This window comes from Schistosoma haematobium, chromosome 4 (assembly GCF_000699445.3).
Source record: "Schistosoma haematobium chromosome 4, whole genome shotgun sequence".
In the NCBI taxonomy this organism is placed as follows: Eukaryota; Metazoa; Platyhelminthes; class Trematoda; order Strigeidida; family Schistosomatidae; genus Schistosoma; species Schistosoma haematobium.
The window spans coordinates 38,480,190-38,614,078 of NC_067199.1; the positions used below are offsets into that span (position 1 = coordinate 38,480,190).

Consider the following 133,889-nt stretch of genomic DNA (forward strand, 5'->3'; position numbering starts at 1 on the left):
TTACTGAATTGGTTAAATGTCTGTTTGATCATCAGAATACAAGTTTAATAATATTATAATCGGTGGATTCCGTGTGTTCATTTGTTCAAGATTACTGTTGAAGTGCTAGTCCACTTGCTAGTTTAATCCATTTCTATGAACATTATATCTGATGTCGCTGCCATGGTACAAATACAGCACAGTGTTTCAGCGGGGTTTTCTAAAATGAAATATATATACAAATTATATGTTGCTAGTTCATTCGAGCAACTAGAGGAATATGTTGGGAGATTCAAAAGTTGTGGAGAAGGGGCGCTATTCAGATTAAAAAGCTCGTTTAATCTCAAATCAGACAGCAAGTCTTGTTTAATTAACAGGATTATTAATCCACCATTTCCTGTCTAGAAAAAACACCATATGTAAACATAAAGTTGACGATGTAATGCAATCAAATAACAAACTCTCCTCTAGTAACAAGTTCATTAACAAACGGATAATTGGTATATTATTGAGTCTTCCCGTTGCATTATAGACTCGTATGTGAATCAGTTTTAAGTGAAATATCACTCAAGGAAGTTGTGAACGGTATTTTCAGTTTAAACCGATTCAAATATAGGATCCAAATACAGAAAATCTGTCCTAATGTCATATTTACGCTACTGGTCAATAATGTGCCCTCCGACAAGTAGTATGATTTTAGAGTACAAAAGAAACGGTTAAGAAAGGAGAGATTTGCTCAAAGAACAGTCATTCGTGAAGAGATCTGACACTTGTTTAAGTTAAATCTCTGCATCAGAATATCTTAATGATTAGCCAGTCAAGCTTGAGAAATTTGGTTGTGGATTTTCGCGCGAAATTCGAAATACGATGACTGATAGCTTATATCATGCTAAAGGTTTAGAAATGCCTACCAAAGTCACGTTACTGAGACATTTAAAATTGATAAACGTGGAATACTAAACAACACAATATTTCAAGGTAAGTAGAGGATGCATTTAAAATCGGGATCTGGTTGTATGAATATTCATCCTTAAGACTGTGGTGAACCAGAAAATGTATAAACGTGAAAAGTATCAACAAAGTTCGATCTGAGCACTCCATACACTTGGCTAACCCTGATTACTACTAGAAACTCCTAAATCCTAGTCTTAATCCTGACGTTTCTGAGTTTTCGTGAAATAAACTACTTTTTTGCATCACATGCGTTTTAATTAACTTACAATAAGCTTCGTCCTATTGAGGTCTTGCTCAGTTGCTTGTGGTAGTTTGCGAAGTCCACTTTCTACGGCATATCCATCATTAATAGTGTTTCTGAAGAATAAAGTACGTCTGACGTGCGTACACCATAAATATAAGATAGATATACCTAGTCAATACCTATGAAGCACGGGAAATATAAGATCCCCGCAGTTATTTGTGCGTTCAAGGTCGTTGTGGGGGTAGGAGGTAATTTGAATCCTGGGCTGATTTTAATCTGTGAAATGGAGCCTTCATACAGGAAGAATTGTGTAGTTGTGAGTTAGTGAACCAAAGTCCATTAGTTTTCTCCTTAGATCGATGACGACTTTCCTGGGTATTCCGAGAAATGTTTTAACTTGGCTAGCAAGTATGAACAATACATAGAGAGCATAATAGTACCCAACGGTATGATCAAGGACAGGTATGACAAATGTAGCACAGATTTACCAAATTTTAAAGGCTCGAAAGAATGTCAATCGATATTTTGGAAACTTTTGAGTTGCTTAATGCAACTGCTATAAATCTCTTGTGCGTTCTTAAAGGCGGGTTCAAGTTTGCATCCGATCTAAGTGAAAAAATACATAACACCGCAGTTACACGAAGTAAAAATATACCCATTTTCATGGACTTCATCGTTTCCAACACATACGAAGTGAGTTTGGTGTTATTTTTAGTTTCAGAATGATGTCGTAGGTCACGAACCTCAATTTCATACTTACACTAACTTGACATCATTTAAAGACAAGGTAGTCATATATAAGACTTTATCAGAATTAACTTCAGGATGTTCTCATAGTTGAAGATTTGCTTGACTCAGGCACTACTCTCAGCAGTCTGGTTCCTTATATTAAATCTTTTGAACCTCGTTCCGTTCTTGTTGCTTGGTGAGTTGGATAATTTGTGTCGTTTATTGTTTCTACTCCCATCTACATTGTGTGCATAAGGTAATTTGTTAGTTTTACAAGTTTTTATCAACCTGTTTCTTACTGCCTAGGTTAGTTTGTTCTGGTGAACAACTGACACTTGGTTTTTTGACTTAACCTAATATCTGTAATTTCTTATATACCCTTCATTTATAATTTACCGAGTTTTACGATAATAATAGGCACTAAGTTGTTTTGGTGGAATAAATGAGTTAAATACTGAACAAAGAGGTCTCTTTCTTGCCCTGCAACAACTCTTGGCTTTTTGATAAGTACAACGAAATAAATTTAACTAAGATGATATCTAAAATACTACCTTTAACAGTCATATGACGCTTATCTGGACACAGTAAATAGCAAACACGGGAAGAGCAGAATGATTTCAGGGCTGGATTTGGATGTCTCAATCATATTTACTCTTTTTTACAAACTTAAAGGTTGATATTCTCATCTGACTAGCGATAATTATCGACTTAATAGACCAAGATGTTTCGTGGAATATTTCACTAAGAAATGTTCCGAAGATATATATGAGGCTTTTAAAAGCTATTTATTCAAACACTAGGTCGAGTTAACGCTAATAGCAAACAGACATCGGAACTGCCAAACTCAGGTACTGTTTGTCATGGCCTTCCACTATCTGAACGTATTGGTTTTCGTAGCAGATGTTCTTGTAGGAACATTTTTTCACCTAACTTTACTCGGATTAACCTTCTCGTAAACTCACGAATCGGAATGAAGTACCCTAATGACATAGTTTTATGAGGCGAAGATTGACATAATTCAATCTCCTGAATACCTTGAGCAACAGAGTCAGATTTTTTGGGATACGTTTCTCTCCTTTTAAATATCAAATGTTGCTTCATGGCTGGTCTACGTCATCTCCTATCTCTGTTATATGTCCTGAACTAATTGAGGACACCCATCACTTCAACTACCTTTTAATTTCCATCATACCTGGTTGATCGATGTTACCAAAATTTCCATACTGATTCAGAAAATCAGCTTCACTTACGCCAATTCGCGTCAGTTAAAGTACAGGTGAGATGTGCATTCGTCAATCGAACAGTAAGTATACTGCTTGCTAGTCCGTAACTTATTAATCGGTGACTGAAACGTGGTCAGTGAAAATAAAATACTTTCATAGGCTTCATGTCATTGATCATAGGTTTTTTCGAAGCGGTGTTTGTGTATCGTAGGAAAGCCAAGTAAGCGACCCTGATGTTAGATATAAGGAGCTAAGCAAATATGAAAATCTTGATGGAGTTTTGTTCTCTCAGCTGTTTGGTTTGGTCGTGGAGCTTTCATCGTTCTTCTGAACGAAATCATCAGCAAACACTTCAGATAGAAGTTAAGCGTTCGATGTTAATTGGTTCTTATTGGCCTTAAATTTGTCATTGTTTACTTCTTTCGAACGCTTCAATTCTATCTGAAGTTTATGCTGATGATGTCGTTCAGAAGAACGATGAAAGCCCCACGACCAAAATATCCAGCTCAGAGAACAAAACTCCATCAAAATCATCTACCTGAGCTACAAATCTCCACCAACTATGAAAATCGGTCGATGAAGTTGTGGATTTTCATCAATTGATTTGGTACGTATGTCAATCCCTCACCTACTTTGACTTGGTGTTGGCTGTTATAGAATCACGTTAGAAGTAACATAGGGATGGGTATACGGAAATGTGACATGAGTTCATGAAGTCACTGACTATTGGACCAGTCAGTAACAACGTAGAACTTCGTACGTACGTACATCAGTTCGAGTTGTCACGTCACATCAGCACGGAGATGCAGTTGTCAACTCAAATTCCGTAGTGGTAGAGGTAGTAAGAGTATAAGTAGTAATCGGAAATATTAGGGCTTGGAGATGTTATTCAAGGAGTATAATCCAGTGAAATGAATTTTGACTATTGGACCAAACCGTGCTCGTAGATGGTGACCACACGGTTGGATCTATACAATCAGGGATTTGAAACTGAATGACATGGTTCAGAATCGGTCACAGTAGCGCAGACACATTCAACCCATATCTTCCTCTAGATCTTGAGTTCCAGCATTCTTCCACACATGCCTTTTAATTTTTTCCGTAACCATATTTATTATGTTCAGTCTTTCTCACTTGGTACTTTTACAACAATTTTGACTCCTTCGCTCTTCTCGTCTTACTTTGAGCTCATCCTACTGATTTGATATGGTAAAAATGTCAATTCTGACTGATTTTGCTCTGATACTCTTACTTTGAAGCCACGAAATGTTATACACTGCCTAACTGACATTATTTATGGTGAAACAGATGGATGTGATAAATTCTAACTTTTGAGTTGCTCCTTATGTCGATCATTTTGATATATCATGTGGGGGAGTTTTCTGGACGTAAAATTTTATGCATCTTACAGGTAGTATTGGGCTTGGAGACAGTACAGGTTTATTTGATCATCTTTGAACCAAATTGTGGTGTTGCTGGTGTTATCATTCAGCTGCCAAAAAAGAAGATGGTACGAGGTTCAAACTTAGGACCTGCGTTTGAAAGGGAGATTCCTTGATCTCTAAGTTATTGTTATCTCGAATCATAACACTATTGTATATAGGATATGAACACTTCTGGTCAAGACCTTACTTACAAATTACCGAGAATCTCAACTGGACGGATTTATTACTTGATTTATAAGTTGTTACTTTATTATGAGTGGAAGCGCCAAGTTTATCTCGTCAGTTTCGTACATTTCACTGTATGTATCTATTGTACAAGAAGATGGCTGTGTTGATACATGTTGACTATGTATTGTAGTCACTTGAGATTTTTATTTTAAGGCATCACTTTAAAGCTTGTGTCCGTTAACTATGTTTCTAATCAATTTGTGTTGAAATTCATCTCGGAATTTTATATTTACCTATCCTTATCACCTTTTACTTCCCTACTTATCTAAAATTAGTTTTACTTTACTGCTTTATGTCAGCGAAACTAGAAATAAAACTTGATCACGTCTCACGGAGTGTGAAGTCCACTTCAGCTCATCTATCATTTATTTAAAAAGTTGACTTAAAATAGATACAATAATATTACCATACTTTTAATTTCCTGAACTATCAGGAACATTGACAACGTACTGTAAAGTTAGTGTGTATTCACCTGGATTTTGTTTTTATTCTCAGTTTGCGCTTATTAGATTCCAAATTTTCACTTGATCCTGATGACTAACTCGAAGAAATAAACAAACATTGTTGTTTAATTTTTCCTTCCTTAATGTATGTACTAAACTAGACAAATATACACGATAGAGCTGCAGATTCATGCATTGGTGATACCTTATTGATGGTATTCATAAAAATGTCATGAAATACTAAAGTTTAACCGAGTTATACTGTTCAAAAGGTTTTTCCACAAACTAGTACTAAACGTTCACATCAAAACGCCTCACATTGTGATGTCATTCTTGGCAAATACTGTATTATTACAAGTATACATGGTTCTTTCTGGGTTGTAGGCTTTTGCAAATTTGACTTACTGTTATTTTCTTTTTTGTCCGATAGATTAAACAAATCCAAACAGGTCACATATCGCTGCGAAACCAATCAAATAATACTGCCACAAGGACAAGTGAAAAACGAAAGCTTAGACAGGCTATTATGAGTTGGTGAATTACTTGTCTGACTAAAGTTATTTCTTATGTATCTTTCTGAGTCAATAAAGATATATAAGTATGTATATACTTATCCATAAGTTATGTACAGTGAGTCATAAGCAATGTAGAACCTGGCTCACATGTTCATTGGTCTAAGTTTCTACACTATATCAGCTCAGCTAGTTATGGGTTATGTACAATTTGATGCTATGCTCAAAGATTAATCCTAACAGTCAAGTCTTATTTAACTAGAGAATGATCGACCTACCCTTCATTTGCCTATGACATTTTATTGTGGTTATCTTGTATTCATATTCAGTATATAAGCGTTCTATTTTATCATATGAAAGGACTTATTCATCTAACTCGCGGTCTTGCTTTTGATTTCTAATCATTCGGATGCCCAAGCTAATAATACTATCTCGTTAGTACCTGTCACTTGGTCACATTCTGTCATCCCGTCCATCCATCGATTGGCATTCTATTCACTGATTTTAAGCGCAAAAATTTAGTCTAAATAAACCACAGAAAATCTCTTCCATAAAACGATTTTATTTAACTTTGGTATTAAAGCTTCTTATGCATTCTTAATTGTCTTGCTCTTGCATAGCTAGCGGGCTGGGTCAAGCATTGTGAAGTATTTGAGTGTGAATAAATCAGGCTGGCAGACCATTTCATTGTCTGACTAATATCTTACAATCAATTTGCTGGTTTGACAAACGTTGTAAATTAGTAGGTTCATAATTATAATCTTGAAATATTTATTCAGAGATTTTGGCTCACTGATTCTTATAAGCATCAGACTAATACTCATGATTATTTGTTTACATATAGACACATTGAGCAACAATACTGTCATTTTTTTGCGTGAAAAGAAAGCTTTTATGGTAAGATGCAACAGAAATGTGACGTTTATAAATGCATCAAACGTCAAAATTAAAATAATCGTTTTCGTAAACACATTAAGCAAGTATACTCCGTCTAACTTATCTAAGAAAATTCACTGGATTCATAAATTTTAGTGAGTTTCCTTAGAACTTGTCTTTTAAATGCTTTACTTCGCACTCCCATTGGGATAAAGTGTTTAATGGGTCGAGGTAAACCGCCACATTATTGGTGTTATAATTTAATACTTGATCAATAAAATATATTCAGAAACTTGTTATAAAGACAGCATATTTTACAAATTGTCTTCTGTCTTGTCTTACAGTTTGTTGGTAAAAAGAAGACAAGATTTTTCCGAGTTCCAACCTGATTGTAAGTTTAGTTTTAACACGATTTTTTATGTTGAATACCAGCTCACTTGTTATATCCTCACAGTTTTTTTTGATAGATAGGGAATATATCCATCATCTATTTCTTTCAATATCTTACAATTTATACTTCACTTGACTCTGGAGAAAGCTAAAGAAGAATTTTTAAATAATATCACACACCTGTAAAAGATTACCACTAATTTGGGCGAATGTCCGGCGCTTTAACCGGGTTGGTGGACATGGAGAGTCCACCTAGGGGAGTTGGAAAACCCTGATTCCAAACCAATGGTGCACATGGGCTCCAGTGTCCTGAAGGAACAAATGGCGTGTGAACCAATCTTTGGTCAGCGGCTACCATGGTAATGCAACCCCTTACGTTGCTCCACTGCCTTGTGGATCAGACCTTCAGGTCAAAGGCTCCGGGTGTGGCCCCTTAAGAAAACCACCTGGTTCGGTTTGGGCACCCGAGTAGTATCACAGCCCTCATACATATCAAATGAGATCTGTGTGGCGCATATGGATTTGGTGCCTTTTTGTACCAATATCTATGTGTTAAAATAAATAAATAAATACTTATTTGGGCTATAACTTCATCGTAACTCTCCTACACTTCGTCTTCGTACTATTCTGAGTATGATGTTAGCTAGTGTATAAATCAGTTATGGTCCTTTCCTACATGTCTCAGTCGTTGGTTACTTCAGATGGAAGTTAAGGTTCTGTAGTCCTGTTAGATTATTGATCTAATCAAGGATTTATCGACTATGTTTTAATTACTTGCTAGCTTCTGGGACTTGGATGTTATATTGTATCGTATTATCTTAATTCACTATATTATCTCTAATCAAGCTGCCAAAGTAACTTAAATACATGTAGAAAATTCTCATTCAGGGTGAAAACTAACTAGCGCTATCTACTAGTGACTGTTTCTTTTGAACCCTGTATACCATAAGTGTTGTACGAATTATTCTTCCTCCTGCAAATCCTGTAGTCGACCTTGAGACTGTGCAATTGATACAGTTTTGTTAAGGAGAAAGTGGTAAGATACAGCACCCTATCAATACTGTAAGCAAAATTCCAAGGATATAGGAGACGGATTTGGTATCCACGAAAAGGTAACTGTTCCTCAGAGTAGTTCTGGACCGACATTTAACTTAAAGAGAGAGAGAATGCGATGACTAAGTGTATTCATCGCTTTACTTAAATAAGTAGGAACTGGACTGGACTCTAACAAAAGTTTAGCTCCGTACAATAAAAATAGTTCATTTGTAAAAACCACAATGATTAGAAAAACTGAGTGTGAATGTTAGAGGTTTCGTAACTTAGTGCAAGTCTCTACTTCAAAGAATATGGTATTTACAAAGTCTGCCAATCTACATGATTTATGTCGTACTGGTTTTCAGTGGGTAATTTATTGTACTGGAGTTCTTCCTGTATTATATGACTGTGAGGTACTACTTATTAATAGATATGCGTAGATTTAATGGATTGAACCTTAATTATTTTAGAAGCATTGTTTAGGTGCAGTAAAGCTACTAAATGAGCGTTACTCTGACTATTCACAACGTTTTAACACAGAGGAAATGTTGTTCAGTGAAGTGGAAGGCTTGGTTTATTTGAAACAGCTGGGTCACTTGTTACACTAGATAAACTACCATTCACTTCTACGTGTAATGTTAGTTAGATTAGTAGTTCATAAAGACATTGACTGATGAAATCCAAATAGATTCCTAGTGTGTTCTGATTCCAGCGATGTCTAAGTTGTAGATATTTTAAGTGGTGTTATTCTAAGTGCTAATATTTAAGTTATTTAAGATTTTAAATGACTTGAAATCAGTCACAATAACGTACACGGGTTTATATTATTTCCCTTACTTTCCAGAACTTAAACTTATCCCTTGTAGGATTTAATTTGTCCTACAGATATTCTGCTAGAATTGTAAACGAACACACCGGCCAGTATTGACAGGTTACATGCAATAGGGATAGTCTACAGACACATCAGACCAGATTGACGTGGTGGGCGCTTAAACAACGATTCAATTGGTTAGTTATGGACATAACTAACGTCCCTTTCAATCTTCTTTGTCCATTAATAATTATCATTCTTGTTCACTTTCAGTATCTTCCTCCTCTTATTGATTTTCCGTTTGCCCTGTTGTGAAATGGGAACACTTAGACTAATACACAGTTTCGTGCTAATATTCATCATATCATTTATATCTGGTATTGTTACGCTTTCTTTGTAAAATAGTTCAGGAAATTTTATTGACGATCATATACTCTACCAGATACTGCCCTAAACAATGCTTACTTAATTGTTACCCTGTATATCACAACCAAGTTGGAATATATAAAGTACAATTCATTTTATTTTAGATGATCCGCTGGTTTATGTAAGTTGGTTGATAAAGACATCATAAAATGGGAAAGTAGACGAATTTCATGCGTTTAGATCAATCCATATTTGTTTCTAATTGTTACTGACTTTCTTCCATAGCGTGTTGTTATTTGAACTTAAACAAAGACTGATATGTGACTTGACGTAAGAAAGGAGTCAAAGACTATGAATAAATATTCAATGTGCGTAAAAAAATGGATAAAAAAGACTTCTGAATACATTGATTTTTTATACGATTTATTCACCCACTGATCTATAGTCAAATTTTTCAATAATTGGAACTGGATAGTACTGGACACTAATTAATTAGTATATGTATACACATAATTTATAAATTCACAAAATTAAACTGTTATCATTAACTTACTTACGCCTATCACTCCCAGTGGATCATAGACCGCCGATCAGCATTCTCCAAACCACTCTGTCCTGGGCCTTCCTTCCTAGTACTATCCAATTGTTGTTCATTCTTCTCATGTCTGTCTCCATTTCTCGGCATAATGTGTTCTTTGATCTTTCTCTTCTCCTTTGGCCTTAAGGATTCCAAGTGAGGGCTTTCCTTGTGACGCAGTTGGGTGCTTTCCTCACTAAGTGTCCTATTCACTTCCAGCGCTTCTTGATTTCTTCCTTCACTGCAATCTGATTTGTTCTCTCCCATAGTATGTTATCATCAACACATAAAAGTAATTTGCTGACTAATAATATCTACACCTTCATAACAAGTTTCAATATTTCAGTTTTCATTTATTGTTAAATTTCAGCTTTTGTTTAACATTTTTAACGTAATCTGCCTAACTGATGATAATTCCAAAAGATAGTTTCAACTAAGTAAATACAGGTTTTTAGTCCTTACAATAATGATATGTACTTATGGATTAAATTACTGATATTCAGTTCGGTTCTGAATTCAAGTAAACGTAAACTAATTAATGAATAATTATCTGTAAGTTTAATTTATGATCTAACTGTAGATGTCATAGTTCATGAAGTGTCTTCACCCTATAGTCCCTTAGTATAATTCTCTTATATGTCTTTAATTTCGCCACGGTGACTGAAATAATTAGTATTGTTTGTAACGTGATTGTTCATTAAACCCATTATTTGGTTATAGACAATAAAAGTCGTTTAGCTTATTTTCATGCTATCAGTTGAATCACTTTCATACAGTATGCATGCTATGGATTGTAATATAACAAATTTACTCTTATTTATTGAATTCCATTGTGCATGTAGCATCTTTGGATTAGAAAGACTTCGTTGAATAGATTCAACCGACCTAATGATAGCTTTCTTTTTCATCATTTTTCTGTAGTTGTTGGTTTTGAAGTTCCAAATCGGTTCATTGTTGGATATGCTATCGACTACAATGATTTTTTTCGGGATATACCAGTAAGTAAATATAATTTTATAAATGTATTATTAACCTTTGATATCAGTAATTATCAGCTTCATTAATTCCTAAACATCAATTAATGTGAACGTTGTATTTCAATTACTTTATGACTAAAATCCTCTAATGGTTTTTGAACTTGATCATATTTGATGTTAAAATATTTACAACAGTATTTTTGTACACTACTACTCAAAGATCAGATATAGATTCCCAATAGCAAATGAAACGCATTATGAGAAAGAATTAAAGATAGTTCAGTGAAGAAAATCGTTTCAACAAAATCATTTACTGACGTTGTATTTATTCAGTGACTTAACAAATATACTATTTTCATAAGAAAAAAACAGAAAAAGGGTTATGTCATTAGCTGTTTGGAGATTTCAAGTAGTACGAGAAGGTTGTGTAATGAATGATTTAGAGATTAACTAGAAGTAACCGTACGAAAGTAATTAACCGATTAGAAATACGGAAGTCCAGTTGATAGAGATGGATAGTGTGAAGGTGGTAATAACAGCTAAATAATAATTCTGAAAAATTAGTAAAGGGCTTTTGAAACTTGGTCAATTTTTTCGTGGATCACTCTAAGTGGATATGTGAATTTGTCGAACAAATAGAATACCAAGTAACTTTTGCTTGTACGCTACTAAGTAGTAGCGTAGTAGTAGTAGTATTGTTATCCTATGAATATAATTTGACAGTTGTCATTATTCTATCCAACGGCTATTATCGATGGTTTGACAATCCTGTCGTGTGTAGTTAGTAATTGCATTAAATGTTGATGCTAAAACTTAATGATATAACTCTTTTTTCCTTAGTGTAAGCTCGTTTCCAATTCAAATCAGTAATGCCACAGTGTAATATACTACTCGTTTAAGTAGTGTATATATCATTAAAGGATCGTGGATACCTACACATTTGGATTACCATGCTAGGACGAAATGACCTTCCTGTGCTTCCAGATTTTCAATGGTAGTCTAACATTAATCGGTTCATGATTTCAATAGCATACGTACTTTTTGATGGAGTTTTGTTCTCTCAGCTGGATGGTTTGGCCGTGGAGCTTTCATCGTTCTTCTGAACGACATCATCAGCACAAACTTCAGATAGAAGTGAAGTGTTTGAATTTCTCCATATGCGTTTCACAGCTTGTTCTGTGCACCTTGGCGTTGATTGGCTCTTATTGACCTTAAATTTGTCACTGTTTACTTCTTTGTTTTGGTTGTGTTTCCCATTGGTTTGATTTTCGTTCCTATGTTTGTGCATAATTTTCCTGATTGGTTGATAAATTGTATCGATATCAATGTGCTTGTTGGTTGCTGATTGATCTGAGTGCCAGGCTTCTAAAAATTCCCTGGTGTTCTTGGAATTTCCTCTGTCCAACATTTCCACATTTTTCCAATCGAATGAGTGTCCGCAGTTGTCCACGTGTATTGATATAAGTGAGGAAGTATCATGGCGTTTGACTGCTAACTGATGTTCATGTAGGCGAAGGTGGAGGGGGGTCCGCTTTGTCCGATGTAGTGTTTCTCGCAGTTGGCACAATTTATTTTGTAGATGATGCTTGATTTGTCTTCCTTTGTTATTTCATCCTTTGGTTTGCATAGGATTGATTGTGGTAATTTTGTCGGTTTGTGTGCCACACCTATCCTGAAGGTTTTTAGCAGTCTCGTTGCGGTTTCTGATATGCCTTTTATGTATGGTAGGGCGATCCTTTTGTTGATTTCTGTGCGTGACTTAGGTCCTGATGCTGCGTGCTGTTGGTATTTTTTGATAAAGTTGATTGGGTAGCCGTTCTTTTGAAATACGTCCTTCAGGTATTTCTCTTCATTTTTTCGTGCTGCCAGTGTGTCATGGCCCTTTTGAACAAAGTGTGTACGCAGTTGATTTTGTGAGCTCTTGGGTTGTTGCTATTGTAGTCGAAAATTTGATCTGTATGGGTCGGTTTCCTATAAACTTGAGTTTCCAGTTTTCCTGTGTCGGTTCTAGTGATTAATATATCCAAGAATGATAGTTTGTTGTTTGACTCCTGTTCCATTGTGAACTTGATGTCATCGAAGACGTTATTGATCAGCTTGTCAGTGTTTTCCAGCTCATTATATTTTTGATGATGACGAATGTGTCGCCTACATAGCGAATCCAAATTTTTTGCTTGATCACTGGTAATATTGCGGCTTCTAGTCTTTGCATCACTGCTTCTGCGATCAGTCCTGATATTGGTGATCCCATTGGTGTCCCTTTCGTTTGTTCGTAGATTTTGTTGTTGAATTGAAAATATGTTGTTAGGCATAAATCGATGAGTTCTAATAGACTTTGAATTTGAAGCTTCGTGTACTTATTGAGATTTGTGTCGTTGGTGAGAAGCAGGGATATAGTTTCTTTTGCTAACCTTGGTTCAATTGAGGTGAATAATGCTGTTACATGGGAGGATATCATCAGTTCGTCGTTGTTGATTTGAATGTCCTTAATTTGGTCCAGGAATTGTGTGGGGGATTTGATGGAGTGGTTGGATGAATCGACTAAATGTTTCAGTATTCGTGAAATTTCTTTTGACAAATTGTATGTCGGTGTTTCGAGGAGTGCTGCAATTGGACGTAGTGGAATGTTTGGTTTGTGTATTTTTGGTCTGCCGTAGAATCGAGGGAGTACTGGTCCATTGGACTTCATTCTCCATTGGGCTTGTTTTGTTATTTCTCCTGCTTTGACTAGGTTGTTTAAGGTCTTTGAGATTCGGTTGTCTAACTTTTTGACGGGATTTATATCCATCAGTTTGTATGTGCTCTTATCTTCAAGTAGTTCCTCGGCCATTTTGACATATTCTTCTTTGTCCATAATTACTGTGGTGCGTCCTTTACCCGCTGGAACTATAACAATATCCTTTCTAGTTCTGAGTTCCGTCAACATATCCATGATCAATTAATTGTAATTTCTGAACAGTGGAAGATAAACCATTAGTTAACGCGTTAAATGAAAGCTTATAATTAGAAGAATATAAAAATACTATAAACCAAATGTTTAATAAATACAATTAAAGTATATAACCATTCACCTCCCGACCGTAGCTGCTACCTTGGCGTGGTGGTCGGGCTTGTCTATCGTGATGACCCAACCGAACGATATTGGCTGGAACATATGTTTCTGTAGGTTCTACCATGCCAGGCAGGTCGATTTGAGAACGGCAAGACTAAAAGCAGCAACTCAAGGTCTGAGGGAGAAGTCATACTGCTGACTGTAGAGGGGTGTGGCAGCAGCGACGCTGCCTTCTCACAAGGAAGGGAGGGGTTAGAAAAGGTCGACCCTGAAAATGTCACACCTAACCTTGCCTCACGGATTTCCGTCTCCGGAGGTAAGGCACTTTGAAGGACGGAGCTAACACGTCAAAAACCTTTCACAAAACGGCCGTGCGCGACCGGCATCAAGCAGTTGTCCCTTGGGCTCTGCGGTCACGCTCCCAGGTCGTTAAGACCAACACTAATCCAACTTCCTTTTCAGATCCTACAAGAAATGTCATTCCACGGTGTGGGCAGCCGGGAAGTGATATCAGCCCTCATACCCATAATAGCACACGAGAATAAGTTGGTCATAATCAAATCCTTCCTACACCTCCTAATAATTCACTGATTAGTTCTCCGAATTACACCTCTTCCACTTATTTTTCAATATATAATAGTCATATATACCTTTATAGATCTTTCTTGTAACAATAAATTCAAGTAGATATTCTATTTGATAGATAACATGAAACATCTTAGTGATATTGTAACCGCGTCTCATTCCTAAAATTATACTTCAATCAATGCAATATGTTTTACACTAATCATCAAATAGTTTACACCTTACCCATCAATCTATCCTGCTATTTTCTTCATACACAAAAAAAGAACAAAACAAAACACACTACTTAATTGATTAATATTTTATAAAATAAATAAGTTTGACGTAATTTTATTCATTATTTTCATAGAATATCTTTCCATTATACATTTAGCATATATGTTCAATCAATGATGAAGCAAAGAAAATATTCGCCATATCCAAGTCAGATAAATATGCTAAATAAAGATTATTGAAACAAAGTATACAATTTGGAACTTTGCTTCTTTTTTAATCTCTTACTTACTACAGTATTTCCAATATAGTTCAACTTTATTTAGATAACAGTTGGAGATTTCTAAATAGATTGACTCTATTTTATCCACTTATTTATTCCCTTGTATACTGTTAGATTATTATATTTTTGAAAGAGATTACTTATTTTTTTTCCTTTTTTTGTCTCTTAAGTTATGTATATGTAGTAAAAAACAAAGTGGTTTAAATAACTGTAAACTTATATTATTGTACAGTATGCTCAGACACTATTCATTTTTGCAAATGTTAGTTGTGTTTATGTTTCAATTTTTTTTATTGGTTCGTAAAACAGGTTAGGTTTATTGGAGTTATTTGTAGGGAGATTTTGTTTTATGTATGTACATCACTAATATAGATGACCTGGGTCGAATGATTAGGGGTGGGTGGGCTTACTCGAGTTAGATGGGGATGGTGTGACCAACTAGCTAACGTCGAAGTCACATCTTGCAGTTAGTACCTAACGTGGGTTATCTTTTCATGGTATTAAAGTACTATTACTGCTTTTGTGACCGTATAACACAAATGACGTCACCACAGAGTGTGACCACTACTGCCTGGGCTAGTCCATGACTTGAAGTTAACTGATATGCGTCGGTCGTCCTGGACCTTAACGAGGACCGGTGGACTGTTCGATATTTAGTGATCCAACTGCCGGATGATTTGTCTAGGACTCAGTGACATTCCACTGGCTCTACATATAACTTACCGTATGAAGTTTTAAGTGTCTATCGGAAGGCACCTGAGGTGTAAAGCCTATAAATAGGCTCCTTCAGAAAGACCATTGATGCTTTTGAACAGATGAACCTAATACTGACCTAAGTATTTCAGTAGTTAACGTCAAATCTTAGAGTGCTAGTTGTCGGTTGGTCTGGTCTTACCCATTTTGGCATTCCGGCTGGTATTAATTCACGACATCCTAACTCTAAATCCTATGCCTTCACATTCATATCACGGTTGTGACCCTAGTAAGTAATGGGAGTTTCTCATGGTCATTTTAGTATCACTTAGCAATCGTTAGTAAATCCGAGTCTTCCGGTATGATTAATATGGTAGACTGGAATGTTTAATTTAGTAACTCCGCGTAATCAATAGTCGCGTGGGACTTGGTGTGCTATGTAGATTGGTTACGGGATTCGAAAATGTTGAGAATGGAACAGATAAAGTGGAAGGCTATTTTTGTCATTAAATTGTGTTAAAGGTGCGTAATTTTTAAACGAAAACGCCAACTGTGACATCATTATCGCTTGTTACTTATTTTTTGAATTCTCCAAGTGACATATTAATAATGTTGTAGAAATGGACTTCTATCAGAACTTCCAGGTAAATGATTTGGTACTACAAGAAATTTATTCAACACATGTTTGTAGTAAGAGATAAGAAAAGACACTTGGTCAATGTGCGTTCAGTGTCGTATCGTGATAATTTTGAACAAAAACTGGGTACTAGAATAAGGAATTATTAATTCTTGACAATGCTCAGCCATTTATAATGGAGAGGGTATGGTAAATTAATGAATGAGACTTAACATGAATTGCTTTCATTAGACTGAATATTATTCAGGAATGTCCAGATCAATTACAGAACGGAACAGTGGAGTGCAGGAACGGAACATAAGGACGGTCAAAAGTAAGCAGTAAAACTGGTGTTGACTTATCAGTCGAAATTCTAGAACGTAGTAATTGGCTATAAAAATGACTTCAACATTTTCGTATAATTTGTAACTGAACCTTGAGGACATCTAGGAATATGTTTATGCGGTATTTGTGAGAACTATAGATTCATTTGTACTTGATTGTTCACTAATTATGGATTCCAAATACAATACATTTGTTTGTGCTCACCTAGTTCTGTTTGACCTGAACTGCTTTGGGAATTTCTAATTAGTACAATAATTCGATGGGGTCCGTGTTTGAACAATTGCATGTACATTCAAATTCAGAAGTTTTTGAGGACTATATGGAAATGTTTGAAATCTGGAGTATGACCACGAAAGATGTTAAGCGTGGTCCCTACAGTCTACTCAAAACTTCAGCATATCCATATAAGCCTGTCTCACTTCCCTACCCAACTGTCAAACATCTACTATTAAATGATGTAAATTGGCTAGTTTCGAATGCAAAATTCTTAAAATGATTCGTCAGGAAAACCGGCAGGTCAGAGGATTTATCTTCGAATTGCGAAACAAGCAGCCAAGTGTAATTTTGGTGATTAACTTCATGTACAGCTTCGTGATCGATTGACTGGAGGGATTACCATACTAAATCTGGAAAATGATCTAATTCACAAACCGAAATATTGTTTCCAAGATGTTAGAATTGAGTATACTGACGATGAGGCAGTGCATGAAACTGGCTGTCAGGACGTCAAGAATTCTACTACATTACTTAGTTATCCTAATCCGATGCGTACTCAAGGTCACACAGGTGAACGTTTAATTGTCGATAATCCTCGTTCTATTGAAAACATGGATAGTAATCCATTGAGAAGCTGCAATACAGGTTACAGAGGTGATCACACGTTCTGTGAATGTTTATTTGGTGTTGGCAGGGTGATTGTACACAATCCCAGGACCCTGATCGTTCAGCGTTTACATCCAATCCACAATCGGGCAGACAAATGACGTGCCTAAGGAGAAGAAACACAGTTGTTTGTAGAAATTTGGATTCTCATTTAAGCTGTGGTGGATATTCTGTTTGTATGAACTAGTGAAGTCTTTGTACTTAACTGCCTGGTTTCGAAGTCCAAACACAATACGTTTGTTTGTGTTCACCTAGTTGTTTGTGGCTTGAATTACGTTATTCCTGCGATTCCTAGTTCGTACAATAATTCAAATACTTCTAACTATCACACTTTATCCTGTGGTAAATTTCACTTACTTAATCCATGTATCTTTCGTCATGATAAACCCCTTACGTGTGGTAAAATGGGACACATTTAGTCGGCGTGTAAACCTACTGTTTATTTCGACACATATAATGCTGAACTTTGTAATTCGGGTCCCAATGGTCTAAGTAATTATAATAATCACATACTATATTCATTTACAACTTTCAGTAATTCATTTCATATTCAAAAACAAGTATGTCTGACTAGTGGCGCTCTTCATGATATTTTGTTTATACTGGCAGTGTCAAGTCCATCATCTAAATCGGAATATTGAAGTCATAAAATCACTGTGCAATAATTAATCCCATCAAATTTCTTATCTTAGGTATTACAGATTATAAACCTCCTATTCTTTGGTATCGTAGTTTACTTATTAGATATATTAAATCTTCATTCATACATTGTTAATTCCTCATCATTGGTCCTGGTTCCAGAAAATTTGAGAATACTCCAGGGACAACTAATGTGAAGAATCGCTCACGACTTTAAAGCCTCATTCTCATGAGCAAGCAAGAAATTTAAGGAATTTGAAAACAAACATCACTTCCATTACTGCTACAAACTTCAAAGACACGGAGAAGAGAGAAGATAAAGTCTTTCAGTGCAGAATGCACAGACAGTACTGTCGTGTTTGAATTAACTAATGATTCTTTTGTACTTGTTCAATGCTGGATTTCGAATTCTTATTACAATATATTCGTTTGTGCTCATCTAGTACTTCTTGATTCAAATGCCTTATTTCCGGGATTCTTATTTTATACCACGATTCAAATTGTAGTGACTCACATTTATCACGAGAACACGACTGGTTTAATAAAAACAATTATTATTATAACCAACTGTATCAGTATTTGTTTTAATGTGCTTTTGTTTGACTGTGCTAATGACAGCTATATTGTGCCTCCATTCTTATACACACATTTTGATTGTGACTTCGCGCGAATTCGGTTACGTTCTGTAACCAAGCTTGTATCCTGGCACGATCTCGGTATCCTTTCGATACCACGAGATCGCCAGCAAATATATCTCGAATTGGTCTATTAACTGCCTTCTGATACTTGGCTTCTCGGAGATTTTATGGGTTTATTTGGTTACGTTTAACCTTCGCCTTCTGATTTATTTGGCACGTGTTTCTCTGTAGTGGTGTTCATAGTTAATCTCGACTCGACGCCACGCTACAACTGGTGAGCTGAATTGTGGAGCACGCCGCAACCTCTGGTCGATCGACCAGAGGCTGAAAAACTATCTAAAGGTCATGTGCACGAACGTCTTCAGGGAGGTGCTGTAACGAATACACATTGTAAACTAAGTTTTCACACCCATAACACCATTCGTATTCATTCAGGAAGTTTAGTAAATCTATTTTGGTGGTTTCTACAACACTTTTATGTAATTGTGGATGTGCAAGCAGATACATGGATAACGCTAAACGCCGAAAATTGAGATAAAAAGGCTGTGGCAATGTTTTTTCAAGAATCACCGGGCCTAAATACAGAAGGAACAACCTACATTCAGAAGCTTTCCATGCCGATACAAAGTCTAGTGTGCGGCATTTACGGGGAAAGTCAGAAGGAGTACTTGCCACACAACCAGATATTAAATTATTTATGTCCCGAATTGCACATGAGTTAAAGTTCCGCAGTCTTCGGCGTGCTTAATCTATCCATAAATTAGCTAGTTTCTTGGTAACACCAAGGTACACCATGTGCATAGGATCTAGAGGAAAAGTTATAAGCATATTAATAGAAAGCGTTTCCATTACAGAATGTCCTTGATGGTGAATAGATTTAGTCTGACGACGGAAGGTGTCGTCTGTTCTTAAAGTATATACCCCATTTGGAAAGGTCGTCTTACCCTCCAGCCGTCTCCCAAGAACAGTACACCTATCGCAACCTGCCTTACCGTTATGATTCACCGTGTACCTAACAGAAGAACGAGCAGGTGCGTCACATATAACAGCCGCCAACCGAATAGATATGCATTTATTAAACTTGACACTAAAAAGACCAACGTCAGCCATTTCTTTTATTTCAGAAATTGTGTCCGCAGAAAATTCGTTGAATTCTGCCGGTTTACTATTCCCACCGTAGATCCCTATCATGAACACGTCACTAAACCTAGGGGCAATGATCCGTCCTAGTATAGGCCATAACTGTTGATTGGAGCTTCTAGACATAGAAAGTTCATCTATATTGAGATATAAATTTAAAGAGTCAAAATCAGTTGTACACAACCAAAGCTCAACGTATCTTAGCAGATTGGTTTTCAATCCTAGATGGTAGTAAACCCCACTGCCGATTAACTTTGGTTGAACACTTGGACACGTCTTTAGGACACCTCTGATGCTTTTCGGTATGTCCGGGATAAGAAATCGTAGGCCATACAGAACCCGATCAGCATCTCTTATGCTCAGAGATGTATTTGACATTATATACATCATAAAGTCGTTCATCAGTTCCTTGCGGTTCACGAACTTTTGAGAGCACAAGTTCACTTCAGTATATCCTATAAGATATATATTCACGTACGAATTTAATGTTCATACCACTATTATCTGAAAGCCTTTGATTGATGTTGCTAGTGGACGGTGTACTAGTCGAAGTACTTTCATTACAACTGACTTCTCTCTTTACTTCTATCAATTAAGTAAACAACATTGTTGAACTCAGTTACCTTTTAGGGTGCTTTCATTAGCAAACTCACTGAACGAAAGAAAGTGATATTTTTTCATGAAAGCAGCTTTCATTTTATCCCACCTTCTGTTATAAGTGGATCTATGACAGCCAAGGGAACGTGACAAGTTCACAGTGGCCCTACGTCTACGAACATTCTCACTGACTTCAATATAACTCATAGTATTGGCCTTACAAGGTAATCAGTTACAATGGACATGAAAATCTGAGAGCACGTCACTCACCTGCATCACGTAAGTTTTTTGTGATGGCTCCAAAGCATGTCGGAACACTTTAGCTAAACAACAAACGAAGTCACTCTATATGCGCATCAACCGAATGCCTGGTTCCGTACTTTGTACATTGTTTCTATGACAATACTTTTGTTTTTTTACTAAGCGGTGCCTAAATTTGTCGAAGTTTATGAAAACTTCAGTTCCCGATGCGGTTCATTCAAACACTGTACGTTACGTAGAATTGTCGGCAAATTTCCCCCAAATACACGACGTAAGGGGGAAAAAGCGACATTTCTCCTAAATAACCGACGTAAAGGCGAAAAAGTGACATTTCCCCTTTATTTACGCTTTCGTCCGCTTTATTTCCCCTTTCTTCCCCTTTATTTCCCCTTTTTGTGTTGCTTGGGGAATCTTCCAAAGAAGTCAATTCGGTGAGTCTATTATTTATCCATCCACGTCTGCCGTATATTTTCATATCATCTTTTAATATATAATATACGCGACATGACGGATAACGATAAGAATAGTATTAATATGATAGATTCCCATTTATGTGTACCGAATCCTTGGCACTTTTTATCCGCGTGACGGTAAATTCCACGCTTTATTCGAGAAAATTTACCCTATTAACTATTCTCCTTGCTGACCCGGCTTCTTGGTACGGAATGCATACGCATACGCATAACCGTCTACCACCCAGCACCAAATGGTTAAGTTGAACGGTTTCACTGCCATCTTCAAAGTGCTCTGCGAGCACACAGAAACGGCAACTGGCATGAAACCTTACCGCTCGCTCTCTTAGGCATCAGAACGAGCTTGAATGCAGATATCCAATGTTCCGTCGCTGAACTTGTATACGGCACGACATTGCGTCTGCCCGTAGAATTCTTCACACCACGGAGCAGACCTAATTTCGGTAAATCAGACTACGCCCATCGACTGTCTGCATTTATGAGAACGCTGTCTCCGGTGTCAACTCGAATACAACACCGGCAGGTCTCTCTCTCGAGTTATCTACCTGTTCACATGTTTTCATACGATTAGATTCGGTACGCAAACATTGGCAACAACCTTACGAAGGCTCTTTTCATGTGATCGCTCGTCACGAAAAGACCTTCAAGGTTGATAGACACGGCCGCGTCGAGATCGTCAGCATTGGTCGTCTCACACCGGCACACGTCGATGACAATGCCCTATCTGACACCCTGAGATTCAATGCTAGACCTATCAAACCTAGCGGGATCCTTAAATCTTCTTCAGGTCCCACGCTAGGTACATCTGAGACCTCATTCTCACGTCCCGGACAACAGCACGCGTTATCTGCACCGTCTACGGACGAGACGACAGTCTCACGTCCAGATCAGCAGACCACGCCGCCTCTGACCTCGGATGAGATTGCAGGCTCACTAGATACGGACGAGACTACCGTCTCACGTTCCGGTCGCCGAGTACGGTTGCCCGTACGCTTCCGCGACTAGCTGCACAGTCAACAACCGATAAGGTGTGGGAATATTCCTATACTACACGCATGCTAAACTATTCCCTTTTTTGATTTTCTTTTTGTTTCCTGAGCCCACGCTTTCAACCATCTCCGTTTGGTTCCGTCGACTTCAGTCAACTTTGGCGAAAGGTGAATTGGCCACCCACGCTCTAGTCAACGTACTCAGTCGATATATTGGTTTCGAATGCTTGGCATACGCTTGGTCTCGAACTTGGTCGTTACGGTCGCTTCTGATCTTTTGGCTCAACGTGGTTTCGTCCTACGTCTGCAGCGTTTCTGGCCCTCAGTCCCTACGAACGCAATCTTCAGATTTCGGATGCAAACCACTCTGGTGTGGCATGCCAACTCAAGCAACAAATACAACACATCGCTCCTGGTACCGTTCTCCGAAAACGACCTTCGTTGGCAACTCGACGATCAATGATCGCTTTCCTGTTTCGCCAATCTTTCCGTCCTACAATCGCTCGTCAGCCGATCAGTCCCACGATTCAAACCGCCATTTATCGAAAGTGTAAAACCTTTCTAGCGGGGAGCTCCTGTAGTGACTCACATTTATCACGAGAACACGACTGGTTTAATAAAAACAATTATTATTATAACCAACTGTATCAGTATTTGTTTTAATGTGCTTTTGTTTGACTGTGCTAATGACAGCTATATTGTGCCTCCATTCTTATACACACATTTTGATTGTGACTTCGCGCGAATTCGGTTACGTTCTGTAACCAAGCTTGTATCCTGGCACGATCTCGGTATCCTTTCGATACCACGAGATCGCCAGCAAATATATCTCGAATTGGTCTATTAACTGCCTTCTGATACTTGGCTTCTCGGAGATTTTATGGATTTATTTGGTTACGTTCAACCTTCGCCTTCTGATTTATTTGGCACGTGTTTCTCTGTAGTGGTGTTCATAGTTAATCTCGACTCGACGCCACGCTAAAAAATTATTCAAAATAACGAATTGGCGTCGCGAGCAGGATCCTGTGATGGAATCGTTGGATATACATTCAGATCTTGATGTCTTTGAGGATTACTTTGGAAGGTTCGAAATCTGGGCTATGACTATGGAAAATGCTGAGGTTATTAATATCGTGGCACATTTCCTCACATTCATCGGAAAAGAAGCATATAGCTTATTAAGAACTCTGGCTATGCCGGAAAAGCCTATCTCGCTTCCTTATACAACTCTCAAGGAACTGCTGCTAGACTATGTTATGTATACAAATTTCGAACGCAATAAAGGTTGATTTCGTAAAGTGATTCCGGTACCTCACTACGTCATCACGATCCAGTGCATGCTCAAGGCTATGTAGATAATTCATTGAGGGGTTGCGATGCAGTTCACGAATGTAGACACAAGTTTGGTTAATGTTTGTCCTGTGTCAGGTTCCACTCTTTTAATTCATGTAAATTTCGTAATTTTAAGTGCTTTAAATGTGGTGATATTGGACACATTCAGTCAGTCTGTAATATTATTGTTCATCTTACTGCAACTAATATTAAGTCTTGTAATTTTGATTCTACTGTGTCGAGTATTCATAATGATCAATAATCTTTATCAACGATTTCAAAAGACAATATAGAGTCATATAGCAGTTCAGAGTTAAATGAAATTCAGAGTACGTGCGAAACAACAGTTCCTGATCAGCCAACTTATCAGAATTCCCATGATATTGTACCAGGTATGGCTTTTCCTAATGATTCACATATTTCTGATGAAATTCCTTGCAAATCTGAAGAAAATATGTTGAGTGAACATAATTATGATCGAAAACCTGATGTAGTTTTGATGGATGCTGATTTTTCTAATGATCCTTTACTCTGCAATGACATTCTTAATAAATTCGAGGAAACTATTTCAGAAGAGTCAAAGCTTGATGTCATACTAAATATTATTTGTCCTCATAATGCATTTGTTTCTTGTGGGAAACTTGTGCAGTGCGAAGCACGAGTACTAAATGACCTCGATTTTGATTACAATTCGGATGATTTCATATCAACTACTGTTCATCCTTATCACAAATCCACTTTCAATATATACTCTAATCAATGTGAGAAATATGTTTTAAATGAAGCCACATTATTAATAACTTAGGGATATAAAGATCCAACATTATTTCGTGACGGAGGATAGTGCTGAAAAATCTATGGTTCAAATTCTAGATATTAATGATTTCATTACAAAATCGACATCCTGATTGTATACAATTTCAGGACCCAGATGAGTTTGTTCCGATTTCGATTGTTAGTTCTAATACTAATGATTGCATTCTAGATAATACAGTTTTTATCCAATACATTGTCCGACAGACTCAGGATGAACTTAAGAAGAAGACGTACAACCTATTACAGACAATTATATTCCAATTTAAGCTGTGGCAGATGTGGTGTTTGAATTAACTAGTGATTCTTTTGTACTTGTTGAATGCTGGATTTCGAATTCTTAATACAATATATTCGTTTGTACTCATCTAGTACTTCTTGATTCAACTGCTTTATTTCGGGGATTCTTAGTTTATACTACGATTCAAATAATTCGAAATACCAAAAGTACGGAAAAGAAAGTGATTAAGTTGTTTGAATATGTAAATCTCGTACAATGGGTTATATCGGGATGAATAATATGTGAATGTTAACTGCTAAGATCTGTTTATGGATTTTTATTATATATATATATATTCGTGCTGTATACCAGTTATGTAGCTATGTTACATGTGTATCCGAATTCCTTTTACTTTATTCTTCCGTTTAAACTATTGACAACTATTATACGATATACTATTCCTAAGTTATTCCCAATTTATTAGTTACAGTGTCTCATACTCACAGCCACTTTGGGCTTGATCTTTTATTATTGTTATTTATTTATTCCATAGTATGATGTAGTCTTGAACAAAGCTCCATTGGTTTTAGTGGGAGACACTACTGAGGACACGATCGACCACATCTGCGTCAACAGTGTTCAAAGGGTCTATAGGAGACATATGAGCAAGTCGGTGAGCTAGCTCAGCTTCGGATCACTATCTGGCGGTGGCCAAGCTGAAACTGAAGCTAAAAAAGAATCAAAAGAGGAACACCACCGAAGTTTATTATAACCCTATTTCAAGACGCTGAAAGACTCTACACGTTCAAGATATTTCCCAGCAATTAGATTCATGTCCTACAAATTCTACTCAAAGAAAAGGAAACTACTATGAAGAACACCTAGGAAGGAATTAAAGAAGCGAAAACTTCAACTAATCTTAAGGCGTTGAGTTATAAGAAGCACCAAAATAAAGAATGGTTCTCTATTGATACCCTAGGCAAGATTCAAAAAAGAAAAGATTTGAAGGCGACAATCAAGAACAACCGAAAAAGAGCACGAGCCTAATCCATGGAATTGAACAGGAGAATGAAGAGTGTGTAGAGGCAGTAAAATGTCACTGACCCCTCGCCGAAGCATACGGCAGTTAGGTCACTGAATATCGAGGCGATCATCGATCACGACCAACACGCATCAGATAATTGTACGCCATGAACTGACCCATGTGGCGGTGGTCTTACTTTCGCTTGTGTCTGCTTTAACCAGTATATTTATGTAATAACGTCCTTTGTGTCGTACAGTCTTCAAAGCATCTGTAGTACCTTGATATGTCAGTGAGGTAGTCCACGTAAGGTGATGACAACGTAGTGTGTCGTCGACGTTTGCGTGTTCGAGACATCAGCGCCGTTTAATTCGATTAGGCCTCCAATCGACGCAGATCATCTACGCTGGTAACTTACAAGGGAAATTAGAACGGATGGGTGGAAATATGTGTAAGACCCAGCAGAGAAAGTGGTAAAAGCTTACAGAATAGGGAATATAAGAATAAATGACAGCAAATGCACCAAAAGGAAAATGTAATAAACCATAGAGACAAGTCAAAAACGAAGAAGACAAACCGGTCACTAGGGTTTGAGAACAATCAGACATGTGAGTGTGGACATTTGAAGGGCTCATAAGTAAACCAGCCTCAGTGAACCCACTGAAAATTGAGGCGGACACATTAGACTTTCTGAGGGTTATACTTTACAGACAATAGTATAAATTAGCACGACTGTCAAAAAAATTTAGAGCGGGAAGGCAAAATAATCAAATAATATAATAGCCAAAGCCCTAAAGCTGATCATAGGAGTGACCGCAAAGATTTTTCACTCACTGTTTAGAAAGACTTTCCAGGAAAAATAGATGCTAACAGATTGAAAGCAAAGATACTTTATTAAAATGCCAAAGTAAAGAGATTTCAAGGAATGTAAAGAATGTAGAGGCATCACACTGCTATCCTAACACGGAAATAATTTCATCAAACTGTTTTTTACAGGATGAGAGATTCATTAAATGCTTAACTTCCTGGCAAACAGATAAACAGTCGTAAGGATTGATAATGTACTAACCAAATGGAGACACTACGAATTCGAACGTCTCAGTGGACTTGACTCTTCTATCCCATATACAGTAATAAGTGCATGTGAAAACAATCAATGAAGCAACGGCCTCTTCATCAGTGGGCTTCGATATTCACAAGGAAAAAAAGCATGTACCTGAAATACAATACTGAGAGCATCAACAAAATCACACCTGAAGAAGTTCCGGGAGAGGCGGAAACTTTCACGTACCTTGGCAACATCACCCACGAACAAGAAGAGTCCGATGCAAATGTAAAGGCAAGTATTGGCAAAGAATGAGCAGTATTCCTACAGTTAAAGAACATGTGGAACTCAAAACAGCTGTCAGCAAGTATCGAAGTCACAATCTTCAATACGACCGTCAAGACAGTTCTACTGTATGGAGCTGAAACTAGGAGAACTACCACAACAATCATCAAAAATGTACAAGTATTTATAAACAATTGTCCACCGAAGATACTCAATGTCCGTTGGCCGGCTACCATTGGCAACAGCCTTCTATAGGAAATGACAAACCGATTTTCAGCCGAAGAGGAAATTAGGAAAAGATTATGTAGGCGGATAGAACATAAACTTAGGAAATCATCAAACTGAACCACGAGGCAAGTCGTACCTTGTGTCGGTTATGTCCGTAAATAAACGACCAAATCGTTGCTTAAGCTCTCTCCGCGGTAATCTGGCCTGATATGTCTGTAGAATATCCCTGTTGCGTGTGACCTGCCAACTGGAGGACATTATTATTTTATTATGTTCGTGTGTCTCATGATTTTGATTTATTTTGATAAGACACACAATACTGGTTGTTATGTTTGCGCGTTTCACTCAATGACCGTAATTTCTTTAATTATTCTGCTAATCGAGTTGTTTTTATGTTTAGAAACAGTTAAAGTTTAAAGCCACGTCGCTCTTATTCTGATATTGCTTCCACGTAGACTGGGGTCGCCGCCATTATGACTTAGTTCTAGCAGAATATCTGAAGGACAACTTCAATCCCACAACTTGGAATCCACAAGACTAAAAGAAAAGAGCCAGACCAAAGAACACATAGTACTAGGAATCAGAGACAGATATCCAAGGGATGAACTGCAATCGGAAGCAACCGAAAAGGAGAGTTCCGGACAGATTAGGTTTGAGAGTGCCGATCGAATTGAATGTCAGATATTTATATACCGCTCTGAATGTCATATAAATAATAGCTTATCAAAAGCCATTAGGCAGAAAAGCATGGGATTATGATATCTGGTAATTAGTCAAAATGAGATCGTGCCAGTCTTATAGAGCTTTTGATATGAACTTTTCAAAGTGTTAAAAAGGTTAACTAAGACAACCGCACAATAATTTGGGGGTAAAGGTGTTTCTTGTGAAGAGCTACTGGATTTACATGACAGAATTTTAAACAGTATACCTTGTCTTTAACGTGGACACTTTGGATTGATGATATGAATATACAATTGCAGAATGTGAAGAGAATTTATTAAAAAGTGTATTATTCATGCATATATTTGCCTAGCAAAATGATGGGGATTTTCAAAAGGGTAATTTATCTCTTTTTGGCAGTTATTAGTATGTCATATGATGAATGATAAAACCCTAAAACTGTAACCAGAATCATCGACGAGACAAGTCTAGCTAGTCAAAATAGATGGGCACATTAAATCATGTGGACGTCAGTCCATTAGCCAAGATCAGGCCTAGAGTCTGGTTGGTATAAATCATAGTACAGTTCTGCCGAAATATTATTTCACAGGCTTTGAATTATTCTATTGAATTGATGATATTTCATACCGATGTAGCCTCGAAAAATCAAATTTCGTAGAAAACTATTTATTGCCTAAAACCTATCATTATTTGAAGCAAGAAATCGTTTAATACATTACCGTGCCAGACCGGACACGGCTGATGGTGTCTTTTTAAGAAAAATCTGGATTCATCGACTACTTTTATGATTTTTTTTATTTTGACACATAGATGTCGGTACAAGTAGGCACCAAATACATATGCGCCACACAGATCTCATTTGATATGTGTGAGGGCTGTGATACTGACTGGGTGCGCAAACCGAAATAGGTGGTTTTCTCATGGGGCCACATTCGGAGCCTTCGACCTGAAGGTCTGATCCACAAGGCAGTGAAGCATCGTAAGGAGATGCTGTCACATGGTAGCCGGTGACCAACGATTGGTTCATACGCCATTTGTTCCTTTAGGATATTGGATCCCATGTGCACCATTGGTTTGGAGTCAGGGTTTTCCAATTCCCCTAGGTGGACTCTCCGTATCCACCAAGCCGGTCAAAGCGCCGGACATTCGCTTTTCGTCCTCTCAATTTCGTAAACAACACCCGGTAAGAGAAGGCAATGAGTACGACTTCCCTTGTAGAGGCTATGTACGCGTGTCCATGTCAGAGCATTCGGAGAGGGAGAGCGGACTCTCCCCACTCTCGACCGTACCAGAGCGTTTCTGGGCGACTACTAACTGCACCTCTTCTAATTTTATGTACATCTTTAACCACAAGATCTAGAGAATCTCTTCGGAACTCCGGATGAATATTTACAAGTAGTTTCAGTGCTTCGCCGCTAGTTTCAGAACTGAGAGATCGTTGGAGCCGCAGTACAACGACCCCAATCACATTGACAATTAAATTAGATGTTCCATAACAGTCGATCTTCAAATTATCCGGAAGATAACGTCACCCCGGGTCTCGAGCTCAAACTGACAGATGCCAAAGTTTAAAACAATGATGACGAGGAGGTACATTTTTCGGTAAAATGGATAGCGTGTTGAAAAGGGTGTCAAGCATGCTAGAACTTAAAAATCGTACAGCCTTTCTCGACGTCAAAGAAACATGGTGACCGGAAAGCAATGGTGTCAGTTGTTACTGATAAGACATTTAGTCGCCTTTTGAATGTTCTATGCTGTGCTTTATGATGCATGAACATTTTTTGTGTTATAGCTGACGATAACACCTAAACATTAATTCTACGCATAATTCCCAATGTACGACCTAATGACAATAAATATGATTGAAGAACACAAAACACTACAGCAGCGTTATTTGACCACCACGTAGTTGGTGTTTCTCCTACACAAAATAACATACTATACAAGAAACTGCAACTACTCGGTAAGATTGTTAAACTCCTGCGGATCATGAGTAATATTTTCAACAAACTGTTGGTAAAACCTTCCCGAAAGAATCAAATCGAGCAACAAATACTATTGAGGGTGCAAAGACCGTCTATCCATGATATAATTTGAGTTCATTCAAACAAGACCTCATTGTCAACAGCCCGATATCATACTGCAAACAGATGTGATGTAAAATGTTCATCTAATCGAAAGTCAGATAACAAAGATGTAGTCGAAGAACACTGGGTAATATTAAGATCAGTATACAGAAGCCCCGCATTGAGATAGACATGTTCAAAAATGGTGATAAATTAAGGAAACGATTATAGCACTTTAAATGATTAACAATAGACGCATCTAAGACAAAAAATTTACTAAAAACTCTATTGAAATCGCTAATAACAATAGAGGATGAAGGTTACTGTTTCACAAGACCTTTAGAAATTGGGATTATCCACTACATGAACACATTTTACAAAACCATGTATAAAGGGTGTTACCGAGGTCATGGTGATTAAAAAAACCAGTTAGCTGCTGAAAAGTCTACAACAATCTTGTGTTTGAAGCGATCACGAGTTCGCTTTGTCCGGGAATGGAACAAAGAGTCTGTCGTCAAAGACCAGTAGGTTGGCTTTTCTGATCAGTCCCAGCCCCGCTAACTAGAGTGAAAAGTTCAAGTTCGAAACAGGGAAATATATTCCTCAAGCAGCCAGAAGAACAAGCAACCACGACCAGTCCGGTCGGAAATACACTTATTTATGTATTGCTTTGTACACCCATTTCTGATTAACAATCAGAATAAATCACATGGAAAATATTTGATATAAGAATATCGTACGTTATACAGAATGAAATGTCATAGGGGGGAAAACGAAAAAATACTATACTGAATGGTCATCGGATTGAATTAAACGGAATTAACTCATCCCGTCATAACAAAAATGGTTCTAGCCAATCTTTATCGGCGAATATCATCATTCGCAAATCAAGATGTCCGTCTCGATAGCCAGCCGATGGTGGTAAAATTTCAGTGAATATTCATTGCCATTATTAGCTGCGCCGGTACATTGTTGCCATACTTAAACAATCCATTTCTTTATGTGGCCTTAAACCCGACGAAAAACCTTAAAGTACTTAGGAAAAGCTTGAATTAACAGTCTCAATTGAAACAAAACGTCCAAGAACACATTCAAAGGGTTTAACTGGTGTTGTGTCTAAATAAGAAACTGGTGTCTGCTGCTTACATATCAAAATTATTTTCGAGTCCCTGACGGTTGCGAAACAGGGACCGGTAAAAAATTCTGCGATGATCACCTTGGTGTTAGTAAAACTTTTGTCTCATAGGCTCATATTAGAAAATTATTCTTCGATGAGGGTAGAACAGCTCATTAAAGGACGAAGGTTTAGACTAGAACTTTTTTCGCACTACAAATTCGTCTTATCTCTGATTCTTTCACACATATTTTCATATGAAGAGAACGTCTTGTATTCTTTGAAATTATCTTCCATGATTCATATTCCCAACTTACCGTTTTCAACATGACAGTCTAGCGACATGGTAACTGCTGTTTCTAGTGACACTCATGTCCTTCGAGTATTTAACACAGATACTTTTACGGTATACCAGATAAACCGAGAAAGTAGATAAGATTGAGTCTTTTAAATTCGTACAGTAGATCTTCATGGATTACTGGATATTGAATTGATGCATTGGAAAATGAATGAAACTGTTGAAGTTATTTAGTTGTGCTCTAACTTTCATTTTTATGGCGATTGTTCGAAACTTCCATTTTCTTTCGTTAGGTCATGCTTGACTCAGCATTTACATCCTGAGCCCACATCTATTAATTCTACATGCGAATTTTATAAAACCTCTCATGTAATGGACTTGACGTGTGAACCATTGGCCCCATTACGACAAGTAAATTGTCATCATAAGTTAACAAATGTACAAACAGAATCAGGAAAGATTCAGGAGTCCAGATATTTCCCGAAGACCATTGGGAGGAGAAGCTTTGGCTGCTTACACAGTCAAAAAGTCACGTCGTGCTAAGTCAACGGTATGTTCTTGCAGTTTTGCGTCATTTTTAGGAACCTACTGCTCTTGATACCAACGTTCCACTTGTGAAATGTTCTAACGAAGTATGTGATATATTCAAATAAAATGTATTGTTTAGGAGGAAAAAGTAAAGGAAGTTCTAAACGATGAAAGTATGGACAAACGGTGGTCCTTAATAGCCAAAAACTACGAAAATGTAGTATTTAAAATTTCAGTATATTTTTTTTTATCATAATAGATGTCGAAGCAAGAGATCATGAATAACTACAGATTACTCATGAGCGAAAAGCTACGATTGGAAAGGTTTCTGTCCATAATGACCAAGAATAATGAGATGGTAAGGTTTTTAGTGTTTTGTAGGTCTGAAATATAAACACATTAAGTTTTTTTCATGAAATTATATTCAATATAAGTTAGTATATATCATTTGGTTTATTTAAGCCTTTCTTGTGCATTTTAGGAGATCGTTTATAAGTCTCAGAACCCTACTAATTTTGAAGATGTTTGATGCTTTCTTATGGTTTTAAAACTTTCAGTATCGTACTCATTTGCTACATCTTTACTGTAGGATTATTCTCATATGACATTGATACTGACCCACACAAAAGTCCTATCCTTTCACATATATTTTTCCATTTGCTTTTTATTGATGTGGTACTGCTTAGTTGCCTTTCCTTTGCTCTTTTCTTGAAAGAATTTACGAATATAAATCAAAAACCATAAACAATAAACAAAATTGAACTCTTTAGTGTAGAGGATTCAGCGCTCTTATCTTTGGAGTTTTAATGTATAATAATAAACCAGATGCAGTCGAATTCATCTAGGTGTAACACTGATCACTCTCAAGTGTTGCATCTTTCTGCTTATGGCTAATAAAATTATACTCTATATGAAGTTATGTGAAGTAATAGGCTTTACTAGACTTCAGCTGATAACTTACAAGATTTTTTGTCTGGAATATAAGAAACTGAAAACAGGCAGTTAACATCCAAATGGTAGTAAAAACGAATAGTTATAAATCGCCAAATCAAACTGAGGCACTGAATGAATGGTAAGCTGCCATCGGATTCAAAGGGATTATGCATTTATATCACCATATACAAACACATGTTTCTAAATATGTTTTTTTATAGCCTTTTAAATCCAAATGTCGCTACGGTGTGTTTAGTATATCAAAAACAAAGTAGTAAGGTATAAAAGTGTTTACTATAATTATTAAAGTACTTTTCCCGGACATTTCCTGATGCTCAGTGAACTTGAATAGACAAAAAATGTGCTGGGTTGACTACCGCTAGTCAGGCAGCTGTAAGTTATAAACTCAGCTGAACTGTATAAACATTTAATCAAAAGTTTCGCAGTCTACAAAAGCCATCTACAACAATTATCTTATAAATCGTTAGACTACAAATATATTTTAAGTGACAAAAGATCCCTGGACCAATAAACACTTCTTTCTATAATGAAATCGCAATTTATAACGGTGGAATACTAGTTTCTTTGTGTGCTTATAAAGAGATTTCATAATGAAAACTCCTGAAATAAAGCAACTCCACTAACTGGACACAAAATCATGTCCTAATGTGAGGTTTTATTTCAGTTGCATTATTTAAGTATACTGTTTGCATTCATGTTAAATAGAAGGTAAAGCTGAGTACTTTGTGCGGTTGTTTTATGAAAATTGTACAAAAGTAGTGAATGATTGCATGGTTCAGGACATTAAACCACGTGCCTGAAATATGAAGGAGGTTTTAGCAAACAAAGCATCTCAAAAAATATTGATGAATTGGCTAGTATGAAGTGATTTGACACCTAACATAAGTGGTTTTTGGGAAGTGAAAACTAGTTCTTTACTTTAGTAACTTAAGGCAGAGAAATCAAAAACAAGTTTAAAAGAGTAGTCATTTTAGTAACAACCATTTAAAACAGAGATAATATTCGTTTCGAATTCAGCTTCAGACGTTTTATAAAAATATAGGAAAATCAAATGCTTCACCAAATCTAGCGGTTTCGTCTCGAATAAATTTCACAAGAGTATAGGTTGTAATTAAAAATACTAATTAAAAAGAAGCAGTATTGAACTTTGCTTTATAAATAGGTTGTTTGATTAGACATATAATCCATGAAATCTATTAAATCTATTATGTTGATAATTCTGTTTACTGTAGTCAGAAGTAAAATGGGTAACAAAGTGCGGAGTAAGGGGTTTAGCAGATTAACCTGTAACTGTAACTTAAATGTTTTACTCTAAACAGCTTTACAATCCCTAAATTCATGGTGCCGTAAGGAATAAGTATATTTAAAACTAGCTACATACAAATACAGCTTTAATTAAGTGTTTATTTGGAAAACTATGTGTTTAATTTGATAGATATTTCTGTTTTTCTCTGTATGTTACATAGCTACATTAAGTTCATACACTTTATGCTTAAGAATTTGAATTTTCTTCATAATATTGACCACATGCGGGGCTTTTTAAAACCAGGCAATGTTCTTATCAATATGAGACTAAGCTAGATAATATTACTTCGAATGATAAGCCATTAATAAGGAGAGATTAGTACTGAAGTCAGTCAAACGTTTTCATGACAGTGTAGATCATAAAACACCAGCTATATAGTTAACTGCTTGGGAACGCTGCTGAACACCTACTTTACTCATTTTCATCATGCGGTTAGCTGAAAATATCAGGTTTTGATGTTTTCAGCGCTCTATCATCCTTTTATTCTGTATTCTTCATTTATGGGTTTAATACTTTTGATCACTGCCTAGCTGTGCCAGAATTCATGTTTAACAATACTAGGCATAAAAAATTTGTTTACAATGAAGCGAAGTTATTACACCCTCTCTAATTAGAGTGTTCTATGGACTACACTTACATGTCAAAAGCAACACTAATATTTATACGATTTTGACACCTTATAACTCTATGGATATAAGGTATATTGGTGCGTTTTTAGAATAGTTCCTCGAATTACGGAACTTTGGTATCGTTCAAGAAATCATGTCATTACTGTCTGCAAACTGCGTGCATATCGTTGGTTGACAATATTAATAGTTCACGCAAATCTAATGGATTAGTTTATCTGCGGATCTCATAGTAATGATGAATTGTTTGCTTCATTTTTCAACCGAAGTATAAGACAATCATATTCATGCAAAATTATTAGCTAGACAATCTGTATAAGATCAACAACATAGTGCGCGTTCCCCTATTTTGTAGATACAAATATTTCACATTAGAAAATTTACGCCCCTAGGTCATTAATTATTTTTTGTAGAAATCTACTGTGTAAAAGTGGCTTCATCTATTGAGTTATAAGACAACTTCCGTTTAATACAAATACTTTTCTCGTACATTCTCATGTTGTTGACTGTTGCTGGTTATAAAAAATGAAGACTGATGATTTTAAAAATTTCATTGGCTATCTTTTATTTCGTACAGGCTCGCAATCGCTTGGAATCCGACCTATTAGATGCCATGATGTGCATAGAAGACCTAAAACAAGCTCTTGAGATTCGTTTGGCACGAGTAAGTATTTTTTTATTGGTTTGATGAAAAATAGACGCTTTACTTGTGTTTGGTTTGCGTAAGTAAAGGCTCTGTCTTTTTCATCAGGCAATGTAGATCTAATCAGGATATTACAAAAAAACTAAGGCCTTATGGTTACTTATTTATTTGAAGAATAGCTGAGCCGATAAAAAATGGGTGAAAAGGTTGTCGACTGATCACTTGAGTGAAATTGTCATAGAGATAGTTCGCTCACGTGGCATAAGTGTAACTTTCGTCGCAATCGACATCGTAAGACAGGTTCATTGATCAAATGATAGTAAATTTTGGGAACATAATTCTGCAACCTATATATATATATATATGCTAGGGAGAATTTATGATAACATTAGTTACTGGCATTTACTCGATAGGTTCATTCAAATCCCTTGCACTACTCTTGAAGAACACTTTGACCTGTCTTTGTGCTTGAAGTAACGTTTTTCAGTTAATTAAGGTCAACTAGAACAATTATTCCACTATTTGCTTATTTGACGTTTGATAATAAAATTGAAAGGAATTATATCCAGTAGACTCAGTGGCTATAAAAGCAGTATGCTTTTGCCTAAATGTTGCATGAGTAAGCAATAATGTCTTAATAACAACAATGATAAGAACAATATTATTATTATTATAATTAATTGATTTATTCAATCTTTTGTGTTTATTACAATATAGACTTTTTAGCATGAAATATTCTGACGAATTCCTCCTATTCTTTATATAATGTATAAAGAGATACGCCTTAAATAAACAAATAGAAATATGTAGAACCAAGTGGGAATTTTGTACAAAAGAACAATCTCTACTGTACTGAATGATATATATGGACGTTAAAAAGCATATGTTTCTCATTAGATTAACTGTTGCATTTTTTATTGTACAATATATGTCCTAAATACGGTATTGTATAGCCTTCATACTTTTACACTAGAATATATACAGGGGAGATGATACAAATACAGTGGATGGTTTGCATATGATGGAATAAATCTTGTCAGTTGTTTTTCAAGATTTCATTTGTTTATCTGCAGTTACATTCATAATAGCGTCAAACAATCCGCCATTGAATTTAATGATAGCTCTCAGTGCTTTATTTAACACAGCGTAATCACTTTTCAAAAGTTCAGGAAAGGCAATGAGAAACAGTAAAGTATAATGGACAGTCTACAGGAATTAATAAATCATAAAGACGGTCGTTGTGTTATGACGAAAACATAACCTCCAATAATAGGTTAAACTAAGAACGTTCTTTAATATTAACAAAGCGTGGGAAAATCAGAAGAGAGATTAAAAGTGAAGCTTAAGCCTAGATTGGTGATAATTAGCATAGGTTTTTATAACAGAATATGTAATAATATAAAAGTCACACGATTCTGGCACGACGTTCAGGTCCTTACCATATTGTAGACTGAAATCAGTAGTTTGACATCTAAAAAGATTAAGTGCAAGGCCATTCCAAATAGACTTGTATTCAGTATACTTCAAGAATTCATTCACTTCAAAGTAATTGAAAGAGGAAAAGGCTGGTATACATACTATAGTCAGTTTGTACACATACCTATCAAAGTGTCGTTTGTAGATGATGGGGTATCGTACAATAAAAAAGAGGAAGAGGGAAGGAAAACAACAGCTATTTGAAGCACATCAACTTTAGTTAATAAAACAATGGAATATTTCCCTTCATTAATGGTATACTACCCTTTGAAGAAAAATAAAAACAAGACCAGTTGATTTTTCTGCTATTGATGTTGATACAAGCAAACTTTTCTGATAACACAGCATCAAAAATATAGTATAGAAACGTGTATCAAACAGATAAATCACTTAGCGTGAAATGAGCGCTGCTGCATCTGAAGTACTTCTTTCCTATTTGTAGGAAACTGATGTAGATTGATGGACTCATTTAATGCAGGCCAAATTATAAGTAATATCACTTTCTTCCTTTTATTGATAAAATGAGAAATTATCTTTATAAGCCCGAACTGGACATCAGTATCGTCAACAAGTTCTTTGATGAAATAAATTTTCTTTCGGAAGTGGTCAAGTATAATTATCCAAAATTTGGGTTCTATTAACATATGCTCTTTTTGTCTAATGTTAGGAATTGTAAAACTATAATTTGTAGCGATACTTTTCAATGTATTCAGGAAATTGATGAAGTTATACCCAGAGTACTTTAAAAGCGTATAGAATTTACAAAGCATCTGATAAAAACTTTCAGTATACCATAGTTCTTACTAATACTAAATATTTCATGAATTATGGGTTTTTGTTTTATTCTAATAGTAATTTTTGAAACTAATCTGATAGACGATTAGAGATGGAGACGGGTCACTCATTTTCTTTGAGATGTGGATTTCAAATAACAGTTAACACTTTGGGGTTATGTTCTCCAAAAATACAATGCTTTTGTTATTCGTTATCTGATTCTTCTTAGTGTTCGACAAAAACTAAATTTTTCTAGAGGCAATATTGTTCAAAGGTACTGATGTACATTTCATGTAGGGTGATAGCGCAAACTTTCAGATGAATAGTGTAGGATCTTGCAAGTAAATCAAAATACTGATTGCCTTAGCAAAACAAAAATGTTTTAAACGTTCAAAGGATGATGTGTTATAGTTTTTCATAAGTACTCAGTTTCCTATTTGATCAGTGTTTATACTGTTATTGTAAACGTTGTTCATCAAGTATCTAACAAATTTAACTGATCTGTTTTGTGATTTTCTGTTTTTCTTCAAGCGACGAAAAATTGTAAGTTGAGAAAATTGCATTTGATTTATGTTTATATTGTGTTTTATAAATGTAATAATATTTTTCAGTATTTATAATGTCTAAAATAGGAATCTTTATCTTAAATAATATTCAAACTTTTCTTACAACTTAATGTTTTAAGGCGTGAATATATAAACACATTTGTTTCAGTTATTATAAACAAGTTAAGATATATTTAGCTTGTGTAGTACCGTTTTCATTACTCAGAATGGAATTTAATATAATGGTTATGTTGAATCATTTTTTCAATAATGTTATTGATACATGAAATCATCTAGCCGAAAATAAGAAAGGTGTTATTTTTATTAACTTCATCTCATCATATTTCCTATCTTTATATCCATGAGAAGTATCAAAATTTAATCGAATTACCAGCTAACTTTAGTTAGATAAATAAATTCTTCGGAAAAAGTACCGACCAGGTCTACTACAATGAATGCTGATACAATTTAAAAGTAATATCTCTGAATTGGTTTACTCAGTTCTCTTATCTGCAAATGTCTATGTAGATGGATTAATTTTCTTTATAAATAATGCACATATAATGACTTCTCTATACTCGGCGCCCATTTTCTGTCAAACTATTCGTTCTAATCTTGACGAATATTCGTATAAATATGAGTACAGTTTTAAAAAAGAAAAAAAGAAAAACTCAATATCCCTAATTATTTTTCGTTTAGAAATTACTGTAAAAAGTTTAGATTTTCAGTCAGGTAATTTATTTCGTTTCATTAAGATATTTTATCAACATTAACTAGAATTAACTGGAATAAAATATAGAAAGTTTTGGAACTTAAACGACCTTTGAGACCATCATTGATCCTGAATTACTAAGTCAAAATCTCATCTGATGTTATAACTCGCCGTAAGTCTATTTTTAAATCTACCACATTTCTTAAATTGTTCGATAATTGGAATTCAGAGACTTATGGCAAAGTTCTTGGAACCTACATATGTCTTTAACTGTCATAGACTATTTTTCACTAGCTCAATTTAACTTAACATACTCACCCACTTATAGCCAAACTGGAATCTATCTTCTGCAGGAGGTGGTCCAAGTTGTTGAAAGCTGTGTGAATGTTTGTTTACATCCCAAGATATGAGCAGTCGGAAAACAGCCATCTTAGGATGCTCAGAGTAGAAAACACATTTAATTTATTCAATTTGTATTGCCAGATTATGACTTGATGCACTGCAGGTTCTAAGTAAAATTTTTGATTGTTACTCAAGATATCCAAACTTTGTATTTTGTCAGCGTCCTCATCAATCAAGACTATGTTACCCGAATACTGTCATCCAGTGTGAGATACTCCGGACAGAAGATCGATCCGTTAAATATCAAGTGATGAATTAATTGTGTTTAAAACATACACCTGAATAAATAAAAATAAAGGGATCCCTAACGAATTACACATGAAGTAGTCAACTCAGTTGACAGTCAGTCCTAAGATGTGACCAAACTAGCAGTATTCTGGGATAAATCAATTCTATTTTTTGACATGTCCTTCTAGGGTTAACATTGTAGTAAGATCTCGCAGTCAACTGCATTTAATGTTACTCTCAGATCAAGGAGTACAACTTGGACATTGTAAGCATACCAATGCTTCGAAACCTGAAAATAAATAAAGACTTAACTAATTCATTCACTACTCAACTTCTTGAATTTCCTGTTTCTGAGTTACACTTATGACTGTGGAAGCTCAAATGTTAGAATTAATAATACTCACACTTCTATGTAATTATCAGAAGGAAATTTCCCCCCATTTTGTAAAAGTCAGGGCTATCCACAATAGAAAGCGGTTAAACAGAATTACGATAGGTTCGCTGATACTGTTGGATCGATATTTTTGAATATTTGAAATGAACCCGTTAGGACTTATTTCTGTCTCTTTTCAAAGGTTAGTTTTCGCATTCGCTGTTCCAAAAAAGTTCACAGTATTTCCTACCAACCAAACTACCGGTAGGCTGTGGTCAACCGGAATCCGATCAAACGCTTTTCCAAAGTCTCTCACTAATTCATTCAGCTATCTGTTTTAAAAGCTGATAATTGTCCTACCTTTTTCAGCAGTTTCATCAATAGTTACCCTTTAAATTCTGTCTTTTAGTTGCATTTAAGTAATTTCACACTTTTCTGTATTTCTGATACGTTTTCCCCTTTTTACTATCGCTAATCGCCACTCCTGATCATTACCTACAAGTATTATCAGTTTACATTAGTGTAAATTTTCTTACTGCATAAGCATATTTAGTAGCTTCATATGACAGAGTTGGTTTATCTAGTAATTTTTACCTAAGGTTTGAATAGAAAGAATAGATAAACTAGAATGTCTATAGGGTCTCATCATATTATTATCATTCCTTCCAATGATTATTATGTAAGCAAAAAATCCATCTGAAGAGTGCATAACTGCATAAAACAAATAGCTTAGTTAGATGCTTTTTGTTTATCACTAATATCAATAAACGTCTGAGTTTATTTATTTATTCTAAATGTATAATGTAGTTTATGCAAATTTCTCTGTCAAGATCTGTGAATTAGTAAATTTACTTAATATCACTGTCTATTTTAATGTGAGATTGTATCTGACCGATCAGAGATAAATTTTTGAATTACCGAATTGAGCAACATAATATAGTGAAAATAGTTTCCAGAGATTTATTTCACTGGTCATCCTTTCTAACTTCATCTATACCAAATCACCAAAAAGTAAATTAGTTAATCAGGCTAATCAACCAAATAAATCATCATGATATTTGGTACAGTAATGCTATAGTTTATTACATCAAAAAATATATAACAATCAGTGAAAAAAATAAGTGAATGTAAAAGAGTCAGAATAGTCAAATGTAAGAACTTTAATGTCCAGTGGTAAATCAATAAATGTACACTAAAGAAATATACTCAAGGCCAAGCAAAACTACGTTTTGAACCATTGCTACAGGTCATAAATATACTTACTAGTTCTTTCACAACTGCAGTAAAGTCATCGACCGTAGGATACTACATAGTCTGAAAACTTGACTACTGAAAATCCCACAAATGATCTCTTTTAGATTAATTAAATACTGTGTTGGGAGTTCCTTACACTCTTAATTGTTTAGTTAGTAACGATAGGAATTTTTCAAAGTGGGCAATCAGTTAATAATAATTATCATAACAGTTTTCTTCGTATAGATTACCTTCAATATCCGTCTCTGGATAGTCTGAAGTCATGTTCAGCATGTTAGATTATTGATCTAGGACAAAACTAAACATAGATTATTAGTTTTATAGTAGTGGGAACAATATTTTAAACAGAATACCGTTATTATTTTACTTCATTTCGTCAGGTTTTCATCATCTGTTTTTAACTCAAGGTATTTCAGTAACGAAAATTGTAAATGAAATGTAATATACAAACGCAAGATGATGTATGCATGTATCGGAATGGTCTAGTAAATAAATAAAGGCAGTTACAAAGATTTACATAAATTTTAAAAACATATTATATCATAAATATCCTACACAAAAGTAGGTTTTGGATCATTGTTTAGGGTATCAACAAAATTTCAATAATGATATTAGAAGACGAAGATTATCAGAACTATGTGATATATTAGCGCAATACATTTCGAACAATCTGGTCACACATATACTTGTTAAGAGCATTTATATATAAAAATAAAAGGTCAACTAGACAGGAAACGGGGTAAGAGGAGATAAGGATAATGATAAGAGTAATAATAATAATAATACTAATACTACTACTACTACTAATAATAATAATGTGAACACAATTTGAAACCTAATCACTCTGGATAATAAGTCAATATTACCAGGGTAGGTTTAAGGTAAGAACAAACTGTTTTTGAATGCACAAAGGGGGGTTTGAATTTTCGTATGGCTAAGGCTTCAATGAACCTTAGTATACGCCCCTTTACACTTTTATACAGCACTACAAAATAACATAAACCTGGAGCTAAGTAATCTCAGCTTCTTTTTATGGTAATTATATTCCGAACTAGTCATTATTTATGCATCGACACCGATTAGTGAAAAACGTTTGATCTTCTGATTGTAGTGAATCGCCAGACATTTAGTTATAATTGACTGAGTGTACGGTCACATATTTTCAGATTAATTTTTATTAGCGTTTTGATAAATGTAGACCTAGTTTTTCTCTACAACGCTCCTAATGTTTATGTCAGACTTAAAGATTTCCATCTCTTACATTGTGACTTCCACGGAGACTTCATTACAAGCGTGACAGATCCCAAGTTAATATTCTAGGAAAACGACAGTACATTTTTTGGTAGTAACATGAAATATACTTGGTGGTTTCTAGAAACAGCTCTACTTCAAGTAGTTAAACATATAGCCCGTTACTATAAAACTAAAATAACCCTAATTCCTTGTACCAATTCATCGGTGAAGATTAAAACAGCCATATACAGTTGTTGAATATAATTTGTTTATGATGTACCAATCATGTTAGTACTTATCATCTGTACTTCATATCTTCGAACTAATCAGTCTGACAGGAATAATGTGCTTTGTAAGACTAATATTTTGTGAATAATAATGTTTAGGACTGAATAGAAACTTTTAGTTGTAAGTTGTAAGCTTTGAATGTCCTATCTAACTAAATAAACTTGTAACTCTTCTGACAAACTGTTTTGAATCTCTAAGCTGATTTATTAGAACACAAAATTAACATTTGAAAAACCTGGCTCAATTTAAATGTTTTTCTGACTTTATTATATTTATTATTTTACTCATCAATTTTGCTCTTAACTTTGTAACAGTTTACTATGGAAATTGTCATATTTACATACTAACAAACAGACCCATAGCATTTACGATCTTTAAATATGTCAAACGTATTCATTTCATTAACAATTCTTGTCCATAGGAAAAGTAAAACAAAAAAAACACTCAGAAAACATTTCATTTTAGATTTTATTTAATGAAATGCCCGAAAATTACAATTGGTCACAGTTTGTTTTCATCATATTGATTCAATCTTCTACCTTTCATAATATATTCATCTTAACTACCCATTTTTCATATGTATTTACTTTTGTGTTCTTTTCTATCAATATTCACTTGACACGAATAGCCAAATAACCTAATATTGACCTAATTACAGTTGAAAATGCTTTATGTTTTCTATGTGACATATTTTTATGGAATAATACTCAAGTGAAATACAAGTCTAACTGTAATTTTCACTGATTCTGAATTAAATAAGAATTTATACTCTAACCAATAGAACACAATTAGTTTAGCTTTGAAAAACAACGTAAGTAACCTCTGAGTGATTTGCTAGTCGCCTATAAGGAACTGGAAATATTAATAAATGGCGGTACCTGTCAATTACATTAACTAGAGTTCAGTTGAGATTTGACCTGAGATTATTCATACAGTGAGTTAATTTGCAGGTGTTTTGCATAGAATTTGTTATTTGCCCATGTAGTTCTCTATTCATGATGTTGGTAATTATTCTTCACATCTTGATCTATTTCAATTTTTTGACATGTCTTTATTCAGGTGACATCCATTGATTTTAATGCAATTAATGTCTTTTCGATTCAGATAATCGAATATCTTTAGCCAAATTTTATCGATCATTTTAATGTTTTCTTATTGACCCTATTCACGACATTATAGGTGTAGGGAATTTTTCACGTAAAGTGCAACACTTTCAACGTATTTTTCTATGATATTATTTTAATATTAATTTTCTTGTAAATAGTTAAAAGAAACTTATGTTCTTTATTTCTCTATCATGTTCCCTTTCGAAAGGATCCTCGAGAAGCTGAGGAAAGAAGGTATTTGATTCGTCAAAATAAGAAATTACTAAACCAGGTTAGTAAATGTTTGTACAACTATATTAATTACTTAATACTAGTTATTTGAATCAGCAAAGAAAATTGAAAGACTGGAGGTAACCAAAGTAGAAATGAAAGAACAACTAGAATTACTGGATTTCCAAATTGTCGAAGTTGAGAATCAGAAAGCTATGGTGTGTTAACCCTTCTTATCTTTATATATTCAGTTATATATTTTTCTAATGGTATCCATTCATATGTGACCTCCGTATTTGCTTATTGTTACTTTATTCTTTGTTTCTTTCTACAGATTGAGGAAGAATTGAGAAAAATTCCCCCAACTTTACATGAGGGAACTCAAACCGAGGTTAGTTACCGTAATTTATTTGTTTACATTCAATCCCAGGTTAAATAGAGAAATATAGGACTCGAAGGTAACATGTGATTATACATGATGCTAATCCATATTACACTACATGATTAACTCTTTAGTTTTATCATAGTACAAGTAATAAGTAAAATGTTAATCTGGAGTTCTTGACTTTTTTAGAGTGAACTGTAACGCACCCTTTAAGTATGTACAAACGTAAGCTTAAAAATAAAGTATTAAACGTAGCGATATTGATCAAAAAGGCGAGGTTTTCATTCTATAGTCTATAATAATCAAGATAAAGTTTATAAAAATCAATAAAAATTTACTATAATAACCACAAATTAAGGGTGGAATAAATACACATCCCTACTTAATCAATATTCCTTGCAGATGTTTATACTGCTAGTTTATTTCACAATGTACATCTTAGAATTCTTGAACGTTCAGTAGTTTGACATTGCTTTGTTGGTAGTTGCAGTGTACTCTGAGAAAAGGATGAGCTATTAATGCAGTTCTTACTAGAAAAAATCAAACGTTTCTGGAACACTTTGTTGTTTATATCACAGACTGTTCATAATTAAACAATCACCGAAAACCGGGAAGCATTGGCCAGTTGTTTCCTCGTAGTATTGAGCGTATCCAAGTGTCTCAATGATCTTTTAACATTTAGGCCACTGAGCTGGTTTCCGGTGGTTTACATTTCTAACTGCAGTCGACTTAAGAGTAACTATTGAGAGATTATTAAACAATAAACTCCTATTAAATTCAGTGAGAAGGAACATGTTAATCTAAAGACTCAAAGCGTTATAAACTGCAACAAAGTGAAAGGAAACGGCTAATCACAACTCATTTTTTGCTAAAGTTGTTTTACTAAAGTATTTTGATTCTGGTCACTACTTCCAAAAAACTATCATGATTGATTATTATGCAAAAAATAATTTTTGCGGGAAAATATTCTTATACTGTCTTTTTTCGTGTAGTTATGGCGTTCATCATTACAATCTGATATCTTCTATGATGCGTTTCATATAGAATGTTTAATAACCACTGTCTTCTTCCACCTAAGATAAATTATACTTTGAAGAAGTCTTCGAGAGTTAAGCTATCACCCTTTGGATGTATTTCTTTTCCACTATCAGTCTTATAGTTCATAACAAGTCTACTGTGCACTTCATGATTTAAGACTTTGCAAAGATCTTATCGTTTTTATTTCATTTAGAAATAAACCGTATCCTAATATTTTAGTGCTAATTTGTCATTCTATTATCATACACATTCGTTTTTCTTCAGAAATTCGTTTTTTAAAAATTGTTGTAGTTGGTGTTCTAGTTTTATTATGGTCTTCGAAAAGCTTTCAAAATTTAGTCATATATTTCAGTAACATCTATTTTATAGGAAGCATACACCTTGTTCAGTCTATTATCATCGCTAAGAATGAAGAAGAATCTTACCACCCATCTTGAATTGAAAGACAATAAGTTAGTTCTTTCTTCTGAAAACTAAAAGCTGTTCAGTTTTTGGTTAAGCGCTCAGGTAAATTACAGTGAAATTGAATGGATATTCAATTTCATTAGTTAATAAACCTGTCTACAATAAACTGTTTTCTTAGATATTTTCTCCAATCAATACTGACAGTCAGAATTTTTTCGATCTCCATTGCTTGAGTAAAACCTACTTTCCTTCTGTTATTTTTCTCTTGTCGGTCATTTAACATATCATTTAGGGATATATGATTCTATGAAGTAGTGGAGTTCATCAATTAATCGACTAAATACCCAATTTATGAAAGCTAATTTAAAAGATTCTAATCGAGATTTCTATGTGATATAAATAAACACTCACATTTTTCATATTTTTACGGCTTATAGTCGTTTTCTACATTTACTACATTTATTTATTCAACTCTAAACACTTTATTTGTAAGTTAATTAGTAATTAAGAAAAATTACAAGCCTATCAAATGTAACATTTTACTTATCACACTTTTATTCTAATCTAGGAAAGTTCCGATAGCCATCAGTTGATATGTCAATTAAAAGAACAATTAAGTCTACTGAGAAGCGATTTATCCAATCAAAAAGCTGAAACAGCAGCTGCTGTTGCTAAACACATTCATATGGATAATTTAATTAAAGAATTACGCCGTGATAATATTGAATTACGTGATCAATTATCTCATGTTGATGATGCTGAAAATTCACTAGCTGAAAGTGATAAACCGATAGCTGCTGATGTTAAACTACTTAAAGTTAGTTTTTTAATGTATTACTTTTGAAAACTTTACTTTTTGTGTATGGTTAATTATTCTATTTTCAAATTGAAAGTATTTCATCTCTTATACATAGATCGTAACTTAATAAGGAAAAAATCCTCATCGGGTTTTTATCATGTTTACTTGAGAAATCACTATTTTAAGACTGTGTGCTCTTATCTGCACCACACTTTTGATGTCAATAATGAAGTATAAATCATGTGTAACATTTATAACCGTTATGTAAAAGTGATATATTTCATATCCATATATTTCGTATCCACGATAATGATAGTAACACTAGTTGCATAATACTTTGTGGTATCGATATTTCGTCTATCAAAAGAAAATTTTATATACATTATCTACTTTTGGGATTATCCTATCAAACATTCATTTATTCATGCGGATAAAATGATGAGAGTGATTTTATCTGTTAACAATTACTCAGGCTTTTGCATAAATCTTAAAGATTAAAGCTTACGTGATAATAAAACTTACTGCTTTGATCTGATAATAACGTAGTTCAGTTTAATTAACTTGAAGGAAAGTAATTCATAATCCAGTTGACAGTAAAATTTTTTAAAGAGTAATGTGTTTATGAAAACTTTTTTACTAACGCCTGTTACATTTCATGAAGCATATGCCACCGATCTCGAACGCACTCTCCCCGGGACTCTTCTTTCCAGTTATTCCTAAGTGCTATTCATTCTTTTGATGTCTGCTTCCAATTCCTAATATAATGTGTTCTACGGTTTGTTTTTTCTCTTTAAACTTGAAGATTCCAAGTTAGAGCTTGCCTCGTGTTACAGTTTGATGATTTCATAAATGAGTTTCTATCCACCTTCGGAGTATTTTCATAGTTTTCTCTTCATGTGGAAGTTAGTTTGCCAACTCGCACAGTAGGCTGCTGCTGATGCTATCCCGTCAACGGTCATTACGTATCTTGTGTAGACAGTTATTTACAACTACCTGTATCTGACAATTTTTAGTGATTTAACTTAAGTTGTCAGATTTGTGTGCTTTAATACATCAAACTATCATGGGAGTAATGAAAAATGATGGAAACCTAATACAAATTTCTTCTGTCCGAAAGCTGAAATCAATTAGTCTAGTTGTTCTATATGTTGTTAATTCCTAATTATATACATAGGTATCAAAATCAATTTCCTATCTGGTAATTTTGTTTCGTGCACAATACTGTTGATGAGGATGATTCTAATAAAGTATAATCGTGTGTGTACACCTAAATGCTTGTATTTGACAACTAGTAAGTAGTTTCCAACCTCAGCAACACTAACCATACTGTCTTATTTGTTTTGCCTAGTGTCAGCCGATTCATAAAGTGTCATAGTCTTGCAAAATTGCTGATTATAGCTCTTGAGACGACCGTTGGTTTTAGCTGAGGAATAGCAGCTATTTAATAATTATTCAGTGGGACAAGACTAAAAAGTAACTTAACATATAATGAACGATGGAAGATTTATTTATAAACAAACTACGATTTAAAACAATACTTAAAACCGTAAAGAAATACACATACTTTTAAACGGTTGGCAAATAAATGAACCAGCAGTTAACAGCTAACCAGCAAACAGTAGAGAACAGTCAACAAAACACAAAGGTGATCAGCGTATTCAACTTTCATCTTAGTAAGAATTATCATCCACTCGTGGAATCTCGCTTACTAATGCTATCACATTACACAACCTTCGTAGTTGAGAAATTCAACCATATTATAATACCACACATGTGAAATACACCACAAAAAATTAAAATCTACCGACTCAAACACTTAATCAAAGTGTAATTGACATATCCGAAACAATATTAAGATAACATCAGTTAGGGATGGATCCATGGCTATCAGAAAGGAAAACAAAAGCCAGTTTTTCATTACATCATAACTGTTAAGGTGTGGGAAACGAAGTGTAAGTAGACACATTCTCTATATTGTTTTGGATGGGATTGAAGAGAGAGGGAGGACTTTCCGGGTTTGACAACACCATTTAGAGATTATTCACTTCATGTGTTGCGATGCGAACTGTCATATGAAACAGTTGGATTTACTCATGATCATATGGTAGAGTTGGCTCTTGAATATTTCTCATCCAACTGTATATCTATGTGTGCAAAACCACTTCCTTTTGTTTGATATTTATCATGGTTTTCATGTGAATACTCAAGGATATCTTTTAGCTCGCTCACAAACGTCTCGTTACATTGTGGTTTTGAGAATGAATGAGAAATACATATCGGTAGCCTAAAATCATATTGTTGCCCATCAATGTAATTAGATGTATAGGAAACATATGGGTGTATTCCTATTCTCTTGATGAGTTTATGATAGGTAGTAATGGAATTTGTAGTTATGGTTACGGCGAGAGTATATATATGCATAGTTAAAAAGGTAAAAATTAATTACTTGGCTATCTTATTTAACTATAGCTGTCGTGATTCATTCAATAACTTTTTTCAATGTGAGATAGGCGGTGTTAGTTTTTGTACGAAACAGAGAATTTTTTGAGCAAGAGATCCGTTCGTATCTAAAGATTTTCTGCCAAAGCGTTTTACCTTTTAAGAAGCCATATTGCCGTTCTAATGACCTAAATATTATATCTGAACAACACAGATTGGAGGTATTGCTTCTTCTAGTCATACGGAAAAACAAATGAATATAATCTAAAATTTCTGTTTAGTGTTATGGGTGACACTGATTGTTGATTTGCTTTATAATTATTTCAATGTAATTAATAATCCCTGAGAATAAAATTTCCCCAAAAATATTTACATATACTCTTTACGGGCTGGGTTAAGAACATTGGGAGCGCAATGCTGAGTGTATGTGCATACGGTCACCCTTGAGTCTACTAATTCTGTCAAGCCTTGTGTAGAAAAGACCAGGCCATAGCAATTCGCTTGATCTCAGGTTCTTTCAATTAGGTGTAAATAAGTAGGTAGCTGATTTGTAATTAAGCAGTGAAAATAGTGACCAGTGATATGAACATTTCCTTAAATACATGTATTTATTACTTTACTCTGTTGACCGTAAAAGTTTTCTGTGGTTTTCATTATCAAAGAACATCGGTGTCCACATAAGTGTAATGTAGGCTAATTTACTAATTTTTCAGAAATAACCATGATTTTTAATCAAAACAAGTCTTCTTGAGGAAATTAGGTTTGTTATTGGATGCCGATTTCGACTTAATAAAAGTGAACACTATATAAGTGATTGTCTATTGAATCATGAGTTCAGAGTTGTTAAATCGAAATAAGTAATGAAATAGAATACAGTGAGTAAAATGAAAACGAATTACAGCAATGGTCTTACAAACTCCATCGATATACTTGATATGTTAGTTATATTAGTCAGATAATGAGTATAAAAATAATGTTACCTTTTAATTCATCTTTGTACTGATTGTTTGAATCTTCTCATTAGTGTTTAAGATTGCAACAATTTAAATACTCAATAAAACATACAAATAGGTTAATAAAATGTCACTTTTTTCAGAAAACATAGTACTGAATAAGTTTTTTGATTTAACAGACTGTTCAATCATTATCGGATTAATATATAATATTAGAAAACATATTACCTAGTTACTTGAATTTATTTGTATGGTTTATGCTTCTTATTTTCTCACATATCAACATTGTTTAAAACCAAGAAATATAACCGAATAACATGTTCTTTAGAGGAATAATATAATTTTAAAATTACATAAACTTGATTGTAGAACGCTAAGGCAGTAATGACTATTTGAAGATGAAATCAGATTAAAGTTTACTTTTTTTTTCAAAAAAACACTTGGATCGGAAACCACTGCTTAGAAAACGTTTCATTTTCTCATAATATTATAAAAGACGCCAATTCGACTTATTATTACTTTGCTTATTAATGTCTGAAATCATATTTACTGATGTATAAATTTCGAATGACGTTGCACCTAAGCGAACAACTCAGTCAATAAGGTACATCTTTAAAATTGGTACATGATTCTGAAATGATTATCAAAGTTAATTGATATAAATGACCTAAAATACGAGATGCTGATTTTGTCAAGAAGTTAAAATTTGTAGCTACTTCATCTGTAGTGCATTGGCAATACATATTAAAAAAACGTAACTTGATGAACTCAAAAAACAAAACGCTAAAACGTATTCTTATTGTGGTTCAACAAATAGGTTGTAACAAAATAAGTGAATAATATATATATAATTCCGTTTTAACTTGAGTCATACATTGTCCAAACAAGTTACAACATATTTTAACAGAAATTTAAGATGAAAAGTTCATTTCTCAGTCAGTTCACTATATATATACTCGTTCGATTGCCATAATAACTACATTGTCTCATTACTACTTGTCATCTATTCATGTACTAATTAAAAGTATTGAAATACACCTATATGTTTCCTGTACATCTGACTATATTAATAGACAACAATTTAATTTTGAAATATTAGAAGTTTCCATATTGTGGTTTAAAACAACATTGTTTTCAATTAGATCCTCAAAATGCTCTACTCTAATATACAATAATATTTACGCACGTTCAAAACTATTAAACCAGTGAAAGCGTATTATGAGTCAGTGCGTATTACAGTAAAGCCTGATGAGAATCTAATTAAGAGCAGTAATATTCGCTTATATCTGTTGTTTCAATGCGATTTTCGGTTAAAACTGAAATCCATTGATTTAAAGCTATCGATATGTATTTCTCATTCATTCTCAAAACCACAATGTAACGAGACGTTTGTGAGCGAGCTAAAAGATATCCTTGAGTATTCACATGAAAACCATGATAAATATCAAACAAAAGGAAGTGGTTTTGCACACATAGATATACAGTTGGATGAGAAATATTCAAGAGCCAACTCTACCATATGATCATGAGTAAATCCAACTGTTTCATATGACAGTTCGCATCGCAACACATGAAGTGAATAATCTCTAAACGGTGTTGTCAAACCCGGAAAGTCCTCCCTCTCTCTTCAATCCCATCCAAAACAATATAGAGAATGTGTCTACTTACACTTCGTTTCCCACACCTTAACAGTTATGATGTAATGAAAAACTGGCTTTTGTTTTCCTTTCTGATAGCCATGGATCCATCCCTAACTGATGTTATCTTAATATTGTTTCGGATATGTCAATTACACTTTGATTAAGTGTTTGAGTCGGTAGATTTTAATTTTTTGTGGTGTATTTCACATGTGTGGTATTATAATATGGTTGAATTTCTCAACTACGAAGGTTGTGTAATGTGATAGCATTAGTAAGCGAGATTCCACGAGTAGATGATAATTCTTACTAAGATGAAAGTTGAATACGCTGATCACCTTTGTGTTTTGTTGACTGTTCTCTACTGTTTGCTGGTTAGCTGTTAACTGCTGGTTCAACGCATTTTAAGTCATTTATATTGGGTCACCTTACATCTTTAGCTTCAAGAGGCTATTTTTCATGAATATGGAGCTATTATAAATCCAGCAACGCCTTTTAAAACTGATATCATGGAGTGAAAGATAATCCGTTGTCTTTGATTTTTCTACCTCACACTAGTTTGTTTTCACCTGCAACAACATTGTTAGTGCTCACACAATCTCGGAGACTCGAAAAGCTTACGATTATTTCTGATTAGCGGTTGTAGGTACAGACTTGTATCTGTCTTACTAAATTTTTTTGGATTTTAAGGGTGGAATGTAGTCGCCGTATTTTAGGATACCAAGTGGGACTGGAATAGCCTGATTAACAGTTCACTCCAAGATACTGTATTCCTTTTATCGCACATTAAATGTAACGCTTTGGTTCTCCAAGTGCTATACGGTTTGCATTATCTACAAATTGCAGTGTTATTTTGGTCATTTTCATGAGACTGAGGGAGTAAAATGTTCCAAACTACGCTAGGATAAGTGACTATGAAAATCAAATCTTTCTCTCCCTAATATTATGTTTTCTAACGCTATAATTATGAGAAGACCACGAACAACCATGTAGACTGGATAACATGAATTCTTTCAATTTGTTTTCATGTAACCACTTAAGTTCAGTCTTGTGATCTTTTGCTACAATATCAGTTGTAGTTCTAGTACATTTTGAAACCTTAAACATGTTTGCTAAATTCTATCCAAGCTTTTCAGCTTTGTTTCCATGTGTAATGCATCATACTGATGCCCTTTTGTACCAAGTTCTAACCTATTTGACTTCTATATATTTGTTAAATTACAATGGGAATTTTGATTTTGAAATAAAATAAATTCATGTTATTTGGTTTACATCGTTGAATGATTGTTCAATATTACGAATCGATTGTAGTTAAACATGCAAACTATTAGATACTGACTTACTGATATTGAGGTTTAATTCGAGACTGTAGGTCCCGTGTTCGACTTTGGGTTGAGAAACCATAGATGCCCACTCCTGTTGGGTCCCCTTCTGGTTCGAAACACCTTCAGTGCTTTCTGGCTTTCAAAAGTTGTGTAACTAAGATCAGTTCAAAATGTTAATCATATACATATTTAAGCCATGTTCTTATCACACATGTGGCATTCACTTAAAATATCTTGTCACGAAGTCATTTTACACACAACTCACGTCAATCAATCTTTTTCCAAGTGTGATCTACCTAAAATATAAATGGCTATATATATATGTTCATATTTCGTCACGGTTGATATTGACTAACGTGAAAATCCATACAGATCCCTTTATGCAAGTTACTGATTATTTATTCGCTGTTATAAAGGTGTGTTAAGCTTTCCTTACAATATACATAGGTGTACACTTGCAAACGAGTGTATACAAAAAAGATATCGCCTAGTTCCAGGTCACATTATTTTCCTATTCATTATTTGACGGTGTACTTTATTTGTGAGTTCTATTTTTCAGATAAGTTTTTAACCCTAATTCATTTTATCATTATATTTCTATTTGTTATAAGGCTCAATTAGCTGAACAGTTAGAACGTGTCAAAGATTTAGAAGAAAAATTGAATTCATCAAGATTGTATTCAGAAAAATTAGAATCCCGTGTACAAGACCTTATAGGAAAAAATAGCTGTCATCCATCTACTGAATCTGTATCATTCGAAATAGATCATTCTGAGCAAAATACAGTGAGTTTTCATACTGCTTTATTTTTGCATGTAATCATTTTATACTAATCAATGAAACATGATTTAATTGTTTACGTAATACTTAACATTCGATATGTAACCTAAAAGTTTACCATTATTAAGTTATCATTATAAAATATGTCAACATTAGTTCAATAATTATAATAACATACGCTTTATTTGTAGTGAACCTTTAATAACAATGTAAAAAAGTTTCCAATATGTAATCCTTTATACAAATGAGAAATATTGAATTAGATCTGGTCAGATTACCTGAGAAACTGTTTTATTTTTTACTTGACAATAACAATGAAGAAATGACTTGTTAGTTCTGTGTCGCTCTTATCTGACCATTGAGTTATAATTTGTTAGTGTCACCCAGTTAAAACGCGTAAGAAAGAATCCTAAATTAAGCTTAATTTTTTTATTTGAATGAAAGTAAATTGTTTAGTGAAATTGTAAACGCTAATAGACAAAATCCACTCGAGTTTATTCTGTAGACAGTGTAGGATTACTTAGTAGTACTTTACTTTCACCAGTTTCCTTGTAAACTATTGTTAACCAGTTATAAATTCTGATAACCACACCTTTTTATGAAAATCGGTTTAATTTTACTATCTTTTATTAATGATCATAAACGTCCAGACTGCTGTACTTCATTCAATGGACGATACCAAACCGGTTACTGTTTCTCAATCACAACCACCTCCATTAAAAACAACAGGAGCACAACCTAAAGTAGATGATATACTTCTTCAACAAACAATTCATACATTTCAGGCACTTCTAGATGAACGTGATCAAGAAATAAGTCAATTAAAAAAACATATTGTACAAAATCCATCTAACACTGAGTTAACATCAGATATAAATCTACCCAAATTATACGAATCATCAATTCAAACAGAATTAAATAATGAACAAATGGAAAAACTATCAAATTTAAAAGATACTTTAAATTCAGGTGGTCAGTTATTGACTAGTGAACAGTATGAAACATTGAACAATGAATTAAATGAAACATTGAAAACATTAACAAACAACCCTGATAATCGTAACATACCATCGTCTGAACAACTATCATCATCTACAAATGAAAAAGAAAAGTCAACTCAGAACTATGGTGATCTAATTCAAACAGTGAATAAATTAAGAAAAGCATCTGAAACTATTAAACCAATGTCAACTTCATCAGAGTTAAAACCAAGTGATATGTACGTTTTAAATTTATTACAGCCTCGTTATCATTTATAAATTCATATATAACATACTGAAATTCATCCTTTACCTTGACTGTCGATGTTTTGTAGTGGCTAAATCAGAACGTGACATCAACCCATGAAATCATTGACTGTTGAACTGGATCGTATTGATAATTCCAGATTACTTGGTTGTGATCAGTGTCGTTATCGTAACCAATGTTTGAATACATTGGGCGACGTAACTCATAACTGATCATAATGGCTCAAATGTAATCCCTCTTTGTTTTACCTCAGATATTGAGTTCTAAAATTAGCTTATACTTTTTGATCCATAAAATAAATTTTTCTCCTCAATGGGATTGTTTAGGCCTAATTTTTCTTATTACCACTGGTACTGTAACTACCTCTACTAATCGCGGATTTGTCTTGATAAGTTTATCTCGTTGTGCTAGCGTACTAAGGAAACTTAAATTGATGTTCATATGTGCAGATTCTATGTTGCTTACTACTGAATGATAATTAAGGTTATGTTGATTAATATATTTTGTAGAGTCTATTAGGGCTCACATCTGGTTCATGATATTCCTTTAAAAATTATTTCATTGAAATAATAATTGGAATTTGTCTCTGACTTCATTTTCAAGAACCAAGCAATGGAAACTCGATTATCAAGATTTCTCTTATTTTTGTTATTCATCTGTATCTCTGCTCCACTCTCTATTTCAACAGATAAAGTTGAGTAAGACTAAACACAATGAAAGAAGCTGGAAATTCTCACCACAATTACTAATTTTTAAACAATACCACGCATAAGTATTTTTAAGCAGAGCTAAATGGTGCTTGATAGTGGATTTCAGTACACACGCTTTGTCCGATTTTGGACTCGTCAGTTGGATGCTTCTCCATCCTAGTGTTGGTCTCCACTGTGAGGTTCAAAACCAGTACTTACCGCTTCAACCACCCAACGAAATGTTCAATAAGATGTCGATTATACATAAATTCTGACATGTAAAAAGGCTATGAATTATAATTTGTAAATGAAATTTGATTCTTCCTGTTGCTGACGTTAAAGGCTGAAATCGATCGATCCTCTTTGGCATTAGGTAGCCTAAGAGAATTACTTTAATATCGCCATTAAGTCATTAGCTTTTTTTGGGCAAGTTGGATGATGGCTAGTATAGTTTAATAATAGTTTTCATACTGCCTGTTAGTTTATTGCTACTTTTTTCTTTCAGCTAAACATTTCGATGTTTTTCTTTTTAGCGTTGATCAGGCGAATCCGAATACAGTGAGTTCAGCTATTGCTCATTTCGTTTGATATATATATATATATATATATATATATATATATATATATATATAACTATATTGAAACTTGGAAATACTAGCAAACTATGAGGCCATATTTGTGCCGTTAAAATTTTGATGATCTGTTTACTAGGCTCAATTTATATCTCGATTGGTGACAGTTTAGTACTTACTTGCAATGAGTAAATGGAAATATTTACTTTTTTTGCTTCAACTATTATTGTTTAAGCTGAAATAAAAAGTACTCGTCATCCTTTTCAAACTGAAAATCACTGGCAAATATCTTATGATACTGTATTTTACGACAGGCTAGATCATAAGACAAATACAGTCATTCATCGATGAACACTGTATTGCTCATATTGCACCAATACTGTGTTATTGGTATTTGGGTTTGTGGAGATAATACGAACTGGCTTCAGTTAGACAATCATTAGGAACCAGGAAGCGCTGAATAGCTATTTCATCCTAGTATGGAATTCGTCAGTAGTACACATCAACGATCCAACTGGGGATCGAACCCAGGATGTCCAGGTTTTGCGAGAGCGTTTAGACCACTGAGTCGTCGTTCACCGGCTTACATTCCCAACTCCAGTCACTTCCCAGAGTTCTAATGAGGAGCTGTAACTAATGGAGTCCAAATATGTTGAGTATGAGATAGCTACTCACTAATGGGATTGAAAGATTGGGTAATTTTCATATTTGATTGTTGTTAGAAATGTAAACCAATGAATTGTTCATTTCTTATAGCTAAATTAAATTTATTTTTAGTTCTGTTTCGAAGAGTCATTTTTCATTTCGCGAATGCAATTCATATTCCAGTTTAGTTATAGTAATGTAATGAACACTTATGTGTGGCAATACACACATGTATTTTTATGTTCATATTAATAGTTTATTTACATATTCATGTCACACATTAAACATAAAATTATAGTCATTGTTGTCCTCTCGTCCACAATGTAGAAATATAATTATGCACATCTATCGATCAGGTTGAATGTTACTTGCATATTTACTTTCAACTTGTATCTGTACATGAATTGTGAATATTCAGATAGTTTGTAACATGCTAATCGATTCAGACTAGCTAATTTTATTTTGAAGTATGCCTATGCACTACATATATCTGTTATTATAAACCAATATATAACTAACTTACTAGTTTCTAAACCAAGATGGATAGTGGCTCACAATGGAATCCAGGATGCACGTTTCGTTTTATTCGGGACTCGTCAGCTGGGTGTACCTGCATCTCAGAGTTCATGTTCACTCAGGAACTTGAACTCAGCACCATTCGCTTCAAACTCCATCGCGTTATCCACTTAGCTATTGAGTCCTGATAGCCACTCAATCATTCAATCGAGTGAGGTTTGAATTCACTTGGTATTGTTTATTTGATTCTTCCCATTGATGTTTAGGGCTGCAATTGATCAATCTCTTATTGGCGTACTTGCAACACGCACAGTATGAATCAACATCAATGGGAAGATTCAAGTAAACAATACCAAGTGAACCTAACTTAATAGTTGATTTTTAAGATTTGATCCGGTCATGTGCAATATATCACATTTAATCTAACTTTTACGATTTTTGCTTACTGACATAGATAATTTTATTGTCATCATTATAATAAAGGTTAGTTAAATGTCGAATGTGATCAAACCATTATTATTTTTCCGTTTTTCTGTGGGTGATTAATTCCAACCAATTTTTTCTGAATATACATTCATGAACAAATGTTCTTCGAAAATAATCTATAGTGTAATATTACGTTAAACTTGATAAAATCATTATCGTTTATTAAGAATTTATTAAAGATGCTTAGAGTACTTGTACACTGAAGTGTCTTATGTCCAAATGTTTTTTTAGCTGAAGTGACAGTGTTTTATAAATATCGTTAGAAAAACTGTGCGAAAATAAAGCATCACTACATGAAACATTGTAGATGGGATTGTTTTCTAGAAATTAAGTAGCTCAAATAAAATGATTGAATTTCATTCATTAATTAATGTTTCTATCGAAATTAATTTTGTTAGTGACTTTCATTCTTTCTTAGTATACCTAATTTCTTTTCATTGTAAAGTTTTTTATGCTTACACAGATGCTCGATTATCATGTCATTTATTTCCTATTGAACAGACTTAGATAATCATAAGTCATTGCATAATACAGACATGAATGTCTTTTTTATTTATTCACGTGAATAAAAAGAATTAATGCTCTACAAATACATTGGTGTATACTTTTAGTTATCTCTTAGTAAAACTGACACCGTTGACCCTTACTTAAACGAAACAACTGTCCACTGCTTCCAGGTTTTCCATAGTGTTCTAGCTTTAATCGACTCATGAATTCAACTATTAAAAATACTGCAATCTCCACAAACTCCCTTACTGACAATTGTAACAATTGATAGTTAATTAAAATAACCCATAGTGTCATTGAATAAGAAAAAGAGAATTCAGCGAAGAAAATTTTCTTTTTGACGAAATCGTTAAAAAGAACATTTTCTTCGCTGAATTCTCTTTTTCTTATTCAATTGATAGTTACATAAAAACTTTTTTTTTGATTTATCCTTTTTAAGTTTTGAATATCATAAATGCTAAATGCTTATTTTTCTTCTGTAAATTAGCATACATATTCACGTGCATATTATATATATATATATATATATTCTTGTTATTGTTAGACTTTTGGACAATTGACGAAAATCATTAGTAAAAAATCACCAACTATCTTTAATGTGTGAATGTAGTTACTAGTTAGAAAGAAAAAAATAATAAGAAATATTGTATTTTATTCAGTTCAATCCAATGTATATTGAACATTGAAATTTCAATATTAGAATTATGACTTAATTTATAATACGTTTCTTTTTTAAAAAAAAAATGTAGTCAAAGTGTCACTCATTTGTTATAGTTCTACTAGTAGTAATCTTAGCAATAGTATTTGCATTCATATTTACAATAGTAGCAATGATAATACATACTAATTTGAGTACTAATATAACATTAGTTTTACTTATTGAACTGTCTTCTTGAGTTTAATATTTTCAATTATTAGTTCTGTGTATCAGTTAAACTATAGATTTTAAATGAAAATGTTAAATAGGTATTTAGTTAGTGAAACATTAATATTATCTGAGTTTAACATAGAAGTATATTGCTATTTGATTTTAGAAAAAAAATGTTAACAGAAGCACTGGTAAAGTTATAATCCATAATGACAAAGTTAAATGATAATATTGATTCCGAATAACTTATTGTAATATATATTTATGGTGAAATTTCTTGTTAACTGTTTAACCTTATATTAGTTTCAGAGATATTAGAATTATTTTACATTATGTATACAATGTACAGTTATTTTCATAACGATAAACCTTAACCTCCGTCCAAAACTATCATGTACTTTTAGTTGTTTTTTTTAAGGTTTGTTCTTGAGTATAAATGGTTAAAATAAATAACTTAATGAAGTCAAATTCGATCTTTTATTTACGAATAATTTAAATACAGAATTTTATGCTTCATTGAATAAATCATCGGCGTTCTTTAACTTAGTAATGTAAACGAATGATTTGATCTATCGTTCCAAACCTTATTTTAGATTTTTCCTGAGTAAGATGGTTTTATTCAGTTCGTTTATTAAAATGATGTTCCGTTTGTCTTTTTCGATCTGATTCAGTGGATTGAGCACTTTAAATATTGTGCTAAAGTTTCAATAACTTCATAGATCTGATTCCATTCAGATAGCCGAACATTTCATCACTAATTATACAAGGGTCTTAATCTTATTAAATGCACGAATCTTTGATTAGTTAGGGAGCTGTTTTCAATTCAAGTATAGGTTAGAAAACAATGGTTCATTTCTATTTCAGTATTAGTAAAGTTCGAATAAAGCGTATTCTACAAAAACCCCATGAGAATCTTATATCGTATACGGAAGGTTTGTGTAGATAGGTTCAACCTTTTCGATTTATAGATACAGTACATTGACAATACTGTTGTTTTCATTTATTGTTTAACACAGATCAATAATATTCATCTAAAATAAATTTCACTATTAGCCACAATTCAGACAATAGCTCACAAATGTCTATAAAAAATGGTTTAATCGAAGTATCAGTTTTGCGTATAGACTTTCATATGAAAGACCAAAACAAATTTTTAAACTGACTAAATACTAGATAGACATATTTATTAGTACAGGCATGTGAGTTTTTCTGTGTTCCTATTTATCATTTTACTACTGCATAAATTCTGTAGTCTTAAGATTTATCATTTATTGTGACTAAGGGAAACAATAATAATTAAAAACAGACAGGAAATATATTGATGAAACTAGTATTCTGCAAAAGTGATACGCATAATTTATCTCTGAAATTTTCAATCCCACAACAACTGTAATATTTTTCAGTACCATTAAGTGTGAATTAGTTTGAAAACCTGGATAGAAAATGCTAATATCCTCTGGAAAAAGGGTATTCTATCTAAGAATAACCATAACTTAGTCTTACAACTGGAATTTTGAAATTATCAGTGTCAATAGGTTTTAATGCAACGATACATGCACCTATTTTCGCTCTATTGTGTTTTTAATGGTTGAAGTCAGTTGGTAGGATACTCTTGGCTTAGGTCTCATCCTAGTTAGCACTCGTCATTATATGTGCCAGAATCCTTAAGGGGACTGGCAACCTCTGTGGCGTTCAAACCAGCATCATCCAGCTTCATAGTCTGAGACATTAGTACCGAGCTGCTCAGTTCTCAACTGACCTCCTGTAGAACCGAGATATTTGAAATTAATTAATCCACATGTAGTCTCCGATCTCCTGTTGTTCTAGTAACTTAGTGCTGGTTAAACTCTATTAAACAAGTTGAAAAGCGATATGTAGAAATGTAGTAAATGAGAATAATCTAAAGTTTCGGTGCCCGTTTATTTAGTGTTTTAAATTGTGAACTTTTATTAGTGTGACTTTATTGGTTTGCTTAGAACTTTCTTAAACCGATTTCATTTGGACGAAAACAATAAAAAACCATTTTATGTGTGCACGATCAAACTAACGGGAAAAATGAACGAAATTGTTTACTTTAAAATATTTTTGATGTAATTATTGTTTATGGCCATTTATTTTCTTTCAATAAAAAGGAGAACCATGCATTAAATGATTTCTATCATGTTCATTTAGATTGAAAGGTCATGTAAGTCGAATCAAATAAATTCTGCTAAAAATCAAAATAAATATATTTCATATAGGTCATACACCTTCTGATAATGGTAAACAAGAGTTAACTAGTCGAATAACAACCAGTCTCCTAGAAAAACCTGAAAGTGAACAACAACAACCATTGAAAACTCGAAATGCAGCTTCACCATCGACAAGTCCTATACGTAATTTATTACATAGGCCATCTTCAATTTTTGGTCGTGAAGGAAATAGTGCAAGAAGCTCAATTAGTGATCCTAACAAAAAACCAGGATTATTCAATAAAGTCGAGAATTTTTTTAAAACCAATAGCCCTAAATACGAATCTGTTGCTGTAGGAAACAGTACCGATGAAGCTGTAACCACTGAAAATAATGAAAATACTGATCAACAACAAACACATCCCACTGTATTGCCGAAAATTAGTGTTTCTTATCAATCTGGTGATTTTCAAGATAGTAAAAACCATGACATCAAAAATGAAATAATGAACGAAACAGCTGTCAAAAATAACGTGACGGAAAGCTCAGTCAATATTACAGAATCAACAAATAGTGGCCCAGTCAGTACTCCCATAGACGTTACTAGCAAACCCCAAAACAGTAGTATTGCAACACAGAATAATGAAATGTTGAAAACAAAAAGCGATTCAAGTGACAAAATTTCAAATCCCATTGGTCTTTCATCAAATTCGAAAATTACTGTTGCGAAACCGCCAGAACTAAAATCTGAAGTTTCTATTAATAATAATACGACCAATACTCATAACGAAAGCAACGTAATTAGTAGTGTAGTAAAACCTGACACTCAATCAAGCAAGAAAGAGTCAGACTCAAAGACCAGTTCCTCACATGAAGCAAATGCATCAACAAAAACAGCTGAGTCAATGAAGTCTAATACGGTCAACACTCCCATTATCACTGATACTACTAACTCTACTACTAAAGATGTACAAAACAAGAAAACTATGCCAGAAAACATTAGTACACCTGTAAAGGACTCCTCCAACAAGAACAACAACACTAAGAGTTCTGACACTCACTTGTCGACGAATGAACCAGCACCCTCACAAAAAGAGATTAAATCGACGCCAAGTGTGTCAAGTAAATCCACTGATTCGAAGATTGCTGCCGAAACTGAGAATCCTCCGAAAGTCAGTAGTACCGACCCTTCAAGTTCAAATATGACCGATCATATTAATAGTTTGGATGTTAAATCAAAGTTTAATAATAAGCATACGATAAATTATAATAAACAAAATCAGGATAATGTAATTTCACCAGAACAACCTGCGAATAATAATATTAATAAATCGGATCATTCAAAGTTATCAAAAATTGCTTTACGTCGAGATACAGTAGTTCTTGAAAATCCTAAAAGCTTATTACCAACAACGACCGATATTAATATTGATAATAGTCAAAAAGAAACCTCTAATGATCAGCTAAAAAATCCAACAAATGAATCAGTAAGTAGGTTAATTACTGATATTGAACAATTAAGAAACGAATTGTGTAAGTTTCCTGCTTCAATAAATCATACAAAAGTATCAATAGCTAGTCAAACAAATCAACAAAATATGCTCAACTGTTCTACTCAAACTATACCATCAACTGTTAACTGTGATCAGAATCAATTAGAAAATAATACTTTTCAGCTACAATTAGAATCTTTAATATTATATAGTATAAAATATGATATCAATCTTTCGAAGAAGAATAATAGTTCCACAAAAGTTATGCAATATCCTTTACAAATGAAAAAAACACCTTATTTAACTCATTCAAAAGTACTTGAATATAGTTCATCATTGAAAGAAACCAATAAATCACTTATGTATAATACTTGTCCACAACAATCTATTAATCATTCGTATGAATTTGCTTCATCATTGTTTCATTCGTTACAAAAGGAATATGTAAAAAATTTCAATAAACTTTCATCTTCAAACTTAAATGATCTAAATCTATTTACATTGACACAGTTTATTTTACAAACATACGATATATGGAATTATGATTTAAATTCAGAGAATTATAGTAGTAATACTAACCCTATTCGAATAAAACGTAACAGTACTACTAATAATAATCTTAATCAACTTTCTATTATTAAAACACCATTACATTATAAAATTAATATTCGTCAATTTTGTAATAATTTATTATTATGCATAATATGTATTTATATGGATACTGAACAATTATCTCCAAGGCAACGTTATACACGTATTATATCATTTATAAAAAAATTAATGAATAATTATTTTCATCATACCAATAATACTAATAATAATGATTATTTTTTTAATGAATTTCATCAATTTTGTAATGAAAAATTATTACATAATCATTTATGGTTTAGTCAAATCATTTATGAAGGTTTAATTCTATTACAACCATTTCATATAGAATGGATTCATTCATGTATTGATTTAATCAATTTATCAAATCATACATTACAAAAGATTAAATTTCGTTTAACTACTAATATCACTATTACATTACCTAATATTAAATTAAATAATGATTCTATATTTGAATTAATACCATCTACAATGATTAATTCATTATGTCGAACAAATGAAATGTATAATTTAATATATTTACGTATATTATATACTAATTTAATATTAACACCAATGAATTTAACATTAATAATCAAAATTTATAATAGTTTTGTAGATGCTATCAATTATTTATTATCATTATCGAATTATACAACAACAACAACAACAACATCATTATATCGAAATATTACTGAGCCTATTATAGATCTTAGTTATATAACAAGTCAATTATTACAATTATTTATTCAATTAAAATATCGTCTATGGGAAATGATGATACAACCAATTGTAAATAATAATCAAAATACATTAATACTAGATCAATTATTAAATTGTATTAATCCACAAGTATTAAAACATTTCAATACTATCTGTTCTAATACAAATCATCATAGTAACATTTATTTATTTATATTAATATTTCGAATATTAATGTCAGTACAATTTGAATCAGATTGTTTAATACATGAAACACAACCAATAAATTCACCAATATATGGTTTTAATTATAGTGTTATCATGAGTAGTTTAACAAATTGTTCAATTACTGGACCATCTAAAAGTGATCATATTCTATGTGAAGATAATGAAACTTATCATCATCTTTTATATCATATTTATGAAATGTGTTATGCAGAATGGTTAATGACAGGTTTATGGCCTTATAATAAAGTGAAAATGTTCAATGATCATCATCATCATCATTCACAACAATTATCTGTTCAATATTTATGGTTTCATGCATTAAAACAAAAAGATGAATTAATGACATTATTATTTCATAATAGTTTGATTAATAATTTCAAATTTGGTTTACAACAATTAGTCAAACAAAAATCAATAAATATTAAACTATGGTTACCTGTTAAATTTAATTCAACTGATTTAAACAATGGTACATTTTGGTCTCGTGTCTATTTAGCCGCAATTATGCAATGGTATGATACAAATCCAAAATCAACAAATTGTGGAACTATTATTAGTAAACTATCTCATATATTAAATATTAATTCATCGACGACAAGTAATAAGAGAACGAATTATATGAATATAAATAATTATAATAAAAGTTGTTGTCGTGTATTTTTGCGCAAACTGGAAGAAGTTCGATGTAACTGGTCATATTCAAATTATGTTAATTACGACCTCATGTATATCTGGTGCCTGATGTCAGATGATATTCATTGTTGTAGTACAAGTGGGAATGTGTACCAAGGAAGCGATAATAATAATGCCGATCTATATCATCCATCAATTATATTTGAGAAGAATTTAAATATGCTACCGGACAATGTAGTGACACAATTGAAGCTAGCTTATTTTATTGAACCATCTATTCTATTTACTACTATATCACATAAAACAGTATCAGAATACATATTGAAATATCAACAACAGTTAGCGAATACGAAATGTTCATATTCTGAGGTGATTGGTATAACAAAGAAATGGATTGGTTTTTCTCCTAAAATGCACCTTTATTTTACATTTTTACTGAACACAATTAGCTATGGTTACGGTCTTTATAAGGGTTGATTTTTTATCTTCTCATTGTTATCGTTAAAGCGTATCTCTACACGTAAATGGTCATAATCACTGAAAGAAATGTTTTTTTTTGTATTTGTGGTCTGGTGTTATATAGGAATTCTCAGGTTCAATGCCTGTTTTTTAAACTTGAGAGATCTAGTAAGGACGGTGTTAATATTTCCATCCTCCCACTGTTTTTATATTACTTACCCTCAACTATTTTTGAAGCAGTTTTATTAACATTTTTATTTAGTCATTTATCAAATTTTCAGTATAGGGTTGTGAAGATAGTTGAATTCCATTTAAATCATGAATCGATCTAAGACCACCATTGAAAATGTGGAAGCAATAGACGGCCATTTTGTCCTAGTATGGGACACCGCATCAATGCGCATCCACGATCGAGGTTTGACATTAACATCGCTAGGTGTCACGACAGAGGTCTGGAGGTTAAGCGTTCGCGCTCCAGACCGAAGGTTCTGGTTTCGATTGCCCATGGTGGATACATCGTTTTTATGAGTCCTATACTAGGGCGAAATGGCCATGCAGCGCTTGCAGTTTCCATTGGTCGTCTAATTTAGATCGTTTCATGATTTCAATGAAATTTATTGAGTTTGTCCTATTAAAAAACAATTTTGTGACGGGGTTTTTTTCAAATGCTAATCTCTGTATTGGACTAAATGAATTTTTGTGAGTAAATTTACATTAAACATAATTATAAAATATTACTAACTCCCCCTAAACCTCACTTATTTTTTACTTGTTTCACAAATCACTAATTGTTATCATAATTATTTTATAAATTACTAATCACGTGTTTAAGGGTTACCGTAATCACCAACAAATTCATAACCTATTTAAGTTGATTTACTCCTCCCCACTCCGAAAAAAAGTGGGAATTTCCTTTTCAGAGTGTGAATAAAAATTGTAATACAGTTTTCTGTTGTTATTGTTTTATAAATTTTTTTATACTTTCCCCGCCTTCTTTCTCTCTCTCTCTCTCTCTCTGTCTACAGAATAATGTTGATCAAAAACTGGTAGAAAATTTACGTTGTCAAATTGAAAGCTTGAAACAAGAAATAAAAAGGTATTGTTTTCTAATGACAAGAAAAACAACTAATAAGTTATTTGGTTCTCTCATACCATTTACTTATCGTATTATTTGCTTTTTCGAAACTGATGTGTTCTAAATCTTCGTTTGCGCAAGGGATTTTTTTATTATCCGGTTGGTTGATATTAAGGATTGCAGTTGTTTATCAATCTCTTTTTTTAATTTACTTTTTTTTTGTTGAACAGATGGCTTCCTAATCAGAAGCTTTTAGGTAAAATTGAGTCAAGTGTATCAGTGGAATTCAGGACGCATGCACTATTTAACAATCATTAGTTGAATATATCTTCCTTCCAATGTTAATGTTTATTATTTATGATCCTTTTTATTAAAAATGGAAAGATCCAAATAGTTACAAATCAGGATGAAACATCCTCCTAGAACAAATTAGTGTTTATTTGAAGTTAGCAGCTCAATAAATAACATGCTGGGTACTAGGTTCGATTTTTTTGTGTGGAGATTAACATAGAGATTCAGCTATATCCAGCCGATGAGTCCCCAAATAAGACAAACTGTGGTTTGCTAGATTCCACTGGTAATCCCTGTCTAAACTTACATAAAACCTTTGTTTTAACACCTAAAATTTAAAGAGGTTATGTTGGGTGTGTTTATTTTTGCCATTGCAATTAAATATGATTAGATTGCTACAGCTCTATAATGCGTATTATATGATTAACATTGTTCATTAAACTCACATACACAATTGATTCCTACATAGATCATTTACGTAAGTATGGAGAAAAGTCGATAGCTAACGAAAAGTCTAATTAATGACCGTGAGCGTTGACTGGCAATAAAACCAAAATTAGTTGATAACATTAAATAATTAATGGAAACTGCCCATCAAATTTAATAGACCTACCAAATGAAGTAAATGTTCTTTTTTGTATAAGTAACAATTTCCACTTCATTGATGTTATCATCAAATCAATTATGAAATTTGATATTTTTGGCCAATCAAGTATCAGTCAAATGATATGTGTACATGACCGGCGAAGAAATGGCTTGTATTTTTAAGTAATGAGATGTACACCATTGGTGTCATACTTTTCTAATATATATATATATTCAGTTTAGTCAGTAAACTTTCATCCCACTCTCAGTCTTTCCCTTAGAAGTGCCAGCTTGGCTAGCGTATAGGAAAATTGTGTATCAGTATTAAAATTAGACACCATACATTATGACGTCATCATCATAAAATGATAAATAAATAAAAAATTTAACAGTGTTAAGTTTGCATACGAACACTGTAGATTTTGATAAATTTTAACATGAGAAATCAATCTTTTCATGAATTCATTTATGTACCGGTTATCTTTCGGTTACTTAATATTACTTAGTATAGTATGTTTGAATGGAAATAATGATTCATTATTATTTGAAACGTTTGTTAACAATCAATCATGTTGTTTGTTCTGTATTTTCAGACAATAACAACTAGTAAATCACTAGTCTGGGGTGACTTTTTTTATTAATGAAATGGAGATTATGAGACTTTTATTTAAAAAAAAACAAGGAAATGTAAGAATTAGTAATTTGTTTAGTTAGTATTTACGCTAGTAGTAATTCCGCTTAACTGAAGGATGTATTAAAATAAATCCAATAAATTAAACTGAAATAGCTCATCAAGGTTATTAAATTGACAACTTATTGATTATCAACTTACATAGTTTATCTGATAACCAGAATCTACTTTTACTCTAACCACCGGGTGTCATTTTCTGAAAGTTCACAGGAATGAGATATTTAAGGAACTGTTCAGACCTTACTAAATTACCTAACCAAACACAGGTACTGTTGTTCTAATCTTAATTTAAACCATATAATAAATCAATCTACCTAGAATATTCCGAATGCAAGTGAATTATTTCTTTGATTCCTCTCACAGGTAGTCTATATCATTTCATTCACATTCTTAGTACTAAATAAGCTATAAATTAAGCCTAGCTAAGATAAACACGTCAAAATATTCTGTTATCTTTCTGTAGATTACAACGTGGTGCATCTACAGCTGAAGAACGAACTGTTAATGGAAATACTGGTGAATGTGAGTTGAATATTGTGGTCTGTTTTTTTTTCCAATAACCCTGCTTGGTTATTTCTTTCTTGTTATGAGCTTCATTCTATTGAGAAACTTAGTTATTCTGTCGATACTAATAAGTTAAAATATTTTATCGATAAATCTGATGAAAGGTTTTGGTAAATATCGTTTTTAATTGAAGATAATAATTGATACGGATTTATCTTAACTGGGATACCATTGAAAACCAGATACTACTAGTGTGTATCCACGACCCAGCCGGGGATATAGACCCAAAGTTTGAAACCACCTCAACGAAACGCCGAATCTGAGGACAAACACATATTGGCCAGCTCATCAGTGACTTACATCAGGACGAGTTCTTAGATTTCAGGTAAAAAAAAATCGTGATTGTTGAATAGTACACATGTCAGGAGTGAAACAGCCGTCACAAATGGCATCGTATGGTTGTCGCCCCATATCACAAACCGAATAAAGTTGAATATGTGTACCACTGAATAAAGCCATTAATAATAATAATAACAGCCATTTTAACGGTTAAGCGCTGGCTACAAGGCCTGAATTCTATGAGTTCTTTTTCAGTTACCATATTGTGAGTACACACTGCTAAGAAGCCCTATGCTAGGGCAAAATAGCTATCCAGTACTTTCTGGTTTTCAGTGCTATCTCAGCTGGTATTATTTCATGACAAACCTCACCTATAGTTGATAAATATTTAAGATGTTTGATTCCATTATTATGAAACATATTGTTATTACTCTAAACGCTGTTTGACAGTTATTTTACTTCCATGCTTTTGTAGTTTACTGTCACAATGATTTGCTACGCAGATACCATACAACTCACTTTAGCTTAAGATGACGGTGAAAAGTTTCGCTGAGTTACTTAAATATATTTTGACTGACTTGAATTTTTCTTGATTGTCTTCCTAATCAATTGTTTGTTATGATGACTATCTTTTTTACTATTTCTTCATAGAATTTATCAGTTTAACTTTGTGTTCCCACTTTTCTTATACACCATTCTCATCACATTGGTATATATTCTAAGTAGAATAAAATAAGTAAATGAACCAGTAATCACTGGAACAACTAAAATTCTTAAATGTTAAACTTTTGAACTATAGAAATAAATAAAGTCTTTCAATTAATATTACATTGTCTTACAATTGGAAGCTTCTCATATGAAAGATTTGATGTTTCATCTAGTTTTAAACGTAATTCATATTCACTTTACAAAAAAGAACATAATTTTTAAGTTATGTAAATAATTTTTCAATTATTATCATATTATACCTACCTAATAGTTAGTCTTTTAACTATTGCTACAGTTCATAGATATCTTGTGTATTTCAAAATATAGTGAATGGATTTCTCCACCGTCTTTCATATCATCACTGTCCATCATGTTTAACAACAGAATTCTACTCATCTAACTAACAATCAAATGTTATCGAGTTTCTCGATATTCCGTGTTGTCCGAATTTTTTTTTACAGTCTCTGAAAAAATATCAAGTACAAATTCTTTAAAGGTTATTAAAAAATTTAAAGTATTTCTGCTTTACCTTATCCTCTCCCTCATGTTATTGTCTTCATAACCTTTAATCTTGTTATGTCCGAGTGGAGATTAAATTACAGGTAACTCCCGAGGACTATTAATGGACTAATATTCTATAAATATTCTTATTGTATAATTATTCAACAATTACATTACATATATTTATATTCCTCTTATTATAAGCTTTATTTTGACCTATAACTTATTATTGTACGATTTACGGTTCTTAAGTTATGTTCAGCTTATTAACTACTGCCTCCCACATCCACAGCCACTTTTTGGGCTTATTTGTGTACAATATTATTTCCTATTTTATGGTACGTTGCGGTTTGTCTGATTGATATATAAACCAAGTATGTCTGAAATAAATGATCTGCTCTGATTCTGGTCTGATCTGCTCTGATTCGGAAGCTGGTATCTTGTTCTGGACTCAAGTGGAAGGGCTCGTAGGACATAGGACCAATAAGGACACTAAACTGCCCACACCGGTTGAACGTCATTGGTTGGCCTAGTGCGAAGATTCGTATAAGTCGTATTCGGATTGGTAGATAAGTCGTGTGATCGAAAAACCAGACACCCAAGGTCATAACAATTGGCGACAGGGATTTTGGCAAAAACAAAATAATTGGGAGACGCAAGGTCATAACAATTGGCGACGGGGATTTTGGCAACAAAGAAATAATAATAATACAAGTGGTGACTCAGATTTTGGAAATAAATTAGCTGTATAATTGCCGGTGATTTTTGGAGCTAATATTATTGGCAAAAAAAATGTCGATTTCTTTCGAACAGTTGCGGTTAATATTACAGCACCAGCAGAAGATGTTTGCCTTGCAACAAGAGCTATTTATAACAGTTTTGGGCAGACTTTGCATTCAAGCAGAAAATAAGAAATCTATGTATCATGCAGATAATGGTGCAGTAATGGACATTTCAGAAGCATATCCGGTGCAGGATTCAAATCCCTCTATACCAGAAGGAAAACGTAATATTGGTAACGTGTCCAGCTCAGAGCAGGAAAATATTGTGCTAAATGCACATGAAGTTGTGACAATACCAGATGATCAGGAGCCAGATCCTGTAGATGATGCCCAGAGTCCAGAATCAAATGAAACACTACTGGTACTGTCTAGCTGCGAAAATAAACGTCAGCTCGAACAAAATTGTGGTCCACGTGCTACTAGTCGAGAAAGCTATGGTGACTCGTATTCAGAAAATAACTGGAGCAACACGATGAACCAAATTGTACCAGATGTTACTCAAAATCACCGGAAGACAGAATTTTATATTGAGTCAACTTATCCCATTTCTAATGACAGTGTGCCAGATATTGATTCTCAGAATAATGCATATGATTTTGATGAAACTTCTTATAACAATGAGGGAAATATGTCAGCTGAGTCGAATGATGGCCAAAAATCTAATTTAATTCTGTTAGACGTTGACTTTCTTAATGACTCGTTATCTGCTAACGAGATTCATAATGAATTTGAAAATAATGAACTCAGATCAAAGGCCGTTCATCATCATCTAGTCATTTTCAGTGGCTTCTCCAGTCAATACGAGAAACATGGTTTAAATAAAGTCCTACTAGTTGTATTTTGGAGCCATAAGGACCCAACATTATTTCGAGGAGGAGGAGAATGTTGAGGAATTTAAAGTCACATATGATTCTTTTTTTTAAATCAGAATCTAAAGTTGGGTTTTTCAAAAAAAAAAGGGGAGGTGTTATGTCCGAGTGGAGATTAAATTACAGGTAACTCCCGAGGACTATTAATGGACTAATATTCTATAAATATTCTTATTGTATAATTATTCAACAATTACATTACATATATTTATATTCCTCTTATTATAAGCTTTATTTTGACCTATAACTTATTATTGTACGATTTACGGTTCTTAAGTTATGTTCAGCTTATTAACTACTGCCTCCCACATCCACAGCCACTCTTTGGGCTTATTTGTGTACAATATTATTTCCTATTTTATGGTACATTGCGGTTTGTCTGATTGATATATAAACCAAGTATGTCTGAAATAAATGATCTGCTCTGATTCTGGTCTGATCTGCTCTGATTCGGAAGCTGGTATCTTGTTCTGGACTCAAGTGGAAGGGCTCGTAGGACATAGGACCAATAAGGACACTAAACTGCCCACACCGGTTGAACGTCATTGGTTGGCCTAGTGCGAAGATTCGTATAAGTCGTATTCGGATTGGTAGATAAGTCGTGTGATCGAAAAACCAGACACCCAAGGTCATAACAATTGGCGACAGGGATTTTGGCAAAAACAAAATAATTGGGAGACGCAAGGTCATAACAAATCTCTTGATGTTTTATCTGCTTTTCTTGTACAGTTCATACATCACATAGTTCTCCAAGTCATTTTTATTCAATGGATCCGTATGGAAGTGTGGATAAACAAAATGAAGAAAAATCCTATTCATTACATAATCCATCATACTACAGCACTCAGTTGCAAGAACTACGTCAAACTGGTGACTTAGAGTTAGTTCGCGCACACCTTAGTTTGTCTGAACGACGTCGACGTGAGCTTGAAAGACGTATAACCGAACTAACTGATGAGTTAGCACGTTCTCGTGCAGAAGCCCGTTCCGCGGAAACTAGTCTTTCTGCTGCTCGTCGAACTGAAGCTGCACTAAGAAGACGTCTTCTTGTTGCTATGGATTCTCGAGGTTCACCTAATGGAAATTATGAAATGAATATATCACGAAATTCACATGAATTCTCTTCTAACGAAAGTTCAGAAATGATGAATGCTTTGGAGTTACAAGCAGATGTAAGTATCTTTAGTTTTAAATATTTTTAGAATCTTTAGGAAACACTATCACATACTATTGTTTAATAGTTTATAAATTTTATGTTCAAATTTTTCACAAATCATTTTTTCTCTTCTATAGAAGTCAACTTGAGAAATCAAGGTCAAAAATGATTTCAGTTTTAAAAAAACGGTTCTATTTACATTGACTGGACAATCAAAATCGTAAACGTAAAATTCATCAAAATCATTTTGCTTTAATTTCATTTATAACTAAGTATACATTGAGTAAGCCAGTTAAACAAAAGTTTCGATGAAGAAAAAATAAGAATTTTCTATTTCCATTATTTAAAAAGGCCTAGGTCAAGGGTTTTCTGTCAACTACCTCCAAGCACCTAACATCACAACACAGTGAACGGAATGTCAAGTCACTTTGACTAATTGCCTCATCGTAACCTGATCAATATAATCAGATCGACTCTAAAAGGTTAGAGATATGTGGCACTAGCTACTGAACAATGATCAGTCAGTTTCAAGTATTTCAGTTCTTAGGGGAATAATTAGGAAAATGACAACCTGATAGGTGCAATATCTTGTAACTATCAATAAACATAATATACGAGCATAAGCAATTGTTTGTGTACTGATCAATGATCGATTTCAAGGCTAACATAATCTGTATTGTAGTTTAAATCATTTAGTCATGATACTGACTCAGTACCTGAAGAAGAACTAGTGGATAATAGATTTTTTTAATTTTGGTGAATGTTTCGTACTATATTGTTTTAAACTAGAACAATGGGAATGCATACAAATCTCTTAATCTATCAAAACTGTCAAGATGCAGGATGTTTTTCATAATGATACCTTTTACTTTTTCTCTCTAAGCGTTGTATATTTCAAATCAGCCGTTATACAACTTGAGTTTTTAGCATCAGTTAGTATTGTTCAAATCAGTTAATAGTGCTTGCTCAGACAGAACCAAGTTTTCTAATCACCTTATTTTGAGGACCCAACCGCTTGGTTATTATTATCAGTTTCATACACTCTGCAGGTTATGAGAATAAAATAAGTTCCAACCAAATTATATAATCAAATGTTGAAATTATCGTGAGTGTGGGTTCAGTGATAACTCTCATTTAGGTATTAACCTTTTATCTACAAATTTATACTTTTAACGTCTAAGCTATCACAGTAATTATTTACTTATAAGTGAATTTCAGACATATTGACTAAATAATTATCTGCTTTTAATGCTTAAGTAACAGTTTAATAATATTTGTGAAAATTTATGATATTCACTTCTAGCTAATCAGCTGATAATAACAATAATAATAAATAGATAGATGGTTGTTTTCAATGTTCTTTTATCATTGTTGTTTAGATGATTAAACTTCAAGCTACTAATGCTTCTCTAACGGAAGCTGCTTTACTTGATCGAACAAGATTGCATGATCAAGCTATGCGTATAGACCAGTTGGAATCAGAGCACAAAGCTTTACTTGATCGAGTTTCATGTCTTCAGGCAGCTGAAACTGGTGCACAACGTGGTATTGTACGTTTACAAGTGAGTTTTTTTGCTTCACTTTATATGCATGTGCTTATCATTCGGTTTTGAAGCAACTGAACAATTGTCGTATTACATTCATGTTGATAAAGTTTCATTATAAAATAATATAATTGAGTACAGAATCATACACGATAAGGTGTTGTTGAAAAATGATCTTTCTTGAAATTAAAAGTAGAAAAGGGAGAAAATCACACCGACCGTAAGATAACTGTAGCATTTTTCATTCATATCCACTAGAACGAAAGTATAATATAAGAGTTGTGCAGTCGATCATCTCAAATAATGTTACGGATAATGTGGTCTAGTGAAAAATTCGAATTATATATTCTCATAATCTGTCAGTCATCAGACAAATGAAACCTGGCTCATAGGTGCATCAGTTTAAGTTACACCACTATTGAAACAACATGATGACATTATCAAGATAAATTCCAGAGTAATGGGAGTAGTATTAGTAGTAGAAAAAAGGAATATGGTCCGGAAAAAAGAATGAATTTACTAAATAAAAGAAACTATGGATAATTTTTAAACTCAAAATTTGGAAGAAACCGAAACGTGACTGGATCTCTGTTACTGTGGCCGATTTTGAGTAATATCATCCATTGGTTACAGTAACCACACTCATCACAACCAGGTAGTCTGCACCTACCAACATAGGTTAGTCTAACAGTCATTGACTTCATGGACTGATACTATTTCTTGGTTTTTTCCCTCTTATCTTTCTTCCAACTTACTCCAGCACCAGGAAGCATCGAGTGCCGAAGTAGGTGGTGTTCGGGGATATGTAATACATGCCCCAACCACCTCAGTCAATGAAAATTAGTTACCTCACCAACCGATTAGCCATCTTTACCTTGTACCCTATGTTTAACCCCAATATTTCTCACTGATCCTAAAATAGGTCAGCAACACTTTGAGGACATCTATTACTAAATGTTAGTAACCTATGAATATCTTCTTTCTAAAAAGGACACGTTTCTCAGCCTTATGGTAGAACAGGACGAATATATGAACAGTATACACGTCCTTTAGTTGAGAGATAGATATCTTCCCTACTCCTTTTACAACGCTTCTTTGTTATCTTCCATATCTATACACATCTACTACTTGTGCCGGTGAATGGTGGGAACTAAAATATGGTTAGGACTGATAATACCCAATAATATTTAAAGAAATATGTATAACAACAATCTCTGACGTCAGTAATTGATAGTCATATCCATATTAAGGACTCTAGGGTTAAGAAAATTAGTAATGAAACAGTTCATATGGTGTCCTTCCCAATCACCATCAGTTGCATAGATTTACTTACCTGTAGTTATTGTTCTATAAATGATAGCCCTATTATCCTGTTTTTTCTCCAATAACATAGTTTTGTAGCTAACCATTTTATTTCATAATATATTTTTGTATTAAATCAATATTCACAAGTTAAACCTTGATGCGTATATTAAATTACCCATATATATATATATATCACAATTTCAATCTCTAAGATTTTCACAAAGATATAGTTTCTATTTCGACGTCTTCCATTAGTATAACTATTGTGAAACTATTCATTCAAATCTAGACAGAAGTTCTCATTAGTTTTTTTTTTAAATACAAGTCCTCTTAAGATATAATGTGAAATAATAACCCTGTAAAACTCTGTGTGTACTAATAATGTATCAAAATAATCGGTTTTTCACAGAACTCGTTGAACATGCGCTAAACAATACTTTTACAAATATATTTGAATGACATAACCTTATGTCACGGATTCAACCAGGGGTTCACTCAATGACTGAGAAAAGGTGTTGGATACTCTGAGTGACATGGTTCAGAATCAGTTTTAATAGCCCAGATAAACACACCTATTTAAACTAATCCATTCCACTGCCATTGGGTATATGAATGTAAATTGTTACTTGTCATATGCTTCATTATACGTTTGAATTAAAAAAGTCCTGTGACTCGTTAAAGAGAGGAGTTACTTCTTTCTTACAAATTTTAGTTGATTTATCACTATGTTAACCTGCAGACTACATGATATGAATTCCCATGATGTTATTAAGTTTATATAAACATAATAAGGTTTACTTCAACTATGCTTTGAATACTCTTATCAGGACTTTAGTGGTCTATTACCAGTCAAAGTGATTGGAAGAAAGGAGAACACTTTCAAGGGATTATTTCAGCAGGTCTCATACTATTCTCAAACTACCATCATTAACAAGCAGTCTAAATGGGAGATCAATGTGAATTATCCAACTCTTGGTGAGGTCGAGATAGTTATATCTCATTTGAATCGAGGTAAATCAGTGGAAATTAATGAGTTAACTGTACAGATTTTTAAGTATAGTGGTTCATCTTGAAAATTTGAGTTCACTGAAATTCATCGACGAAAAGTCAAAATATTGAACTATATACCCAATGGTTGTCTAAATGTTGGCGGTCCGTGATGTAAATTATAAAATTCAGCAATCCATATAAACCTTCTAAACTAATAAGAGAGGTAACTCCCAGATGTCTAGTGATTAGCCGTGACCTGTAGTCTGGCAGGAGGCAATTAACTTATAATTACATTGGACAGTAGTTATGCAATATTGTAAGTTGAATGAAGTTAAACGTTTTTCGCCAATTCAGGGGTCTAGGGAAAAAAGCTCACATCTATACCAGTCTAGTACTTCCTAACTTTTCAGTAGTTGTCTAACTGAGGTTAGTCAATTTCGAAAATAATAAAGTCCAGAAACCTCTACAAACCTCCCTCATAGCAACAATCTTTTGAATGGTCTCTTGTCTGTTTTTATGTCACATTAAATAGGCTCTTTATGAAGATATGCTACGTGAATACTCAGAGTCTAAACCACTAGAACTACCTAACGTTCGTGGACGTCATCATCAGAGAAGCAGCTCTCGTAACTCTAGAAATAATGATTTTATTACAAATGCTAATTATAATGATAAGTATCGTGCTACATCACGAAATAATGACGTAAGGGCAACAGAACAACAGATTTTCGAAGTTCAAGCTATGAATTCTCCACGCAAACGATCTATATATGAGAACTCAGGGGAAATCGTCACTGCATCATCTACAACAGTAAGTTACCATATTATTACTTTCTATCACATGGATTCATTATTAGATGTATAAACCTTTAATATTTACATCGTTCTTAGTATGAGTTTGAACAAATTAGTGGTTATCTAAACTCAACAACTCAACTGATAAGGCGTTCGCATTGGAAGGGGAACATTCTAGGCTCGTGTCTTGATCTAAATTTCAACACATGAATCCAAATTCATGCGACTGACGAGTCCGACATAGGGCGAAACCAATACGTTCTTGATTCTACTGTTAATTTTAATTCATTTATTTCCTTATGGTTATTTCATTTATTTACCATATTTGTTCAAAGAGCAGAGATTTTTTCAAATATTCTAACTTTAAAAACTTTTGTATTTCAGATATCTAAAATTTCCGCATTAATGTCAAGAATTCATTTTCTTATCAACTAAACAAATATACTGTACTGAACGTTTTATTGGATTTAAGTGTTTACTTTGTTTCGGAACCATAATATATATATTGACTTATACGTCAATGAACTCGGTAAAATTAATATTAATAATCATAAAGGGAATGGTAGATTCATGCTTTGTTAGACAAATTTTCAATATGCATACAAATCACTTTATTGTTTAACAGTATCAAGCAAAAATAACAGTATTCTATTCTATCCTGTCTACTACTACTACTACTACCACTACATCACTTATTAACTAAAGTACATTGATGTATGTAAATGTATAATCATTTCTTAGTTCTAGCCAGTTGAAAAGGAGACAATTATGCATACGTACATAGACATGAATAATTTATCAAATATATTTATGACCAGAGAAATTATGTAATGTAAAATAACACTGTCTCGATGAAATCGAATACATTTTTTTTTTGAAAATGATATATTTAAATTGCAAAGATTTTTTAATTTGCAAGTTGATTTGAAAATTTTCAATTCCATTTAACATACAATTGTAAAAATTGAAATATCTCTTTGAAAATTCAATAAATCATCTTTATTATGGTTTAAAAGGATTGGTGATTCCTGTTGTGACGGCTGGTATCCTAAATCTGATACTGATACATGACATACAATGCGCTAACCTCCTCTCTCCCAACTAACTATTTGAGAGAGAACACAGGAATAAGTGAGAAAGTACCGTGGGCTACCGGATGAAAATTCATCCCTTAGGAAACTAATCCATTTTTTTAGCCAATGAAATACACTTATCCTTTAGGTCATTTCCAAACGCCATCGATTGACTTCCGCATCAGGCTACTCCTGATTGGTTTGCCATATCACCTTTCTCTCCTGAAGAATAAGTCTTGCTCTTTGGACTTAGCCATCACTTCTCCTGCACTGAACTTGCAGCTCCAGAATGAATGTATCAATTAAGTAATCTAGTGGCAAGTTCGAGCTAGGGCGTTCTTTATCTGAGTTCAGTCGTCTATCGCAAAGATGGTTTACGTGTCGCGTCAGGCATTGACATCATTTTTATACACCACATCACCGACTCTTCTTACGATGACACCTGCTACCCACGCAGGTCCCCATTGTCAAAAGTTTCTTACATACACTGCTAACCCATTAGGAAACTGACGATTAATTCTATTCGCCTTGGATTTATCATCTCGTCTTCATTGTGGGTACATACTATCAAATGAAGTCGGAATCTTCCTTCCGAAAATTGACATTCTTTGGTGAGACTGTACTCAGGGTTATTCCTAATGATTTTCTCGGTCGTGCCCACATCTTGTGATCATTTTGAAAGTCACTAGGAAATTTCTGTCTCCATTTGTACATCATATGAGGACAGGAATATATTTAGTTGCAAATAAGACTGGATGATCAAGCATTTTGAATCTGGGTTACAAATAAAATCAAATTGGTAATCAAACATTTTTAATTCTCTGACCCAATCAAGACCCAACAGATTGAAGGATTCATAAGTAACATATCATTGGATCATTAAATTTGACTGTACACTTGATAATTCCAGAAATTTTAATTGCGATACCTGGTGTATTGTTTATGCAATCGTTAGTGGGATGAATGCTTGGTCGATAAAATTCGTGTCAAGTTTTGCGAAGAATCAAAGTAACATCGGATTCAGTGTCCAACTGCAGAGTGATAATACGGTCATTAACATTTATGGTTAAATACTTGCGTGAGTATTTGGGGTTAAATATTGATAATGCGTGAACACAGTTGATCCTTTTTGGCGTTCGATAATGGGATGAGTGTTTGATACATTTGCGAAATCCCTCTTTATGGCCAGTTACTCTATATGTTGAGCATTTATGGTTACTAAATTGGCAGAAACGGGAGAAATGCCACGACTCAGAGTTCCAACAACTAGTGGGCGGCCTTATAAAGTGACGCGAATTAGGGTTACATACATTGGACGTTCGATTTGGGAAAAAAACTTTCGGCGAACAATGCTTTACGACATTAATAATGTGATCTGGATGAGAAACTTCCATCAAATAAAATGAATTAGGAATAATGGCACACACACTTCACCTAACTTTTAAGGATTTGGATTTCTCTGTTGTTCATCTTAAGGATTACGATCGATCAGTATTTACTAACAAATGTATATCATGGATGTATTGTCGGTAGAACTATACTATGCTGAAGAGTCAATCAGATTTAAGTTAACATTTCAACATGATTTATGAACTTTTCAAAGGTGATAATTCAGAATCATAGAATTGAATGCGTAAGTATTCATTCTTGTGATTATAAAGCATCCTTCTGCCTCAACTTTAATTCACAATCGTAATCTCAGTTGCTAATCGTAACTCCCAAACCTATTTTGAATATCCTAATAGTCATATAAAACGTTGATAGACAATCTGATTTCTTTTGTTTTCTGTAATAAACTATTCACTCCTATCACCTCTATCCCTATTGACTAATAACTTGATATAATTTTGCAGAGTCACCTTAAGAGTCGCTCAAAGTCATCTATTTTTTAAAGTCCTCCCCCCCAAGTTGTCACCTGATAGTCGATTTCCTAACTTTAATTAAATCACAGTGACTACAAATGTTAATGTTTTGAACTTTTCAACAAATTCATGAATTCGATGCGTATTATGTACAGTTTGTATTTCAATACATTCATTTGTTTTTTTTTAAAAACTGTAAGGTTTAAAATTATATTATATTGGTCAGTACGTAGGAAAATGATAAAAATACTTTATATTCTCTTGGTGAACAAAATATCTCTCGATATACCTATGGTTTCTATGTTTCTATGGCTTTGATACAGATTTATGTAGATTGCATAATGCGTCACTCAAAGTGGTTGTGTTTACTTTAGTCTCTTGAACTTGCACAATTATTACTTCATAATGTAATGGATTTCCTAGCTAGTTTAGTGTCAATAAGATATAATCTTATTATTTCAATGTTATGCTTTCGCCTCAGAGATAGAGATAGTAGCTAGCTTGAAGTATTACTATACAGATTACGTAATTTTCATCACAATACTTCTTAGATTGTTTCATTACATGTTATTATTCAATTTATTTACAAAATTAGTCAAATTTACATTGATAAATAAGTCATATGATTCTTTAGTGTGAGATTAATGATCCTTTTTTTGATGTTCAATAAAAGTGTGATATCTAACATTTTCCCATTTACTTAGTTGGTCAGTGTACATATAAGAGTGTAATTTTCACTGAGAACTTCATTTTAATCATCTGAAACTATTTAGACATATCTTCTGTGAACATGCTACTGTAGCGCATCCCAACTTACCAGATGAAGAAAGCAGACAAAGTGAAAGTTAGAACATAAAGTAAAATCCTCAGTGGTAATTATACTTTTATATGCAACGCACCCAGTAAATGAATGACAAAAATGCTTAATATTGAACTTTTGTTCAACATCATGAAGCAGATGCGCTACAAATTGACGGACGCATATCCTATCCTTTTTTGTCTTTATTTACGTTAAGTCCATAACACTGGTGATTCGTGTTTTACCTATAAGCTTTCTCATTTCATTACGTTTATTTATTGAGATGACTTAATGGTTGTTAAAACGAAAATTTAGTTTGAATTTTATCTCATATACAGAAAATTGTAGTTATTTCTTTGTTTGTCAGTTTTTGTCTGACTGACTTTTTTATTTGATAGGCTAGTTCCTTTAGATCAATAGGAATAATGTAGAAAAGTATCCAGAAAAAATAATTGATTTCCATTTTTTTTTGTCTGACTAACCAGTACAGGTCGTATTTAACTATTTTCATATTGCTTTTTTCGTCTTTATGAATATACGTTGTACCACAAATGAGCATCTAGCTTCTAATTTCATAGGAAACTACTATGCGGTCGTGAATATCAACAACTAGATAATTCAAACCCTTACCAATAATGACGTAGACGTCATACTCATTGAAAAACTAAAAGACTATCTGAACTTAGTGCCTAGTTGCATGATGTGTTGGCGTTTGAAACAAAAGGTACTGGATTCAAATCTTAATGTGAAAATCAGTTCTGGCATGTGCGGAGTATATCCAACTGACGAGTCCCCGATGAGATGAAATGAACTGCCAGAATACTACTGCTAGTCACAGTCTATCTATTCTAAGATATTATATTTTTGAATAGTATATTCGTTTAAATGGATGTTATATTGCTAAGCTGAGTTTCATATCGTTCTAGAATAATTTATTTGTTCGGCTTTTTGTGCAGTCAAATAATTATAACCCATAACTGCTGTTCATAAAGACAATTCTCAGTACAGTAGATTGTACAGGTCTTTAGACATTGTTACTGTGATGGTTTATTTTTATCATTTTTGGTTAGAAATATTACAACTGTAATTATCACTAATACCAGGTAACTTTCTTCGCAAACAATATCATGTTCACATGACTCTTGTAGATTAAAGCTCACATGTTTTATGTATTAAACAAGATAATACTTTCTTTTTCATATTTGAACTCGTCCCAGAGAATGCTTATAATTAATTGACTTCGGTGTTAACTGAAAATATCTCTTATTCCATAGTTCTTATGAACAAGGAACAGAATTACGAAACATCTCAATAAAATTACTTTCTCTAGATGTTTTTTTCGGAATAAATAATTAGTCATCCCACTAGTGACTTGGATCAAGATGTTCGTGAAATTCAAGTGAGAATACGTGACCGGTATGGTTTAGACATGTTACGAGTGAAATAGTTGTCATCAATCATTTTGCATGATCGTCGTGCTAGATAACAAATTGATTAAAGTTGAAAGTGTACTATTTGTCTCTGAAACAATGATTTCAAAGATTAAATGTTCGTCGCAAGACTCGAATGTCCTTGGCTTCATTCATGATTGAGTTGTGAGTTGCCGCTGGTGAGGAGCCTCTTTCTAGAGACGAAACAACTGGTCACTGCTCCCTGGTTTTCAGTGGTACCTCAACTGAGATCAATCTGTGACAAACACAACCTATAAATAATTCTGTTTTTTAAACCCTAAACAAACTCCGTGAGTGTATTTGAAGCAACGTACAAAACAAAGAAGTGTCAGTAGTTTTGTTGAATGTTTTAGCAAAAACCTAAAACAGTGAAAATTTGATAGTTTTCTGTCTAAATTAAGAGTATTTTCACAGATTGAAATCATGAGTCAGTTGAATCTAGACCACCATTGACTCATGGTTTCAATCTGTGAAAATTTCTAAAAATCTCCGCAAACCCCTTCTGATAAACTAAGAGTAGTATATTCATAGTATTCTTTTTACTCTTCATATAAACACTTTATTGTAGTTGCTCATGAAAAAAAACTTTCATTTAGTATTCTCTTCTTATACGTAAATTACTAATTTATTCCCTTGTCCTTACCAGACTGTTCTCTTGTTAATATTGTTTTTCGTTATATTAGTCCAACTAAGACGTTGATAATAAAGCTAATCACACCAATCTGAAACGAAAAATATCGATTATTTTATTTCATTATTCTAATCAACTAAGTTTTGTGATTATCACAGCCAATATTTTATCGTAAGATGGATGATTAACCAATATGGAGAGACTATTTAATAATCTACATTTTAAGATAATGTTTGGTTAATTTATCCGATTTTTTATCAACTTGTTACTTTTAAAGTCAATTTCTCATTTACATGGTTCAAAGTTCTTTAATATATATTTTGTACACTAAGTGGTAAATGACACAATATGCCAACTGTATTAATGATTAACAAATATATCAGTTATTATAAAGTTTTATTCTCAATGAAATGAACAATTCTAAGTATTTTCAATGTGGGACTACACCCACAATAGAACGAAACGGCCGTCCAGTGCTTCCAGGTTTTCCATGGTGGTCTAGCTTCAACTGACTCATGATCCTAACCATTGAAATTACTATAATATCCACAAGACCCATCTGATATTAATTCTAAGTATATTTAAAGATTATCATTACACTATAAATAATAAGATAACAACCATTGAAAAATATACAGTATAAAATAGGTTTGTCGCTTCCTCACTTGTCTTTATGTTCATAGAAAAAACTATCCATACAAGATGATTCAATGTAGTTTCATAGCATAACTCTCTAGAAATAATATGCTCTAGAGGTATGAATAATCGTCATTGAACTTAGTAAAATACATGAAGTATAAGCTTCTCTGAAAGATTTCATGGCAGGACAAAAAGAATTTTTTTTTGATTACTGGTTGATTTCAGTTTAAAATTACAATCTACAATCTTAACCATTTTTTTGTATTTTATTCAAAGATCCAATGATGCTTGTTAGTGTATGTATACATGTACTTCAATATAATAACAATATTAGGTCAGCTGATTGAAAACTGTAAACTAACTATAGCACAGTACGATATTTATTTAGTTCTGATAATGTTTTTTTATATGTTAGACATAAACAAAGAATTGGGAAAAATGAGACTTTTAGAACTATTCTATGGTGAATTATTATCCCTATTTTTATCATGTAATTATTTTTTTTTATGTTGTTTTATTTATAAGCTTTCATTTAATTCAATAAAACTACTGAAATATATATTAATTTACGATCCATAAATTACCATTAATTAGTCAAGCACCTAGTACTCAGCTTTGTCTCACCTATTATGATCTGGTTATATACAAACTATTTGTGGTGTGTTGTGGTTATCTAATTGTTATATATAATCCTGTGAGTTTTTAAGTAATGTTAATTAAAAGTAAATTGGTTTATTGTCTAGGCATTTTGGTTGATTATCGGGAATGTAAATAGCTGTATAGACTAACAGACGTTTGGATTTCAGTTATTATTATTGGCTATCCTTTTGTTATTGATCGAATCAAGGGTCACTGTATTAGCTAGCTTAATGCGTACTCTTTATCACTGGACTATATAATTTAAACATCCGATTAATAAGCGAATATAAACTATGTTGAAGTCATAACAATAAGTTAATCATTATTTTATTCATTAATATAACTTCTAAAAAGCTAAATATCTCATTAAATTCTTTTTTCTTATTGTATTTTTTATTTTGTAACTCATGTTTTATGCCCTCTTTGCTTTCTTTAATTACAAATATAGATTCCAGTTGGTTCATGCAATTCACCAGTTTGTATTGCTGTACGTAATCTCCTGAAAGCATTTCAAGATCGTTATAGTGATTTAATGGATCAATTTATACAAATTCAACATAATCCAACATTAACAAATGGTCATTTAAATGAAATGAATATTAATAATAATAATAATAATACTCATAATAATAACAATAGTATAATTCTAAGAAAATCTTCACAAACTTCAGCATTCATTAAAGAATTATATACTCAATTAAATAATATTTCAAATTTATTAAATGAAAATAATCATCAAATGATTCAAAATTATGAATTAAATGAACATATTCAATTGTGTATACGATTGATTCATTCATTAGATAATTGGATTAATTCTTGTTTAACACAAAATGATATGGAAATTGCACATCTTCGTTTGTTCATTATGAATTTACAATTGCGTAATAATAATAATAATTCAACTGGTATAGAACAAAATACAACAATATTTACTTCATCAATGAATAGTCCTGGTAGTAACGATAATAATGAGCAAAATAAACAAACTGTAAGTTAAGATAAAAAATTTTTTGTGTGCACAATTTGACATTGAGTCCGTACATATAATAGTTGAATTCTTTTTATAATGTATATGATATCACTAATTGTTCTAAAGTAATCGGTTCATTGAACTCGAACATAATCTAAAGTTATATTGAAAATTATCTTCATAATCCATTAAATTTAATTAATACTAAAGGACTAGACAAACATGACATTGACCACTAGACAACAATCAATTAGCCATAAATATCTAAGTCTTACAGAAGGTCCTGAATACCTCAGTATGAAGCTGGTTGACATAGGTTCGGGTCCCACTGAGAGCATCAGTTCCTTAAAAATTACGAGTAGACTTTACTGAAAAGTATTGAATAGCACGAAACTTAAATCTGGTTGGATTTCTTGATATTTACGTTTGATTACCTAACAGTACTATCTTTTTTAACGAAAGTAATAATTAATCAACATTCGTGTACTTCTTGAATCCTGTTAAAGTTTATTAATAAGCAGCATTTTTGAAGAAACGGCTTATGTAATGTAAGTGAATGGAGATAAAGACATTGTTATCAGACTTAAAAATTTTTGATATCTTGTTTTTTACCCGATCCAATAGTTTACACATTCTTAAAGATTGTTTACAACATGAAAAATTACGGCTCAATAGATATATATTGTTTTCTAATTTTTTGTTAGGAAACGGGTACTAGGTAAGGATGGCAAATCAACTGATGAAGTAGTGAAACTTCATCAGTTGAGATGGCTGGGACACGTGTTACGTATGCCCAACGACCGACTGCCTCGACGTGCTATGTTCAGTGGTATAGGAGTAGGTTGGAAGAAAGCTAGAGGCGGCCAGACCAAAACATGGCACAAGTCGATGAAGTCACTGACAAGTGGACTGAGTCATGTTGGTAGGTGTAGACTACCTGGTTGGGGACCACGAGATGATAGGAACCGATGGTTAGAGACCCTGAATGACATGGCTCAAAATCGTTTGCAATGGCTCAGGTGCATCCACTCTTTGTGTCCTCCCAAATTCTAATCTTCTGAATTCTTCATGTCCCTTTTTTCCTCTTTCCAAATTTGTTTCACTGTATTATACTCTTTAAATAACATCTCCAAACCCTAATCTTCCCTATTACTTCTTATACTCTCGCTACCTCTACCACTATGGGATTTGAATCGACCACTGCATCTCTGTGCTAATGTGGTGTGGCAACTTGAACTGATGTACGTACGTACGAAGTTCTACGTTGTTACTGACTGACTGAATTTGAGATTCCTCTTCAGTGTACGTTTGGAGCCCGGAACTCTCTATAAGAGCATTTCTTCTTGACTATTTGGTTGGATTCCAGTGGTTAATACTCACGAGTGACCATATTCAAAATGAGTTCCAGTAGTTCTAGTAAGGGGTCGTCGCATTATTGGTATTCAGTTAGGTCAGAGGTTAGACACTTACCTATAGCTAGTATAGAATGTCAACGCTAGATAGCTCATTTAAACTAAACAAAACTGTTATCTGTTTTTATTCATTTTTAAACAATCCCCATTATTTTCTGACCGGTAGTATTCTGCCATTAGTAACTACACCATAGTATGAAAATAAAATTCAGTTACGTTAGACTTTTTTCAACTGATCCATTATGCAAAAAATCAGGATTTTTTCTAATAGGCATAGGAAATCAATCTAACTTGAATTTATTGACACTCTTGTTATCTTTATTTAACACTTATCAGTATGACTAACTGAAAAAAGACGATTTTTGTGTGAACCAATTTTGTATTTTTATGCTTCCCATAGTATAAGAATGTATAACATTGCCAAAAAACTTAATCTGCTTAACAAAAGCTACTTTCACTGAACACAATCCTTACCTTCATCAGGTGAGCCTGCGACATTTTGAGCATTTTTGGATACCAGATGGTCAAAGACATTTTTTTGTTATAGTCTACTAATATCGGTGATGTCACGCGGTCATTTTGGTACATTTTTATTTAAAACAAATATTTCTTTTGAACAGCAAACAGCGACGCGAATGTTGATCGTCATCAACAGTGTCGTGCATGAATTTTTCATTTGTGTAAGCTATACCAAAATCAAATCCCATACACAGCTAGGTTTAGTAAATTGACTAATGGTTTTAATTCAGTTGATAGGTGTATCATATTTTAGCTTATACTTCACTTTAGTCTTATATTAACATTTTCCACTTCTGAAGTGTGGAATTATTTCACAAATGTTCATAGATCAAATTAACATGCTAATCTATTGTAGTGCGACTCTGGATATTAGTCATCTAGTAGGATGTCATACTAGTTGAAGTGATTTCATGTAAATCGATCTAATTTGTAAGTTGTCACAGAATAATCTCAGTTTGGATACAATTAAAAGCCAAAGAGCGATGGACAGTTGCTTCTTTCGAGTGTGGGACTACAACAGTGCACAATATGTGTTGAATACAACTTACAAGTATGATACCGGGTTATTTTTCACAGATTTATTGTTCATTCATCAACATCATATTGAATAACGTCATTAATTCTCATATCTGTTTCTTCCTTGTTTTTGTACTTTCTCTACACTTTAACTAGTTTTCATGTTCAATCAGTATAAACAAAAAGCAGGACCCTAGTAAGTTTCTACTTAATGAACAAGAGTTATTTAACTTAAGAGAAAAGTTAAGGCTAACTGAAGCTCAACTACAATTAACGTCTATGATGCAAACCACTTAGGTGAGTCAATTACAAAGTTGGTAAGTTCAATTATACTTGATATTATTCCAAACCTGCTTAGTTAGTTTTAATCTTGACGTAGTGCCCTATCGCAAATAAAGGTTAGCCTAAGGATGTGAGATGCGATTCAGCTTATCGATTATTTGTCCCCTTACTGCTAGAAATACAGAAGTTGGCGGTTTCTGTAAACATATTGCAGATTACTTCACATGAATCCATAAACCGAATAGTTTCCAGTTTCGCTGTGGTACTTTTGTGTTATTTTTCATCTCATTGGTTCTTTATCAGTTTTATACAATTTCGCGAACTCTATGTAGTCGGAACCATCATTATGCGATGAATTTATGAGCAGGCTTGATCTTACATCTGCCACCTTATTCTTATTGCTTTTCAACATACTGGATATCGGAAGTTAATTAAAAAATAAGTTCAAAGTGTCTGATTTCTTTAATGATTAGCAGTTACCATACTTAGCTTGAAGAACACTAGTCAGATGCTTGTAGTCGGTATAGCGTGAACTCTGCGCTCCCAATTATGTAACGAAAATGCTCCACAGAAATTTCACTTGTAAATAATTCTGGATTGGATTAAGTTTAGTCGAAATTTAAACTAATGTTACTATATTTCAAGAGTCAATTAATCCAACACTTCCCCAATCATCACATCAAATACATCAGTTATATTTAGTAAACATGAAACAAAGATACAGTTTTTGGTCATTGTTTATTCTAAACTTCTCGAATACCTCAGTAACCACTTATATATCCTGATTCATTCTCTTCATAAGTTTGTTGGCGGCTGCGATATTTCTACACATTTGTGTGCAAATCAACAATGGAAATTTATAAGACCGAGTATTCTAAGCTTTCTATTTGAACTGGTTAGCGGATAATCTCCAATCATTGACAATTCTGCTGAAAGAAGTTTCATTCTATGTATTATATACATTGACACAATTCACTTGAAGTTTGAGTTATTGAGCGTTAAAGAGCTAAATAGAATAAAAGCTTATGACAAAATCGTATATCAGTTTATCATTTACCATGTTTCCTATCCTAAATTTTGTTATAATAAAGTGAACAGAAAAACCAATTTAGTATACTAGAGAATCATTTATTATAGTGTGAAAAATTTCAGTAATAATTTTCTACCTTTTCAGAAGTAAAGTGTTTACAACATGAAAAAATGCGTAAACAATAATAATAATAATAATAATAATAATAATAACAATAATAATAATCAGTTAGCAATAAACGACGTATAACTTGGGACAATAGTTCATCGACTCAAGCTTCATACAGCAAGATTTAATTATCAAGACAAATCTCAGAGCAGTAGACTTAGTACCAATATTAGTGGTAGTCGAAAGCATCAACCTTAGCTAATACAAGTAGAGCAAAAAGTATGAGTTTATCGAATGAAAGAAGACAAAGAGTGAATCAATCCGAACTCATGTGGAAACTTTCGAGCTACTTCATCCATTATCTATAACTATTGATTATAATAAGCACACAGACCCTAACCAGGTAGTCTACACCTATGTACACAGCTCAAGCCGATAATAAATGACCATGGAATAATGGTGCGTCTTAATTTGGCTTCTCCTAACTGTCTTGTAATTTACTAGCACATTAGTATACACCTCACATATCGGTTGGCAGTAAATGTAGTATGTCATACATATTTCAACCACCACAATTGGTAAAGATGCACTGCCTCATAAACTGACTTACCATCTTTACATAGTACCTTGGTCTTAACGTACACGTGTAATGTTTCGAAGATACATATAATCAAATACTAGTAATCTATAAGTGTCAATGGTGAACTAACTGTTCATGAATAATAAGGTTGATTAAACTAACATAAATATAAACCATGTTTCTTTACATTCTTAAACTTAAATCCCAATTTCCTCCATTCCTTTTTTCAAATAGAATTCGTTGATTCTGACAGTGTTTTTGAATAAATAAAAAAGTAACAAGTAACTCATGCTACATCAGCAATACACAGTTATTTCAAACGGTATCGTTTTTATCACCCATTTTTCTTTGTCTTGTTTGTTTTCTGAATTTTAACTAATCAGTCGTTTTGTTAAGAAATTCATATATATATATATATATATATATATATATATATATATATATATATATATATATATATATATATATATATATATATATCCATATGTGTGTACAATTTTACGTTGTCTTCTTGAAGTTCTCCTATCTTCTTTTTAATGAATGATTTTAAAGTGAACAATAAACTGAACGGAATGAAATCAAAGCATTTACTATAATATTATTAACTGATGCCGACAATATGATCGACCAAGAGAAAATGCTTCTAGCATAAACAAATGCCATAAATGTTTAATACGTTTTTTTTTCCAAAAAAAAAAGAATGTTTCTGTTTTTTTTATTCTTTTTCTACTGTTTATTTATATTTCATCTTCATTGTGAAGAATATTAAACAATCAGTAGTCAGTCATCAATGCTTATTGTGTGTGTGTGTGTGTATGTGTTTGTGTGTTTACACTTAATAATCATTGGAAAAATAAAATTCATTACCACTCTTTGAACTCATTCATTCTGCTTATCATTATCATCATTTTGTTAAGTAAATTGTATAATTTTATGGAGTAGTTTGTTGAAAACAGTTATGTCATCATGAATATATTATTGTTTTCATCATTTGTGTTGTTTTTTTCCTCATCACATTCATGATTCCCATAATGATCATAATATTGATAATAACTATTATAAATTCAGTTATTGTTGTCTTTTTTTTTGATAAAAAGAAAAGAAATGCACACCCCCTTTTTAGAGTCAGTTGTGCTTTTTTAATATCATCACAACTTTCCTTCCGCCCTCCCCCCGCCTTCGATTTTCGATAGATACTAATTTTTAAATAAATAAAAAAAGAAGTAATAATGAGTAGACTACTTCCGATTGTAATTCAATTCACAATGATGTTATGTATTACACTTGCTCTCATATACATACACATTAGTTTGAATATACAAATGGGTATATATATATATATATATATATATATATATATATATATATATATATATATATTGCTTTTTGAATGTTGTATTCATTTACACTCGTACAATTGTTGTAATGTAACATTCTTTTTCGTTGCTTTAGTTGATCTTACTTTTTAAGCATTATGATAGATATGAAATATGTTTAGTATTGTTGAATTTTCTCTTTTATTTTTTTTCTTTCTTTCTTGCAAACCGACAGTTTGTTCATTTCTCCAAAAATTTCTGTGTACAAGACATTTTCGAAGTTTTTTAAAGTAATTTTCTATATATCCATATATATATAAACCTTTTGTTTACTCATGTTTAGCTTGAATTGTTTTATTTGTTTTCCTTTTCTCATGGAGTACAGTTTGTTATAAGGCATGATTCATTGCAACATTATGGATTCATTATTGTCATAATCTATGTAGGTAACTATGTGTACACATGAGTATATTTGTTTTTACTCTGTTTTCTTCTATAAATTAGACTTATTATATATGTTCCCTTTCTAAAACGTAATAATAATAATAATAATTCATATTATTTTAATCATAAGGTAGTGCTATTCTTGAATGTTAACTTATCATAAGTGTCAGTTATTTATTCATTCTGTTTCATATTAATTAATTGGGAAAATGTAATTTGTTTTCTAACTAAATAAAAGCCTATATTACATGTAATCTATACTTTTCGTGTTGCTATGTGATTTTGTCTCTCTCTTCTCTCTTTTACCTTCCTTCTATTCTACATTAATAAAAATAGTTTTTTTTTCTTGGTTAATTTTTCTGCTTAAAGTTTTATTTGTTAAATTTATTTTGCTTTCGACTTTTTGTGAAGAAAAATAGTCGTCTGCTACCTTTTTGTTTTGTTTTTTTAATTGTACTTGTTCATTCGTGTATTAATCATAATTTTAATAATAAGCTAGTCACACGTCTATTTATATTTTATGTCAATCTTATTTACATTTGTATGATATATGTTGACAGTGACATGCTATAAACTCTAATATTTGTTTTTCTTGTCCCAATAATGATTTACCAATTGAATGTATTTGGATTACAATATTCATATCCCTTATGAGACACGAACATTATGTCTATTACATCAAAGTTTAAGATATGATACGACTAGACCTAGTCAGTCAGTAACAACGTAGAACTTCGTATGTACGTACGTACATTAGTTCGAGTTGCCACATCACATTAGCACAGACATGCAGTGGTCGATTCAAATCCCGTAGTGGTAGAGGTAGCGAGAGTATAAGAAGTAATCGGAAAGATTAGGGCTGGAAGATGTTATTCAAATAGCATAATCCAGTGAAATAAATTTAGAGAGAGGAAAAAAGGGACATGAAGAATTCAGAAGATTAGAATTTGGGAGGACACAAAGAGTGGATGCACCTGAGCCATTGCAAACGATTTTGAGCCATGTCATTCAGGGTCTCTAACCATCGGTTCCTATCATCTCGTGGTCCCCAACCAGGTAGTCTACACCTACCAACATGACTCAGTCCACTTGTCAGTGACTTCATCGACTTGTGCCATGTTTTGGTCTGGCCGCCTCTAGCTTTCTTCCAACCTACTCCTATACCACTGAACATAGCACGTCGAGGCAGTCGGTCGTTGGGCATACGTAACACGTGTCCCAGCCATCTCAACTGATGAAGTTTCACTACTTCATCAATCGATTTGCCATCCTTACCTAGTACCTTTTTCAGCATTCTCATTGATGTCATCTGGATACATTAAGACACTAAGTGAATCTTCAGAAAAGAGATCAGTTTCTGGATCTTTGTGTAACACTTTTATTTCGAAGAGTACATCAATAACAAAATGAAATGAAAGAGGAGATAGTGAATAGCTCTGACAATTACCACTTCAGATTGCCACGTATGATGTCGTTTCTTTATAAGCTTTGACTTGATTGCTAATATTCGAGTAAAGAGATTCTAATAATTTTACGTGCTGTTTAACTATACTCTTTAATCACTACTACTATCACAAGTCCTCTCAATCAGCGCAATTAAGTCCATCTTTCAGGTTACAAATATGAACACAGTGGGGTTCGTTATTCATATTTATGTTCTAAACCTGTCAGTAGATAAAGATTTGGTCATTACACCCACTATTATGTCTGAAACTGACTTGATTTACGCATGTCCGTTACTTATGAGCTTCATTTAACCATCGGTTGATTTTAGATAGCGGTTATATAAATATTATGTTAATCAAAACGATTCCTCTGTGGTTATCACGAGAGAATTTGCGTCTTTTATTAGGAACTCAGACAACTGTTTATCAAGACCAGTTGGACAAGATTATGCCAATTACAGTTCTCAAGTTATTATTTCACTGAGTTCAACTTCTTGAACTGGATAGCTGTTCACAAAGACATCTGTATTTAATTCACTAGGTTATTCTGATCTCCCTCAATCCGACTTACCTATGACTATTTCAATCTCGCTAAGATTTAAAGGACTCATATTGATTACTCATTAATGTTATTTGAGAATATTAGTAATTGGAGACTAGCTTAAGTGCTCTTCTCAAAGTATACTAGTCATCTTTTCAATCTTCCGGACTGATAGTGGATCATGGCTCCATGTTTACCGAAATAGTATTAATCAGCAGCTAACTTCCAATAATTTTTTCCATGATACATTTGAACAGTTGTCTAGTTTCTCTTATCATCACTGCATTTTCCTGATTTAGTTTTCCTTCATTGCCAATGTAAATTCAATTGACGTTTTATGATTCTACCTTTGAAATATCTTGTTTCTTGATTGTGTTCCGAGCCGGTTGAGATGAGTTTCCAAGTGGTTGTCGTTGATTTAAGTTATTAACCTACAAAACTATTATATTTACAGTCTTCCACATATACAGCAAAGCTTCTTTGGAATGATTTTTTTGTTCACAATCAATGAGATGTTTAGCTTATAATCTGATGGAAAATCGATATAGATCAAGTCATACTATATATTAGTTTTTATCAGGAAATCCAACTTTCAGTTGTTGGGAATGATTTGTACTCGTAAGAGCTTCAGATATGATAATGAGTCAAAAAAGAACTACGGAACTAAACATTGCATAACAATATGCATAATCACCTGTACTGTAGAACAAAGTCTCTTTTCAAACCCGAATTCCATGGTTACCAGATTCATATCTTTCTAACTTGATGTAACAACGATTTGCTAAATACGAGGTTTTGTCTCATAGAGAATTTGACAAAATTACAGTTACATCTGTTACTTTTCCATAAATATTGACTATAGAAACTGAACATTAATCTAAGAAAATATTGATGACACAGAGCTTATTTATTCAAGATCATTTTAGAAAAGATGTGAACCACATGATTTTTCTAAAGAGCTTTCAATTTTCATAATCTGGATGTAGTTACTAATCGTCTAAATCTATCATTTTTGTGTACTGAAATAAGAGATTAGATTAAACACGTTCAACTCAAATGAAACAGATTATGATCATTTTTTTGAAATATTAACATATGATTCACATTAAATTTCGGATTACGTATGAAATAGATTTCTGTTGAAGTCATTCTAAAAGGTATTGTTGAATGTAAGTAGTTTTGTGGTGTGTGCTACTTGTATTGACATAAGTAGTATATGATGTTAGTCGTGAATGGAAGGTCTGGCAGCAGAGAAACAAGCAGATCGAACAGTAAAGAATGGAAACAGGATGCAATTTGTATGAAAATACAAGAACAATGAAGTTCAAGTCATTTTGAGACAATTGATGGACATTTTGCAAATTAATCATTTACTTTATGATTGTTAGATTTTATTAACAAGTCCTGTAGTTTTGTGTTAAATACATTCGATTGTCCCCGCCTGTGTTCTGTTCACCACAGTTTGACTTTGTAAATCGCAAATGACAAGTCTGGTGTATGAGCACTTGAAAACGATTTCTGACCGCGTCCTAACTCCTTTAGCAGTCTCCTGTATTCGAATTTCCAAGTGATCGACAAACTAAGAAGATTAACCAAACAAGTTTTACTTCCAATCTTCGCGAACGCTTAACCTGGGGATGAAACGGCCATCCTTACTTCTAGATTTTTCATGGTGGACTAGCTTCAATTGACTCATGAATCCAACTACTAACTTATTATAATATCCACAAAACCCCTCTGACAAATTAGAAATCATATGAAGTACTTATGAATTGAAAAAAGTTTTAATACTCGTCATTGTTTTTGAAAACATACACTATGAATGACCATTCCTAGATATCCGAATAAATACAAGTTTCTAATCATAAAGCAGTGATACACAAAATTCAATGTCGAAAAACAGCGACTTATCAAAACATCTCCATTATTGCAAAATATATGTAAATTAATTATAAACCTAAATTCACAAAGTATTTGTGGTGATTTAAACGTCTCTATATATAGAGAATGAAGTGCTACAGATGATAATTGCATGGACGTTAGTTCAAACGACCGCTGTTAATCGTGTTAAATATCATTGGTAACTATCACCTAATCAACCGAGATATTAAGAGCACAAAAATATGGACGCTGTTGTGTTCTTTAACAAAAACTCAAAAAGTGCACAAAAACTGAAAGTAATTGTTACAAATGCTGAGAGAATGTCATAACAAGGGTTAATAAAGTAAGTGTTATTAATAAGTAAAATTACATGACAATAAATATATACCATACATTACACTACACAATCTCCTTGGTTGGAGACCCTGGGTGAAATGACTCAGAATCGATCACAATGGCGTAGGTGTATACACTTTATGTCATAAGATTAAAATTACTTTTTATCTTTCTTTTTACAAACTAACTCCCTATACACTTTCTTTTATACATTACCACCATTGAAGTTATTACTTCTATGAATCCGGTGTTCATCTTGTTGTGCTAATGAAGTGTGGCAACTTGGACCGATGCAATATATGTACCTGGTCCTACTTTGTAGCTGACTGATTGACCGACATTACACAATACGTTCTGAAATTATTACGAATGAAATTGGTTACTGAATAGTTAGCAAATAGTATAAACAAAACACGGAAAATGAGTGGGATAAGAAGGAGAATTATGGTAGAGAATGAGACGTACCTATCGTCCGCTAAATGTAAAAGTGGAATAAGGTGAAATGAAAAGAATGTTTGTAAAAAAAGGTGTAAGTGAATTTAGCTTGAATAAAAACTCAAAAACTACCTGTTACTATCACCCTTAATGTTTATTTCTCATATTTCCCGCTTATGTCATTAACATTTATGCTTATAACTCTAGCACAAAGTACATTCAAATTCCGATTCGCTCATAAAAAATTTCCCACTTCTCTACGTATCAGAACAATAAAAAGTCAGTGGATTAGATTTATCAAACTTAAAAGTTACTTTGTTATATGTCAGTAACATAAGTTCACAGCTTATTATAACTAATACATTATCCAAATTAATAATAATGTATTAATGAAAAGTGAAATCACAACAGTTAACGACGCAAATGGAAAGCTTATTTTTGAGGCAGTATCAAAATACTCCTCAACAATACACATCCACGATCCCGCATACGGGACTCGAACACAAGACCTTTGGTCTCTCTCACGAACGCTTAATCCGTAGATTACTGAGCAAACATCTAACAGTGTTAATGTCTAACTTCAATCGATCCATGATCTTGCACAACCATTCATCCATTGTCAGAAGTCAATACTTGTCTCTACCCAACACGGATTAAACTTCATTGGTCACAGCTTAAATAAATTTCTCTGAATCTGATCCAGTATTCCCATAATGTTATTATAATTTTAAAAAATTGATAAAACGTGTTTTCACAAGTTGAAATCATGAGCCAATTGAAGCTGGACCACCATGGAAAACCTGGAAGCACTGGACGGCCGTTCCGTCCTACTGTGGGACTACTCATCATTGCGCATCCACGACCCCGCCCCGCGGGACTCGAACCCAGGGCCTATCAGTCTCGCGCCTGGCGCTTAACCAACTAGACCACTGAGCTGGCACCCAACGGTGTTAATGTCTAGCTTCAACTAATCCACGAATTTGAGCGACACATCAACCAATGACATCAGTGGGTTACTGTCTCACAACTGACCCGGTTGAACTCTACTGGTCACTGCTTCTCACTAGAACTCCAGGATATAACTCTTGAAGTCAGTCACTAGTGATCGTATGTTGATTAGTATCAGAATGGGTTTTGTGGAGATTGTAGTAATTTCAACAGTTGACATCATGAGTCAATTGAAGCTAGACCACCATGGAAAACCTGGAAGCACTGGATGGCCCATAATAGGACAAGACTATGTTTATTCATGTTTCTCTTATTATAACCTTTATTTTAACCCATAGACTATTATTATGCGATTTACCATTCTTGAGTTATGCCCAGTTTATCAATCACTATCTCCCACAATCACAGCCACTTTTTGGCTTGGTCTTGTATCAATGTTATTTTCTATTTTATGGTGTGATATGATCTGTTTGGCTTGTATATAAACCCTGTATATTCGAATGCATGATTCATATCGATCGCGGAGACTGGGATTGGTGTTCTGGATTCAAAAAGCAGGGCTAGATAGAAAGAAGGACCGATAAGTACTCTAGACTATTCGTATGGGTTTATGAGTCATTGGTCTGGTCGATAAGTCACCGTTCTCTAATTGGTGGTATCATTACGTTATATATTAATAGGGCAAAAGGCCGTAAGTTATAACAGAAACGACCTGGGAAAACTCATAATCTGGTTAATTTTTAACCGATTCCTTTATATTAGTGAATTAACAGAATCCCATTAGGATCCGTTTGTTGAATTTGTCCAGGAGAAACTCTGAAATTATTAATTTTATACTTTTGAGATTAAGAGTTAACTTTCTCAAAGTTAAAGTCTGAATAACATACATTTTCTGTATCATTTTACTATCTGGGATAAATATTTTTGAAATATAATTGGAACTTACAACTCCACCTGCAGCCCCTCTGGGGCTACTGCCGGTTACAAGCCCGGATAAAGAAGGATGGTTGGATATTGGGTTAGCGATCCTGTCCTGTAGAAAACTAACTCACTAAAAAACGCTAATCAGGAAAAATAATTTAACCCATTTAAACTCTGCCCTGGGAGTGAGAAGGTCTTCAGTTAGAAGATTTATGACGCCTCATGATGAAAGCCAAGTTTATTCGGAAGTCACGAGACTGATGTCCCGTCTGACAACCAGAGCAACCATTAATTTAAGTACATGGAATGTTCGTACAATGTGGGGGACCGGGAGAGTCATCCAAATCGCTGCATTTTAGACTTAGAAGAAGGAGATCAATCGAGAAGAATTTGATTGAATAATTTTGAATCTACTCATATCTAAGTTAACTTTAAAAAATTTAGGGCGGTGTAAACGGTTATATGCTTGCAGTTATGCTAAGAAAACTATTGCTTCAATTGAGTAAATCTTATGGCTAGACAAGTTGAAATTAATTGTACTAATCATTCATAGTTTTCAGTCAATAATCTAACAAGCTATTACATACTTTATTAATGGACTTAATGCGTCACCTGACAGAAGCTGTAGCAAATCCTTAATAATAATCATAAAATACTTCATTGAATATTCCGTTGCAGAAAATACATAAAGATAAACTAACTGGTCATCCACGCATTCATGAGTATCGTGATTGAGCTTATAGATTGGCTATATGTTAAATTGCCACTTCGTAGTTGATATGCAAAATGCAATTATACTAATTTTGACTGAACTACATAGCTTTTATCACTCGAACTTTACTAAGTATAAAACTGAAGAGGTTTGTATTAATCCCTATGCGTAGCTTTTAAAAGGCTTTCAATGATAACTACTCTGACTAGCCCATTATTATAAAAAATGTGTCTTTTCTTTTATCGGTCAATAAATACAAAGTTCATGCGAAATCAATTGTTTTAATAAATTAAGGTTAGAATTGGGTGGTCACAATAAATTATGTTAATTTAATCCAGCTACTAGATTTTTTGAAAGTAGTATGATTATAAATCGTTATTATATTGATTGTTTGAATCTTCCCAATGACAATGAGGACTGTAATTGATCAGTCTCCTAAAGGCATATGTGCATACTGTGCGGATTGTCCCGATATTGTCCTAGTTCACAAGCATTATAAGCAGGGATGAATGGTGACTAGCAATAAAAACCAGGACGAGCGTTTCGTCCTAGTTGGGACTTGTCAGACGGATGTACCAATAAAAAGATGAATTGAACTTCACCCTATAGCACAAGTAAATGGTTTTATGGATTAAGTAGTAGAGTGGATAATGCGATGACATTTGAAGCGAACGGCACTGAGATCGATTCCCGGAGTGGGCATCAAATCCGAGATGCAGGTACCTCTAGTCGACGAGTCCCAAATAGAATAAAACGCGTGTCCTGGATTCCAGTGCTGGCCACCATCCATCTTTGCTTAGAATGCTTGTGACTTGAACAATATCAAAGCGATCCTTACAGAATCCTTATATTCTCATAGGAGACTGGTCAGTTACAGTCCTAAATATCCGTGGGAAAATTCAAATAAACAAAATACAAAATGAATTTAAACTTGACCACAAGCTAGTGGCTATCAGGACTCAGTAGCTGAATGAAAAACACGATGGAGTTTCAAGCAAACAGTATTAGGTTTGAGTCTCGGAGGGAATATCAACTGTGGGATGAAAGTAAGTCCGGTTGAAACGTCCCGAATAAGACGAAACGCATGTCCTGGATTCCACTGCTAATCACCATCCATCTCTAATTATAGTATGATTGTATATTTATAAATATACGAATATACATTCTATCATCATATCTGTATTAGTTCGTTCAAAAATAAAAGGCGATTCTCAAACAATACAGTTAATTGAAGAGCTCTATAAGATTGATTAGTATTCGATAACTGACTTTTATTACAGCAAACCAATTAGGTAACTATTTCATTGATGACATTCAAAAATTAATTGAAGTTTAAACTTTATTGAAATTGAAAGTTTCTTTTATTATATGAGAAGTAACAACCTTCATATAAAGAAATCTGACTTGAACAGCTTATGCAACTGTTCAGTGATTGAGTTGGGTACTACAATATGTAGTAGGAGAAATAATGTAACAAAATATGTTCATCTTCAAATCCATGAACACTATTAGATATAGATAAACAGAGAATAATGGTGTCATAGTGAATAATACCAATTTACTTCTGTTAATCAGATAGATTACACGATATTTGCTCATTGTAAGTCAATAACTATAGACTACTAAAATTTAAAGAGTTATTGTTTCCATACATTTGTATACGAGTCATAACATTTTTGTACTGTTACGATCTACTACTACTTCCTTCAATTAAAGAACATATATAACTCAAAACAACTTTCAACCAATATGATATGAATGGTATTACAAGTTCACCTTACTCGGTAAACGGAACGAAGGTCAAAGATATAATGACACGATAAGCTATCCTAATCCGTTGTCCGTGACCTTGCTAACTAGATCAAGAAGTCTTGATGAGGCGTAGAGAATGTATTCTACAAGCACCCAGAAAATACGAGGTCACTAAGCACACAAATCAAGCTCATTTATACAATGATAGAAAATCCCTTGGGAGAGTCACAAAATAGCGTACTAATAAAGGTCCGTCAACTTATGACAGTCAAGGGTTTCTGAGTGGGAAATGTAAGCTGTAAGTCAACTAAGCGTCTCTCGGCGCGAAAAAATAAAATTCAAATTTTCAGGATAAAATTACAAAATCAGGACCTTTTCCAAATGAGTTCTGGGTATCTAACATCCTCAACACAATATCAAAGTCAGAATCTTCAATACGAACGTCAAGACAGTTCTACTGTATGGAGCTGAAACTTGGATAACTACTACAACCAACATCAAAAATATATAAGTATTTATAAATAACTGTCTACACAAGATACTCAATATTCTTTGACCGGATACTATCAGCAATAGCCTTCAATGGAGGGGGAAGGACAAACCAGCTTCCAGCTACAGAGAAAATTAGAAAAAGACGTTCTAAGTGAATAGGACATACATTGAAGAAATGATCACGAGTTAAGCCTTAATTTGGAATCCTGAAGAGAAACAGGGAAAAGAAAGGTCAAACAATATATTACGTTGGAAAATAGTATCAGATATAAAAACGATGAATAGTAACTGGAAACAACTGGGAAAGATTTCCCAGAACAGGTTTAAATGTAGAGTCCTGGTTGGCAGCTTATGCTCGTCCACGAATAATAACAGGCGTAAGTAATGTGATACAACTAATACATAACAATAACTTATTCATTATGATAAACAGTTAAATATTACAGGTAAATTGTCTGAGTGTTTCTTCTCACTTTAAAAAATAACAAAAAAAAACAAAAAAACGGAAACGAACTAAACTCCATTACTTACTTACTTACTCACGCCTGTTACTCCTAATGGAGCATAGGCCGCCGACCAGCATTCTCCAAACCACGCTGTCCTGGGCCTTCTTTTATAGTTCCATCCAATTCTTGTTCATTTTTCTCATGTCTATCTCCATTCCCCGGCGGAATGTGTTCTTTGGTCTTCCTCTTCTCCTTTGGCCTTGAGGATTCCATGTGAGGGCTTGTCTCGTGACGCAGTTGGGTGCTTTCCTCAATGTGTGTCCTATCCACTTCCAGCGCTTCTTCCTGATTTCTTCCTCCACTGGGATCTGGTTTGTTCTTTCCCACAGTACGTTGTTGCTAATAGTGTCCGGCCAACGGATCCGAAGTATTTTGCGTAGACAACTGTTAATAAACACCTATATTTTCTGGATGATGGCTTTCGTAGTTCTCCAGGTTTCCGCCCCATACAGTAGAACTGTCTCGACATTTGTATTGAAAATCCTGACCTTGGTGTTGGTTGACAGTTGTTTTGAGTTCCAGATGTTCCTCAGTTGTAAATATGATGCTGTTGCTTTGCCGATCCGCGCCTTCACATCTACATCAGATCCACCCTGTTCATCAATGATGCTGCCCAAATATGTAAAGGTTTTTACATCTTCCAAATCTTCTCCGTCAATTGTGATTGGATTGGTGCATTCTGTGTTGTATCGGAGAATCCTGCTTTTCCATTTGTGTATATTGAAACCTACTGCTGCTGAGACTGCTGCCACGCTGTTCGTCTTCTCCTGCATTTGTTTCTGCGTGTGCAACAGAAGAGCCAGATCATCTGCGAAATCTAGATCTTCCAGCTGCATCCGTTATGTCACTACACTGTTCATTATCATTTATGATAATAAAGTACTGAACACAAGCTACTGAGCTAATATTCAACACTAAGTGACCGTAATCAGACAATCATTAAAGAGCTGGAATCACCAGACAGGTGTTTCATCATAGTACAAGACTCCCTAACAATGACCCCACTGGAAATCGAACCCAAAACCTTTAGGTATCCCTATAAGCGATTAAGCTTTAGATTAGTGGGATAACTTAAAACATATACTTATCAACTAATCAACAAGCGTTGACAATAATCGATGAGAATTTATTAGATTAATTATTATCATTTATTTCAATTGATGTTGTTTTTACTTGTATCTCCCCATTGTTATTTAGGACTGAAATTGATCAGTCACTTGTTGGTATATGTGCATCCTGTGCAGATTGCTTCGGTATAGCCTTAAGTCACAAGCATTCTAAGCAAAGATGGATGGTGGCTGCTGGTGGAAAGCAGGACGTGCGTTTCGCCCTATTTTGGACTCGTCAGCTGGATGTACGTGCATCGCAGAGTTGATGTTCATCCTAGGATTCGAACCCAGTACCGTTCGTTTCAAACGTTATTCATTGAAATTTTCAAAATATTACAGCCACTTTTCCTGAGTATAAATGACCATAATAAGTTTGTACAATCTTCAAGAACTTATTCTCTCCCTTCCCCCTCTCTCTATCTTCCTCTCTCTTTCTACTATCATATTCGAAATCTTAGTATATTAACTTCTAGTTTTAATTATTACATAATTATATTATTGCTGATTGTTGTCAGCTAACTTCATTTCTTATATGTATATATTGATTGAATCAATAAATGATTTTCATATCAAAAGTAGTCTCTCTACTTTACTCTGTGGAACGTTGGTATATATATATATATATAAAGAGAGATCTATATGCTTACCACAAGTCAATCTTGTTTTAATAAAGTTTAAACACTAAAATTTATTCAAACTTATTTATATTACTTATATCTATATATATACACGTACCCACACATACACACGCACACGTACCCACAGGCACCCACAACGTACATACACACACACACACACACTAATGTGTACGTTCTGTTTGACGGGAAAAAATGTTTATTTGTTGATTAAATCCTTTTGATGTACTTACTCTACTTTTTGTTTGATAATAATGAAAAAGGTAGAAAAAGAGAAAAAAGAAGAAGAAGAAGAAACGATATAAAAGAGACTATTGAATGTTGTTTTTCTGTTTTTCTATTGTCGTTTTTTTTCTTCATCATTAATTAAGGAAATCTATTTGAAATGTAAGAAAATTAATAAAAAAGAAAAAAAATGTTTACAAAAAAACCACGTTATTGTGGTTAACTATGGAGTTTACTTACAAAAAATGCAGGAGAAGACGAACAGCGTGGCAGCAGTCTCAGCAGCAGTAGGTTTCAATATACACAAATGGAAAAGCAGGATTCTCCGATACAACACAGAATGCACCAATCCAATCACAATTGACGGAGAAGATTTGGAAGATGTAAAAACCTTTACATATTTGGGCAGCATCATTGATGAACAGGGTGGATCTGATGTAGATGTGAAGGCGCGGATCGGCAAAGCAACAGCATCATATTTACAACTGAGGAACATCTGGAACTCAAAACAACTGTCAACCAACACCAAGGTCAGGATTTTCAATACAAATGTCGAGACAGTTCTACTGTATGGGGCGGAAACCTGGAGAACTACGAAAGCCATCATCCAGAAAATATAGGTGTTTATTAACAGTTGTCTACGCAAAATACTTCGGATCCGTTGGCCGGACACTATTAGCAACAACGTACTGTGGGAAAGAACAAACCAGATCCCAGTGGAGGAAGAAATCAGGAAGAAGCGCTGGAAGTGGATAGGACACACATTGAGGAAAGCACCCAACTGCGTCACGAGACAAGCCCTCACATGGAATCCTCAAGGCCAAAGGAGAAGAGGAAGACCAAAGAACACATTCCGCCGGGGAATGGAGATAGACATGAGAAAAATGAACAAGAATTGGATGGAACTATAAAAGAAGGCCCAGGACAGCGTGGTTTGGAGAATGCTGGTCGGCGGCCTATGCTCCATTAGGAGTAACAGGCGTAAGTAAATAAGTAAGTAGTGACATAACTCGCTAATTGTGAGCATCACTTACAAGTGAACAGACTAGCTAAAAAAAATAGTAAATTTATTTTGCTTTATGTTATACAGTGGTTAAATGATTTTATTTTACCCAACACTTCAATTTACTTAATATTCCACAAAAAATTTCTGAAATACAATTCTTTTTCACAACAGCAAATGTTAACTGTTAAATTCACTTGATATTGTTTACTTGAACCTTCCTATTGATGTTTAGGATTAAAATTGATCAGTCAATTGGAAAATTCAAGTAAAGAATACCAAGTGAATTTAAACTTCATCCCATTGCACAAACAAGTGACTATCAGGACTCTCAATAAATAAGTGTATAACACGGTGATATTTGAAGTGAATGGTACTGGGGTTCGAGTCCCAAAGTAAACATAAACTCTGAGATGAAGGTATATCTAGCTGTGCTATGGCTCAAAGCCGACAATCAGAAGCAGAGAGTTATCGATCGGACCAAGGATGCATAAAACACGTGCGAGTAGCCTAGGGTCCTGATTGGTCCTGCTTTCCATCTAGTCCAGCCAGTTAAGTCCAGAATACCAATCTCAGCCTCTGCAATATGAATCCTTATATTTCAAACATACTGAGTTTATACACCAATCAAACAGACCACAACGTACCATTAAATAGAAAACAACATTTGTAAAGATTTGGTCAAATGTGGCTGTGAATGTGTCAGGCAGTGACTAATAGACAGGGCATAATTCAAGAATGGCAAATCGTATAATAATAGTTCATAAGTCAAAATAAAGTTTATAATAAGAGGAATATAAATATGAATAGTTTAGTTATTTAACAATTATACAATAAGAAATATACATTTAATATTGGTCCATAAAATGGATCCCAAGGTTATTATTCATTATGTTTCTCGGAATCTAACAAGCTGACAAGTCTTAAATAGGACGAAACACGCATCAAATTGAATTTCACTATTAACCATTATCCATTTTTAATTATAATATTAACCATTAAGTTTAAAATATTAATTGAATCTAAATCAATTAAATACTTGAAAAAGGCGCCTAAATTGTTCATTTAAACTAACTAAATAATGATACTGAAATTCATTCTATGTATATCCATCATGTAAACATGAGACTTGTCAATTGTGTTAATTACTCATTAATTCACAAAATGTTCTATTAAATATCTGTGTTTTTCTAATTGATTGATTGATTGATTAAGATTTTAGGTTACTTTTATAAACAACAATACTATTTCAGTTAGTTATGTTTTTCATGTTAAATGAATTGGTTCAAATTAGACATTAATACCATTGAATACCGGTTTAATGGCATAAAGTTTAAGCGTTCGCTCATGAGACCGATAGGTACTGGGTTCGAATCCAGCGGGTGGGATCGTGAGTGCTCACTACTGAGTAGTCCCATATTAGGATGAAATAGCCGTCCAGCTTTCTCATGATGCTCTAGTTTTAATTGATTCATCATTCAACATATTTTTGTTATCATGTGCTAAACAAACTATCTGTTAATTTAAATGTCATAACATTCATCAAATTATAATTTGAATACTTCAGTTTTCTTCAGCTGGAAGCTTTCATCAACAAATTATCAGCATAATAAATACCTGGAAGAATGAAAGCTACTATATACTGCGACTAATCTTTTGTAGAATCTAATTGAAATACATCAAACACTTTTTGAGAACAACTAATATCGTTTTAAACCTAGTCGATACTTGTTGGGGTGATCCAGAAAATTTCTCGCAAAAGACAAGCAAGCATCAGGAATCACTAAGAAGCGTTTCGTCCAATCAGAGTTCACTTGAAGTTTTAGCCAGAAATATCAAGGAAGTGAAACGTGACATGTACAGGTTCTGATTGACTGGTTGCTATGCTGCTACTATGTTTGGTAGCATTCCAGGATCTTCGAGTAACCCAAAGACATTTAAAATATTATATAAACCCTATATTTTCTGTATCGAAATGAACCTTGGAGTAAAGTACTTCTCGCATACTTTGCGTCTTCTCCCTCGTTGTTCAGGTCGCTGTATAGTTCTAGCTTGGGGGTTACAGAATAGCTTAGAAAACGAATATAGTGTTCAATTTGCAAGACTTACCAATACTGTCAACTTAATTCTACTATTTTTATTCCAAAAAGTTATTAATTAAGTTTCACTGAAATTTCATTAGTCTTACCAAATGTAAATCATAATCATAATAATCTCCAAGTCTAAAAAGCTGTCTCATCTGGTTAGTGCTGTTTTCAGTTTAATATAAAAAGGTAATCATGTGTGAATGAATGTTCATTATTTTTATTTTGTCAGATGAAGTTGATGATATTAGTGATGTGACAAGATCATGGTAGCTTTTCATTGATAAATTATGTAATAGTTGATGTATATTGTACTTCTAGACATATTATTCCTTTTTATATTACAATCATTTGATGATTTAAAAGAGAAACGTAACGTTTTATTACTTAACACAAAGTAATTTGATTTTCAATAATAATCATAATTCATATATGAAGGTTGTGTGTTTCAGAAATAACTGACGACTTCAAGAAATAACGTGAGTAATTCCACGGTTGCTCACACCGTGGAAGGGTCCTTCTGGAGGTATCTGAAAAGGAAATTGGATTAGAGGTGGTCTTGGTGACCTGAGAGTGTGATCGCAGTGCCCAAGGGACAACTGCTTGAGGCCGGTAACACACGACCTTTCTGTGAGTAATATTTGTGTTAGCCCCGTACTTGTTGAGACCTTACCACTGGAGATGGATATCCGTGGGATAAGGCGAGGTGTGCATTTTTATGGGTCGACCTTTTCTAACCCTACCCCTACTTCTAGAAAGGCAGCATCGCTGTTATGCTGGTTGTCTGAAGGAAACACCTTACTTCTGTCACACCTCTGTACAGTTAGCAGTAGGACTTCGCCTTTGGACCTTGAGTTTGCTGCTTTTAGGCTTGACGTTCTTCAACCGACCTGTCTGGCATGGTAGGACCTTGAGGGACGATTGTTCCAGCCAGTATAGCTAGATTCCTTTAATTCATGAATGTGGTTTTCTCAGGAGGAATATCTATGAATAACGAATTTGTAAGATGAATAGTCTCTGGTATTATTCGATTTATTGTCATCAGTATTTTTTATATGATTAACTTCCAAAAACGTTGTTAACATATGAAAAATATTTTGAATGAAACTTAAAACATTAAACTATGTGTGGTGTTTGCTACTTATATCGATATAAGTAGTATACAGCGCTAGTCAGGAATAGAATGTCTGGCAACAGAAGATCAAGAATATCGAGAAGAAAAGAATGGGAACAGAAAGCAATTGGTATAGGAACGAAGGAACAGTGAAGTCTGAGACGATTGATTGATTGATTGCAAAGAAACAGGCAAGCTGGAGACAATTGATTAACGTTTTTACTGTACGATTCTCAGACTATTAAGATATTCTGTAATTTTATGTTCAAATACATTTGATTTTCCCCACTTGTCTTATTATTTACTACATAAGTATATCATCTAGTTAAATAAGACACAGGTACATGCACTCAATGAAAAATACAAAAGCGTTCAATGTTGTCATCTGGTACATACGCTATTCAATGAACAGATTGTAATTACTGAACCAACCAAAATACTTTTACTGTTGAACACATATAAATGTTATTCACTTATGAATTAGTAATATCGAGGCAGTTCACCCTGGATGCATATATTTCAACGAAGATTGATTAAAATTAAGTCCTGAATATTAACAAGGAAAAAATATATTTCCTTAATTAGTAAGATATGTATTTAATTGATAATAAATAGATAGAAATTATTATCACAGATCAAGAAAATGAGGAACGGGATATTCGAAGCCAGATTCACTGAAGCTTTAAGATTATAATGCACGGTCACGGGATCGTGGATGCGCACTGCTGAGGAGTCCCATACAAGAACGAAACGGGTGTCTAGTGCTTTCAGGTTTTCAATGGTGGTTTAGCTTCAGTTGACACATTAATTGAATTATTAAGTTACTACAATCTCCACATAAACCGTTCACTGATTATAATCATCATATGCTCACTAGTGACGGTTTCCAAGAGGTATTTCCTGGAGTTCTAGTGAGAAGCAGCGACCAGTGGAGTTCAACCGTGTCTATTGTGAGGCATTTACTGACTGAAGACATTAGTGAACCGTGGCGCAATATCGTTAATTGGTCAAAGTTAGACATTAACACTATTGGATGCCAACTCAATGGTCTAAAGGTTAAGCGTTCACGCGTGATACTAAACGTCCTGAGTTGGAATCCCGTGTGCGAGATAGTATATGTGTACTGCTGATGAGTCCCATACTAGGGTGAGATGGCCATCCAGTACTTCCAGATTTCCAATGGTAGTCTAACATTGGTCCATTCATGATATCAATCTAAGCCTTGTTGTATTTAACTATTGAGACTAAATCAAGAAATTTTCTATAATCAATTCAATAATTGATTTCAGCAACAACAACAAAAATACATATATCGCTGACTACATTGAGCACTTCTATTCTGATAACATGTAAACCAGTCTCCATTCTTTTTATATCCTTCGCAACAATCTAAAAAAATATAACTACACTTCTTTCCCTAATATCTTAAATACTGTAACAGTCACACAAATATTTATCGATTATTGTTTATCTTTTAACCATACCGTTACTGACAATTACAAATATAACCGAATTTCATACAGACGACTTGTATTATTACAATGTGATATTCATAGTGTTTACATAAATTACAAAACTTCTAGGTAATTAATTACTCTATGACAAAAATGAAGTTTCAATCTTTGTTAGAAGTTATGTATACAAAGATGATGATGATGATAATAATAGTAATCTATTGGATCCAGAATGATTCATTAAAGTGTCAAATATCTGTGATTTCTTAATTAACAAGATTCAGTTTATACAAGTTTCATAAATTTGTGATATTACTACTACTACTACTACTACTACTACTACTACTACTACTACTACTACTACTACTACTACTACTACTACTACTACTACTACTACTACTACTACTACTACTACTACTACTACTACTACTACTACTACTACTACTACTGCTGCTGCTGCTGCTGCTGCTGCTGCTGCTGCTGCTGCTGCTGCTGCTGCTGCTGCTGCTGCTGCTGCTGCTGCTGCTGCTGCTGCTGCTGCTGCTGCTGCTGCTGCTGCTGCTGCTGCTGCTGCTGCTGCTGCTGCTGCTGCTGCTGCTGCTGCTGCTGCTGCTGCTGCTGCTGCTGCTGCTGCTGCTGCTGCTGCTGCTGCTGCTGCTGCTGCTGCTGCTGCTGCTGCTGCTGCTGCTGCTGCTGCTGCTGCTGCTGCTGCTGCTGCTGCTGCTGCTGCTGCTGCTGCTGCTGCTGCTGCTGCTGCTGCTGCTGCTGCTGCTGCTGCTGCTGCTGCTGCTGCTGCTGCTGCTGCTGCTGCTGCTGCTGCTGCTGCTGCTGCTGCTGCTGCTGCTGCTGCTGCTGCTGCTGCTGCTGCTGCTGCTGCTGCTGCTGCTGCTGCTGCTGCTGCTGCTGCTGCTGCTGCTGCTGCTGCTGCTGCTGCTGCTGCTGCTGCTGCTGCTGCTGCTGCTGCTGCTGCTGCTGCTGCTGCTGCTGCTGCTGCTGCTGCTGCTGCTGCTGCTGCTGCTGCTGCTGCTGCTGCTGCTGCTGCTGCTGCTGCTGCTGCTGCTGCTGCTGCTGCTGCTGCTGCTGCTGCTGCTGCTGCTGCTGCTGCTGCTGCTGCTGCTGCTGCTGCTGCTGCTGCTGCTGCTGCTGCTGCTGCTGCTGCTGCTGCTGCTCTGCTGCTGCTGCTGCTCCTCTACTACTACTACTACTACTACTACTACTACTACTACTACTACTACTACTACTACTACTACTACTACTACTATGACTACGACTATCGAGTTATACCGTCAACTTCTTAAAGTGGAGGATTTATTTAATATATATGATTATGCAACGCTTTATATGAATAAGAGTTTAAATATCAGAATTGAGTAAAGCCAAATTACAAGATAATATATTTATCAGTTAATGTTTACAAACACTTCATTCATTCCATTTGATAACGTTTATGTAATACCCATCAGACTACGTTAATTGAAGTTACACTAGACGTAATCAATTTTTAAGATTCACTATAATTGTAAAACTATCATAATAAGTTAATCAACATCTTAACTTAGTATCCTAGTAAATAATGTAATGAGTACAGGGTTCGAATCTGAATGAAAACTTATACACTGAACTGAGGTATTCTACATTAAACGAACTGTATATACTGATTTGCTTCTGATGTTTGTTATCTAATAATCGTTAGGCGCTTAATAATCTGTAATAAATATTGCAATCTCTATAAATCCTCATTCTGATAAAAATATGATGTGCGCTACTTATATACACATAAGTAGAATGTATTTCAATGGAAGATCGAGAAGGAAAGAACAGTAACGAAAGGCAATTAGTATGAAAATGTACAAACAATGAAATCTGAGATGATGGACTGATATTTCTGAAAGAAACAGTCAAGTTTGAGTCAATGGATTGATATTTTGCAAATTAAGTATTTACTGTATGGTTCTAAGATTGTAGTAAGATGTTTTGTAATTTAGTTTTCAATTACATTCGGTTGTACCCGCTCATGTTCTTGTTCACTACAAAAATACAAAGAGTCGAAATTTATCTGTCCTGGTCAGGAGTAAACTGAGAAACTGATAATCATTGTATGACAATTTAGTGATTCGTAAGTATCATTCAGCCATAGAAATTGTGAATCATGAATTTACTTCCATATTGGGTTATGCGTATTTATTTTAGACAAAAACTAAACTAGCATGAAAGAAATGTTCCATGCCTTTTGGTTAGAATTATATTAAAATGAACCTATCTACTACCAACTTTATGGCTAATGATCTTCAACAAAGATATTCTTTAACATTACCAGGACCCATCTCTGCTACAATATCCATTCGCAAATATAAAATCTTACTAATTAAATACTGGTTTCTGTTTGCCACTTTCTTTGTTACATCATGACTTCGCTCATAGCGTGTATATATGTTCGCCTTAAACTGGTTACTAAAGGCAACTTTCTGATTACAAGATATAACTAGTAAGGTTTATACTCTCATTATAATACTGTACTCTAAAATATTATCATATGTGATTATACACTTAATCTGTATCATATGCTTCACATTATCTTTGTGACAAATGTTCGGTGAAAATAATTTATGAATCCCGTTTTTCTATATAATATTAACAATTTTATAAACAAAGATGGATGGTGGCTAGCAGTGGAATCCAGGACACGCGTTTCATCCAATTTAGGACTTGTCAGCTGGAAGTACCTGCATCTCAGAGTTGATGTTCACCCTGAGACTCGAATCCAGTAACATGCGCTTCAAACGCCATTGCGTTATCCATTTATCTATTAAGTCCTGATAGACACTAGCTTGTGCAATGGGGCGAAGTTTAAATTCAGTTTTTAAAATGCTATATTCCTTTTGCATCAACTTCAGTATGCCTGTACACCAGTGTATATTCTCTATTCATTTTCACTATATATAACCTTTAACTGACCCAGAATATAGAGACTATATAGTCCTGCTAAACATATATACTGACAAGATATGAGATCTTTTGAACTTCTTGAATGAATAACTGGAAATATTTGAAATGCTGTTCACGCTTATCAAATACAAATAGATGAAATAAAAATACTGTTCAGCTAAGATAGATTTTTAATTGAGAGCATGAGTCGATTGATGCTAGACCATCATTGAATACCCAGAAGTACTGGATGGCCATCTCACCCTAATATGAAACTCGTTAGCAGTACACATCCACGATCCTGAACACAGGATTCCAACCCAGGACCTTTAGTATCGCGCATGAACGCTTAAACTTTAGACCATTGAGTCAGCATCCAATGGTGTTAACGTCTAACTTCAACCAGTCCACGATATTATGCCACTGTCTACGGTTGTCTTCAGTGAGTTTCTGGGTTCGAATCTCACATGCGGGATCGAAGATATGCACTACTGATCAGTCCCATACTGGAAAGAAATGGTCGTCCAATAATTCCAGCTTTTCTATGGTGATCTAAAATTAATCAATTGATGAATTCAATTATTAAATTAATATCATCTCCACAAAAACCATCAATCGGAATGTTTTTTTTTCTTGTTTGAACTTCCTATAGAGAGATATTTTTATTTAAAGACAGTTTTAAAAAAAAAAAGAAAACAACATACATGTATTGCATGTGTACAATATAAAGGTTTGGTGAATGGGTATGCTGCTAAGTGTTTTTTTTTTGTTTCTTTTCATAAATTGATTAATCGATTGTTTTGTTCGAAATGACGTCAATATTAATCAATAGGACTATGTATTCATCTAGAGTGAAATACACAAAAAAAAATAATCTACTCTACAATACCTAATCGTAATCTATCAACTATAAATTGAATGAGTTGTAAATATAAAATTATCGGTACGACTATAATGTATAGAAGAACTAATCAAGTTTACGAGAATAGGTCTTGGATTTTGTAATGAAATTCATTCATCCATTGGATCAAATAGAGTTATTGGGATTATCACTGATGTCAATTCACGATGAAAACTTTAAATCTAATTCTTAACTCTAATCATTCACTGTAACTATTAATCTTAATTACTTATACTGGTTTATAATAATCATTTAACCGTACTATGTAGATGAACAGGCGAGACTTTAATTTATGGACGTGCCAATCAGAAACGTTTGAGAGATTTCAAGGTCACGGCGCCAACTTCAATGCCTAATTCTAACGTACGATCAGTTTACAGGGGATTTTATGCAGAATGTGATAGTTGGGCAGCTGTAACAAACAAAACGGCGAGACTATAATTTGTGGAGGAAACAATCGGGTATAAGATAAAAGATCTCGGATTTTGGCACGGACGTTTTTCATCCATTTGGCTAAACAGAGTTTTGGCATTATAGCTTATGTCAGTTCGTGATAAAAACCCCTTGTATAATTCCTAACTAGAGCAAATTATGACAATTAGTGCGAATTGGATTATAAAAGCACTAATAACACTGGCTGCAGCCAGGTACTACAAAATAGACAGATGATTGCAGAGCATACAGACTAATACATAGGCTTGGTTATATGCATCCTGTCGTTATCCACAGGTGGCATTTTGTATACTCAACAACCGGAGTGCACACAAATGATATTGGAGCTACGTGGTCGAGGCTGAAAGAGTTTATGCGACCTTATCATGGTTCCAGAGACCGACTATTCTGTAGCTATACGGATGATTTCCTCTACTGCATGCACTACGATTTTAGAACCTCCGAACCTCTTTCTTGCCTTGACAAATTTTTGAACCACGTATAAGAAATGTATCCACTCTATTTCTTTGGTTTTGTATAATATATTTTACTCTAAACTCACTGTTTGCTGATTGGCTAATATTTTTCAAGGTCACTTAAGATTCGTTCAAAGGTCGTCCATAAATTAGAGTCTCGCCGATGGACATTCCCAACGTCATACACATAGTTCCCTTTATAATTTTAAAGAGAGCAAGAACAAAGATTGATACAGAATAATATGAATTCATTTTATTCCGTTAGGTTCTCATCAGTTGCTTACAACCTAAAATATTTGAAAATTAATGTTAATACAGATATTGATCTACTTATACATAAGAGGGTGATTAAGGACGAATATATGTGTATTATGATGTAGCAAAGATTCCGTTAGAGTTAATGAGATCATAAAATTGTTGTTTCGAACAAATAAAGTTTGGGGGAGGGTCGGAAGATTCCAGAACATTGAAATAGTGATTAGAACACATGAAATTAATAATAAAAACAACATTAGATGATTATGTAATGAAGTAACTGAAAATCGATTAATCGTATTACAGAAAGATAATGGATTGAAACCAATCAGTTATGAATGGTATAATTTTATAATTCAGAATAAGTTGGAATAATGAAAAACATCTTTCTATTTATGTTAACATAAGTAGCATATACCACACGATTAGTTCATTACCATTGGATGCCGGCTCAGTGGTCCAGTAGGTTAAGCGTTCGCGCGCGAGACCGTAGGCCCTGGGTTTGAATCCCGCGAGCGGGATAGTGGATGTGCACTTCTGAGGAGCCCCACAATAGGACGAAATGACCATCCAGCGCTTCCAGGTTTCCAAAGGTGGTTTAACATCAATCGGTTCCTGATCTGAAGCAAAAACTTAAGAATCTCCACAACCCCTATACTTTTAATTCGATAGTCTGATTAAAAATATGGGCGATATATTTCTTTTTTCTCATTTATCCAACTATTACAATCAACTATTTATCTTTAAAATTGTCTTAACTAACTGGTTATACTTAATAGATATATGATTTATATATGTACTTCTGTCAAAGCGTCACAATTTATACCTTTACAACATACTATATAATTTAAGTGAAGATCTCACAGTGATTGACAGTATAGCATTAACAATTATAGAAGTATATCAAAGATATATATATTCCCTGAAGTACATAGATATCTCATAGGAAAAGTTGACTGTCTTCATCTATTCATAGGCTTAAACATTTAAAACAATTGTTGATTCTTAGTAACATAATTTCTATAATGAATATTTAGTCTTACTAGTTACTGTTATGATTAATCTTCAGTATTATACAAACAATGGGGAGAACGTGTCATAATAGTGTATCTATGTTTGCAATTATGGTCTGGTGTTAGTCTAAATATTTATATTTAGGTTTTCAAACTGCCTTATTCATTATCTATCAGTTTAGTGACGTCCAAAACCTTTGGATATATATATATAGTACCAGCAAGTACATAACTCTTAACTGTAGTACATTTGCATTGGTTTTCTTTCTATTTAAACTTGGATTAATTTTGATTTGATTATTCACTCTCTGAAGAAGTGGCTTACAGTGAGTCACGAAACATCAAAAAATTTAATTTCCCTATTCATTGGGATGTTACAAATATATTAATTTATTTCTAGATTATACTTCCGTCTTCAGTTCTGTTCCAAGAGCGTAGTTATTAGGTCAGCTTGTTAGTTTTAACACCATGAGCTAGATAACTAACCGTATTCATATTTCTCTAGAAGAGAACATTATATTGAGTATAAAGGAAAGTGTTCCGCTTCTTTAACAAGAAAAGCTGGTATACCGTAAAGGGGTGTATACTAGTTCATCCCTCTTCGAATCGTTTTCAAGTTAATGAATTCATTACTGCACACCAGATGCTTGTTTATTGTAAATAATCTTACATGTAATCCTTTTAAGTACCGAACTGTAAATTTTTGTTTAAGACTTGAAAAGGTTTTAAACATTCTGCTGGAATCGTATGACCTTTGTACTCCTCGGGAATTTATTATAAAAACTATGTCAAATGTCGCTTATCTTGTTGTGAGCCTTACTCGTGTTCGCTCTTAACATCAAGGAACTCCTAAGTTTAGCTTACTATACAAAAGGCATTACCTGTCTTTTTTCACTCTCTCATATTCCCTTTTACAGCTTGTAAACTCCCGTATACTGTATACTATCACTCATCCCCTACTATTACTATTTTCATAACTTTTAAGGAAATATTACAATGTGTTACATAAAGTGTTGAAAGCTATTAGTAAAGTGTGCAGTGAATATTATGAAATCTGTATGAATGTGACTGTTGATAGATATTCGAAATCTCTGAAATAACTGCCAACTATTATTTTATCGCAAACAGATCAACCATTCTATTCATATATTTTCCTCTTTATATCTCCCTTCAGAATGTGATGGAGTTTTATTAGGATTCATACACATAGACACACAAATAAATAAGAGTACAAATCTCTAGAATATCGATTCTAGCTTATATATTATGCGACGAACAAGACTGATCTAATCCCAAACTTATATTCTTTAAAACTTAAACATATTCACTGTTGATATCATTAATAGATCAATGTTAGACCACCACCACGTCAGGTACTAACCGTAAGGTGTGACTTCGACGTTAGCCGGCACCCCAATCATTCGATACAGATCGTCTATGTTGGTGATCTATAATTGTTTAACTTTAGCAGGTTTGTGATTTCGATGAAATTCATTAATCTCTACCATCCTATACTGACAATCATTAAAGACTCGTGAATTATATTGTTTAATATGAACCAATCTAATTAAAATAAATGATCAGTTGAATATCAATGAGTTTTCCACTTCATTGCCTTTTATTCACTGTAACTAATTTACCTGAAGATTATAAATGTTCACTGTTGAGTTGTTCCATAATGGAACGAAACTTCAATAGATATCTGACTAAGATTGATCGGTAATCTCAATAACGTTTAATAATTTTCCCAAAACCTTATATTGATAATTCAATGAAATTAAGAAATCATTTTCATATAATTTCAATAGTTGAGATCATGAGTCTATTGAAGCTACATCACCATGAAAAACCAGGAAGTACTGAACGGTCGTTTCGTCTTACTATAGGACTCCTCAGCAGTGAGCATCCACGACACCGCCTCGCGAGATTCGCTCAATTTCTCGGATCAATTGAAGTTAGACATTAACACCTTTGTATGTCAGCTCAGTGGTCTTGTAGTCAAAACGCTCGCGCGCAAAACTGATAGGTCCTAGGTTTGAATCTCGCGAGACGGAGTAGTGAATGCGCACAGCTGAGTCCCACAATAGGACGAAACGGCCGTTCACTGCTTCCAGATTTTCCATGGTGGTCTAGCTTCAACTGACTCATGATCTCAACTATTGAAATTACTATAATATCCAAAAAAATATGGACAGTTCATCATAATTGTGTGTGGGCTGTGATACTGCCCGGGTGCCCAAGCCGAAACAGGTGGTTTTCTTAGGGGGCCACACCCCGAGCCTTTAACCTAAAGGTCTGATCCACAAGGCTGTGGAGCATTGTGAAAAGATGCAGTCCCATGGAAGCCGGTGACCAACGATTGGTTCATACGCCATTTGTTCCCACAGGATACTAGAGCCCATGTGCACCATTGTTTTAGGATCCGGTTAAAGCGCCGGACATTCGCTTTTCGTCCTCCCATTTTCGTAAACAACATCCGCGCCACGAGAAGGCAGTGAGTAGGACTTCCCTGGTAGATGCTATATACGCGTGGCCATGTGGGAGCATTTCGAGAGGGAGGGCGAGCCCACCCCACTCTTGGCCATACCAGGGCATTTGGGGGCTATTTGGTGCCCTCTTGTACCAATATTTATGTGTTCAAATAAATAAATAAATCCAAAAAAACCCTTCCGATATTCATATAAATTATTAGTTAAAATAGTAATATATAACTGAAATGTATGTTTAACTCCAGGGTTTTTTGAACAAAAGTACATATTACGATTTAGTTAACATATTAGTTCAATCAGCCTTGAACTCATAAAACAATTGAATGAATGTTCGTCAGAAAAAATAGATTTTTTTTACGGAAACAATCAGACAGGTTTAATACAATCTGTGAAACAAAATGGGTCATAGGTTATGGTGAATAAAAGTTGACCCAGACAATTGTCAAGGCCACTGATAAAACTTAATGATGATTGTAGGTATTTAAATATTAAGATTAGAAGATTATGTGAAAGAAATATAAAATCAGCTAAGGTGCTTTACTCAGTGTATCTTTTAATTCATGTATACTATTCAAGTAAACAATACCAAGTGAATTTAAACTTCAGCCCACTGTACAAGCAAGTGGCTATCAGAACTTAATATATAAGTGGATAACACGATGACATTTGAAGTGAATGGTACTGAGTTCGAGTTCCAGAGTGAACATCCACTCTGAGATACGGGTATATCCAGCTGACAAGTCCTAAATGGGAGGAAACGAGCATCTTGGATTCCACTGCTAGTCAATATCCATATTTTCTTATAATCCTCGTGAATTAAGGCAATACACACAGTATGTACATATGCCAATAAGAGACTGATCAATTGCAGTCCTAAACAACAATGGAAAGATTCAAGTAAACAATACCAAGTGAATTTGGTTGTAAAATTTATTAGATGTATATAAGATGTGATCCATTGACTTGTCTATAATGTAACTAAACTTAACAAATCATTCTTTGCTTGAAGGGATTTTGTGAAGATTGATTTAATGTTATGGTAGCGACTGTCACAGATTGATTTCATTTTCAGAAGTAACTCCTAGAGTTCTTTTGAGAGGTTTTGACTGACGGGGTTCAGGTATATTAGGAGGGCAACAGTTGTTACCAAAGATATTGAATGATTATCACTCTAATTAGTGAACTGATGGGCCCTGACCTGATGATTCTAATAGTTAGCCATTCACTAGTGACTTATTTGCATATGACAGTACCTTGGTTACAAGAATAGGATTTGAAAATCTAAATGTTAAGCCAAGTTAGAAATGAAAGGTTATACTTAAGAATGATATCGTATTCTATCAACACTTTACTGTGAAACTATTGGAGTTGATTATTACAGACACATGAATCCAAGGTAATCTGATCAAACGTTTAGACTGTCTATTTTCCCACTCTGAAGATATTGTAGTTAACCTTCATATATGAAGTTTGTTTAAACTGGTTAATTATGAATAATATCTGTATGTAATCAGGTCTATGATAAATGTTTCAAAAAATATTGGGATAATTAATAGAAAATTCAAACAAAAATATTGTTTAAAAAACAAAAAAGAAATGTTGGAATTCATGCAGCTTATGTTGGTTGAGCCCCCAAATTCCCTGGTACGGCCGAGAGTGGGGAGAGTCAGCTCTCTCTGTCGAAATGCTCTCACATGGCCACGTGCATACAACCACTGACAGGGAAGTATTACTCGCTGCGTTCTCGTGGCGAGGGTGCTGTTTACGAAACTGAGAGAACGGAAAGTGAATGTCCCGTCCTTAAACGAGGTTGGTGAATACGGAAGATCCACCTAGAGAAGTTGGAAAATCCTGATTCCAAACCAATGGTGCACATCGTCTCCAAGATCCTAAGGAAACCAACGGCTTATGAACCAATCGTTGGTCACCGGCTTCCATGGGACTGCATCTCCTTACGATGCTCCACTGCCTTGTGGATCAGACCTTCAGGTCGAAGGCTCCGGGTGTGGCCCCCTAAGAAAACCACCTGCTTGGGCACCCGGTCAATATCACAGCCCTCACACATATCAAATGAGATTTGTGTGTCGCATATGTATTCGGCGCCCCTCTATACCAATATCTATCTTTTCATATAAAATAAATAAATATGTTGGTTGAATGGAAAAACATAGTTGTAGCAGATAAAATGGAATGAAACAGAAAGGATAGTTCTTGTTCACATTTCAGAGTACATTCCACAAACATTGAAATGAAAAGGTATTTTTAATGGCGTGATTATATGTCACATGCTTGATACTGGATATATTTTTGATATTTTAAAATCATTCGAAATAGTCAATACTCAAAGTACTTCGAATCTACTGCTTTAAGCTAACATCATCGTCAGTAGAAAATTGAAGCCAAACTTGTGTATTTAAAAGAATATAACAGTAGATCTCTACTACCCTCCTAACTTATATTTTTTAGTATGCAATTATCTATTATCAGAATGGAGATTTATAGAGATTGTAGTAATCTTAATAGTTGAATTCATGAGTCAATTCAAACTAGACCACCACTGAGTTTGAGTCCCACGTGCAGGATCGTGAATGTATACAGCTGAAGAGTCCTATACTAGGATGTAACAGCTGTCCAATGCTTCCAAGTTTTCAATGGTGGACTAGCTTAGATTAACTTAAAAACTTAACTATTAAAACTATGCATTATTCTATTCCATGTTCTCGATAACACATTCTTGTCTTTTATTACTGGTACTTTCTTGAGTTTCATTCATCTTCTTCTGTTAATTTATCCAATTTTATTGTTGTTATTACATAATACAGACATGAATATTTATTCATTACAAACATGTCTTCATGTGTTTCATAATTATCCTTCCAATGTAGCAACACAAAAATATTCATTCACCAAAGACAAAGTTAGATTTAGATGCTGGTAGGCGGCATATACTTCTCCATAAAAGGTAACAGGCGTAAGTAAGTAAGTAAGTAAGTAAGTAAGTAAGTAAGTAAGTATGTATGTATGTATGTATGTATGTATGTATGTATGTATGTATGTATGTATGTATGTACATTGATTGTAACCAGTTGACAATACCAATGAATTCATGTTATTCTATCAGTGTTTATTATTCCTTTTTGGTTTCAGTCTTATTTCCCATTAGATAAAATTGTATGAACATTTTAATGATTGAATATGTGGGAAAAGGAAAGATATTGACAGTTGAAACTACTTTTAAAATACTTTATAAAGGTAAATTATAATTAATATATTTGATAGATAGAATGTTAGATAGATGTCACAATGATCTACATATACTTCATGCTGAGAATTTCTTTCTGTAATACAATACGTAATATTGAATAAGGCTATTATTATTATTATTATTATTATTATTATTATTATTAACTCTATTCAGTACTATATTTTTGGTATAATATAGAATTCTCAGTATAGGGTATTTCAGAGAGTTCCCGTCTTGTTATTTTTCGATCGATGTTAAAGATGTTAGATCTCCAGTACTTACATGGTAAATACCATATTTTTGTGATTTTATTTTAAAAATTTGAATTTCTTTGTTTTCGCGGCAAAAGCGCTCATTTCTACCTTCATGTCATATTTCCCACTTGAGAGAATCTTAAACGCTATTGGTGCGTTGTATCTTTTAGTATGTTATTTTGTAACGCTTCCCAAAGATAATTTTATACTGTATATATACGTTTGATTTTTTTCCTGTCGTGATTCCTCGTGCTTCTTGGTCTTTGGCTGCCGAGTCTTTGTACCGTTCGCAGACTAGATGAACTCATAATCGCTTCAAACATACCAATCGATATTGACGAAAAATATTGGGTGATCGCCAGTTAAATGTCCGCAGTTCAAAAATCGTCATTTGAATAAAATTCATTCTTTTTAATACATATTGTCAGCCATCATAATGTCTCCAATTGTACATTTTTGTAACTTGTAGAGTGAAAAGTCGTAAAATTTTCACAAACGCACCTTAGATGCTGTTGTTGTTCTGCATCGCAATATAGTGTTCAACTTGGAAAAGGTTAAGGAGTATGTTCGATGCACTGTTCTGGACCATACTTCTGCTTTTGATTCTATACCAAGACAACGTTTGCTTAACAAGTTAATCAGCGTCAACACTGACAGCTGGATAACCAACTGGCTATGTTCCTACCTCTCTGGAAGGGAACAGTACACTGTATTTGGAGGAAAGTCTTCAGAGTCTCTACTGTCTCATGAAGGTGTACCACAAGGAGCTGTTCTCTAACTTCTTCTTTTCTCCTTTTTTCTGCATGATCTGCCATCTTCCACACAAAACACTTTTGTGAAATATGCGGATGATCTCACTGTATGTATGCCAATTTCTGCCTCTTTACATCCCATAGAAATGAATGAGATTTTGTCTCATATTGAATGTTGGTCTGTTGTTAATGGTCTCATACTTAATCCATCTAAATGTCAAGCTGTTAACTTTAGCATGAAATATGAATGGCATCTAAACAGCATTTTGGGATCCCATAATGCTTGTACCATTGGAGACTCTTTGATAAACACAGTATCAAAGGTCAATTATCTTGGTGTTACTTTTTTCTCTGCTCTCTCTTGGTCTTCTCATGTTTCACTGTTATCGAAGAAAATTTTCCGTCCGACCTACTATATAAAGAGTCTGCATGCTTTTGGGATTACTCCTCATTTACTCTTACAATCTGTCAATTTCTGCAATATTACCTATTATTCTTTACTGTTCTCCATTATTCTTTCCCGAGCTTTTGAGAAAAGACTTTGCTGTATTGTGGTTAGCAAGATGTGTGTTGAATCTTTCGAGGTCATTATTAATATGTTTATGGATAGACATCTAAAGTCTTGCAAACTCCTGATAGGTGTTATCTTATCAGATGCTAACCATCTCTTTCACTCACATCTTTCTCCTTGTATATCCTCTGGTAAAACGAGATATCATTACATTAAAATCTGTATACGCAAACAAAAGTATAAAAGTTCTATAGTACCTTACCTAGCAAATATACTCTATGACGAACAGGTTGTTAGGGCTAACCTGGTTAATAACCTATATTCTTGAACATGTCTTTAATTTGAAAACTTGTAATTTCAGATCTTTTTTATCACCTTTGTCCTTTCTTTTTTTGTTGTTGAAATAGCTTGTGCTGAGAATTCTATATCGTACTGAATACTGAATAAAGTCTAGGTCTTATACCATTTAGCACTTATCAGTAAAACCCATCAGTAATCTTGAGGGAACTGATAGCCTAATAGATAAAATCCTATCCGTAGTAAAGAACTACACAAACACGACATTGGGTACTGTTCAATGATTAATCACTTGTAGATATTTCAGTCCTACAGAAAGTCAGCTATAACCCCAACAGCTCAATGACTACATATGAGACCGTGAAACTGAGTAACACAGTGTTAAACCAATCAGGAAGCACCAGTTCTTTCAGAATTATAGTCACATCTTGTTGATGAGTATCAAATAGCATGAAGCTGAACTTCAGAGTTTTCTGTCGACTACTTCTAATCATCTAACAAATTATTAGTTGTGTTTAAGTTTATACATGTATTTACAGGAACTGAATAATTCATTTCATTATATTAACAATAGGAAAGTTCAACCATATGGTTTACGGATTCGTCTTTTACGTGCCGTTGAAGCTATCAGAATACATTTTCACAAACCTAATCTTTGTACGGCAAAAAGTTTGTTCAGTCTCTCCAACTTATTCATCAATATGGTGGGGCGTTATAACTGAACTTCAATTCACTTCCTTCTTTTGTAAATTATTTTCTAATTTCTTCCACTGCTCATGTTTTTACATTATTTCAATATTTTCCTCTTGATTCTGTAGATGCCTTTTATTTTAATAAACCTTTCGACGAGAACAATCATCTATATTTTGTTCTGGATCATTCATCACATCAGTGGTTTAATTATTATCGTCCATTTTTGTGGTTATATGGCAATCGCACGTCGTATATTTCTGACATATTTACTAGCTGCACGTACACCGAACAACCTGCAACCTGCTAAATAAATTGGAGGTCTAGCGACACACACATGCACACAAATCGTTAGTCTATGCCGTAGAGCGAACCTCCTGCATGCTGATAACGGCACGATTGCAACTACCCCAACACGGATAGCTGTTAGTAACATAAGTTTGGAGTCATACTTCCGACAGTAGGAACTTATGTCCATGATATGCAACTAAAGTTCACTCACCGCATTTGTACGCAGCAATCGTCGTTTTCTACTTTTTCAACCATAATCTAAACCGAACATCAATCATTTTTTCTTTAGTCGATGATCCTTACTTTAATGTCTATACACACAACAAGTAGTCGACTCCGCATTACTAGCTGGTTAGTAAGGTTTACGTTCATCTTATCTATTCGTCCACATATATAACTGCATGTTGTATCATTCACTATGCACAAATATTACTTGATTACTGCACTTACTATTTTATTTCCATAGCAGTGTATACCAGAACATAGAGTTTAGAGCTGGTCTCTCAATGGTACACTCTTAATTGTCACATCCAAGTCAGTCTCACTCGCTGGCATCGATAGTCATATATATTGGTTTTTCTTAGCACGGCTTAGTACAGTTCCGTAAAAACGATATCGAGAGCATCTCCGTCTAACGAAGAAAACTACACTAGACCTCACGACCGAAAAGGAATACGACTCGGCTTATCTCGTCTCCTAGTAATTATCCTGTTCCTCTGGTCATTCTATTAATACATGTCCAATGATAACTCGATGCATCTGTCATAACGCAAACAACAACGTACACTGACTTCTCATTTTACGCTTATTATCAATTACAGTATAGAAACGAATAACACCCGTCGATGCAGTTATCGTTTCACGAATTTACTACTCTTATCCTAAGAACCAGAACTCTATGTATGTAAATTCGAATTCACTCATCGTTAATCTACGTTATTTACTTTACTGCGGCTCATCAGGACATGTTCATATTTCACTATTCTGTCAGCATCACAAACCAATTTCTATTATATTCTATTCTACTTATGTTGACGATTTATTAAGTTGTAATAACCTATAAACGATTTATTACCATTTTCATGGTATTTTGAATCGCTCATTTTATCGTCCAGACAGTCACAACATAAATGCATGTTAAATGATTGTACGCTTATTAAATTGCTCATAATCACATGCTAACATTACCATTTTTTGTCGGTACCTTTACGATATTTATGTATTCTTTTTACATAAGTATGACACTTTCATATAATACACTCACTCCTCATGTGACATTGTACTTTATGGAGTGTAGTACAATTTTTTTCGTTACTTATTGCTAACATTAACCACATACCACTTTCGTGTTATTTTCGAAAACAGATATTTTTAAAATAAATGTGCTATTTTCTACAAGGGGGCTATATAGTGACTGGTCCTATATTGAGCCCACATAGTTTATTCTAGCTGCTGGAAAGGTCAATTTACCCATTCTTTTTGAGTCACGTTTTGACTTTGTTAATTATTCACTTATCAACCTTGACTATTTTTATATGAGTGTATGTATGTACAATTCTTATTCTACTCATCACATATCTGTAGCTTATTTTTGTGCGACTATAAATATTGTTTAACGCTTGGTTAAATCGAGTTGCTCACACAACTTCTCCACTGCGCGTTCTTTCATTTCGTTTCGCTTCATTCGCTGCGATTCTCTGATTGTCTGTTCCTATCAATGAGGGTACAAAATATACTTATTCAAACATTCATTCTTGTATTTGACTTATTTAATTCTGTTATTCACTAACGTGGATTAAGTCGATAATTATATACGAGGATTGACGATAGGTATATTTCAATAGCAAACAATCATATGACATAATTGTAGACAGATAATGGGCCACTAAAACTATTAGTCAAGTATTTATATCTTATATCAAAACTTCACTAGTGACTGACTTCAAGAGATACTCCTGGAGTTCTAGTGAGGAGCCGTTACCAGTGGAGTTCAACTAGGTCTATTGTGAGATATCAAATCACTGAAGACAATGGTGTACGGTGGCTCAACTTAGTGGATTGGTTGAAGTTAGACATTAACACCGTTGGATGCCGGCTCAGTGGTCTAATGGTTAAGCGTCTGGCACGAGACTGATAGGTGGTGGGTTGGAATCTCGCGGGGTGCGGGATCGTGGATGCGCACTGCTGAGGAGTCCCATACTAGGACGGACTAGCCGTCCAATGCTTCCAGGTTTTCCATGGTGGTCTAGCTCCAATTGACTCATTATTTCAATCAGTGAAATTTCTAAAATCTCCACAAAACCCCTTCTGATTATATCAAAATATTCTGTTTTTGTTATTTTGTTATTTAAACTAATAACCACTTTATTACATGTTTGCTATTCTTACAAAGCAATTCCTTTGTTTATTACAGTCACCATGTCCTTTTTTCTAATCACTTAGTTAATTACACGAGACTTTTCATAATCACTGATCAAATTATATGTGAAATTATGTAACACTGCCACTCAGTTGGTATTATTTTATTGTCCTAAACCATGTGTAGATCAGTTCAGAATTATGATATAAAAAAATTAATTATCAATATAGGATTTTGTGACGATTGTAAAATTTTTAGAACATCTTGAAACCATGAACCGATCTAAGTTACACAACCACTGAAAACTCCATATCAGTAGACACCTATTTAGCCTCAGTATGGGACTCATCAGCAGTGTACAACGACAATTCCCTTTCAGCAGGTAATCGAACCCAAGACTTTCAGCCTCGCACGCGAACATTCAACCTATAAACCATTGAACTGGGATCCAATGTTGTACAAGTCTAATTTCAGTCAATCCACTAAATTACACAACCATCTGTTACATCATGGAAATATGTTTTGTGCTAATTAGACAAACCCGTTATTTTCTTTTGAAGATTGGAAACAAAATTGTTTGTTACTATTGTGTCGGAAGTCACCACTTATGAATTTGGATAGAGTGGTCAGTGATCATTGTTCTTTGTTCAGACATATCACTTTAGCTATAAACTACTTTATATATGTAACAGTTAAATTATCCGATTTCCAGGGATTTGGTACCACAGTTTACGTAGTGCATGTGTTATCGTCTACTAAAACTGAACGATTACAGTGTGACTGCCTAGCTTTCGTAGTCCTACATGTAAGTCTCAATATTTACTAACCATTTGATCTGGTTTGTGCTAACCTGATGGCGAGACAATCCTGCTTTCATGGGACACTTCTAAGTAAACAGAAGCTTATCAGACTAACATCTTATATAAGGTACAAAAGATTGGAGAAGTACAGTTTATGGCCTTACTACTGCATAAGATCATTGGTTTCCTTAGCTTTCTCTACCTGTTTTGATTATCCTTGACTTTAGCAAGACGTGGTTATTCATTAGACAACTAATGATCGGTCTCCTAACGTAAAAACGATCAAATTTGATGAATGGTATAACTAATACTCTGTGTTATTTTACTTGCCCTACAGTACATCCCTTAAAATGATGTTATTTGTTTGAAACTTCTTATTTTAGTAACAGTGATTAGATAAATATTAACTAAATAATCCATGTTTTAATTTAACTTTTCCTTAGACTTTTGGAGAAAAAAATTGCTTTGTCGTGTAGAATATTGAATATTATTAGTAAAACGACGGGTGAATTTCATGGCGCCATTAACAATATGGTTATAGATAAACGTTTGAGGTTTTACAAACAACTGATATCATATATATATAGATAGATAGATAGATATTGTGTGGTCCGTGATGTTTGAGGGGAATTTATTGACGAAATGGTCATCCAATGCTTCGAGATTTTCATTGATAGTCTAGCTAACATAGATTTAACACCATTTAAAACTATGAAATATTTCATATTGTGTATATCCATATTATATAACACATATGCTATTGAATAGAACGATTATTCATAAATAGAAGACAAAAAGAAAACTAATCTTTGTAAGTCGTCAAGTATATATGATTATCATTTACTGAATGGAATTCTATTATACTTTAATAGTCATTTGAACCGATTCACTTTATCTACCCCTATCTCTTCTAGTGTACATTAGACAGGAATACGTTTCATACATAAGACTATGAAAAATAAAGTAAAATCAATGATATTGATTATGTATATTAGAAATCAAAAGTTTCCGGTTGTAACCACACCATTACACCACCTATTACATGTTATTGATCGTTATAAAAAATAATCATACTAATTCATAGAAACTTTTATAATATGACCAAATACATAAACTATTTTTTTCTTTCAAGATAAGTATCCATTCTTATTTATACATAGAAACATATATACGAACCTACACACACGCACACACACATTCGCACATACGCAAACAAAATTGAAGCTTTTGAATAGATATTGTACACAGTTTATAGGGTATTTATTATAATCAAATGTTATATATGTATATATATATATATCATTATCAAGTTATGTAAACACTTAGAAGTCAACGTTTCTGTTTATTTCTCTCTTTTTTTTGGTACAAATTGTTTTTGTTGTTGTTGTTGTTGTTGGCGGTGGTGGTGGTGGTGGTGGTGTAAAACAAACTTTTAACATACATCCAAAACTTGGAAAATTCTTTCAATGTAAAGAGTATCTTTTTTTTTTGAAAAAAAGTAGAAAACGGATAGAGTTAAGAGTAATGAAAGTTACCGCTTTTTTTTAATTCTTTTTCTCTTTGATAAATGTGAATAGAATTTTATAGAATGGAATGATAAGCAACTTTTCACCTTTTTTGCTGCTGCTGCTGCTGCTACTGCTGCTGTTAGAGTTAATAACAAACCTTATAATTTTGTGTGTTTTATTGATGGAGTTTAAATTGTGCTATCAGAATGGATTATTATTGAATAATAATAATAATAATAATAATAATAATAATAGTAATAATAACAGCAATAGTAGTAATAGTAATAGTAACAATAATAATAATGGTAGTAGTAATGGTAATAATAATAATGATAATAATAATAGGTCAGACCGTTTCGGTGGTAACCTACTAATGTTCTAAATCCAAGAGATATTTCATCATAACTTTTTTTATGTCAAATCATTCGGAGTCCTGTTTTTTTTCTTATTTGCTAATTGTAATCTCAAGTAGTAAACAATCGAGGATTATCGAGTTATTCATAGGGGATACGATAGATTTATATAAAACAAGAAATACAAAATGTTAAAAGTTTTACATCACTTTACTCATAGGTGTTCCAGTTATAGAAAAAAAAGAAGAAGAAGATGGTGTTGAGATGGAGTAATATACATGAGATCATATTACAATTTGGTATAAGTTTTGTTCAGCATAAGATGTAGTACATGTTTTATTGTTATTCTGTGTAAAATTCAGTTTTGTATCTTCCCTATTTTAGTTATATGTGATATTCATTAACTAATCAATAAATCACTGCTTCTAGTGAAAAGCAATGAACAGTGCAGTTCAACCGAAGCTGTTGTGAGATAGTAACTCACTGAAGACAATCGTAGATGTAAGATGGTGGTTGAAGGTAATCAACAAGAAACCCTGGATCCGGGTTTCATGCTACTTGGCACTCGTCAGCAAGATGTACCTGTAATCTTGAGGGAACTGGTGCTTCCTGACGGATTCGATCCAGTGTCACCCAGCTTCACAGTCAGACGTTACCACTGAGCTATCCGAGCAGCGACCGACCTCCTGTAGGACTGAGGTGTAATCACAATTGATTGGTCACTAGGTCGTAATCAATGTCATGTGTGTCAGGTCTTTATTAGTGCAGATCGAATGCTATCGACAAAGTTGCAAGTTGGCCACTAGCCTAGTTGACTCGACATTGCGTGCACTATGTTGATGTAAGATGGTGGTTGGAAGTAGTCAACAGGAAACCCTGGACTAAGAAGGACTTCACACACATGGCATTGATCACTACCCAGTGATCAATCAATTGTGATTACAATGTGTCGCTCAGTTTCGTGGATTATTTGAAGTTAGACATTAACGCCGTTGGATGTCGGCTCAGTGGTCTAGAGGTTAAACGTTCGCATGCAAGAACGATAGATCTTGGGTTCGAATCTCGCGAGGCGGGATCGTGGATGAACACTGCTGAGGAGTCCAACAGTAGGACGAAATGGTTATCCAGTGCTTCCAGATTTTCAATGATGGTCTACCCTTAATTAACTCATGATGTCAACTGTTGAAATTAATCATTAACTGTCAGTAAAACTGATGTGTGTATATATTTTGGTAAGTATGAACATAGTGTCTTATCGAAAGTGTAATAAAATCTATTTCTCTTATCAATAGTGTTTTCTTTCTTGAGTTGTGTCAGTCGAAATTTCCCAGACAAGTACTAGAGTTTTGGTCTTGTGCTCGAACATTTAACATTCAAACCATTGAGTGGATATCCAATGTTGTATAAATCTAATTCTAATCGTTCCACAATAGTGCACAACCATCTTCCATTGACTTTGATGGATGATTGGCTCACACCTGACACGAGTGAACTCCATTGGTCACAGCTTCCCACTAGTACTCCGGAAATTTCCTCCCAAAGCTAATCACTAGTGATCATATAATAATTTTCTAAACGGCCATCCATTGCTTCCAAGTTTTTAATAGGGATCTAATATTGATCGGTTCATGATTCCAGTGATACTCAACAATCTCTACAACTCTATACTAACAAATTAGAATGTTTGTTTACAATTAGAAGTTGATGGTCATTGTGATATTTTTAAGAAAAACAAGAACAAAAATAATATTGTTGCAACAGTTCCAGCTGAGTTATCATCATGTTCAGTGTTTATCTTGAAAATAAACATAAACAAACGTTACCAATGACAACACTGCATTGTGACATATAGTTATGATAATAAGTAAATTATTTTCCTGTTAGGCTATTACATACTATAAAATAGGCGTTTCTTTTCCATGTTTATTGAATAGGAATTTTCAAATGATAAATTTACGTAAAATATTCGAATTGCAAGATAGAGTTGCACCAATCTTAATTTCACGTCATTTTCAAAAAGGGTTTTGTAGAGGTTGTAGTTATTTTAATAGTTGATATCATGAGCCGATTGAAGCTAGGTCACCATAGAAAGCCTGGAAGCATTGGACAGCCGTTTCATCTTATTGTGGGACTCCTCAGCAATGCGCACCCACGATCCCGTCTAGCGAGATTCGAACCGAGGACCTGTCAGTTTCGCGCGAGCGCTTGACCAATAGACCACTGAGCTGGCATCAACGGTGTTAATGTCTAACTTCAACTAATCCAGTGCTTCCAGATTTTCCATGGTGGTCTAGCTTCAAATGACTCATAATCTCAACTATTGAAATTCACATCATTTAAAAAAATATTAATTCAATTAGAAAACCGATTGGCCAATAAAAACCCAAATTTAAAATTATACCATTCATACAGAAGGAGGGTATTTCCAGTTGAAATGAGTAGCCAACTATTGTGACTTTACGTCCGGCTAGTTACCACGTGATTTATTCACTAATCGGAATATGACTTATTCAATATTAGTAATGCGCCTAAACCAATCACGTTCTACCGGTATGAACAGACTAACGTCCTTATTGATCATTTGTTCACCTAACCCTTCCAGTTGAACCCGGAACATCAATAACAACTACCACTATGTAAAATCATTTATTTCAAACAATACTTGGTTTATATACCAGCCAAATTGGTCACACCACACCATGAAATAGGAAATAACATTTAAACAAGATCAAGTCAAAAGTGACTGTGAACGTGGAAGACTCGAATCAATAAACAAGACATAACTCAAGAACAGTAGATCGTACAATAATAATCTATAGGTCTAACTGAAGCTTATAATAAGAGGAATATGGATATATACAGTCTAGTTACTAAATAGTTATACAATAACTATATATATATAAACTATCAGTCCATTAATAGTTCTCGGAAGTTACTCATAATTTAATCTTCACTAAGATATAACCGTTTAAGTAAGTATTTTTGTTGTTGTTGTTGTTTGAAATCATTGTTAGTTAACAAGTAGTAAGATGATGCTGTTCTCCTAATTATCCGATCATTCAATATTGTTAATTGTTCAATTTCTTACAATAGAATAACGTGAATATTTTAAAGAGTTAGCCAATTAGTCATTTTGTTATGACAGATTGTTATCTAAATGTTTACATAAATTATCTTTTCTTTAAATATTTTTCATCATCATCAATGAGTATTGGATCAATTTTTGTTTTGCATCATCCTATTTTATTGTATGATAACAAGTTTTGTTTTCTGATTAAATGAACAAATATCTCTTTGTATTTGGATTTATAAGCCAATGAAAAACCAAAAAAAAAATAAACCGCCGATTAGTTGGAAACAAATTCATACACTCTCTGAACAGATTCTTAGCTATCTAGACTCGTTCTCTCTCTCTCTCTTATTAGATAACACGCCCCCAAATGCCCTGGTATGGCCGAGAGCGGGGTGGCCTCGCCCTCTCTCTCTCGAAATGCTCTCACATGGCCACGCGTATATAGTCTCTACCAGGGAAGTCCTACTCACTGTCTTCTCTTGGCGACGGTGTTGTTTACGGAGTTGAGAGAACGAAAAGCGAATATCCGCTCCTTAGACAGGGTTGGTGGATACGGAGAGTTCACCTAGGGAAATCGGAAAACCCTGATTCCAAACCAATGATGTACATAGGCTGCAGTATCCTGAAGGAACAAATGGCGTATGAACCAATTGTTGGTCACCGGCTTCCATGTGACTGCATGTCCTTACGATGCTCTACTGCCTTGTGGATCAGACCTGCAGGTCGATGGCTTCTGGTGTGGCCCCTAAGAAAACCGCCTGCTTCGGTTTGGACATTCAGGGAGTATCACAGCCCTCACATATATAAAATGAGATTTGTGTGGCGCATATGTATTTGTTGCCTCCTTGTACCAATATCTATGTGTTAAAATAAATAATAAAATAATATTCACTAGGAAAAACACTAAAATGGTTGGAATATTCAACTAAACATATCGAAAGTAATACGAAACACATTTCTGTTAGCAACTATTGAAAAGATGTAGTTGGTACCTTGTCTAAATACCTGATTTTTCTGAAGTCTGAATCACTTAATATTACTGGTAGTTATTACATAATAATTTCGAACATATTTTCATCATACAAATGAATGTGTACTGAATTTGGTGTATTCATGCAGAATAATTGGTTGTAAAGAGATATATACTACCTGTTCTTTCATTTGTGGCCCTCAAGCTAAAAAAGGTTATGCATATGAATGTTTAGTGTTTCTTGCAAATACTAATTTTGTATTTTTATTTGTTTATTTCTCAAGAAGATGCAGATTTAAAAAATAACAAGAATTAGGAACAATGTTTTCCTTATGTTATACCTTTCATCTGGTTACAGTAAGAGACCTTTCAATCTTAAAAGAACAGTATTCTGGATAAAAAAACAAACACTTCTCGGTTTATTTTGAAGGGGCGAACCAAGATGAAATTATGCCGACCATTTTATATTTTCCTCTTGAATGCCTCAATGTTGATTATAGCTGAAAGTTGTAAGCTTTGCCTAGAAGCATATGTGTACATTATATTGTTTGTGTATTAAACAAATTCATAAGTCTTCTAATTGAACGCTAGATTCAGTTCCAAAGCTCTTCTAGTAACCCCCAGGCTAAATCTAAACAGCGACTTGAACATGAAAGAAAAGGCGCGAAACATAAGAGAAACGCTCTACTTCAAGGTTCTTTTATGTCAAGAAAATCTAGAGTTTTTAGCGTATTTTAGATGACCTTGAGTTTCCGGAAAATTCTGGAAC

General features: G+C 33.8%; 4 protein-coding genes across 6 annotated transcripts in view; all 4 read left to right on the forward strand.

The window, feature by feature from the left end:
- The window catches only part of MS3_00008016 (uncharacterized protein), a gene marked incomplete at its 5' end in the record, with an annotated part of 16,501 nt that extends 1,264 nt beyond the window's left edge, over nucleotides 1-15,237 (forward strand). Inside the window, 10 exons of one of the 2 annotated variants that reach the window (XM_051216354.1) lie at nucleotides 1-334; nucleotides 385-1,302; nucleotides 1,340-1,493; nucleotides 1,533-1,639; nucleotides 1,678-1,870; nucleotides 1,899-1,964; nucleotides 2,002-2,102; nucleotides 6,978-7,024; nucleotides 10,734-10,810; nucleotides 14,800-15,237. The exon at nucleotides 1-334 is cut by the window's left edge and continues 1,264 nt beyond it. In XM_051216354.1, coding sequence (XP_051066931.1) covers nucleotides 1,359-1,493; nucleotides 1,533-1,639; nucleotides 1,678-1,870; nucleotides 1,899-1,964; nucleotides 2,002-2,102; nucleotides 6,978-7,024; nucleotides 10,734-10,810; nucleotides 14,800-14,871 — 798 coding nt within the window. In that variant the 3' untranslated portion in view covers nucleotides 14,872-15,237. Of the gene's footprint in view, nucleotides 335-384; nucleotides 1,303-1,339; nucleotides 1,494-1,532; nucleotides 1,640-1,677; nucleotides 1,871-1,898; nucleotides 1,965-2,001; nucleotides 2,103-6,977; nucleotides 7,025-10,733; nucleotides 10,811-11,009; nucleotides 14,733-14,799 lie in introns of those variants that run through there. The other variant, XM_035732489.2, reaches the window with a different exon arrangement.
- Nucleotides 15,238-31,530: 16,293 nt separating this feature from the next.
- Nucleotides 31,531-38,818, forward strand: MS3_00010965 (uncharacterized protein). 2 transcript variants are annotated; one of them, XM_051219379.1, is made up of 7 exons: nucleotides 31,531-31,709; nucleotides 31,747-31,848; nucleotides 31,880-31,930; nucleotides 31,966-32,043; nucleotides 32,086-32,184; nucleotides 35,290-35,376; nucleotides 38,137-38,818. In XM_051219379.1, exons 1-7 carry the CDS (start codon nucleotides 31,671-31,673, stop codon nucleotides 38,155-38,157), a joined length of 477 nt encoding a protein of 158 aa, XP_051066933.1. In that variant the 5' UTR covers nucleotides 31,531-31,670; the 3' UTR covers nucleotides 38,158-38,818. The 2 variants fall into 2 exon arrangements, with proteins under 2 accessions (XP_051066933.1, XP_051066932.1); XM_051219380.1 differs by lacking the exon at nucleotides 38,137-38,818 and adding an exon at nucleotides 36,073-36,300.
- Nucleotides 38,819-44,111: 5,293 nt separating this feature from the next.
- Nucleotides 44,112-88,471, forward strand: MS3_00010966 (uncharacterized protein; the record flags this gene model as incomplete). Its single annotated transcript, XM_051219381.1, has 15 exons — nucleotides 44,112-44,174; nucleotides 44,291-44,347; nucleotides 46,353-46,601; nucleotides 53,549-53,722; nucleotides 54,368-54,936; nucleotides 56,188-56,212; nucleotides 61,421-61,433; nucleotides 61,489-65,435; nucleotides 66,551-66,621; nucleotides 68,631-68,689; nucleotides 72,600-73,042; nucleotides 74,406-74,588; nucleotides 77,398-77,676; nucleotides 85,203-85,745; nucleotides 88,331-88,471. 15 exons carry the CDS (start codon nucleotides 44,112-44,114, stop codon nucleotides 88,469-88,471), a joined length of 6,816 nt encoding a protein of 2,271 aa, XP_051066934.1.
- Nucleotides 88,472-121,193: 32,722 nt separating this feature from the next.
- Nucleotides 121,194-125,808, forward strand: MS3_00008019 (uncharacterized protein). Its single transcript, XM_051216355.1, has 2 exons — nucleotides 121,194-121,270; nucleotides 121,302-125,808. Exon 2 carries the CDS (start codon nucleotides 122,382-122,384, stop codon nucleotides 123,105-123,107), a length of 726 nt encoding a protein of 241 aa, XP_051066935.1. The 5' UTR covers nucleotides 121,194-121,270; nucleotides 121,302-122,381; the 3' UTR covers nucleotides 123,108-125,808.
- The last annotated feature ends 8,081 nt before the right edge of the window (nucleotides 125,809-133,889 follow it).

Bases quoted from the DNA above. Each gene is read 5' to 3' on its own strand.
- MS3_00010965 (XM_051219379.1), top strand. From the start codon at position 31,671: ATGGACTTGACGTGTGAACCATTGGCCCCATTACGACAA. The intron at 31,849-31,879 runs GTATGTTCTTGC...CGTCATTTTTAG, and splicing joins CACGTCGTGCTAAGTCAACG to GAACCTACTGCTCTTGATAC. The intron at 32,185-35,289 runs GTAAGGTTTTTA...TATTTCGTACAG, and splicing joins TGACCAAGAATAATGAGATG to GCTCGCAATCGCTTGGAATC.
- MS3_00008019 (XM_051216355.1), top strand. From the start codon at position 122,382: ATGCCAATTTCTGCCTCTTTACATCCCATAGAAATGAATGAGATTTTG.